Below are 144,179 nucleotides of genomic sequence, written 5' to 3'. Positions count from 1 at the left end.
TTCTTTTTGTTCAGAATTTAGCTCAACATCATAGTCTCACAGTAAACCTTCCAACTAAAGTAACTACAAGTTACAAATCTTCTGATTTCTTCTTTCCATTGCACTTACCACTAACTCGTATTTTGTTGTGTATTGATTTGGTCTCCATGCCCTCTCCAACACCAGAATAATAACTAACATTTTTTGAGCTCTTATTATCTGCCTGACACTGTTCAAAGCATTTACAGGCATTAGTTCTTTAATCTTAATAATAACCTCTAGACAATAATTCTTCATCTCCCTATTTTATAGATAAAGAAACTAAGGGTGAGATTAAGTAATATATCCATGTGGTCACATAGTTAGCAGAGAGTGATTCCATGATTTAGACCCAGCTCATAAGCATTATGTTATTGTGATATTGTGATTTATAAGATATACATATTTGGGGGGCACCTGGGTGGCTCAGTTGGTTAAGTGTCTGACTTTGGCTGAGGTCATGATCTCACAGTTCTTGAGTTTGAGCCCCACATCAGGCTCTGCACTGACAGATCAAGGCTTAGAGCTTGCTTTGGTTTCTGTGTCTTCCTCTCTTTCTCTCTCTCTCTCTCTCTCTCTCCTCTCCTCAAAAATAAGTAAATAATAATAATAAAATAAAAGTGCTATTGCTTTTTCTTTAAAAAAAAAAGTGGTGGGGAGGCACCTGGGATGCTCAGTGGGTCAAGAAACCGACTTGGGCTCAGAACATGATCTCATGGTTTGTGGATTCAAGTCCTGAGTGGGGCTCTGCACTGACAGCTCAGAGCCTGGAGCTTGCTTTGGATCTGTCTCCCTCTGTCTCTCTGCTCTCCCCCTGCTTGTGCGCTCTCTCTCTCTCTCTCTCCCTCTCTTCTCTCTCCTCTCTCTCTCAAATAAATAAATAAACATTTAAAAAAAAGTAATATGAATTGATCTTTGTCCCTGATTTCCTGGCACAAAGTTCATAAAACTCTTGGAATTTCCTAAGTGATGAAAGCAGAAAAATATGTCTTTGTTATGTTAATGAGGTGACTTTTGGACCACACCTAAGGATGAGGACTGCTTGCCAGGAGAAAGAACCACATGATCAGAGGGTTGTAACTTTCAGTTTCTCTTCCCCCACACCCCTGATGTCCAGGGAGGGGAAGGGCTGGAGGTTAAATCAATTGCCAATGGCCAGTGATTTAATGGATCATGGCTATGTAATGAAGCCAAAGGACTGGTTTGGAGAGCTTCCAGGTTGGTGATCACATGTAGATGCTGGGATATTGGGATATGGGAGAGGGCATAGAATTTTCTGCACCCCTTTCCACATACTTTGCCCTAGGCATACGCTTCCATCTAGTCTGTTCCTAAATTAATACCTTTTTATAATAAACTGGTAATCTAGGTAAGTAAAATGTTTCTTCTGAGGTTCTGAGCAAGTTAATTGAACCGAAGAAGAGGGTTATTGGAACCCTCCATCTATAGCTGGTGGATCTGAAGCACATGGGAGAATCTGGCCTTGTGATTGGCATCTGAAATGGGTGGCAGAGGGCAGTCTTGTAGGACTGAGGCCCTTAACCAGTGGACTCTAACACTACATCTAGGTAGATAGTGTCAAATTGGGTGATTATAGGGATACCCAGCTGATGGTGTACAAGAATCTCTTGGTGGTGTGAGGGAAAATATCTTGCCACACGTTGGAATTGGACTCAGAATCATAGCTATAGTGCATCTCAGTTATTAAGCTCCATGAAAGCAGGGATTTTTGTCTGTCTGTTTACTAATGATAAACCTAGAACAAAGTCTAGAATAATGCCTGGTGTACAGTAAGTGCTCGATAAATATTTGCTGAATAAAAGTTCTGGAATTCTCAGATTATTAAAGGGAGGTAGTTTTCACTACAAATAGTCAATTGAACCTGATTTTCTTCTTCGTTGAGGGCTAATCAGTGCAGAGAAAAGGGAATGGGAAGAGAATTTTGAATTTCTTTGGCTTTTAGAAAAGCATTAAACAAGGGTCTTTCCTGGAACCCTATTTTACTAGATCTTCTAGTGTCATTTAACACTGCTACTCTTTTCTTTCTTTTTTGGTTTCCATGACGCCACACTTTCCTAGTTCCCTTCACACCTCTATAACATTCTTTGCTTTGTCCTTTGCATGATCCTCCTCCTCCATCAACATGTAGGTGTTGACCAGTATCTCATCCTCGGTCCTTGGTTCTCCCCACTTTCCAAATTCTCCATGATGGCCCCATCCATTCCCATTGTTTCCATTTTACCTTCATTCTGATAACACCCAAATCTATATTTCCAGGCCAGAACTTTACCCAAAGTCTTGAAAAATTCCACAGGTACCTCAAGTTTGAAATGTTCAAAACCAAACTCAGTATCTCCTCCTCAAACCTATTCAATGTTTTCTTTTCATTTTTTAAAGGATATTTATTTATTTTGAGAGAGAGAGAGAGAACAAGCAGGTGAGGGGCAGAAAGAAGGAGAGATAGAATCCCAAGCAGGCTCCAGGCCATCAATGCAGAGCCCAATGCATGACTCAGACCCACTAACTTGAGTCCATGACCCAAGTCGAAAGTAAGAGTCGAATGTTCAACCGACTAAGCCACCTAGGCACCTCCCTATTCAATGTCTTATATTCCCTGTCTCAAATGATGGCATCACCCCATCACTGCCATAACCAGAAACCTGAAAGTCCATTTCTGTCTCCCTCATTCTCTCTCACTACCCTGAAAGCGAAACCCTGACCCAATCTTGAGAGTTGAATTTCTCAAATATTTCTCAATTCATCACACACCTAGTAAGTAGCTAGTCTCCCTGCCTCAGGTTTTAACTGTATCCAATTATCCACACAGCCACCAGAATTAGCTTCTTAAAATGCAAATATGATCATGTAACATCCCATTGCCTATAAAATAGATTCCAAGCTACCTCAGGACCAGGTGAATCTCCTCGAACCTGCCAGCTCTATCCCCCACCATGTCTCATGCACAGCTAACATTTCAGCAATACCAAACAGCTTGCAGCTTTGAAGTTCCCAAAACAGTGCTCGCTTCGGCAGCACATATACTAAAATTGAAGTTCCCAAAACATTTCTATGTCTTTGCCCACAAGGCAGCCTCTCCTTTGATGCTCATTTCCTCTGTTGCTCACTCTTCCTTTGCCTGGCACACTTCTTGTCATCCTCTCAGACTTGGCCCAGGCATTATGTCCTCAAGGAAGCATTCCCTAACATGCCCTATCCTGGGCTGGATTAGATATCTCTCCTCTATGCTTCCAAAAGCATCCTGAACTTGCCTCTCTCACAAGCACTTATCCTACCATGTCTTCTTGTCCTGTTCATATGCTTGTATCCCTCCTTAGACTGTGAGCTTCCTGAGGGCAAAGATTCTGCTTTATTCAAAATTGTATCCACTGCACCATTACCGTGCCTGGCCCATAGTAAAATTTCAATGAATGTTTGATGAGTCAGCTATTTTATGGCCATAACATGCTGTTAGCTCATTGAGTTGACTTACAACACCCTTAACACTTTCTCACACAAATAATTGTCACATAGTGTGGTAAGTGCAATGGTAGAGGTAAACCAAAAGAACAGAAGGGGAACACATAACATGCTTGAGATGAGGTGGGGAGGGGAGGGGAGGGAATGTACTAATTCAAACCTAGGCTATAGGAATAGAAATCAAGTATGTGGAACCAGGGAGGAAATAGTGTGGGTCTACTCTGCATGGTCAAACTGCTCAAACAACATTTCAATCAGTGAGTCAAATCGGATTATTCAATAAATGCCAGCAGTTTGGAAAGAATAAAGCTGAACCTCAGGAATGACTGAAGGAACAGGGAAGATTTAACCCAGATAAAGGAAGACTATAAGGGATTTGATGGTTTACTTCAAATATTTGAAGTGGTCTGTCATGGGTTGAGTTGTGTCCCCCCCAAAACACATGTTGAAGTCCTACCCCTGGAATGTCAGAATGTGGCCTTAGTTTTTTTTTAATTTTTATTTATTTTTAGAGACAGAGAGCATGAGTAGGGGGAGGTGCAGAGAGAGTGGGGGGGGGGGCGCGGATAGAGGATCCAAAGCAGGCTCCGTGCTGATAGCAGAGAGCCCAACATAGGGCTTGAACCCATGAACTGCAAGATCATGACCTGAGCCGCAGTTGGATGCTCAGCCGACTGAGCCACCCAGGCGCCCATGGCCTTAGTTTTTAATGGAGTCTTTGCAGATGCAACTAGTTCAGATGAGGTCATATTAGCATGAGGGGGCTGCTTAATCCAATATGACCAATGTCCTTACAAGAAGAGGGAAATCTGGCCCCAGACACAGAGGAAAGACAGCCATGTGCAGACAGAGCTCAAGATTGGAGTTGCACTTCCACAAGACAAAGAACAGGAGCCCCCAGAATCTGGAAGAGACAAGGAGGGATTCTACCCTAGAGCCTTCAAAGAAAACAGCCCTGCAAGGACCTTGATTTCAGATGTCTAGTCTCCAGAACTGAGATATAAGTTTCTGTTGTTTAAAGCTACCTGGTTTGTGGTACTTTGTCACAGCAGCCACAGGACACTAATACAGGCTGCCATGGAGCAGAGGGAGTAGATTTGTCCTGTGTAAAGACCCAGTGGAAAGAACAGAGAGACAGAAGTACTTTTTTATGTTGAATGGAAACCTAGTAGTCGTGCTATCCAAAGGTAAAATGAGCTGCTGTGGGAGCTGATAAGCTCCCCATCACTGAAGGTCCAGCCTTGATATTTGTGAGACAGAAATAATAATAGTAATAATACTAATAATACAACTTCCATTCATATCCTGATTTTAACAAGCCAACTTCAAAAAGATGCTTATGTGGGGCACCTGGGTGGCTCAGTTGATTGAGCATCTGACTTCAGCTCAGGTCATGATCTCACAGTTCGTGGGTTCAAGCCCCGCATCAGGCTCTGCGCTGACAGCTGGAGCCTTGAGCCTGCTTCAGATTCCGTCTCCCTCTCTCTCTCTCTCTCTGTCTCTCCACTGCTCACATTATCTTTCTCTCTCAAAAATAAATAAACATTTTAAAAAATTTTAAAAAAACAAAAAGATGCTTATGAGATCACTGGAGATATTTGAATGATGATTGGGCATTTGATTATATTAAGGATTTTGTGTTAAAGTTTTAGGTGAGAATAATGGCATAATGGTCACAATGAGAGAGAGAGGTCTTATCTTTTAGTAATACACACTGAAGTATTTATGGAGGAAATGATATGGGTGTTTAGTATTTCCTTTAAAATAACCCACGGGGTGCCTGAGTGACTCAGTCAGTTAAGCATCTGACTTCAGCTAAGGTAATGATATCATGGTTCGTGAGTTCGAGCCTCGTGTCAGGCTCTGTGCTGATGTCACAGAGCCTGGTGCCTGCTTCGGATTCTGTGTCTCCCTCTCTGTCTGCCTCTCCCTTGCTTTCTCTCTCTCTCTCTCTCTCTCTCTCTCTCTCTCTTTCTCTCTCAAAGATAAATAAACATTAAAAAAAATTTTATATAAAATAAAATAATCCAGAGAAGGGAGAAATGAGTTGGTGTACACATGGAACATGACTGGCCATTTGTTGATAATTGTTGAAACTGGGAGATGGATACATGGAGGTTCACTTATACTATCCTCTCTACTTTGTATGTGTTTGAAATTTTCCATAAGCAAATCTTTTTATGTTTGTTTGTTTGTTTTGAGAAAGAGAGCAAGCAGGGGAGGAGCAGAGAGAGAAAGAGAGAGAATCCCAAGCATACTCCACTCTGTCAGGGCAGATCCTGATGTGGGCCTCGAACTCAAGAACGGTGAGATCATGACCTGAGCCAAAATCAAGAGTCAGATGCTTAACTGATTGAGCCACCCAGGCACCCCTCCATAAGCAAATATTTACAAAAGAGAGAGAGAGAGAGAGAGAGAGAGAGAAGCTACCAGCTACTAAGTACTGAGGACTACAACATCCAGGAACCATGCTAAGTGCTTTTAAAGCATTATCTCATTTAATGTCTCATAACACATAAAAAAAGACAAATAAAAAGTGACATATTCTTGTCTGAGAAGGCACAGTACTGTTAAAAGATGTTCTCTTCGAATTAGTCTTCAAAATCAAGATGAGGAGAAAGTTCAATTTGTTTGGATTGCTCGAATTTTCAAAAGAATCTATCTGTGTCAATTTGTATAACTAAAAAAATCTCCACCACAGCCCAATGAGGTCCTTAACACACTGAGACACCCAGGAGCCCCTCCACTGCTCTGTGCTTTTAAGGCCCTTGATGTTCAAAGTGTGGGCCAAGGACCAGCAGCATAGTATTATAGGAGAGTTTCCTAGAAATGCAGAACTTCAGGACCCCTACCCAGACTGAGTAAAATTCTACATTAAAGTTTAAGAAGAATTGTATATCCTATACTGCTATCCAGGGTATTTAGGCACTGGCAGGATGACTAGACCCCATCAAAGTTTCTAAACTGATCTCCGATTATACTGCATTGTACCTCTAGGATGGACCTGCAAGTCTGTATATGTACAGGCTCCCTTGGATGAGCTACCAGAGATGGGAAGTACTGGAAAATGAAACCTATAAAAATCTTTTCCAACTCTCAGATTCTCTAATTCCTGATAAGTTCACAGGAGAGGATGAAGAACTCAGGTATGTGCATCTGTGGAAAATTACTTGCCTGTTCATTGAAGATAGTCATTTAGAAGGGACTTTAAGGGGTGCCTGGGTGGCTCAGTCAGTTGGGTGTCTGACTCTTGATCTCAGCTCAGGCTGTGATCTCACAGTTTGTGGGTTCAAGCCCCACATCAGGCTCTGCATTGATGGTGTGGAGCCTGCTTCGGATTCTGTCTCTCCTTCTCTCTGCCCCTCACCTGCTTGTTCTCTCTGTCTCTGTCTCTGTCTCTGTCTCTCCAAATAAATAAATAAACTTTAAAAAATAGAAGGGACTGTAAGTTTTCTTCTGAGGAAATATAAGCTTTGAGGAATTAAAATGAAGTCCACATGGACAGAATGAGAGGATTAGCAAATATATAAAAATACATGGATGGTTGATATATAAATCTTACATTTTATTTCAAGGAATTGTCATTGTGTGTATATATAGACACACACAATAAAATAAGATACATACCTGTGACTACAAAGGTCACAAAAGCAATTAAACCAATTTAATTGGTTTTCACTACTGTCATATGTAAATCATATTCATTATACCAGAGTCTATGTTTTTTTTCTTTATTTTTGAAATATTGTTGACATGCAATGTTATGTTACTTTCAAGTGTACAATGTATTAATTACATTGTATTAATTACAATGTATTAATCCTATATATTACTTGGTGGTCACCATGGTAAGTGTAGTCACCACCTGTCTACCATGCAACATTGCTACAATATTATTGACTCTTTCCCTATGCTGTACCTTTAATCTCCATGACTTATTTATTTTATACCTGGAAGGTTTTACTTCTTAATCCCCTTCATCTATTTCCACCATCCCCCTACCTACTTCCCCTCTGGCAACCACCAGTTTGTTCTCTGTATTTCAGGTTCTGTTTGGTTTGTTGGTTTGTTCATTTGTCTTGTTTTTTTAGATTCCATATGTAAGTGAAATCATGTGATACTTGCCTTTTTCTCTCATGTGATATTTGCCTTTTTCTCTCTGATTTACTGCACTTAGCATAATGCCCTCTAGGTCCATCCATGTTGTTCCAAATGGCAGAATTTCATTTCTTTTATGGATGAGAGTTCGTTTTTGTTTTTGTTTTTGTTTTTTGATGTGTATTGAGTCCTTGTCCTCAAAGAGTCCACAGTCTAGTAGGGGAAATACAAGTGAACAGACAATTACAATAACGTGTGACAAAGTACTGAAATATGAGAACTACAAGCTGCTATAAAGCATATAGGATGGGTTCCTAATGGGCAGTGGAAGTGAGAGGAGGGCAGTCAGGGGAAGATGAGTCTTAAAAGCAGTGTAGACATTATTCAGTGGAAAAAGGGCATTTCAGAAAGATGGCAAAGAGAATATGGTAACTGCAATGAATGGATAATATTGTAGGCAGATAGGTTGGGTGTAGAGTAGAATAAAGAGAAGAGGCTGATGAGATAGTCTGAAAGTGGATCACAAAGGACTCTATGCAACATTCCAAGGAATATATGGATATTACCCAGAAGCTGTGGGCAACCTCTGAATGGTTTTTGATAGGGGACCACCACGATGAAATTTGCATTTTAGAAAAGTTACTCAGGTAGCTATGAGAGGGGTGGACCCAAAAGGGTTGAGACTGAAGCAGAACAGCTGTTGGAAACAACTAAAATGTATTAAGAAAAATAAAGAGGAGGGGCGCCTGGGTGGCTCAGTCAGTTGAGCGTCCGCTCTTGATCTCGGCTCAGGTTATGAACTCAGAGTTCATGAATTCGAGCCCCGCATCGGGCTCTGTGCTAATAGTGTGGAGGCTGCTTGGGATTCTCTCTCTCCCTCTCTCTCTCTCTCTCTGGTCTTCCCCTGCTCACTCTCTCTCAAAACAAACAAACAATCAAACTTAAAAAAAAAGAAAGATAAAGAGGATAAAAAGAACACAGATATAAAAGAGATTTAGAACTTTGAGTAGAACTTTGTGACAAAATAAATGAAGAAGAAGGGTGAGTCAGGTCAGTCTGACTGGGTACCTGGGGGATGGTGGTGTCACTATCTGGGGAGGGAATACAGAAAGAGGATCAGACTTTGGGGGAAAATGTAGATGGGGAAATGTTGGGGGAGAATAATAAGATCAGTTTGGGACATGCTGAATTGGAGGAGTCTGTGGAATAACAAGGCAGAATAATTGAGTAGACAAATGGCTGGGCAGATGAGGAGCTCAGATAAGGATTGAAGACATGAGTGTGGAAATCATGAGCATGAATGATGAAATTATGGGAGCAGATAAGTCCACCCAGGAAGAGATGGGCTGGAGACAGAGCCCTGAGGAACATCAACATTTAAGGAATGGCAGAGGAAGAGGTGCCGGGGAAGGAGCCCAGGAAGGAGAGAAGAGGAGCAACCTGAGTGGTAAAAAAAGAAGGATAGTGTAGTGTCATGGAGCTAAGTGTATTCATTTTCTATTGCTATTGTATTGTATAGTAGTCCCCCCAATCTGTGGTTTTGCTTTCTGCTATTTCGACCACAGTCCAGAAGCATATGTTCCCTCTTCTGACATACAGTCAGAAAGAAAGTCAATAGTTGCCTAATGCTATGTCACAAAGCCTACTTCATTCACCTCACTCCATCTCATCACATAAGCATGTTATCATCTCACATCATTACAGGAAGAAGGGTGAGTACAGAACAATAAGATATTTTGAGAGAGACCACATTCACATAACTTTTATTATAGTATGTTGCTGTAATTGTTCTGTTTTCTTAATAGTTACTGTTGTTACTCTCACTGTACTTCATTTATAAATTAAACTTTATCCTAGGTATGTAGGTATAGGCAAAATCAGTAAATGTAAGATTTAGTACTATCTGTGGCTTTAGGCATCCACTGGGGCTCTTTGAATATATCCCTTGCACATAAGGAGGGGATTTCTATTTTTATTCTGTTAGTTATCAAACTGCCACAAACTCAGTGCCTTCAAACAACACATTTATTATCTTATATCCCTGGAGGTCAGAAATCTCAAATCAGTCTTGGGGTGCCTGGGTGGCTCAGTTGGTTAAGCGTCCGACTCTTGATTTTGGCTCAGGTCATGAACTCATAGTTTGTGGGATCAAGTCCCGCATCATAAGGCTTGGTGCTAAGGCCCAGAGCCTACTCAAGATTCTGTGTCTCACTCTCTCTCTCTGCCCCTCCCCCACTCATGCACACTCTCTCTCTCAAAAATAAATCATTTTTAAAAAATTAAAAAAATAAAATCAATTCCACTAGGCTAAAGCTAAGATGTCAACAGGGCCGGTTCTTTCTAGAGGCTCTAGGGAACAATCCATTTGCTTGCCTTTGCCAGCTTTGAGAGACCACCTACATTCCTTGGCTCATGATCACTTCCTCCATCTTCAAAGAGAGCAGCATAGTATTGTCTCCTTCACTATCTCTGCCTCTGTCATCACATCATCTTTTCTAACTGCTCTCCTTCTTTCTTATAAAGAACTTTCTGTTTACATTGGGTCTATCTAAACAATCTAGGATAACCTCCCCATCTCAAGATCCTTAACTCAATCACATCTGCAAAGTCCTTTTTTCCATATTAGGCAATATATTTGTAAGTTCTAGGAATTGGAACTTGAACATCTTTGTGGGGGGCATTATTTTACCTACTGCACTAAGGAAGTGGTGAGTTTCAAGAAGGAGGAGTTTCAGCAGAGTCATACACAGAGGAGAGGTCAAGGAAGATCAGGGCCAGAGTGAAAATACTGAGGAGTCTTGTCAGATATTATGCCCCTGTGGGAAGTACAGTAACTTGAGGGCTTTGGTTTTGGTTTTTTTGTTTGTTTGTTTGTTTGTTTGAGCACAGAGTGTTGTATTAGTTTCAGGTGTACAATATAGTGTTCAACACTTTCATATAACACACTATGTTCATTCCTACAATTGCACTCCTTAATCCCCATCACCTGTTTAACCCATCCTCCCACCCACCTCCCCTTTGGTAACCATCAGTTTGTTCTCTATAGTTAAGAGTCGTTTCTTGGGGCGCCTGGGTGGCTCAGTTGGTTGAGTGTCCGACTCTTGATTTTGGCTCAGGACATGATCTCACAGTTTGTGAGTTTGAGCCCCGCATCAGGCTTTATGCTGACAGCACATAGCCTGCTTGGGATTCTGTCTTTCCCTCTCTCTGCCCCTCCCCTGCTCCCTCTCACTCTCTCTCTATCTCTCTTAAAAATAAATAAATTAAATTTAAAAAATAGTCTTTTTCTTGCTTTGTCTCACTCTTATTTTTTTCCCTTTGCTTGTTTTTTTTATTTCTTAAATTCCACATATGAGTGAAATTATGTGGTATTTGTCTTTCTCTAACTGACTTATCTTGCTTAGCATTCTGTTATAGCTCCATCCATGTCATTGCAAATGGCAAGATTTCATTCCTTTTTATGGCTGGATAATATTCCATGGTGTGATGGTGTGTGTGTGTGTGTGTGTGTGTGTGTGTGTGTGTATATATATATATATGAGAGAGAGAGTAAATAATGTTGCTGTAACATAGGAGTGCATGTATCCCTTTGAATTAGTTTTCTTATATTATTTGGGGAAATATCCAGTAGTGTGATTGCTGGATCATAAGATAGTTCTATTTTTAACTTTTTACTCAACACTCAAAAAACAAATAATCCAATTAAAAATGGGCAGAAGACATGAACAGACATTTCTGCAAAGAAGACAAACAGCCCACAAACACGTGAAAAGATGCTCATCATCACTTATCATTAAGGGCTTTGGTTTTGATGATTCAACACACTCGCCAGCTCAGCAGACACTCGGGCCCACATAGGATGACAACTCTCAAGCAAACAGGCCCCATGCCAACCAGCCTCCTCCAGGAAACTTCTAGCTTAAAACTGAGAGGAGACTCAGCAACACTTCAAACCACAAAAGTCTCCTGAGTTCTGGCCTAGTCCTGACATAACCCTGAAGCCTTGAGACTTGAAAGTAAGGAGATGCCCATGAGCTGAGATTCCCACAACATGGACTATGGGCTCCTGGGGTTCTGGAATCTTTACCCCAATATGTACCTTCTTAAACCAATACTATAAACACAACTACTATCTTGGGGTTTTCCATATTCCCAAAAACTGGAGACTGACTTCATACTCGGGATTATCAGAATTACTAGCAAATTCGAGTGGTTCATAACCTTTCCCCAATTCTGCAGGCTGTCTAATATTTAAGAATATGTACATTGGCTCTATGGAAGAAGGGATAAGAATCTACACTTATATGTTCTAGATATATATTCTATCAAAAAATAGAAGAAATCAAATTGCACAACCCAGAGGAAAAAAAAAAAAAAAAGAAGGAGCAGTTTCAACACAGTCAGACACACAGGAAAGATCAAGGAAGATCAGGACGAGAGTAAGCTTTGGATTTAGCAATTACAAAAATTTGTGTCCTTGGCAAGAATAATTTTGGCAAGTTGGTAGAACCAAAGCCAAAGTATAGTACATAAAGAAGTGATTATGATATATTGTGGATAATGGGAGTCAGATTATCTTACTGTTGGTGAAGAAAATTAAAATATGGAAAAGGAGAAGGACAGAATGAATTCTGTGGTATTGAATTGGAATTGAACCACCAGTGTGCTTTTATGATTTTTAATATAGATAGATACAGAAATAGATCTAGCTGCAATGCAGGTATTCATTTATGCACATTATATGCATATACATATGTGTGTAGGTGTATATACATACATCTATTTCATAGTTCTGTGATGCTCTACAGGCAACGAGCACAATAAACACCCAGATCTTCATTCCTAAATGACATTCTTCACCAAAAGGAACAAGATTCCTTGGAGATATGACTAATTTCAGGACTAGGATAAGGAGTAAGATGAGCTGGGACTATCTTGTTTGTGAAAAAAAGTAACAAACTACTCAAGGAGTGATAGGAGCATGTCAAATTGATACTATAGCCAGCATGAAGAGACTTCTGCTGGCCAAATCTGGAAATTTTGAGCATTAAAATAAAGTATCATAATAAAAGATGATAAGCCTTTGCAAAATATAGGAATCTTTAAGTTCACACAGATAGAAATAAACAAATGGAAGAGAAGAGAAAGGTCATCTTTACAATAATAATAAATGTAGGAGGGGCGCCTGGGTGGCTCAGTCAGTTAAGCATCTGACTTCAGCTCAGGTCATGATCTCACAGTTTGTGGGTTCGAGCCCCGTGCCAGGCTCTGTACTGACAGCTCAGAGCCTGGAGCCTGCTTCAGATTCTGTGTCTCCCTCTCTTTCTGCCCCTCCCCTGCTCATGCTCTGTCTCAAAAATAAATAAAAACATTTTTTAAAAAATGTAGGAGAACTGGTAAAATTAGCAGGGGGGAGAGCATTTGGCCACCACTTGTTTGGAGTCATCAGTGTATTCCAAAACTAGCAGAAGAAAGTTTGAGGAGTAAAGATATTTATATATAGTTTTGAAGTGTCTCCCTACTAGATATCTATTAGTAGAATAGGAAAAAATATAGTAACTTTATAATGGAGAAACCCAGCAAATGGGATCTTAACCAAGTGATCAAAGTTAACGTGACCAGCAACAGGTCAAATCAACATCCTGAGGAGATAGCACTTCTGTGACGTTCCTTCCACAAGTGCATAATCTGAATCTAATCATGAGGAAAATGCAGATACTCTCACATGGAAGGACACTCCATAAAATAGCTGGTGCATACTCTGCAAAATGGACAATGTGAGGAAACACAGGACTGTAGAACTATTTCAGATTAAAAGAGACATGAAAGCTGAGTGCTACTCATGAACCAAAATTTCTTGCTATAGAGGACATCACTGAGTCAACACATTCAGTGAAAACTGATTTAGGAATTAGGTCTGTAGCTTAGTAAATTCCTGATTTTGATCATCATGCCTCAGTTGTGTAAGACAATGTCCTTGTTATTAGAAAATATATTCTGAAGTATCAAAGGTAAATAGCATCATGCCTGCAACTTACTCTCAAGTGGTTCAGAATAAAAGAGTGTGTGTGTGTGTGTGTGTGTGTGTGTGTGTGAAAGAGACAGACAGAGAGAGAAACAGAGGGGGGGAAGGAAGGGGGAATGAAGGAGGAGGAGCTGGGGGTGAGAGAAAAGGATGAAGAAATGTGGTAAGATGTTAACATTTGGGGAATCTGGGTAAAAGGCAAAATGAGTTTTTCTTTAAATATCATTGCAAGTTTTCTGTAAGTTTGAAATTAGATCAAGATGATAAAGAATTAAAAGAGAAATAAAGAAGTGATTCTGAGATGAAGAAGTGGAGACAGCAATGCCTTCTCCACTAGTTTTACTTTACTTTCAATGAGTTTGCCCGTGAGGACAAGCCCAGATGAAGGACAGTGGTGGTAATGGTTGCAGCCACTGCTGTTATACAGATGGGACAGATGTGTGCCAGTTCAGATCCTCAGGGGAAACATTGAGTAGAAATAGGGTAAAGATACAGAAGAGAGGGGATGTTGCTGGCATGGGGCACATTTGTGGAGCTCCACATTGATGGTGCATTAGTCTTAGGAGAACAGATTAGATCCCACTTAAGGAAGAAACGGTGGTATTGTGCATATATAAGTAAGTTTGTATGTAAGGAGCTGGTGTGAGAGATTGCCCTCCTGATAGCCGATGGTCTTTGATGGTAGGAAGCAAAGTCATGCACAAAGCGTGAGGAGAGAGGTACTTACTTCAGAAAGTAGTATATAGCAAAAATAACTGTTCTGAGGAATGAGAGAGGGAGCTAATTAGGGAAATGGTGAATTACCCAGTATTGCAGAGGGTCCAGCTGAGGTTCAGAGTAGTTAGAGTCCAAACACAAAAACCAGCTTCTTTGGAAAAGAGCAAACACACTGATTGACTCACACTCAGTAGATGATGTTGTCCTCCTACTCCACAAAGTTAGTGCTTCAGCATTCACATGGATGAGCCACCAGATTCTCAGTTCCTCGACCTAGCCATCTCCCATGCTTTTTTTTTTCCTTCACTCCAACTCAGCCACCTATTCCTATGGCTACCCCTGGATATTATCATCACCAACATCCTACCACCTCTGCCATTTTTATTTGAAATGTCACACTCCTCTGCCAACCATCCTTACCACCGATACACACACACACACACACACACACACACACACACACACCCTCTCCAAGACCTCCTATCTGTTGGCCATCACTCTTCACAATGTCCATCAGCCTCCATTCTGACTTTATTTCATTCCTTAGCCAGTCCTGAATCCATGTTTCATCCTTGCAAATACAGTCAATTCCCTTGGTCATCTCTCCCTCTGTTGAAACTCTCTTTCTGGCCAAACTCCAATCTCGAATGACCTCTGCCATTTGCCTTCTTGGAGACTTCACCCAAGCAGGCGGCTGAATAGTGCAGGGGGGCATCACATGACTAAGTTGATCAGTTTTGCTTTAAGTTTGCAGACTTAAACTTTGAAAGGGCACTCAAGTCCATCCATTGTGCTCTGAATCCTGTCCCTTTTCTTTACCTCAAGGAATCTTCTTCAGTTATCTCCTTCCTCTTCTGCAACGCCAATTCTTACCTCTCCTTAGGATCATTTCCATCAAAGATCAAGTGTGTTCTAATACTGCTGATCTTAAAAATATACATTTTCCCTTGTCCATATATCCAACTCCCATCCCGTTTATCTATTCCTGTTGATAGCCAGCTTTTCATATATACAGCTCTCTACATATGCTGTCTCCACTTCTTGCCTTCCCATTCAATCCTCAATCCATTGCAATCAGACCTCCACCTCTACCACTCTACCAAAACAGCTCTTGTCACCAATGACCTAGATATTGTCAAATGTAATAGGCACTTACCTGTCCTCATTTTACTCATGCTGTCAGCAACATTTAGCACTGTTGGCCACTCCTTCCACTTGAAATACATTTCTCTCTTGCCTTTCTTGACACCACAGTCTTGTGGTTTTCCTCCTAACTTCTTGGCCACCATTCACTATGTTTTGCTATCTGTTCTTCCTTTAGTTAATTTTTAAATATTGATATTCTTCGGTGATCTGTCTTATACCTTCTTCCCATTTCATGCTATATTCTTTCAATGGGTAATCTCAGCCATTCCCCTAAATCTAAGTGCCCTGTTTCCTGGCAACCCCCAAATAAATCTCCCAGTTAGGAGTTCTCCTATGGGTTCCTGTTGTCCACTTGACGCCTATATACAGATATCATGCAAATATACCACATTTTACATATCCAAAACAGAAGACTGGATTCTCCTAATCATTTCCTTACATTCAGCAGAGAGCACCACCATCACTCCTTTGCCTAAACCAGAAATCTATGTCATCTTTGATTCTTCCTTTTCTCTTATCCTGTGCTTCATGTCTCACTCATCAGCAGGCTGTTTCTTCAAAACGTATCTGAAAGTTAGCCACACTTCTCCATCTTCGTTGTCACCACTATAACCTGGCTACTTTCAAGGCTAGCCTAGATTGCAATATGACCGAATTTCTCCACTTGCATTTCTCCCCCTCTAATCCTTTCTCCCACAACAGCAAAAGTGACCCTTTCAAAATGAAAGATCACATCACATTGTTTTAAAACCTTCGGTGCACCTGGGGAAAAAGAAATAAAAATTCTTGACCACCTGGCTAGACCTTATGCAATCTAGTCTCTGTCTGCCTCTCTGGCCTCATCTTCCTTGTTTTAGCTTCCCTGGTTTTCTTTAAGTGTTTGGAACACACTTAAGTTCCCTCTTTGAGTCAAAGTCTTTGAACTTGATGTTTCTTCTGCCTTGTACACTATTACCACATTCCTTTGTGTCCTTTAAGTGTGAACTCAAATGTCAACCCCTTAGAGATGACATCCCAGGCTAGTGCCTCTAAAGTATGTCCCCTATGTTACTCTTCTTATCCTCTTGTTTGCTTCCTTTGTAGAATCTAACATGATTTATAATTATTCTATAGATTTACTTTTTTTGTCTGTGTCCTTTGGGCAGAATTCAGTAGGGAAGGCTCATCTCTGCTCCACATGGTGTCAGATTGGGCAGCTTGACTGGATCTGGAGTATCCAAGATGGCACCACTCACATGGAGCCTTGGCACTGGCTGCTGACTGGGGCACCTTAATTCTTTTCCTCATGGTCTTTTTTTCCAGCTGGAGAGTTTAGACTTCTCTAAATAGCAACCATGTACTAAGAGGTTAACTGCTAAAACAAAAGCTGTGAGATCTCTTAAGGCCTAGCATTGATGGTTTTACAAATAGTTCTTATCCCATTCTGTTAGTTAAAGCAAATGACAAGACCAGCCCAGATTGGAAAAGAGAGGGGACAACTCTACCTCTTGATCGGAAGAGTAGCAAAGTCACGTTACAAAAAGAACATACTGGATGAGAGGAATTATTACAGTCACAAAATCTATCACACTCAGTATCCAAATGGCTTACTCCTTCACCTCTTAAAGATTTTTGCTCAAGTGAGACCTACTGAGCATTCTATATTCCATTGCAGTCCAACCTTGCGTAGTCCTTATATCTCTTCCTTGATCTATTTGAACACTTCAGAGCTTATCACCATCCAACCTACTTATTTTACTTATTTCTTTTCTGCCCTCTCCTTCGAAAACACAAGTTCCATGAAGGCAGGAATCTTTGTCCATTTTGTTCATTGCTGTATTCTCAAAACCTATAGAGTGGCTGGCACATAGTAGGGACTCAATAATTATTTATTTAATGAATATGAGTTTTAAACCAGTAAAAGTCACGGGGCGCCTGGGTGGCTCAGTCGGTTAAGCGGCCGACTTCGGCTCGGGTCATGATCTCGCGGTCCATGAGTTCGAGCCCCGCGTCGGGCTCTGTGCTGACAGCTCAGAGCCTGGAGCCTGTTTCGGATTCTGTGTCTCCCTCTCTCTCTGACCCTCCCCCGTTCATGCTCTGTCTCTCTCTGTCTCAAAAATAAATAAACGTTAAAAAAAATTAAAAAAAAATAAAATAGTAAAAGTCAGGGGCGACTGAGTGGTTCAGTCCATTGAGTGTCTGACTCTTGATTTACACTCAGGTCATGATCTCGTGGTTTGTGGGTTTAAGCCCTGCATCAAACTCTGTGCTGATAGCATGGAGCCTGCTTGGGATTGTCTCTCTCCCTCTCTCTCTGCCTCTCTGGGGATAGCCAGTTAAAGTTCCAAGGGAACTGGTTTTTTAATCTGGAAAATCGGTAAAGATGAAGATTTCATTGGCCAGATACACAAAGAAATCCAAAAGCATTAAGTGGATAGCAAAACTATCTTTCAGAGAGGAGATGATTTAAATGTCGCATTATATATCCATTCCAGCTATCCCTGGATTTAGATCAGAAATTGTTCCAGTGTCCTATCCTTACCCAGACAAGCAGATAGTTCCTCTAGGACAGAATACAGCAAAGAATCCAAATATTGGACTAAATATACATCCCCTCACCCCACAAAGGAAGGTGTTCGTGGTACTAGCACCATAGAAAAACCCATCAAGGAACACAAATCAAAAGAAAATGGGCTGAAGTTGAAAGGGTTGTAGGGAAGGCAAGTCTTAGGTAAGAAGTGTTTAATCGAGCAAAGCCTTCGATATTACTAGAAGAGACACAGATAAAATAGTCTGCCCCCTTTTCTCTGTCCACCTCCAACAAGCTTTTTATTCAGCATGATCTTTTAATGTTTATTTATTTTGAGAGAGAGGGTATGCATGCAAATGGGAGAGGGGCAGAGAGAGAATCCCAAGCAGATTCTGCTCTGTCAGCACAGAGCCTGACTCACGAACCATGAAATCATGACTTGAGTCAAAATCAAGAGTCAGACACTTAACAGGCTGAGCCACCCAAGCACCCCTATTCAGCATGATTTTTTTTATTTTGTTTTATTTTTTTAATGTTTATTTATTTATTTATGAGAGAGCATGCAAGCAGGGAAGTTGCATTGAGAGGGGGGAGCAGAGGATCCAAAGCAGGCTCCACACTGACAGCAGAGAGCCCGATGTGAGGCTAGAACTGATGAACCATGGGATCATGACTGGAGCTGAAGTCAGACACCTAACTGATTAAGCCACTCAGGCACCCCCAGCATGATTTTGTAACAGCTTTTATTGAGCTATGTCACATACCGTACAATTCATCCATTTAAAGCTTTTGGTATATTCACAGACCTATGCAACCATTACTACAATCAATTTTAAAACATTATCACCACCCCAAAATGCAACTTCATATGCATTAGAAATCACATTTTCCACTTTCCCCCAAATCCTGGCATTCATCTACTTTCTGTCTTTTATGGATTGGCCTACTGTGAACATTCTATATAAGTGAAATCATATAATCTGTGATCCTTTTTGACTGGTTTTCTTTCACTTTAGCATAATGTTTTCAAAGTTCGTTCATACTGAGTCATGTATCAGTTCTTCATTCTTTTTTACAGCCAAATAATATTGCTTCATATGGATATATCACATTTGTTTGTCCATTCATCAGTAGATGGACTATGGGTTGTTTCCACGTTTTGGTTATTATAATTTATGGTACTATGAGCTCTCATGTACAAGTTTTTGTGTGGACATGTTTTCATTTCTTTTAGGTATACACTTAAGAGTAGAATTGCTGGGTCATATGGCAATTTTATGTTAACATTTCAAGGAACTCACAGACTATTTTCAAAGCAGCCACACAACTTTATATTCCTATCAGCAACATACAAAGGTTTCAATTTCTCTACATTCTTACCAACGCTTGTTATTATCGGACTTTTTGGTTATAGCTGTCCTAGTGTTTGCAAGCTAGCATCCCATTGTGGTTTTGAGAGCATTTCCCTGATGGCTACTGATGCTGAGCATCTTTTCATGTGCTTATTGACTATGTGTATTTCTTCTTTGGAGAAATATCTATTTACATCCTTTGTCCATTTGTAAGTTGAGTTATTTGTTTTTTATTGTTAGTTATAAGACTTCTTTATGTATTCTAGATACAAGTCCCTTATTAGATACGTAAGTTGCAAAATCTTTCTCCTATTATTTGGATTGTCTTTCTACTTCCTTGTTGGTGTCCTTTGAAACACAAAAGTCTTTAATTTTGATAATATCCAAATTATCTATTTTCCCTTTGGCTATTTGTGCTTTTGGCATCATATCTAAGAAGCCATTGCCTAACCCAGGGTCTTGAAGATGTATGTCTATGTTTTCTTCTAACATGTTTATAGCTTTAGCTTTTTAAGTCTTTGATCCATTTGGAGTTGATTTTTGTACATGGTGTGTGGTAGGGGTCCAACTTTATTCTTTTGCATATGGATATCCAGTTGTCCCAGCACCATTTGTTTAAAAGGCTATTCTTTGGGTAAATACCTACTGGTGCAAAGACTGGATCGTAGGGTAGTTCTATTTTTAACTTTCTGAGGAAACTCCATACTGTTTTCCACAGTGGCTGCACCAGTTTGCATTCCCACCAACAGTGCAAGAGGGCTCCCCTTGCTCCACATCCTTGCCAGCACCTGTTGTTTCTTGTATTGATTTTAGCCATTCTGACAGGTGTGAATGATATTTTATTGTAGTTTTGACTTGTATTTCTCTGATGGTCAGTGATGTTGAGCATCTTTTCATGTGTCTGCTGGCCATCTGGATGTCTTCTTCCCCCCACCCACCTCCCCCCTGGTAACCAACAGTTTGTTCTGTATAGTTAAGAGTCTGTTTCTTGGTTTGCTTCTCTTTTTTTCCCCTTTGCTCATTTTATTTTGTTTCTTAAATTCCACATATGAGTGAAATCACATGGCATTTGTCTTTCTCTGACTTATTTCACTTAGTGTAATACTCTGTAGCTCCATCCACGTCTTTGCAAATGGCAAGATTTCATTCATTTTTATGGTTGAGTAATATCCCATTGTACATATATACCACAGCTTCTTTATCTATTCATCAGTCGATGGACACTTGGGCTGTTTCCATAATTTGACTATTGTAGATAATGCTGCTATAAACATTGGCATGCATGTATCCCTTTGAATTTTTATTTTTGTATTCTTTGGGTAAATATCTAGTAGTGAAACAAACGGATGGTTACCAGAGGGGACGTGGGTGGGGGATAGGTGAAATAAGTGATAGGGATTAAGGAGGGCACTTGTGATGAGCATAGGGTATTGCATGGAAATGTTGAATCACTATATTGTACACCTGAAACTAATATTACACTGTTATGTTAACTAACTGGAATTTAAATAAAAACTTGTACTTTTTTAAAAAAATTAATGTTTTTCTATTTTTGAGAGAGAGAGACAGAGCATGAGTGGGGGAGGGGCAGAGTGAGAGAGAGACACACACACAGAAACCTAAGCAGGCTCCAGGCTCTGAGCTATCAGCACAGAGCCTGATGAGGGGCTCGAGCTCAAGAACTGCCAGATCATGACCTGAGCTGAAGTTGGACGTTTAACCGACTAAGCCGCCCAGGTGCCCCTAAATAAAAACTTATAAAAAAGAAAAAATAAAATGCTATTCTTTCCCCCATTGAATTGTTGTAGTTCCCTTGTCAAAAAAAAAAATTGACTGTAAATCTACTTCTGTACTCTCAATTCTATTCCATTGATGTATGTCTATCCTTATGCCAGTACAACAGTCTTGTTTACTATATAGCTTTGTAGTAAGTTTTGAAATCATGAAGTGTGAGTTTTCCAACTTCTTCTCTTTATGATTGTTTTGGTCATTCTATTACATTTCCATATGAATTTGGGGGTCAGCTCATTGATTTCTACAAAAATCAGCTGGGATTTTGATAAGAATTGCATTGAATTTATAGATCACTTTGGGAGTTATTGTCTGTTAGCAATAGTAAAAAGTCTTTCAATCCATGAACCACAGGATATTTTTCAATTTATTTCCATTAATTTCAATTATTTATTTAATTTCTTTCAACAATATTTTGTAGTTTTCAGAGTATACATTTAGCACTTTTTTGTTATATTTTTTCCCTAAATATTTTATTATTTTTGATTTTCTTATACATGAAATTGCTTTTTTAATTTCATTTTGGATTTTTTTATTGATAGTTCATAGAAGTGCAATTGATTTTTGTATATTGATTCTGTATCCTGCAACTTTGCTAAACTATTAGCTCTAATAGTTATTTTTTGTGGACTCCTGGGTTTCTTTTCTTTTCTTTTTTTCTTTTTATTTTTTTAAAAAAAAATTTAATGTTTATTTATTTTTGAGAGATAGAGAGAGACAGAGAGAGAGAGTGTGAGCACAGAAGGGGCAAAGAGTGAGGGAGACAGAATCTGAAGCAGGCTCCAGGCTCTGAGCTGTCAGCACAGAGCCCAATGTGGGAGCCCACGAGCTGCGAGATCATGACCTGAGCCGAAGTCACACGCTTAACCGACTAAGCCACTCAGGCGCCCCCTGAGTTTCTTTATATAAGATCATGTCAGGGGTGCCTGGGTGGCGCAGTCGGTTAAGCGTCCGACTTCAGCCAGGTCACGATCTCGCGGTCCGTGAGTTAGAGCCCCGCGTCAGGCTCTGGGCTGATGGCTCAGAGCCTGGAGCCTGTTTCCAATTCTGTGTCTCCCTCTCTCTCTGCCCCTCCCCCGTTCATGCTCTGTCTCTCTCTGTCCCAAAAATAAATAAACGTTAAAAAAATTTTTTTTTAAAAAAAAGATCATGTCACCTGCAAATAAGAATATTTACACATATTCTTCTCCAATGTAGGTGTCCTTGATTTTATTTTCTTGCCTAATTGTCCTAGCTTAAAACCTCTAGTACAATATTGAATAAAAGTGTCTTGTTCCTGATCTTAGGGGTAAAGCTTTCAGTCTTTCAACACTGAGTATGTTAGCTGTGGGGTTTTCATAGGTGCCCTTTTTACATTTTTTTAATGTTTATTTTTGAGAGAGACAGAGAGTGTGAGCGGGGGAGGGGCAGAGAGAGAAGGAGACATAGAATATGAAGCAGACTCCAGGCTCTGAACTGTCAGCACAGAGCCCTATGCAAGGCTCAAACCCACCAACCGTAATACGATCATGACCTGAGCTGAAGTTGGATGCTTAACCGACTGAGCCACCCAGACGCTCCTATAGATGCCCTTGATCAGAGTGAGGAAGCTCTGTTCTATTCCTAGTTTTTGAGCATTTTTATCATGAAAAGGGTATTGAATTTTTTCAAAAGCTTTTTCTGTGCCTATTGAGATGATCATGTGACTTTTATCCTTTATTCTATTGATGTATTCAGCATGATTTTGAAGAACTTGGTGTATTGTAAAAACTACTGGAGGAGTCTTCTAGCCATACAGTATGAACGTTCCTTTACTTAACCAAAAGTATGCTTCACAAGACATTACTAAATGCTTTCCCTGAGCCTAGGAAAAGACATCTTGGGAGCAATACAAATGGGGCCACTAGGAGGAGGGGTTGAGAGATATGCCAAGATATTCCTCCAGAAACAGTATGTAATTAAAAACAAATTCTGGATCCCACGACTTTCAAAATCTCTTTTTCCATTTCAAGGAAGTTGTAAAAGGGAGATCATAAGATGTTGGTAAACTCCATTACTGTATGCAGAGTAAATTATGTTGGCCAGAAATCCATGTCAGATGCTCCTTTTTCTCCCATGAAGTCAAGATAAATATGGCTGGATGGTATTCGTGTTGAGCCTGAGTGATACTGGATATCAAGGCAGAAAGGACAACACATTCAAGAAGCTTGCTTGGGGGAGAGACAGCTCAAATACGATGTAGCCAGTGGGATAATTTCCAGAGAAAAAGGAACGTCAAAGAGAAGTTTGGACCTAATGGCCTGACTGAAGGTAAGCAAGGGCAAGAGACAATGGAGTACCCTGATGAAGGGCACCAGCTTTGACACAGAATCGTTTGCCTTGAACCCCAGCTCTGCCGCCTGCTAGTTGGTGACCTTACTTCTCCAGTCTTCAGTTTCCTCACTTATGTAACAGGCACAGGGTTGTTGTGAATAAATGGGACTGTGTTTTAAAGCCTCACCCAAAGTGCCCAGTGCATAATAGTCATTCTATAAAGAATTGACATTCCTTTTCCTCTCTTATTCAGGCAAGAATTTTGTTGACCAGAGAAGAGTACCTCAGGTCACAGGGTGAAGGAATCAGGAGTAAGAAAATGATTTTTACTAACTTTCCAGATGTAAGGTCATGAACCCCGGAGATAGATGCTTGAGCTCTCAAGGGAGAAACTTAAATCATTTACACAAGAATAGAATCAAGAAAAAGTATTTGGTATCATAGTGCTTTCAGCTGCCTGTTAACAAGCTGGCTTACACAATAAAATAATGTCTTATCTCACACAATAGGACATTGAGACACAGTGCGTGCTGCAAGATTAGTTGATTTCAGAAGCTGAATAATTTCTTGAAGGATGCAGTTTCTTTGGTCCCTCCTTTTACCGTTTAAAGTGTCCAGTTCTTCCTGGGGGTAGTTTCTGTTGTGATTATAAGGCTGCTTGTAGCAATCCTTCTATACATACTTATTCACACCCAGTGGGAATGACAGAGACAATCTCTCCTTCACGCATAAACTAAAAATGCTTCATTTCACTTTTACTGGGGTCCCCATTGATCATCGTCCACCCCTGAATTTATAAATAATGATCATCACAGGGTTTGTCAACCTCTGGTCGGCTTAAGCCGGGATTCCTAAACCAATCACCAGCAAGAGGGAGGGAATTGCGGCAACTAATTCACACTAATAATGGTGTCTAGGCCTTCTGGGCCCCAGAAGGAGGATGATCACTGCAGTGTGGAGCAGAACCCCCAGGCAACTGGCAATGGAAATGTAGTGTGAGGAACAAACTTTAGTGATTTTAAGCCACTAAAGTTTTTTAGATTGTTACTGCAGTATAACCTGACCTATGTCATGTAACAATAGAAAAAGTAAATAAAGTGTTGGGGTGCCTGGGTGGCTCAGTCGGTTAAGCGTCTGACTTCGGCTCAGGTCATAATCTCACGGTTCATGAGTTCAAGCCCCGCATCGGGCTCTGTGCTGACAGCTCAGAGCCTGGAGCCTGCTTCAGATTCTGTGTCTTCCTCTCTCTCTGCCCCTCCCCCGCTCATACTCTGTCTGTCTCTCTCTCATAAATAAACATTTAAAAAATTAAAAAAAATAAAAAGTAAATAAAGTGTAAACTATATTAAGAAGATGGAGAAAAGTTCAAATGTGAGTGTAAGTGAACTAAACACTCATCTATGAAAGCAAGAAGTCAATAGAAGATGTTTAAAATGAAAATAAATAGTATATATAGTCATGGTGTTTTAGAAATATGGAAGAAACTACCAGGAAAGAAATGACAACAACCAAAAAACTTGCTAAAAAAATTAAGGGCTCCTGGCTGGCTCAGTTGGTAGAGCATGCAACTCTTGATCCCATAGTTATGAGTTCGAGCCCCACATTGGGTGCAGAGGTTACTTAAAAACAAAATCTTTAAAAAAAAATTAAAAGTTATTGACCAGGGAATAGGCCTGGGATAGGAATAGGTGGAGAAAGAGGATTTTGTTTCATTATAAACTCTTCCATATTTTTCTTAAAATTTTTTTAACATTTATTTATTCTTGAGAGACAGAGAGATCACTAGCGGGAGAGGGGCAGAGAGAGAAGGAGACACAGAATCCGAAGGAGAGTCTAGGCTCTGAACTGTCAGCGCAGAGTCCGATGCAGGGCTTGAACCCACAAATCATGAGATCATGACCTGAGCTGAAGTCAGACACTCAACCGACTGAGCCATCCAGTCACCCCATTTATTCAACATTTACTGAGTGGCTCTACTGTGCAAAGTGCTGGGTATACAGAAATAAACTAGACACAGTTCTTGCCTTTTTCTTATGTTTTAAAGTAATGTGCTTTTATTCCTTTGATATATATTTGTTAATTTTCCATTTATTTGACTTTATTTGTCAAATATCTTTAAAAAAATCATTTCAGGCCCTGGAAACATGACTATAAAGTCCAACTGAAGTCTTCCTGAAATGGAGGTTTGGTTGACTTGGATCTTACATACCTCATTTATTCCTAAAGAACACTTCACTTTTGACCACCAGATGGACAAATTGGTAATCTGAGAGCCAGCTTCAAAATTAAGACAAGAACAAGAGAATGTTTTGGTTTGTGCCATTTAATAACATTTCAGAGAGAAAAAATACATCAAAAGGGTCTCTGCTCAGCAAGTAATTTAAACTTGTTACAAAATGGGTTATGTGCTGACCTGGTGGTGCTCCTTAATAGACTTTTCTAGGGGCCAGAGCTGCAGGTTTGTCATTAGTGGATTTCTCTCCTGTCATAAGCTTCTCTAAAGCCTCCTCTACCAGCATTAAAATCTTCATGAAACTCATCTCTTACCTGGCCCCCACGTCGGGGATGGCCATACTGTCTGCCCTCTCTAAAGCCTAGATCCCAATCTGTGCGGATAATACGATCATCTAGGCGGGTCCCGTTTAGGCACCACATGGCATTTTCAGCCTCAAATCTGTTATGGTATTCTACAAAACAGAAACCACATGCCATTTTCTTAATTTTATCCAGGCCATAAACATATTCTTGACATCACCACATCTACTAAAGAGCTCATATATTTGCTCTTCCGTAGTATAAAAGGAAAGATCCCCACATAAAGTGTGAAGCTTTCTTTCAGTAATTTCTCCTGCTCATCATTATTGCCACCGAACTGCTGGTCCCGGTACTCGCTCAGCTCCAAGGAGGGATCGCTGCACAGAAGTCTCAGGTTATTGGACATGGTGCCTAATGGGCGCCGTGAGGGCAGTGGCTTGTGGTCCATCTTGGCAGCAGTGACACCGCTAACAAAACCCTAAATTAAATTGTTAAAAAAGTAAAGTTACAAGGAAGGAAGCAGAAACACAAACCTGGTATATTTAAGAGGTTTGTGCCCTGACGCATAGATACCTCAGCTCTTGACTATGAGGATCATGTCAAGGCAAACTTAAAATAGAAAGTTCCAGGCCCCAGGAGCAAGGTCATAAAATGCAACTTTGCAAGTCTTCTTTAAAGGGATGTTATGGTGCCTTTGATTAACTCAGATCTTACATACCTAATCTATTACCAAAGAACAATTTAATAACAATGCTATGGAAAAATATGGCACAAAACGGTAAAACAGACCAAAGTTTCATGGAGAATGAGCACTACTATCATTCGTGATCAAGGACTAGACATCAGGTAAATCATATATATAATCTGGGCCAAAGCACAAATACAATTGTAATATAACCTGTCATAGTTTAAAATAACACATTTATGATTCAAGTCTATAATATGGAAATCAATATATGGTATTGTTAGGTTAGACAAAAGTCTCTCTATCTCTCTCTCTCTCTCTCTCTATCTATATACACTATCAAGTATACATGTAGCTCTATAAAAATGAAAACATTCTGGCATCATAAATTTGACCTAAATTAAGATTAGATTTTATTAGCAATAATTCCACTTTTCATCTTAGACTAGTCCATCTATTTCAAAAACTTCCCCAGAGAATTTTAACTAATGCCCTTTTCCGCCTTTACTAAATTTTCCTACCCCAGTCAGAGGCATTAAGAATGATTCAATCGGTTTTAGCTACACTTTCCAAAAATAGCCATTAGCTCCACACCCCCCCCCATTTTGCAACAGTTCCCAAATTTTAATGCGCAAGAAATACCTGCACTACTAGATGGAAATGTAGATTCTTGCAGCCCAACCTTCAGAGATTCTGACTTGGTAGATCTATTATCAATAATCACGCCTCAGATAAATGTCATTGTCTATGATATTGATACCGCCACAAAGCTCTGAGTAGATCCAGAGCAAGATCCAGGAACTGACATTTAACATCTAAACTGCACCCCTCCAGATGCAAGTAGTGCAAGGACCACACTTGGAGGAACTCTGCTGAGGAAATGCTTTCTCTTAAACACTTAATGAACACTCTTTATTTGCCATGCACTATGCTAGGTACTATGAATACAACAATGAAAAAGACATGGTGAACTTACAATTTTCAGAAATTATTGTACCCCCAGCACTAAGCATGAGCAACGATCTGCACACACAGTAGACATGCAATAAATATCTGTCAAACGAACAAACTTGTAAGTTCAAAATTGAGTGATGAAGCCAGACAAGTAAACAAGAAAATACAATATGGTGTGATCAACACTGTTGTAGAAATATATAAAGGCGAAAGGGAGAAGGGAACTAACATTTCCTGGGGATCTGCTCTGTGATGGTCACCTTGTGCACTTCCTACTACGTCACAGAGGAGAAGCAGTTACCCAGCGTGGGGGCATCAGAGAAGGCTTCCAGAGGGGGGGGAGCTGCATATGCACTGACTCTCAACAGACAAGGAGGGTGAGTGTGTGTGTGTGTGTGTGTGTGTGTGTGTGTGTGTTTGGAAGGAGGATGTAGAAATTTCGGGAATGAACCAGACAGAGAAAACATGTGCAAGGGCAGAACACAGTCAAAGAAAAATAAAATCGAAAACTGAAATAGAAGCCTAAATAAAAACCAGGTGCAAACGACAGTGCTGTACAATTCAAAACAATGAAAATGGCGGGCCCTGCCTATTTAGATGTCATTTGAAGAGCATTGGGAAGCCCACTGCCCAAAAACCATCTTCCTGACAGCCTCTCAATGATGTCTGAAAGTCTGCAGCTAGAAACTCATTACTTTGAGTCATTGACAAATTGCGCTGTTAAAAACAAATATCCCTCCCAGGCTTCATTTTTTTTTTTTAATCTGGTTACTAGATTGGCAGATCAGAGAATGTGATAGCTATAGCGGGTTGCATTTTATCCAGGCATTGGACAAAGTTTCCCATAATTTTCTTGTAGATGAGATGGCAAAATATAGGCTGGGTGCTCCAGGTGTTTGTTGGGATGAGTCTGTAACTAGTTGAGTAAACTAATGGCTTGGTGTCAGACCAAAACGGAAGTTCTAGCAGGGAGCCAAAAGGCTCTATTCTTGGTTATGTCTTGTTCAGCTCATTTATAATTTTCGCTTCCTACAAACAAGAGCTTTTAAAACGGTCAAAACTGCCTGAGATGGAAGGGACTGCCTTGGTGAGCAGTGAGCACTAGGCACCAAGAGCTTCAAGCCAACGTTGAAGAACCCCTTGCAGAATGGTCAGGCAGTGGGGAGGCCCCTTTCTGTCAGTGTAGTGTTATGAATCAATTTTGAAGTCAAATTGATTTTTGAAGTCAAAATTTTGAAGTCAAAAGACCTCAGTTCAAATCCCAGCTTCACCACTTACTAGAAATGTAACCTTGGGCAAAGTGCTTAACCATACTAATGTAAATTTCCACATCTGTAAACTGGGGATCAAAATATCTACCTCTCAGCAAATGCTGTGACAGTGTCAAGTGTAAAAAGCACCTGGCATAATGCTTAACACATTGTAGGTGTTCAATAAACAGCATGTGTTGGACAAAGTATTCCATTCTGTAATTCAGTGACCCAGAATAAGACATATAAATACCAATCAAATCTTCCAATGATTCAAGGTAGGAGGGATTTTGAATGGATCTGGGCAGCCTTGGATGATGCTAAATCCAAACTGACAAGGTGATGGATAATACTTAATATATGTAAATTATTACTTTTAGATTCAACACAAGGCAAAAGAACAAAGTGAGGGAGATTTGGAAAGACACAGGCTTGGGAGCCCTGTTTTACAATTGGGGCATCCCGTATTTCATTTCTTCATTCATTTTTTCTTTGGCTTGATAAACATTTATGGAGCTCCATGCCAGATTCTTGGGAAATAACCACAGACAGCTTCTGCCCTCAAGGAGCTCGCAGTCTGGAGAGACAGATGACGTAAAAGATCAATTACAACAAATGTGATTATTTCACTTACATGAGCATGTACTAGACCCAGAAGTAACACAAAGAAAGGAGGTAAAATCACAGAAGGGAAAGGATGAGAAGGAGACCACTTTCTAGAAGATAGGATCCCTAAGTCTCCTTAAAAAAAGGATCACATTGTATTTATGTTTCAAGTGGCCAATTCACATTTCTGGTGCAAAATAGGAAATGTAGAAAAGAATGAGAAACGGGAGGGAGTCTGAAGTTGGCCTCCTACCCCTTTGCCCCAGCCACCCACTTCTCTGCAGAGGCAAATTACTGTTAGTTTCTTGTGTAACTATCTTGACACACTCCAAGCTCAATTTTGAAACTTGAATAAGTTTGTCTGGAAGACAAGGGGTCATTCTCGGCAGAACCGTATGTACAAAGGCATGAAAGCTTAATGGGGTGTTCAGTTTGGTATTATTTGGGTAGGAGGACAAGGAAAATATTATAGGAGATAAGACTGGAAGGGTAGGCAGGGCCAGGTTATGAAAGGCTTTATAAAGGCATATAAAGCAGCTTGGACACTACCAGTAAATAGTGGGGAGTCATGCTAAGGCCTGAAGCAGAGGAATGATGTGATCTGATTTGCATTACAGAAAACCAATTCTAGCACCAATATGGAGAGCAGATTAGATGGGGAATAGGCCAGGGAGCCTGGGTGGTTCAGTTTGTTAAGCCTCTGACTCTTGATCTCAGCTCAGGTTATGATCTCATGGTTCGTGAGTTCGAGCCCCACATCAGGCTCTGTGCTGATGGTGCAGAGCCGCTTGGGATTCTGTCTCTCCTCTTTGCCCCTCCCCCACTTGTGTTTTCTCTCTTTCTCAAAATAAATAAATAAACATTAAAAATGTTTAAAAAATAAAGGGGAGTAGGTCAAGAGGCAGGAGACCAGTTGAGAAGCTATTTAAATAGCTTAAAGAAAGGTGATGGAGAGTCTGGACTAGTACACTGTAGTAACATAAAGAAAAGACACACCAGATACTTAGAAGATAGACTTTAACAACTCTTGGCAACTGGTTGAATGAAGAGTCTTGGGTGACTCCTAAGTTTCAGGTCGGGACAACTGTGTGGATAAGAGTCTGCATCACCAAAATGGTGGTAGTGGGATGGATGGGGGGGAGGCAGATGTGAGTAAGGAAGATGAATTTGTGACATACTGAGCTTAGTTTTGAGGTACCTGTGGAACATACCATGTCCTATATGTTTAGTCACAATTGAATATTCAGGTTTGGAGCTCAGGAGAGAGATCTGAGGCTATAAATATAGATCAGGGAGTGAACAGCAAAGTAGGTAAAACCATGGGGATGGATAAGATGACCCAAGGAAAGGTATAGAATGAGAAGAATCCTGGGAAAGAGCAGCATTGAAGGGGTGGCAGAGGAAGAGTCCAGAAAGGAAAACAGGAAGGAATAACCAAGAGGAACGAGGAGAGTCAGGAGAGGAACAGCATGACCAGAGCCAAAGTGTAGGCACTTTCAAGAGAGGCATGAGGACGGAAGTGGAGTGAGAGCAATCATTTATGTTAAATGCAGCAGAGAGAGCTCCAGGAAAATAAAGACTTAAAATTGTTTGCTGGGTTTGGCAATCGGGATGTCATTGGTTTCCTCAACAAGAGCAGTAAGAGTGGTGTTCTGGGGTCAGAAAAGCCAGACTGTGGGGGAAAGGGCAGGGCTGAGTTTGGAATGGAAGGTGAGGAAATGGAGACACCAAGTGTAGACTGCTGTGTTTGCAAAGCTTCCGTGATCACGGAAGGAAAGAAATAGGGTGAGCACCAGTTGGGAACAGAGTTGAAGAAGAATTTTGCTTGTTTTTTTTTCCTTTGAATGTGAGAAAGTTAAGCATATCTAAATGCCAATGGGAAGCAGCCAGTAAAAAGAGAAAGAGTGGTTGAGGATACAGATGAGAAAAGGGATAACCAATGGAGAAAAGTCTCCAAGGAGATGGGAGAGAACGGGCTCTGAAGCATAAATACATGGCTTAGCCTTGAACTGGACAAGCTAGGCCTATTCCCGCAAGGCAAAAAAAAAAAAAAGTAGAAAGAAAAGAAAGAAAAAAGAGAAGGAGATTAGGATGTGTAGGGAAGCAACTATATGGCAGGGTGGGGTCAGGGCAGGAAAATAAAAGTGAGCATCTGATGGCTTTGATTTGCATAATGAAATAAGTGGTGAGGTCCTCTGCTGAAAACAAAGTAGATCATGGGAATTGGTTGGTGAAGTGGATTGGAGGTGAAAATGATTGAAAGGATGAAGCTTGGGGGCACCTGGCTGGCTCAGTCCGTAGAGCATGCAGCTCTTGATCTTGGGATTGTGGGTTTGAGCCCCACATTGGGTGTAGAGATTGCTTAAATAAGTAAACTTTAAAAAACAAAAAAGGAAGAAAGGATGAAGCTTTAGATGAGTCATTAAAGTCACTCAGGATGGTAACCAGAGTTGGGGAGACAATAAGTGAGGTGCTGAGGTCGTCAATAAGTGAGAGACCTGGAGGGTGGTAGACAACAGGAAGAAGTATTGGAAGAGGTTAGCTGTATGCCGTCTCCTGGCCCGATGGGGTAAGAGAGAACAGAGACCCTCTACCACTGAACCTTTGGAGAGGTTGCTTAGTAGATGTTAGGTACTGTATCTGACCCAAGGTAGATGCTCAATATATGTGAAGAGATGACTTTTTTTAATGTTTATTTATTTTTGAGAGAGAGAGAGAGAGAGAGAGAGAGGCAGAGTGCGAGTGTGGGAAGTGGCAGAGAGAGAGGAGACACAGAATCTGAAGCAGGCTCCAGGCTCCAAACTGTCAGCACAGGGCCTGATGTGGGGCTCAAACTCATGAACTGCGAGGTCGTGACCTGAGCTGAAGTCAGATGCTTAATGCACTGAGCCACCCAGGTGCCCCAAGATGACTTTTTTTTGAAGCCAACATAATCGTAAAATTGTATTAGAAGGTCACAGGAAGGAACGGTCCAAATGTACTCAGCACCAATGAGTATGGAGCAGTATATCCATTTCTAGGTGCCTTATTTTAAGGTGCATCTAGATAGGGGTCAAGAAACTACTGAGGACTGATTAGGAACTGGGCTAAGAGATGGTTAAAAGAAAATATGACAGCCGTCATGAAACATTTGAAGGATTCTTTCTGCTCCATATGGTAAAAGTAAAATTAATGGATAGAAGTTACAAAGGAAAGATTGCAAGTCCTTTTCAGTACAGCTTTTCATTTATCCAATCATGAAATGTGAACTTATCTAGTGTACTCAAGTGGAGGCTGGACAAACACTACCTAAAAGGGGAATTAGAAAGGACACACAGAGAGAGAAGATGGAAAAGCAATCCAGTCATTGTGCACCACCAATCATCAAGTTGATTTGTAGACACTGTGAAAGACTATTTCCAACTTTAAAAAGGAGAGCTTGGCTAGAACAGAAGGCCCTCCCTGACTTTTGCTATGGGGGAAGAATGAGTCAGAGACTCTAAAAATAGAAGAAAAATTTGAAGAATGGCTCAAAAGGATCATGATCAAAATCCTGGGGGGAGGGAAGAGAGACAGTGGCAAGGTAGGGCAAATAAGCTTCCAGGAAAAAAATTTTACTGGCCTTTTGGAATTGGCAGGAAGACTCTGTGAAGAACCTTTCCAGTGGCTGCCTTAGACTAATGCTTGGTATTATTTCAACTCTGCCAAAGAAATAAGCCAGGTTGTTTCTGGCTGCAAATGAAGGCAGCAGCTCTGAGAAAGGAAATTAGAAAGAACTGGGACAGTAGTATTACACGCTTTACCTTTATAAAGCCTGTTCCTAGTGGTAGAAAGATAGCTGGGAGCAGCTGTTGAGACCTGGAACCCCATGGCCAGAGATCTAGCCGGTGCCAAGAGAAACTAATGCCTGATTAAGGCTGCTTAGAGCTCAGAGTGGCAGAAGATGCTCATATGTCTTTAACACCTGGATTTAAAAGAGCAGGTGGGCATAAGCTGAAACAGACAGGCAGACCCGAAGCAGAGACAGTGGCCTGGAACAGCCTACAGGAGAAAAGAGAATAATAAAGTGACTGTTCAGTGTACAAGCTGATCCTGATTAAATTAAGAACGGGGTAATGGGGCACCTGGCTGGCTTAGTCAGTGAAGTGATGGACTTAGGCTCAGGTCATGCTCTCATGTTTTGTGAGTTCAAGCCCCGCGTCCAGCTCTGTGCTGACAGCTCAGAGCCTGAAGCCTGCTTCAGATTCTCTCTCTCTCTCTCTCTCTCTCTCTCTCTCTCTCCACCCCCCTCAAAAATAAATAAACATTGAAAAAATTTAAGAACGGGATGTTAATGATGTCTGGTTTTTTTTTATCATTTACGCTATACGGCCTTGCTATTCAAAGTGTTGCCCTGGACCAACAGGAGCAGGGGCACCCAGGAGCCTGTTAGGAAAGCAGGAATCTCAGGCCCCTCCCCAGACCTGCTGAAGAATAATCTTCACTGCTGGCATCAGGTGATTTATATGCACAGTACAGTTTGAGAAGCACTTCTGTATCTGGGGTTCTTCATTGAGCTTCTCCCTAGCTAAAACCTTTCCCTTCCTCCATCCTTTCCTCCCTCCCTTCACCTCTCTTGACTTCTTCGTTCTTCGTTTCCTATATGAGCTAACAAACAACTCTAATCATGGCTGATAGCCCTAGGAGTAATGCTCATAACGTACCTCCTGACAAGGGAAAGAAAAGGGTGGCTGGGTACACACCGTAAAAGCATGGGGTTGGGGAATGGGAAACCACTGGCTTTCTTTTCAATTGTACCTAATAACCTTCGTCAAGTTCACTGACCTTTCTGAAACCCAGTCTCCTGGTCTGTAAAATAAAGGTCATTATAGTATTTACTTTAGAGTGCTATTGTGAGGATCAAATTAGGAGCAGGTGTGTGAATTGTCACACAGTAGGAGCCCAGTATATGGTAGTTATGATTACTGAAAGCCATCAGTTTTGTTTTTTTTAATAGGCTCCACCTCCAACATGGGGCTCGAACTCAGGATCTTGAGAACAAGAGTTGAATGCTCCCCCAACTGAGCCAGCCAGCCACACCTGAAAGCCATCAGTTTTTTAAAAATGTTTATTTATTTATTTTGAGAGAGAGAGGGCACACAAGTGAGGGAAGGACAGAGAGAGAGAGAGAGAGAGAGAGAGAATCCCAAGCAGGCTCTGTGCCACCATGTGGGGCTTGAACTCATGAACTGTGAGACCTGAGCCAAAACCAAGACTGACTCATCCAGGCACCCTGAAAGCCATCAGTTTTGAAGTGAAATTAGAAATAATAAAGAACTAGTGTTGTGACCCTCTGCAACCTTGCAAAGTCGTCAAAAGTCCCCTAGAGAGCCTCCATGAAAGCTTCATCTACCTCATCCAATTCAACTTCCTTGACTCCAGCTCCAGCCAGCAATAAGGCTAAAGCATTTCTTATTCCCTTGGATTCTCTTCCTGTTTTAGCTGGATGACCAAGATTTTCTAACTTTTCCTTGAAAATGGCCCACATTTTTTTTTAAATTTTAATGTTTTTTTAATTTACTTTTGAGAGAGAGACAGACAGACAGAGAGACAGAGTGTGAGCAGGGGAGGGGGAAAGAGAGAGGGAGACAGAGGATCTGAAGCAGGCTTCAGGCTCTGTGCTGTCAGAGTGGGCTGGTCTGAAACTGTAAGTAATATTAGTTATAATATAACTAATATATATAATAATAACTAATAATATATATTATATATATTATATATTAATATATTATATAATATTATATATTATATATATTATATTATATAATATACAATATATATATTATACACACTTCTAATATATATAGTGGGATGGCATATATATAAATATATATATATATATAATGGGCTGGTCTGAAACTGTAACTAATATTTATAACTTTTTTTTCTTTTTTCTTCTATAGAAAAATGCATGTCTCCTTCCAAACAACCGACTTCAGAATGAACTTTGAGATCTTAGCCTATGTACGAGTTGGAGGCTGCCTTTATGTCCACATATGGAGTGGTGACAAAGGACTAGATAAACCAGGTCCAGAATTCCAGAGGTGGCTGAAACGTAAATGAAAATGGCCCAAGGAGTGGAAAGTAGGGCTAAGAGATCAATCTGAGTGCACAGTATCAAGATTCAGAAAGCTAATACAGGAAGTGACATACACATTGGGAAGGATATTAAAAACCAGCAGCAACAACAACACAAACCATTTTTCTGCTATATTAGGTCAGGGGTCCCTAATCAGTAGCTTGGGATCTACAAGCAACATGGAAGTCTTACAAGTTATCTCTTCAAGGTAGTCACTGTCCTCCTGCCCTGCTCTCTGTAATGTGCCTGGGTTAGCAGCTCAGAGGGGAAGACAGAAAACAGTGTCCCTGCCCCCCAACCCTCCTCACTCCCACACCCTGATGGGCAGCCCCTAGGTTCATTCAGCTTCCTTCTACCCTTAACCTCCCTCTTGCCAGAGGAGATCAAAGCTTCAGGAAAGTTCAGCACAGTTTTTCCTTACAAAAAGGCAGAGGACTCCTGTATTGGGTGAACGGAGATGACTCCCGAAAACAGGATCATCAGGATGGAGGGGTGGAAAGCTAGTTCACAAAGGACCATGGAAAAAACAAAGGTCTTCTGTGCCTTCTTACTGAAGTCTTTAGTAAGAAGATTGATTATATTCAGGGCACTCTGGGTTAATAGGGTGGCAATCTCTAGCAATCTCTGATACCCACCATTTACAAATGCCCATTAGAGCGGCACCTGTGTGGCTCAGTTGGTTAAGCTGACTCTTGGTTTCAGCTCAGGTCATGATCTCATGGTTTGTGGGTTCAAGCCCCGCATCAGTCTCTGCACTGGTGGAGCAGAGCTTGCTTGGGATTCTCGCTCTCTCCTTCTCTCTCTGCTCCTCCTTCACTTGTTCTCTCTCTCTCTCTCTCTCCCTCTCTCCGTCTCAAAATAAATAAACATTACAAATTCCCATTAGAATACCCGCAAAGCTCTGCAAAAACCCTAAGAGTTGCACTAACTAGGGACCCTGGGAAAAAGTGACCGCCAGCTGCTGGTGAGGAAGGAGTTGCTCTTGGCTTTTGTGGGGAGATGTGGTTGGACTGAGGAGCACACTTGCAGCCTATGTACACTCTACCTTCTGGTCCAGAATAATGAAAGTGCCCCTAAAAGATGGGGAAAGCTTTTGATTCACTTCTACCATCTGTCTTCAGCAATACAGGAGCTGTACTAATCAGAAACCCAGAAACTATCTCTTTAGTATACAAAAAATATTTTCTAAGGCAAACCAGGGGTCTGCTCCACTTCTACCATCAAGCTCCAATAGGTTCTGTATGCTTTTGGAGATTACAACAGGAGCACACCACGTGGCTGGTGATAGTGGCAGTGGTGGTTAGCCAGTGGTTGTTGTGAGGAAAAGAGCTCCGAACATAAGCATACTTGGAGACATCATAGCTTAATGTAACAGAACAGGGGCACCTGGGTGGCTCAGTCGGTTAAGCATCCAACTTCAGCTCAGGTTATGATCTCACAGTGGTTCCTGGGTTCAGGCCCCACATCGGGCTCTGTGCTGACAGCTCAGAGCCTGGAGCCTGCTTCAGATTCTGTCTTGCTCTCCCTCTGCCCCTCCTCCACTCGAGCTCTGTCTGTCCCTCTCTCAAAAACAAAATATTTTTAAATTTTTAAATCAAAAAATAAAGAAAAGGAAATAATGTAACAGGACAAACTCCAGAGTCAAACAACAGAAGATCAGAGACAGAAGATTCCATCTCAATCCAGTAGAATCCCAAAATAATAAAACCACTACCAACAAACAACGCTATAAACTGCCGCCATGTACCGTGTACATATTAGATGCCAGGCACTATCTTTAGTACTTTACATGCATTATCTCAATTACTCCTCATAGCGAACACAAGTTGCCATTCAAATCTGTTTGAAAGGGTCAGGTAATAATAAGGTCTAGCTCTTACTATGTGCTAGCCACTAAGTGTTTTATATCCACCATCGCATTATGCAAATGCTTACTAGGCACTAGAAAATGGGCTCAGCCCTTGCAATGCATCTTTAAGTCTCAATCCAGACATCACCTCTTCTGGGAAGCCACTCTTCCTCTCTCTCTCTCTCTCTCTCTTTCTCTCACGAGACCTTGAGCTCCAGAAGACAATGCGCTGTGGATATTAGGATGTGATAACATATGACCACCATGACACAGTTCTGCAAAGAGGGAGGCTAAGTAAGATAAAAGTTGCTCTTGGCTGGCAGAATTGTGAGTGAATTTGGAGGCTTCTTCACACCATCTCACACCAGCTGTTTTCTAAAATAACCTTGTATTGGGGCACCTGGGTGGCTCAGTTGGTTAAGTGTCTGACTCTTTTTATTTATCTATTTTTGAGAGAGAGAGAGAGAGAGAGAGAGAGAGAGCGAGCACAAGCAGGGGAGGAGCAGAGAGAGAGGGAGACAGAGGATCCAGAAGTGAGCTCTGCGTTCATAGCAGGGAGCCTGATGCAGATTCCAGCTCATGAACCGTGAGATCATGACCTGAGCCAAAGTCAGATGCTTAACCAGACGCTCATGTCAACTCTTGATTTTGGCTCAGGTCATGATCTCATGGTTTGTGAGTTTGAGCCCCGTATCAGGGCTGTGCTGACAGTGGGGAGCCTGCTTGGGATTCTCTCTCTCTCTCTCTCTCTCTCTCTCTCTCTCTCTCTCCCTTTCTCTCTGCCCCTCCCCTGCTTGTGCATGCTTTCTCTCTCTCTCTCTCTCTCAAAATGAATAAACTTTAAAAAAAGATTTTAAATTACAAAAAATAATCTTGTGTTACTTTATAATAAAATTATTTAATTTATATAGTAAAACATACTAATTTTTTGGCACATGATAAAACTAGAAAGTCCCTTGCCTTTACTCCTTTCACCCTCCCTAACCCCACCCCTTCGTTAGAAGTAACCACTGTCAGTACTCCATCTAAAATTCTTCTATAGGGGGGATATATTTTAATTCCACCAAGAGAAATATATGTCAAATCTGAGTAAAGCAAATCCAAGTTGTAATAGAGGGATAGAAAACCAAACTATAGTAAAACCAGTGTTTAAAGAATACCTAAAGGGGTGCCTGGGTGGCGCAGTCGGTTAAGCGTCCGACTTCAGCCAGGTCACGATCTCGCGGTCCGTGAGTTCGAGCCCCGCGTCGGGCTCTGGGCTGATGGCTCAGAGCCTGGAGCCTGTTTCCGATTCTGTGTCTCCCTCTCTCTCTGCCCCTCCCCCGTTCATGCTCTGTCTCTCTCTGTCCCAAAAATAAATAAACGTTGAAAAAAAAAAAAGAACACCTAAAAAAACTACAGATTCTTTGAGTACCACGGCCTTATATTACTACTACTACTACTACTACTACTACTACTATTTTTAAAAAATTATTAAGGGGCACCTGAGTGGTTCAGTTGGTTAAGCATCCGATTTCGGCTCAGGTCATGATCTCGAGGTTTGTGGGTTCAAGCAGGGCTTGAGCCTGCTTCGGATTCTGTGTCTCCCTCTCTCTCTGCCCCTCCCCCACTCACTGTCTGTCTCTCTTTCTCTCAACAATAAATAAAACTGTTAAAATTTTTTAATTATTAAAATGGTAACCATTTCTTGAGCTCTATGTAAAGTGGCCCTCAAATGAGATCAAGACACCTGACACAAGTGCCCATTCACACACCCCTCTATACAAATCCTCCTTGCTCGTATATCTCCATATTCCAACATCGCCCACACACATCCAATATCCACAGGCAAAGCTCCACGTAGAAGTAAATACACAATCACAGACACAAATATCCTACATATATAGGATCTTATTTTTGTTTCCTTATTAATGCTGTCCCTTTCAAATCAGTTCTTAGTTCATGTTCTCTTAACACTTGCTTATAAATTTGCACCTTGTTCTTTTTGTGTATAAAAAAACTAAAAGGAAGAAGGATGGGACATTGAATTCATCGGGTCCAGCTCCCTATCTGCAGAGGTGTCTATTTGAGACCTAACTATTTAACTTTTACCTGATGATCCTTAAGGACTCTTGAAAATGTCCCCCATGGGCTCATCTCCATATTCTATTTCTTCTTGGTCAAACAACAAATATTTATTGAGCACCAACCATGACCAAGCACTGTGCTAAGAAAGTTTGTAGTTGGGAACATAATAGTTCCTCAACCTGCCTGCCTATAAGAATCACCTAGGGACCTATTAAAATGATAAATCTCTGTTCCCTACCACAAACCTACTGAATCTGAATCTTTGTGGCTGGAGTCTGTAATGGGCTATATTGTCCACCCCCCCCATCCAATATGTTGAAATCCTAACCCCCAGTACCTCAGAATGTGACTGTATTTGGAGATGGGGGTCTTTAAAGAGGTAATTAAGTTAAAAGGGTTAATGAGGTCATTAAGGTGAATCCTAATCCAATATGACAGATGTCCTTATAAGACAAGGAAATGTGGACAGACGTATACAGAGGAAAGACCATGCGAAGACACAGGGAGAAGATGGCCATGTAGAAGGCAAGGAGAGAGGCCTCAGTGAAAACCAACCCTTACAACACCTTGATCTCAGACTTCTAGCTTCCAGAACTGTGAGAAAATACATTTGTCATTCTCTTCCACTTGTCAGCTGTGTAACCTTGGAAAATTAATTCCATCTCTTTCAGAGCCATAAAACAAGGCTACCTCATAAGCTTACTATGAGGGATAAATGAAAAGTTGTTGTAAAGATCCAGAACAGTAGCTTGCATGTAGTAAAGGCTCATTCATGTTAACTATTGTTTTAATATTATAAATGGTTGGTCTAGAACAAAGATTCTTAAAAATTCAGAGGATAAATAAATGTCAATGGAAAAATGTCTTTATTTTCCCCAACCTCTAACTGAAATTTAGATTTCCTTTCATTACAAATAGAAAGAACAGATCACAGTAGGATTAGCAGTACCCGTGACTTCATCACTGGTGGAAATCAGTATTTTGTCACATTACTGTTATTACAGGTGTCTTTAAATACTTTTACACTCATCATTACTTTGAAGTTATCATAGCTGCATCTAGATCTTGTTATTTACTACATTAATAACAAGCACTTATATAACTATATCACAACCTTCTATTTTTAATCTTTTGATAACAACATAACAATATAATTGATTTCCTTTGTAATTCTACATATTTCATCTTATGTATCTGAAAACATTGTTCTAAACTTCACTATACTTTCAAAGGGGTCCTTGGCACAAATAAGATCCCCTGATCCAGGTTTTAAATCCTTGCCAGGCTATAATAATCTACAAATCTGTGATGGACAATTGAGAAAAGTTTCTGGAAGGATAATCTACTTTCCCCAGTTAAGAAATGTTAACAAAATTGAATTTCAATGGTAGGGAAAAGGGATTGCCTGAAGATCACTGTTTGTGTGCCTTACCTGAACATAGCTGAAGTGTAAGGGCTTAGAGGGCAGCTACCTATTCTTTTTTTTTTTTTCAACGTTTATTTATTTTTGGGACAGAGAGAGACAGAGCATGAACAGGGGAGGGGCAGAGAGAGAGGGAGACACAGAATCGGAAGCAGGCTCCAGGCTCCGAGCCATCAGCCCAGAGCCTGACGCGGGGCTCGAACTCACGGACCGCGAGATCGTGACCTGGCTGAAGTCGGACGTTTAACCGACTGCGCCACCCAGGCGCCCCCAGCTACCTATTCTTTAGATAGACCAGATAATCTCTCTGTGCCTCAGTTTTCCCATCTCTTAAGTGAGGATGATGGTAGGAGCTAATTCGCAGGATTGTGGTGATAAATTAAACTGGATGGTGCCATGTAAAGCACTTAGAACGGTGCCTGACACATGGTAGGTGATCCAAAACTCAGATATTCTAGTATGAATTATTATACCAGATTTGCCAATTTCCTTACAAATAAAAATCTTTTAATATATTAGTAAATCGTTGATTGCACCTTTTTATTTTGAGTGTGTGATCTTCTTTAAACAGCCGTTATGCTTTATAAATGTTTGATAAACCCATCATTAAAAAGTCACCTAATTGTTGGGGTGCCTGGGTGGCTCAGTCGGTTAAGCGTCCAACTATGGATTTCAGCTCAGCTCAGGTTTGTGAGTTCGAGCCCCGTCCGCCTCAGGCTCTGCGCTGACAGTGCGGAGCCTGCTTGGGATTCTCTCTCTCTCCCTCTCTCTGTCCCTCCCCCACTCTTTCTCTCTCTCCATCAAAATGAATAAACTTTACAAAAAAGTCACCTAATTGTTAAAGGCACAAGCTTCCAGGTCTGAAAGCTCTGGGTTCAAATTCAAATGCCTAACTTACTACTTATGTAACCTGAGAGCTTCTTTAACTTCCCTAAACCCATTTCATCACTGGAACTACAATACCTATTTCACAGGGTTGTTGTGAGGATTATATGCGATAATATATGTAAAGTGCTTGGCACATAGCAGGGACTTAATAAATGGTATCTATCCTTTTTCTTTATTTTATTTTATTTTATTTTATTTTATTTTATTTTATTTTAGAGAGAGAGCATGAGAGGAGTGGGGAGGGGCAGAGGGAGGAAGGGAGAGAGAGAGAGAGAGAATCTGCTCAGCATGGAGCCCAACTTGGGGCTTGACCCCACAACCTCTGGGATCATGACTGGAGCTGAAATTGAGAGCTGGATGCTCAACCGACTGAGTCACGCATGAGCCCCTATCCTTTTTCTTAACAGTTTCCAAATGCACAGCAGACTTGTGTGTCGAGATCCCCTTCATGTTTCACACAAGCCCCTCTAAGACCTGGTCCCTCATCCTTTTCCAGCCTCGACTCACACTATTCCATCTCTCATCTTGTTCTCCCACAACACCGACCTGCTTTGTAATCCCCCCCACCCGGGCCCCAGCATACACTTTGTCCTCACCACCAGGTCTCTGTTCTCTACTCTCTCCACCTAGATTGCCCTTCCTCCTTCCAGAGCTGACATCTTCTCCAAACTCCACAGCACCTGCTCCCACCACACACCAGGCCTCCCTCATCACCGCTCATTTGTACTGCTTTTGTCTCTTGACGTATCTGGTTTGTTGGCTAGACCATACCTTCTTTGAGGGCCTGAGCTGTGTCTCATTTACCTCTGAATCTCCACTAACACCATACTTGGCACAGGGCAAGTGCAGAATAAGTGACTCTTGAATGACCCCATCTGAGAAGGAGATGCCCCTTATACTCGCTTTCTGCTCCACCCAGAGAGCCACCAGCTCTGCCTTGAAGTGGGGCCCCCTTCTGCTCACTGGGCTTATGCAAGAGCATTTTGCTGCTTGTAGCGTCTCCACCCAACACAATATATGTAGGCAAAGCAAGGCTTCACAGAGAGAAGCCAAGGGGGCCCTGCCCAGTCAGCCTTCCCTGTGGAGGTATACTATATATCAATACAAGCTGGACTTATATGCAGACACACAGCAGCTTTCTGAACTCTATCACTGAACTATCTAGATTTTTCTATACCTAGGTTATATTTGCTCCTGATCAGCCTGGATATAGTATGCAAAGCTGCACTGAATTATTAACAACACTGATGAGAGCAAGGAGTACAACAAGGGAAATGTCAAGGGGACAAAATCTTGGGTTTAATGGTGCCAAATGCCAAGAAGGAAATACTTCCACCAGGGCCTTGTCCCAAGGTTATGCACAAAGATAAGAGGACTCAGGCACGTATAGAAGCAAAAGGCCCCAGCAGTTCTCAAAACACAACTTAAGTAAACATTTATGGAGCTAATACAGTTTGTTATAATGTTTACCATAAAATAATTACAAACAAGAGGGAAAATCATAACCACTGTAATTAAAAAACAATTCAGTAGGCTATAAGTCTGCACAACCATATGAAATTTCATATTCTACTACCTCCTCTGGCCTTTACCCAAGAACATTAAAAAAAAAAAAAGACCAGGAAGAAGAAGAAAAAGGGAAACTATTGCATCTAAAGCATTGCCTTTAGAGAGACCAAACTGAATCCTCAGCAGTCTGTGAGAGCATAGGGACCATGCTCTCAGTTCTACAGGTCTGCTCACTGACCTCCAAATGCCTCTTTCATCTCTGATCTTGGGACCTTGTCGGGAGCTATGGATACAGGTCATTTCTGGTTTTCTGGCCCCTACAGCAGAGAGTACTTCCCTCCCTCCATTTCCTAAAGATGTGGGACCCCATATAAGACCTATAGGGCCGGGGCGCCGGGGACGCTCAGTAGGCTGAGTCTCGCACTGTTGGTTTTCGGCCAGGTCAGGATCTCATGATTTCTCACGAGAGTTTGAGTCCTACCTGGGGCTCTGGGCCGACAGACCGGACCCTGCTTGGGATTCTCCCTCTCCCTCCCGCTCTCTCTGCCCCTCCCCCACTCGCGCTGTTTCTCTCTCTCTCAGGATAAACAAACTTTTAAAAAATTAATTAAAAAAAAGACCCAGAGGGCACTGAGAACAGGAGTTATTTGGCCTCCCTTTGCTCCTAATCACAGGGCTGATGTTTGTAGCACCTAGAGAGAATTTCAAGTGTATGGAAGCCCGGTCTACAGGGACTGAGGCAAGCGAAGCTCCACCAGAAACAGGGTGGCTCTGGCCCAGACTGGCGTCCGCGGGTACAGCTTGGTCATGGGGGGCGGGGGGGCGGGGCTTTTAGTGTAAAGGCTCCGCCTAGTTTTCCCTCCTGTTCTCAGAACTAATGCCCTGTGGATTCCACTAGGAGGCACCCCTGCCGGCTCCTAAAGCTTGAACTCTGACCGCGAGGCACCGAATGTTGTTCCACGTCTTAAACACAAGATGGCGGTATATACTGCTCTATGGCCAGGGCCGCGGGCTTGTGAAAAAAAGCGAGCGGAAGGGGGGTGGGAAGTGCTGACTGAAACTGAAATCCATTGGAGTTCTGTGTGAAAACTGATCATGAATATTTTGAATTTTTTTCGGGAGCCAATAATTAGGGAATCCTCCACATTCGACGTATTCCAATTCTCCAATCCTGAGACACCCTGAAAGTCTACCACTTGCCCACCCAGCACATCCCTACATCCCGCAAGCCTGGGGTATGACCCAAGGAACCAGCCTGCCTTGCTCTCCACGGATTTGACCTTTAACCTTTCCGTGGCCCCAGAATCACATTCTCCTCAGAACTGAGAATGCCACAGCCCGCAGTTTCATTCGACATGGCCCCAGTGCCGGTGAGCGTTCCCTCACCGCAGCTCTTGAAAGGGTGAGGGCAGAGACGAACTAAAGTGGCAGGTGGAGATCAAAAAAGGGTGCGGGGAGTAAGCTTGGAAAAGTAGGGGAAGATACTGAAATGAGGAGAAAAGAACAGAACTGAGGAGAAAGAGGGGGTGCCGAGGCGACGGACGCGCGGAGAAAACACAACGGGGGAAATGAAGGGGGAAGAAAAAACGAGGAGAGAAAAAGGAATGGGGGAGAAGAGGGGGGGAATGAGGAAATACAGAAACGGAGAAAAATAAGGAAAGAAAGGGGGCAAGAAAGAGAAGGAAGAGGGGGCGGAAATGGGTAAAGAGAGAAAAACGGAAAAGAAAAAAAATGAGAGAAAGTGAAGAGAGTGGAGAAAAAGCGCTGAGAGACGGAAAGGCAAATTGAGACGCGAGCCCAGAGAGGGTGAGGGGGCAAGGCAGCGGGAAGCCTGCCGGGGAGCCGGGTATTCCCGGAAGCCCGGGCAGAGATCGCCTCAAATGGGGTTCAGGGAAAAGAGGCGAGAGCCAGTGGGGGAAAGAGGGGAAGAGAAGTGAGAAGAAGGGGACAGAAACCGAGGCGAGTTTGAGCGCGCTTCTGTGAGTGTCGTTCAAAGGCTTTCACTGGGCACTTGGTAGAGCGTGCCTGGCACTTCGGACTCTCTGTGGGGGCAATCGCTCTCTTTGCAGCCCCCACCCACCCCCGCCAGAAACAGGCTTGTGGGGGGCGGTGGTTGAAGGCGGCCACGAGGCGGGCTCACGGGGAGCGGCGGCGTCTCTCCTGCAGGGGGACCCGTCCTCGGTGGGACGCGGAACGTCTGCCCTCCCGCGGAGCTCTGAAGACCAGAGATCGCTAGTAGATTTCTTAACGGAGGATGCGCCCTGAGCGGCGAGAGAGCTCGAGCCCAGGCGCCGGGCGCGCGGACGGGGTGGGGAGAGCCGGGCCCGGCTCCCGGCAGCGCGGGCGAGGGTGCGGGCGGCCGTGTGGGTGCGAGGGTGAGAGGGCCCTAGGGTGCGGGGGGGGCGGGGGCAGGGGATTGGGGGCAGAAGCCAGCCGGCCGCGGCGGCCGAGGGTTTTCCGCCGCCCCCCAACCCCCCGCCCCGCGGGGTAATTTACATGCTGTCACAGCCCCGTGCTGACTCCTGGGCGTGAGGCTCGCTCACTCGCTCACCGGCTCACTGGGTCACTCGCTCTCGGCTCCTGCCACCGCTCAGCCGGCACAGCCCAGGGGAGCCCGTGAGCGGGAGAGGCAGCGAGCCGGGGAGGGGGGGAGCGAAGGAGGGAGGGAGGGAGCGAGGGCGCGCCCCGGCTCTCCCTCTGCCCTGCCGCCCGCCCTTCCTGCTGCCACAGGTCCGCCGAGCCCCGCTCACACTTTGGAAACTTGGGACTGTGCTAGGGCCGCGGGTGGCACCTAGGGGGAGGGCAGAGGGGGAGGGGAAGAGGAGGAGGAAGAGGAGGAAGAAGAGGAGGAAGTGAGCCCAAGGATCCGCTCAGAGCTGTTTGTCCAGCTGTTTCTATTCGCACCCGGAGCGGCACAGCCAGGAGGGGGCCGAGCCGAGGGTGGCTGGCTTTAGGTGCTAATTTCCAACTCTTCTCGCAGCTCGTGTTTTCCATACACCCTGGAGTCCCCTCAGGCCAGCCCGGCGGGCGCGCACCTGCCAGCCGACCCTGACCTCGCAGACCAAGCGGCCACCGAGTCTGAGAAGATGGCCCAGTCCAAGACCGACTGCCGCTCACCTGTCGGTCTCGACTGCTGTAACTGCTGCCTGGACCTGGCCCACAGGAGCGGGCTCCAGAGCGACAGCAGCGGAGAGAACAACAACCCGGGCAGCCCTACCGTGAACAACTTTCGGCAGCTGCAGGAGAAGCTGATCTTCGAGAACCTCAACACCGACAAGCTCAACAGCATAATGCGGCAGGATTCGCTAGAGCCCGTGCTGCGGGACCCCTGCTACCTGATCAACGAGGGCATCTGCAACCGGAACATCGACCAGACCATGCTGTCCATCCTGCTCTTCTTCCACAGGTGGGTGACTGGGCATACAGATGGGCACGCGGGCCGGGCCAGCGCCAGCCTCTGCCGGACCCTCACCTCTGACAGAAGGCGCTACCGGGAAGTTCACAAGGGGTGGGGCGATAAGACTTGTCGCTGATGCTACCTGGAGTCCCGTGGGGCTGAGGGGAGGCCCTGCAGGTGGGAGCCCGATCTTGAAAGGTGCCCGCAGGAGACTTTCCCAGGGAAATGCTGCAGTCCAGAAGGTGGACAGAGCCCTAGATAGGTTGGGGGTAACTGGCAGCACCCATCCTCAAATGCATACATTTCCACTGCCACTTTGGAGATTCTGCCGCGGGATGCTCTTGGGATCTGAGTTCTACCCTTCTCAAAATACGCAAACTCAGATTGAAATTGCAAGGGCTTTTAAATTACCAAGTGGCCCTGGCTGACCGCGAGGGTAAGCAAAATGTCAAGACAAATTAAGCCCTCTGCTGGTGTGGGGAGAGGGTGGAGAACAAGAAAAATTAGAGATGTGTGAGAATTTTTTGAGACTCTGGATGGGGGTACCCCCACCTCCTCCATGGATTACAGACTTCAATTTCCAATGATGGGCAAAAGCAGCCCCAGAGAGCATCCTAGGACCGGGGGGTGGATGAACCCATATCTTCCCAGGCCTGTGTAGGGGTGTGGGTCATACTTTCTAGAAATCCTGCTGAAGGGCAAGGAAAGAGGGAGAGGGGAGAAACATAATAGGAAGATATAAGGTGGCTTCTGCCCTCCATCCAGTCTGAGACACTCTGGTAAGAGTCAGTCTTTAGCGGGGAGACAACTGAGGCAATTTTGAGTCAGGGGAAGCAGGAAACCCAGCCTTAGGTCTGGTGTTCTTAGAACCATTGGGATGGGACACTATGTGTGTGTGTGTGTGTGTGTGTGTGTTAGTGCGTGTGTATAGGGGTGGATCTTATTCTCTCAACAACAAAGGTTATATTAAGAGAAAGAGAACCCCGCTGAGATAGACCTGGGTTATGGTACAAATTGTGGCTCTACTTCGGTGTGTGAACCTGGGCAAGTTCCCTGATCACTCTGGCCTCTTAAGGTTCCTTGTAGTTCTGAGATTCCAGGTCATGGGCAGGTGGTGTGTTGAGACAAGGTAATAAGCAATTTTGAGCATCCACAGAATATTTGAATCATTGGGTGGCTTTTCAGTGAAGCACACATAGGAAATTTTATAAGCAATTAAGATTGGTTGGAACTGCCCTCACTTGATGCTAAGGACCAGGTTTGCCTCCTCAGCCCAGAAATCCCAGGAGGGGACAAGCAGGGCTGCTGACTTCGCTAAGCATTATCATAACAAGTTGTATTTCTCAGGCATTTTCCATGCCTTCAATGCACTTTCTCATTTATTGTTTCACATTACGCATCAATTTATCTCCTTGTCTCGAAGAAACCAGGCCACATGTGGAACAGGTTTCGAGGGAATCTTCCATTTCTGGCCAAAGATTACTACAAGTGTATTCACACCACAGACAGACTCTGCATCCCTGCGGAGCTAAAGCCCTCCGCTCTGTAGGAAATTGGTGGTGGGGGAGGGGTGGCAGAAACACCTGGAAAGAGGGCCTATAGCATTTGTACTATTTCAACCGGGAGAGAAACTGCCCCAAAATGGCATTGCTGAAGATAAGAGGGAAAGCTTCCTCAGCTCTGGTTCCTAGGTTCAGGGCCTAAGAGGTCGGACCTATGTGCATGAGGTATGAGGCTGAGAGCCTGAGATCAAAATGTTGGATTGTGCCATACCTTGGGATGCTTTCTGGTTATCTGGGTTTCTTGAATGGAAAAACCTCCTTTGTCACCTACTCCATTGACACCTGTCTGTTGACTCTTGGTTCTTGGCAAAGCCTGGAAATACTATGGGTTGGGGGTATGGGTGGAGGGAGCAGGGCGAATTGTTAAGAAGGTGTACCTGAGTACCCTGCCTCCTGGAATCAGAGCAACTCAGTGTCCCAAACAGCTGAGTAGCAAACCAGCAAGCCCTCTGGCTTCGGTGAGGCTGGGGAGTGACCTGGTCCTGTGGTAATAGCCCTATAGTTCCAGCAGGACAAAGCATTATCTCATTTTCCTTGACCTTTTCTGGGACCTCAGAAATTGGAGATTCTGAGTTTGGTTTAGCTTTTGCCCAGAATGACATGCTCCTTAGCAGAGTAGGAGACCATTATTGTCAGTCATGGGACTTCTCCCGTATCTGAGCTGGCCAGCCTTCTCCAAAGTGAAAATTTTGTCTTTTCTTACTTCATTTATTCCAGGGTTTCTGTCTTCAAAACTCAGCCATACTTTTTACTTCTGTTCCATTTAATGATTTAATGTTTCAAGTGCCATCATTTTTACTTCTATTCCATTTAATGATTTGATATTTCAAATTCCTGCTTGGGTGTCTTTTTTCTTTTAATTTGTCTACTTTCAAGCCTGCCTCTTCTCCTGGGAGAGAGACTCTCCTGCCTCTTCTGCAGCCTACTCTCCTGCTGCAAGGGCCCCTATATTCTAGGGAGGAAGGGCAGGGTACATTCTTCATTTCTATCTGGTTTGTCTGCTTTGATTTGTCCCTGGCTCCTGGGCTTAGCTCTTGGTATCCTTGGAACACAAGGGTGTAAGCAATATGAGGGCAGGGATGCGTTTTACACTCACTTGGTTTTCCCTTGGCTTCCTGTTATACAGCCAGTGCCCATAACCGTTGTGTTGTTATGTTGCTGTTGTTTTTTTGTCAGATGACTGCTTAATTATTGGTGTGGTCTTATGTAAAGATTTTACAATTTTAACCTAGTCTTTGGAAAAATACTTACTAATATTTAAGTGAGATTTCTGTTGTTGTTTGAGCCACATGCATTAACTCTCATAGACTGGTAGTTCCAGTGGACCGTGCTGTGTATATACCTACGAATGAGTGGTAACAGGCATGCAGCTTGTTGGTATGTGAAGTTGCCTCTAAAATATTGGGGGGGGGGGGGGTGCCTGGATGGCTCAGTTGGTTAAGTATCTGACTGAATTTCAGCTCAGGTCATGATCTCATGGTTCGTGAGTTTGAGCGCCGGGGCAGGCTCTGTGCTGGCAGAGCAGAGCCTGCTTGGGATTCTCTGTCTCCCTCTCTCTCTGCCCCTCCCTGACTCGTGCTGTCTCTGTCTCTCTCAAGATAAATAAATAAACTTGAAAAAAATATTGAGTGAGGGAAGATGTGTTTTAAATACCATCCCTTCAATCTTGTGTTAGGTACCTAACAATTATAATAGATTAATAGCTAACATTGATGGAGCGTTTACAACAATATATACTAATCTCATTTGATACTTACACCAACCCAATGAAATGGGTACTGTTATCACCCTTCTTGATTTTTAATAAAGGAAATTGAGGCTTGGGAAAATTAAGTAACTTGCCTGATGCCTCACAACAAAGAGCAAAGCCAAAACTCCACCTAAGATCAATCAGACACTAAAGAATTGTCTGCAAAGAAAGAATTGTTAAGCAGAGGTAAATATTAGCCCAGAAACTAATCAAGTGGTTAAAATGTCCTTACTAGGTAGGGTGACAAACCCTCCAATGTGAGGAAACAAGACTTTCAACGCTCAAACTGGGATAGTCCCAGGGAAACTGGGATGGTCGGTCACCCTTTTATTAAGGGACTCTGCCTTACCATTTGAATATGCTTCTAAGACTGGAGAACTAAGGAGGCAGATAGAACATACTGGATAAGCAGCTAAAATTTCCAATTTAAATATAGCCTATGAGGGACGCCTGGCTGGCTCAATCCATAGAGGTGACTCTTGATCTCAGGGTTATGCATTCAAGCCTTACGTTGTTGGGTGTGGAGCCTACTTTAAAAAAATGTAAGTAAAAAAAAATGTAAATAGGGGCGCCTGGGTGGCTCAGTAAGTTGAGCATCTGACTTCGGCTCAGGTCATGATCTCACAGTTCATGAGTTCAAGTCCCGAGTTGGGCTCTGTGCTGACAGTTTGGAGCCTGAACCAGCTTAGGATTCTGTGTCTCCCTCTCTCTTTGCCCCTCCCTGCTCATACTCTGTGTGTGTGTGTCTCTCTCTCTCAAAAATAAATAAACATTAAAAAAACTGTAAATAAAACAAAATAAAATAAATGTAGCCTATGAAAAAAACCTTGCAAAGTTGAAATTCAAGGGGCCTTAACTGATTGGTAAGGTGTGGCAAGCTGGTGTGAGAGCTTTTGCCATAGTCTGTTATTGCTGTTGTTATAACCTCAAATTTTATTTCTAAGAATTTATTCAAAACTTTTTAATCGGCTGTTCTGCCTTTGGTCCCCAAGCACACTTGCCCAGTGTGGTCTGAGACACTCTGAATCTGAGTTTGCTTCCAGCTCTAAAAGTCCTAGGAGTCTACCTTTAAGCTTCTACCTGGCAACAACTAGTTCCCACACTCAGATGCTTAGAAAGTAATAAAGAGCAAAAATGTTGAATGGCTTTGTGTGTGCTAATTCATTTCACTTTCCCTATTGAGTTGATATATAGCAGTAAGGGGAAAGATGGAGATTCAGAGAGCAGGTTTTCAAGAAAATTTGCATAAAAATTATTTGTGCTTCTCTAAGTAGGTCTTAGAACTAATGATTTCATAAGTGTATATTCCTGGATTTGACTTCTGAGGGCGTAGCCACTGACATGGTGTGATTTGAGAGGCAAAATGACTCCCCTGCCTGTCTGCTGTCATGTCCAAATTCATACTCTAAAATTCAGTTCTATGACTGTGTACCATCTAAAACCGAACCCCTCTCCCGTGGCACCAGTGGTATGCAGAACCACACCGTGAGAAACCCTGAATTAGAGATTGCAACCCTTTGTCAACTAATTTGCCATTTGATTTCGAGGATGGAGGTTTTTTGTTTTTGGTGGGTTTTTTGTTTTGTTTTGTGTTTTTTTGCTATGGAGAGGTTTTGGGTTTCCCTGTGGTTAAGGCTGTCATTCTTTGCCTTTTGTGATTTTTTGCCTTTGGTATCAAGCTTCGAAAGTCCTTCCCTAGCCCAAGGTTATTTAAAATAACTATTTCCTGAGTGCCTAGTGGTCTGACAAAGAATAGGCACTATTGGATTAAGGCACATTCCCTGTTAAAAATGCAAATGCATTTGCAAACTTAACATTTATAGTTTGGATGCCTCATGAGAATCTCAACATGTAAGTAATTGTCTTTTTCTTGAGGCACAGATGTGAATTCCATGTGCTAAGAGGCTTTCGCCGGTGTATGTATATGACATGCATATGTCATATGTATATATGATGTGTGTGCATTTTATGTATGTATATAAAGTATATAAGTAGTATATACATATATTACAGTAAGATGTATGTGACATAACATTTGCCATTTTAAGCATTTTTAAGTATACAATTCAGTGACATTAGAACCATTTTTAAGTATACAATTCAGTGTCATTAAAGGCATTCACAATGTTGTGCAACCATCACTGCTATCCATTTCCTGAATTTTGTGATCATCCCAAACAGAAACTCCATACCTATTAAACAATAACTCCCCATTCTCTCCTCCCCTCAGCCCCTGGTCACTTCTATTCTACTTTCTGTCTCTATGAATTTGCCTGCTCTAGATATTTTACATAAGTAGACTCATACAACATGTGGCTTTTTGTGTCCAGCTTCTTTCACTTAGCATGATGTTTTCAAGGTTCACCCATGTGGTGGCATGTAACAGTACTTCATTCCTTCTTAATGACTGAATAATATTCCATTGTGTGGGTAAACTACATTTCGTTTAACCATTCATCTGTCCACAGACATTTGGATTGCCTCCACCTGTTGGCTATGGTGAAATATGCTGCTAGTAACATGGGTAGGCAGGTATCTTTTTTTTTTTTTTTTAGAGAGAGAGTACACACACACAGGGGAGGGGCAGAGAGAGACAGGGAGAGAGAGAATCTTAAGCAAGTTCCACGCCCAGCACAGAGCCTGACACAGGACTTGATCTCATGACAGTGAGATCATGACCTGAGCCGAAATGAAGAGTCAGAAGCTTAACCGACTGACCCATCCAGGTGCCCCTATGGGTATCTTTTTGAGTCCCTTTTTTTCAATTCTTTGGGGTCTAGACATATAGAAGTGGGATTGCCCAGGTCCTCTCCTCAGAGTCCAGACAAATGTAGTGATTCTATGAAATGAGGAAACATCTGTTTCTTTGGGGACAACACCCCCTTCCTGAGTCAGCTGCTAGTGAACACCATGAAAAGAAAGCTAAAAAGTTTAATGAAGTTGGGAATGCAAGCTGGTGCAGCCACTCTGGAAAACAGTATGGAAGTTTCTCAAAAAACTAAAAACAGAACTACCCTGTGACCCAGCAATTGCACTACTAGGCATTTATCCAAGGGATACAGGTGTGCTGTTTCAAAGGGACACATGCACCCCCATGTTTATAGCACACTATCAACAATAGCCAAAGTATGGAAAGAGCCCAAATGTCCATCGATGGATGAATGGATAAAGAAGATGTGGATATATCTTCTTTTTATATATATATATATATATATATATATATATATATATAAAGAATATATATATAAAAGAATATATATAAAATATATATAAAAAGAAGATATATATATCTTATATATATATTATATATATACACATATCTTATATATATATTATATATATACACATATCTTATATATATATTATATATATACACATATATATTGTATATTGTATATATTGTATATTGTGTGTGTGTGTGTGTATATATATATATATATACACACAATGGAGTATTACTCGGCAATCAGAAAGAATGAAATCTTGCCATTTGCAACTATGTGGATGGAACTGGAGGGTATTATGCTAAGTGAAATTAGTCAGAGAAAGACAAAAATCATATGACTTCACTCATATGAGGACTTTAAGAGACAAAACAGATGAACATAAAGGAAGGGAAACAAAAATAATATAAAAACAGGGAGGGGGACAAAACAGAAGAGACTCATAAATATGGAGAACAGACTGAGGGTTATGGGAGGGGTTGTGGGAGGGGGTATGGGATAAATGGGTAAGGGGCACTAAGGAATCTACTCCTGAAATCATTGTTGCACTATATGCTAACTAATTTGGATGTAAATTTTAAAAAAATAAAAAATGAAATTAAAGAAATAAAAAAAGAAAAGTAAAAAAAAAAGAAAAAGAAAAACACAGCCATTTCCCACCTTGATGGGTCCTCTGGCCGATACGTACTCATGTCCAAATCCTGTCACCAAATGGACATCCAGAAAAAAAAAAAAGAAAAAAAGGAAAGAGAAAAGTGGGCAAGGCTTCAGCAGCTTCTTATCCTTTCTAAAGAAAGGAGTATGGAAAAGTTCAAGTTTTTTCTTTTTTCTGTATTCTAGCCTATAAGCACAAAATGAATTACGGAAGACTAATGATTTGAGACCTGACTGCTATGGCCTGTATTGTGTCCTCCCTAATTTAACTCCCAATGTGACAGTGGTTGGAGTTGTGGCCTCTGTGAGATAGGTTTAGCTAAAAGTGGCTTCATGAGAGTGGGGCTCTCCCAATGGCATCAAGGTCCTTCTAAGGAAAGGAAGAGACTCCACAGTTCTCTCTTGACTAGATGAAGACACAGTGAAAAAGTGGCTATCAGCAGAAGAGAGCTCTCATTAGGATCCAGCTGGCTAGTATCTGAAATTTGGACCTCCAACTTTTAACTATGAGAAATCACTGCCTATGGTTGAGGCCACCCAGTCTATAGTATTTTATTATAGCACCAGGGCCGACTAAACTACTTCCACATACATTAGCAAACAAAATGGGTTAGAGCATCACTTCAAAGTAACCCTTGTACTTTATTATCCCTCAGTAAAGCTTAATTTCAGTGTATTTAGCAAGAAAATAAAATGAAAAAAGCCTCCAGTAATTCAGTACATGTACCCTAGGTTCACCAGTTTTACTGTTAACATTTCTTCCATATTAACAAAAATAAAAAAAATTCTTTAAAAAAAGTTTAATGAAGTGATGGACATAGAAGCTTTATAGGGAAAATGATATGGTCTCAGCATGCTCATGAATTAGTGTGTCCCTTTCATAAATGGCCAGGGTCTACCATACCTTTTAAAAGAGTCACATGTGACATCATTAATTATCATTGACTTCTTTGTGTGGATTTATTTACCAGACCTTCTTTGAGGGAGGCAACTGACTGGAAGGAAGGCTCTATGGGAATGAAGCATGGGAAAGCCAAGTTTGGAGAAGAGAGGTAGGGAGACAAGGCTGGAGTACACAGAAGGTTTGCTGCAGCCCAGGGCTCTGGGTAGCATGAGAGCTGAAGAGGTGAAGGTGGAAGGTTTGTGCTCATAAAGACAAATGGTAAGAACAGAGCACGAATTTCACCTATGCCTCCAGTTTGCCAGGAATGGACCCATGTGAGTGAGCCCACCCCTCAGAAAATAACTCTTCCAGGGTGACCTTATTTTTCCTCCCTGCCTGAAGAGAAGAGGAAGAGGAAGCAAGGTTAATACTCCTGCTTATATTTGCACATCCAGATAAACTAACAAGCTCTCGATTCCAGGTAGAGTGTTGGTTCCTTTCCAGAACAGGTCCTGAAGGCCAGGGAGTCTGGATAAATGGAGATGGATGTGTCTGGCCGGTACTTGCCCCCGACCTTGTGGGGCCAGGTGAGAGGAGTGAGGCCAGCCTTGTCTGCACCTGGCGGTGGCCGTTGAACTGTGTTTGCTCATCGCGATGCTGCTCCTACCTGAACTTTCTCCTCTTATTTAAGGCATCTCTCAAGATAACTACAAAGCCATAATTTGCCATGGGTGGCTGAGTTTACATAATAAATTGGTCGGTATCGTGCAAAATAGACTCTTGAGCTCCAGAGAAGCCAACGTGCCAAATGGGACTAAAGCTTGGGCACATTTGGTGGGGCACTCTGTGTGCTCAGTGCGCTCAAGGGAAGGCATTCCAGGACCACAGGGGTCAAAAAGACAAAATTTCCCTTTTAGATGAAGCCACAGTAATGGCCCAGGACATGCTGTGCCATCCCAGTGCCTGCAATAATGGGACAAGGATTAGGGCTTTGCTGTAAGACCACAGCTTTTGGCAGAGCAGGCCCTCCATAGAACCCTGTGGGCTAATGGAAGCCCCATGAAGTCCAGAAGGCTAGATCTTAGCCTCAAAAAAAGGTTTGATGAGGAGTCTTGGCAGGGGCTTATGGAGGCCCCTATCGACCGTGCCGAAATTCATCTGGGCTAAGGAGTCAGAGTGGGCATAAGACAGGGGTCTGTGAGAGTAGAAAGCAGACTTTTCCAAATGCTAATCCAGGCAGCAGGGAATCTTATCAGTGGGCAAGTCGAATTCACTTGTACCTTCTAGCTGGAGATCCCTGCCTTAAAGTAACTATTGCCCTTTTGGGAACAGGTGTGAGATCCTAGCCATCCAGTACAGGAGACCGAATGGGAAGCTTCCCATGGTGCAGACACTAGCCCAAGGAGAAACAAGAGCTGGAAGCAGGCTTGGTCAGTGATGCCCCAGGCTACGCTATCAGCCTTCCTCTCCTGGGAGCTGCTTTCCTCAAATAGGCCCAGCTTAAAATCAGGGCCCTGCCTGTGGACAAAGCCCCACAGGGACCTTCCTCATCCTTCCTCGAAGGAAGAATTTACTCACAAAATAGGCTTGGGTATTCAACCCACTCCCTCTTGTCTTCAGGGGAGATGTAGAGCAGCTGCTCACAGCTTAGGGGTCTGGCCAGGATTTCTGTCAGAGCTGTCTAGGCCATTGATTGGCCACGCCTGCTATCCCTGAGGAAGAAGGGGGTGAGAAGTGATAAGAAGAGAAGTGGTTCCAGTGGCTCCTTGCTGGCTTCCTCCACATATACACACCACCCCTCGACCGCCCTCCCTCACCTTGCGTAGCCTCACTCCCAGACTAGGTTGGGCCTAGGCCAGCCTGAGGGTCCTGACTCATATCTCCCATAGTGCCTTATGTAACAGAACCAGGTTACTGAGGCATCAAACTTCTGCTTGCTCAGTGGCAGGCTTCCCTGAGGCCAGGCATTCAGAAGCCTGCTGGAGGTCTACAGAGCTCAATCATATTTCCAGGGGAAAAGCCTACTCTCCCTGTAGTGTCAGGCAAGCAGTCTTCTCAGAGGCAGTCAGGTTGCAAAGGTGATCCAGCCTGAGTCCCCACACTCAGCAGCAAATGTAAGCAGGCAGGTGAGCTGCTGTGGGCTTAGTGTGGTTTGGGGCATTCAGCGGCGGGGGCAGGAGGGGGGCAGGGAGGGCGACTTCTTCTATTACCTGATCCTATGCTGCTTAAGAGACAGCCTGGTGCATCTGGAGGGGCCCCAGAACAGGTCTTAGAAGTCCCTCTTCCTTTTGTATCTGCTTGTTGGTTCAGGGACTGCTCTGGGACCCCATGCAGAAAAGGGTTTACTACAAGCTGGAGGAGCTGTTTAAAAGAAGGCCAATTCCCAGTATATTCTTCGTGAAGCCTTAGAGTCCCCAGGCTGGCCTGAATTCACAATGATTCTTAGCTTTCTTCCTGGTCTATTCAGAAAATTACATTACCAGCTTGCTGCAACTGAGCCCCCAGCAAAATCAGGCTTACCAGATTCACTGACATATTTCTTTAATAAGCTCATTTGACTATCTACAACACAGAATAGCCCAATCAATCTAATATTCCATTGGCTCAAAGTTTGTGACTAAACCAATAGTTCCTCTTCTGCTCTTCCCCAGTCTTTGCCTGAGCCCGCCCCACTGTGCTGCCAGCCGGTAAGTGGCTCACAGGCTGAGAGTAGTTGGGGACACTGCTCTCTGGTTAGAGAAAAAGAGGAAGAAATGGGGAAACAATGTAAAAAGAAAAGTGGTGTGGGAATTACCAGTAGACATGTTGTATCCAAAGCTCAGATTCATGAATCCTCAGACAAACTCAAGACCATCATCTCAGGGCTCAGGAGAGCTCCCTGAAGTTTCCCAGATCACAGCCAGAATCTAGTCAATGTTGGGGAGTGTGAGGTTGAGGTGCAGAATTTCCTTTTCTTGAGAGCCCTCCCAGGCTTTGAGCCCTTTGCTTGTCCCTATCACCCTGCCCTTCCAGTTTAGAGTCCATTGCAGTAAAAGCAAAGCCAAACAAAACAAAACATAACAAACACAAAAACAACAACAAGGAAAGAATAAGAAAAGCCCCGCTCTGTTTTAAGGCAACATACTTGGCCGGCCCAGGTACACAGAGAAGTGAATGATGGCAGCACCTCATTTGGCCTTGGACTGAGTGACCAAGCATCTCAGTCAATCAGTTCATCATTTACTGACCAAGGGCCCACTTTTACCGAGCACCCACTGTGGATTTATTGAGTGCTTACCCTGCCTAGCACTGAAGAAGAGCTGGAAGGAGGAAAAGGCTAGGATGGAGCCTGGGGAGCTAAGAGTAGAGGAGTAGAGTAGCTGTCCCGAAGGCCTTCAGGGGAACAAAGCAGTTCCACTAGAGCAACTCAGGCCCAGCAGGGACTCCTGCTCCTTGACGGAAAGGCCTTAAACTTGCTGCGCCCTGGTTCTGCAGGTCTGGAACTTGGGTGGTGCCAAAGCAAACTAGGAAGGGAGAGTCTCTTTATGGCGGTGGCTTCCAGCAGGGCCTTAAGAATGGTTTGGCTTTGGCATGATGGGAAGCAGCTACAGTGCTCCCTGGTTGGGACGGGGAGGGGAGCCTTGCCAGTCCAGTGGGGATCGTGGGTAGGAAGGGGCTGGCCTGGAGTGGGGACAGCAGCCAAGAACACTTTCCATTCTTCCTAGACTGAAACCCAGAGTCTCCAAGATTCAGGAACTAGAGGAAGGCCAACTCTGGCCCTCCTCTCCTTGCTCCCCTTGACTCTAGGTGAGCTGGTCCCTAGCACCCTCTCCTCAGGGACCTGGGCTAGCCCTGGTAGGTTAGGGCCTCTAGGGCCTGAAGAAAGCTCACTGGGACCAGGTGGGTTGAGCTTGGGAGTACAGTCGAAGGTGAGCACCAGAGGACCCAGGGGGGTGTGTGGCTTCATATCTCAGCACCCCTGGCCTTGATCTCCACCAAGCCCCTTCTGAGGTGGGTAACAGAACCAGGGACATGTCAAGGTGCTGCCATGAGAATATATACACAGTTTTCCCAAGTGTCTTTGGAAAAAAGTTGCTAGCCTTAAAAAGTTGCTAGTTTTAGCCTTATATGCACCTTGGTCAAATCCTTCTTTCCCGGATGCCCTACCAAAGAAGGCCCTGGGGTAAAGCTGAGGAAGGAGGGAAGCCTCAAGCTGATAGGAAAGGGATAGCAAAGGGAACCAGCTTCAAGTCACCTGGGGAAGGAGAGTGCTACCTATGGTCAGCACTCTGCCCTTGCTTTCTGGGACCCTCTCCCCCAACTAGTATGCTGGGCACTCATGCTCACACCCTTTCCCACCAGTGCCCTGGAGAACTCACATTTAAATTTATGAGCATGTTTGGTCAGCAACAAGTATTTTCTGCACACCTTCCATGTGCCAGGCTCACTGTTAGGCGCTGGGAATAGAATGGGAAACTCACAACAAGAGACATGGTCACAGCCATCATAGAATAATCAGCAGAGTAGGAGAGCTAGACAACAACCAAACACATTAATGGATGTGTATTTACAAACTAAGTAAGTGCCAAGAGGGAAAAGGAACGAGCTTTTGACAGAGAATATAACAAGGGAGAGACAAGGCTTCCTGAGGAAGTGATATTGAGTTAAAGAAATGAATCTCTAATACTGAAATCATCAGACCCAGTCTAATTCTAATGAGCAGACCCGGGCCAAATGAGACATTTTTCTTTTTTTTTAATTTAAAATTTGTTTTAATGTTTATTTATTTTTGAGACAGAGAGAGACGGATCATGAACAGGGGAGGGGCAGAAAGAGAGGGAGACACAGAATCTGAAGCAGGCTCCAGGCTCCGAGCTGTCAGCACAGAGCCCGACACGGGGCTCAAACTCACAGACTGTGATCGTTACCTGAGCCGAAGTCGGATGCTTAACTGACTGAGCCACCCAGGTGCCCCCAAATGAGACATTTTAAAACAGAGGACTTAGTAAAGACCCACTGAAGTCATACCACTAGGTACCTGCTCACACCCTTGGAAATATCTCTAGGCCATGAGTAGCTGGCAGGTCCAAAAGAGCAGGACTAATATTCTGACAAGAGGAAGAGATGAGTTTGAAGCACACAGGGCAACTAGTACTTAATGTCATCCTTTGCTAAAAATAGTCCATGACAGTATGGAAATGTGTAAAGGCTGGCCCTGGGGACCGGTGATAAAGTGAGTATAGCCTGTGGGGAGGAAAATTTGGTTTTGTAAATTATTTACTATAAAGAAAAGAGAAAGGGGAGGGTCATCTGGGTTTTCTTTTCTCTTTGTGGGCTTCCTTCTGAGTTATGAATGCTCCTCATTGTACAGAGGCAGTGGGGCACAGAGCTTCAGGCTGTACTCCTTTCTGGAGTCTGAGGTGTAAATTTTCTGGGCTGCAAATGTCAGATATTTGTCCAGGCTGAAAAACAACTTGAAAACAGAGGGGAAGGGGTGCTACACCTTGGAGAGGGGCAAAGACATTGATCAAGGGGCTCCAAGGAGCTTTCACTGGAGAGAGGTGGTCCCACCATAATGGCAAGGCAGGTAACAGTCAAGAGCTTGGCACGATCCAAGGGAATCTAATTTTGAAGGGTCCAGATAAGGCCAATGAGACTTATTTAGCCAATGGGAGGTAAACTTGGGACTTCAAGGAGCAGTGGGGTGGAGCTATAGGAACTAAGATGATTGATCTAAGAGGAGTTTGAGGGTGGAGGGGAGGGTGGTGAAGAGAGAGAAGAGTGGTTGATCTTCAAATATAAGAAAAGTGGCAACTCAGAGATGGTGACTAGCTGCTTCCAAGCTACACTAGGAACAGAACAAGAGGAAACAGGCCTCTACTGTAGCATGAAGAATTGAGATTAGATAATAGGAAGAACTTCCTGACTACAAGCATTCAGAGAAGCTAAATGAAAGTACCATGGGATGTTATAATACTTTGTAAATGTGGGGAAGGTGGTGACGGTAGAAATAAAGAACTGGGTAAAGGTGTAAGAGGAGCTGGTTTATAAGGACCATGGACAGAAGGGGACAGACAGGCAAAGGAGTCAGAAGCAGGTACTCATAAGGAAAAGCAAAGTGCATGTGTGGCATATGAAAGAAAGTGTTTGCATGAAAATACTTTCATAATAAAAATGTCTATGAAATTTCCATTGGAGGCCAGTCATTAAACCTAGCACATACCTCCCGGGCCTGGAATGGTGTGGGGGTATGGACTCAAGAGCGGTTAGGGCACCTTTCCCCATGCCTCCTTCTCATCTCTTAGCCAAATTAGCTTCTGTGGGAGGGGCACCCATTTTCCACCATCTTACAGTTTTGGGGAGCACCCCTGTGCTAGGAGCATTGGTATAAGACTGCCCACCCCAGGTGGAAGAAGAGGATTTCTTCTTCCTCACACACAAAGATTAGACACAAGGGACACAGTGGCAGCCAACAAACCAGGCAGAATCCTTGTGGCAGGAAACTTACAATCTAGTGGTAGAGACAGACATTAAATAATAATTACACAAATAAATGTATCATACAATTGATCATAATGGAGGAAAGGTGCAGGAAGCCACGAGAACACAAGCTAAGGGGGCTTCCTCTAGGATTAGAAAGTCTGCAAAAAGAAGTCACCTTGTTAAAACTTTGAGCACTGCATGTACCTCTCTATGAGCAATTCTTGCCCCAAATCATTAGCGAGGAAAGGCAAAATGAACCCAGTCACTACGATGCCCTAAGACGTGGATTTTGAAGTTCCTCTTGCTCACTGAAGCCTTCATATAGAAGCAAACCCCAAGGACATTTTCTCATTGCCAAGATCAAGCAGTCTTGATTTAGGCAGAGTGATTCTCTAAAGGCTGTAATAGTCTATCAGCCGAAAATCAGGATCAGGAAGACTTTGAAGAGCTCACTTGCCAGATGAACAGGATGAAGGTCAGTGAAGCAAATAAAGAATTAACACACTGAAAATTATACTTGAAATTGGCCCCCAGAAATGGCCATGTCTCCAAAATGCTGTGTTTTTACTGTCCTATTCAAACGTAGGAGACATATTATATCCTATTCTAGTAGTAGCTGCAAGGCATACCCAGGGCTGTTGAGTCCTGGGGAGTCAGGATCCTAGAGAATCAGGATCCTACTCTGCTTTTCCCTGTCCCTCTACCAGAAGAATGGGAGGTGCTGGCCATTGTAGGGGAGCTGGGATGGGCTTCTCCACCCTCGAAAGACCCTGAAGGGGCCACCAAGAAGCAGAGAACGACATTAGCCACCGCGTGCTCATGAAGCACAGGGGCTTCACATCTGATAAACTACCATTGACAGATTCTGCAACTTTGGCAAGTGACTTCCCTGGACCTCAGTTTCCTCATCTAAAGAATGGGGGAGTGTGGTTGGAAAGGTTAAGTGAGAGGGTGCTCCTAGGAAGCATTCAGTTCATTACATTAGGCAAATCTTCTGTGGAACCAGAACAAAACCTTCTCTGATTTGCCTTCCTCTCTCACCAGTCCACTCACTGACCCCTCCCCTCACTCCATCAATCACACACCCTCTCCTGCCCAGAGCCAGGTAACACCTGCAACCCAGTCTGGCAAGCTTTCTCCCTGTCAAGGCTTGCTCTCCGAACCTTCTTCATTCACACTCAGGTATAAATGACTGAGAAGGCTTTTGGCTTTCTTCCTTCCTGGGAGGGTGGCGGTATGCAGGGCAAGCTTTTGAGATTTTTACCAGAGATCAAAACCCACAGAAGCATGAGAGCACTCTACTGGCATTGATAACAAATGAAAAAGGGTTTCAGAGGGCAGTGAAGATGGGGATGGACTACCTCTTCAAGACCTTGAGCCTCCCCCTTCCCAGAGTTGGGGGCCAGCACCTTCTGCCTCCACATACATCTTAGACACAGACTCAGAGGCTCAAAACTAGTAGGGCTTTCGCAGCCATTTGGTCTGATCCCCTCCCATTACAGATGAGGAAACTGAGGCCCACAATAGGCTGCGTACCTGCCCCAAAACAAACAGCCAATTAGTGACCAGCTGAAAAGAGAAACCATGTCTCCTGATTCTCTGACCCAATGGTCTTCCGACTTCTCGTCTCTAGACGGCTGTGCACATCCCATCCCAGTAGGTACACAACATCTCCATGCCAGGAGACCAGATTTGGGTCCACCTGATGCCAAAAACGGTGTTTTTTTATTTGATTTTATTTAATAGAATTGACCAGTGGTTTGGGTGTTATGGAGCCCCAGCCCTGGAATCCTGCTTCTGCTCAGGTTGGGGCTGCTTGCCACAGCCACAGTCATGCGAGGGGGACAGAAAGGCCTGCTGTTCATGTTGAAAAAGAAATCAGTTGCTGAAACATTGGTCTTTTTCAAAGTTCCACCACAGGGGCTGGCTGGCAGAGCTGCTGGCTGGCAGAGCCGCCGTCTGGGCTCCCCCCGGAGGATCCGGCCCTCCCCTTCAGTCTGGGAGTTAGTTTAGGAAGCTGGCCCAGCCTTCGGCAGAAGATCCAGAGGGCAGGGCTCACCCCAGGAGCTCCAGCCGTCCCTCAGAGCCTAGGAGCCCCCAAGGCACTCAGGGCCAGGAACTTCCTCCTGCCTCCACAGCCCAGCCAGCTCAGGCTGGCCCTGAGGCTCCCAGAGCACTTTTCTTTTGAGCTGGAAAAGAGCTTCCAGTTGCTCCCACCCTAGCCCAGCAGTGACAGAGGGAGCTAGAGAAGGAGAGAGCAATTGAGAGAGACACGGAAGGAGAAAGGGAGAGAAGGAGGAAGGAAGGGAGGGGAGAGAGACAGAGACAGAGAAAGGGAACCAACCCCTGCCAGGCAATCGAGGCTTTCCTGGGCAGCAGTGAGATGAAAGGGGAAAGGCTAGAGGAGCCCCAGCTCGTGGAGGAGCCCCAGCTTGGGGAGGACCCTGAACTCGTGGAGGAGGCACAGTTCCTGGAGGAGCTACAGCTCGAGGTGGTGGAAAGTGGGTCAGATTTAGATCCAGAAGATCTGGGTTCCAGTCCCGACTTTGCCACCAATCTGATGCTTGAGCTCGAGTAAGTAACTCCCTGCCCTCCTGTGGGCTGCTGCTTTCCCTACTGACAAAATGGGGGAGGGGAGAGCTTCTTCCACTCAGATATTCAGGAAAACGCCTCTAAACTCCTGATGTACGTGGATGGGATGTACAGGCACTTGACCAAGTCATTGGATGCCTGAATGTTAGAATGGTGTGGTTGGGGAGAAGGAGTTCACAGAAACAAGAAGAGGGAAGGAGAATGTGGTAAATGTGTAAAGAGTCATGACCTTAAGAGGGAGTCCAGATTAGTAGAACATTAGGGTTGATTTTCAAAACTCAAAGGATAATGGGCTTGGAATGAGTTAGTAAGGAGAACTAGGATGTTAGGGGGTGTGGTCAATGTACGGTTGCTAACAAGCCTCTCTGCTAAATGTCTCCCAGTGGCCCCTTAAGCCCCAAAACTCAGGTACTCAATCCAGAATGCATTTTTCTAGTTCTTTGTGTGTGTCTTTGTGAAGATTCTCAATTGAATCAGGGGTATTTTCAGGTCTTGGATGTTCACATCTAGATCTAAAAAAAAGCTAAGAAGAGAGACTAGAATGACCCCTTGTCTTAGAAACCTGCTTTCTTGGTAAATCCCCCAATTTCACCAGACCTACAGCTGCATGACTCAGGCAGGGCCCTTTGAGAATTTGACAAACATTATATATAGCTACTCTCCCCCCACTAATGCACAGATGAGCTACCATAAAACCAATCTGCTTGGTGAGTGTTAGTGTTTGGTACATTGCACTGCATTCAGAGTCTTTCAAAGTTGGTCATCCCTCCCCGAGTTGTGTGGTGAGAGTCTATAAGTCATAGTAGGTGACATCTCACTAACCAGAGAGCTCCTAGCAAGGCCAGACATGAGAGCACAGGGCTCCCTATGTGGCAGGTCATCTCTGATGTCCTCTGCCAACCATGTCCCCACCAGCATCTCCACTGCTGGGAAGCTGCAATAGGGAGATTGAGTAGAAGAGAAACACCCCCCCACACACACACCTGTCCAGACACCTGCTCACTGCCCTAGTGCCCTCATCCTCACCACCACACGCCCTGCTCCCTTGCTATTAGCCCTCATTCTTCTTGGCTCAGTACCTTCAACAATCATTTCTTGCCACTCAATCAGTCATAGATCCCTGAGATCGGAAGGGATATTGGAATTCCTACAAGAAACAGTGCTGCACTATAGGCTCTATGGTCTTCCTTGGTACCTTAGGGGCTGCTGGAAGGAGAGGAAGAAAGGGAGGAGAGGTCTGAGGAGAAAGGAGGAGAGGCCAGGTAGAGGGTAGAAGGTGAATTTGAGGGAGGGAAGGGGAGGAAGAGAGAGTTTAGAGGACAGAAAGAAAGAGGGGAGGTAGATTGTGCCACGCCCAGACCAAGTAGAGGTTAATTAACACCTCCAAAGAAACGAGGTCACAAATAAGAATCTACTGGTATCCTTTCAAGTTGTAGGGTTTGGGTCCTCACCTGGCTTGCTTTTCCTCACCACAGGGTTTTCAAACTCAGCTCCCCTGAACTGGAAGGCGTCTCCCCTTGGGTGGTGGAAGTTAAGAGGCTCTGGGCGCCCCCGGGAGCCGCCAGGAGCCAGGAGCCGAGTGGGCGGGGCTTCCAGCCTAGGAGCAGTTTTGCTGCCCTAAGGGCTTTGTATCCAGAGACCCTGAGAGTGCCCAGGTTAGATTGGGTGTAGGGGTGGTGAGGGATGGGGCCGGGGGGGGGGGGGTGGGGGGGGGGGGGGGGGGTGAATTATTATCTGTTTAATAACAACAACAAAAGTTGTAACACTCCAGCGGAAACAGGAATCTCTAGTAAAGCATCCCCAAGGGGTCGACACCCTGCCTGGGCTTGAAGGAATCTCAGCCCTGATTGTTAGAAAGTCCTGGGGTTTAGCCAATATGGGCGCACATCTTTCTGGCCCGCAGCAGGCTTTGGCCCCTCCTTTCGTGTCCCTGCTCCGGGCCTCCTTCTATCTCCCAACGACCACCCGAGGAGCAGAGGGCCAGTGGCTGGCTTCTGAGCTAGGGGCACCACGTGTCCCCAGCTCCCAGCCAGAGGTTGCTGGGGCGTGTGTGACCACCAGGCCGCACTGGCAGGCTACTGATGTGGGCTTGGGGCACTCCGCCGATGCAGCCCCTGGGGCCAAGGCTGAAGAAGTCCACTCCAGGGAGGGCACTGTCCGAGGTAAGTGAGGTCTAGTGTGGAATTCTCAGCAGGGGAAATAGCTCGAGGGAAGGAGCACTTGATTGAGAATAAGGGCCTTGTGTTCCTTCACAAACTCTCAAACTGGAACCTTGGCTGGGGCTGGCCCCTGAAAGGGGAAAACTAATAAGGACCTGGGCCCTAGCCCTAAGAGGAAGGCACGAGGGAGGCAGGCTCAGGAAAGGTATTCCGGGCCAGGCAGGCATTCTAAAGCCCTGCCTGCTTTACATTGGAGAAGGATAAAGCCTTGCCTGTTGGCGGTGGGGACCATCTGCGGGCACTATACAGAGAGTACTGTTTCCCCAAGCGTGGTAAATGTATGCTGGTGGTAAGCAAAATGATTTTAGGTGTTACATGGACTAACTTTGTTTTTCTATTTGTATAGCTATTTATTTATTTGACATGTCATGGGGGAGGGGATGTGTCTAACACATACACTGTTTGATCTCAAAAATGTTCCTGAGGTGAAAGCATTTTTCACAGGTGAATCTGCTTATTTTAGAGAAAATATTAAATAAATGACTATACTAGCAGTACTCAGATGTGGCTAATATTTTTTTGATGTTTATTTGTTTATGAAATAGGGAGAAAACAAGCTAGGGAGGGGCAGAGAGAGAGGGAGACAGAGGATCTGAAGTGGGCTCCACGCTGTCGGCACGGAGCCCAATAACGGGGCTCGAACTCATGACCGTGAGATTGTGACCTGAGCCAAAGTCAGACACTTAACCGACTGAGCCACCCAGGTGCCCCGCATGTGGCTAATATCTTGACGGTGGTAAGCAAATCACTGCATTTGGGGCCCTACTACCACACTGTGTTAGCAGAGGCGGGAAAGAGGAGGCGGAGGATAATGAGAGCCATACTGTATGGTTTGAGATCATCTCGTCCATGTACACCTAGCTTGAAGGCCTCCTGTGACAGCCCTATTCCAAGTGTAAGAACACCCTGCTATTTTTATACCCCCAGTGTCCTGCGCTGCCCCATGACACACTCAACACTCCAGATTACCAGCAGGCCTTCGCCTTGCTCCAGGGCACTGTCTCTACCACACCCCCCCACACAGGGTGGGGAGAATGCCGCTGGAAAGTTGGTGGGGCTGTCCTCACCACCTTCCAGCGATTTCTTCTCAGCATTGTTCACAGGCAAATTCAACTCAAATGTAAGGAGGTATTTCCAGGAAGCAAGTCAAGGAGGTTACAGTCTTTCTCTGAATGCACAAAGCCACAGCAGGACGGGAAATAAGTCACTGTGGCAAGCGACATGGACTTGTGCTGATTTCTGGACAGATTCGGACAATATTTGGTGGGAAATTTGTATAAAATCAAACTGTAGAAGAGGATTCCTGTTTCTGCTGGGAGTTTGTGATGGGCTCTGGGTAAATAAGTTTGGTCCACTTCCTCCTTCCCTTGCCCTGAGACAGGAAACATGCCCTGTTTCCTCCCAGAGCTCACCTTGCAGATAATGGGGATGAGCCCTGGAAGGGAAGCAGAAAAGTGGTCTCCTGCCGTCAAACTGGGATGCACCTCAGGAGCCTTACATCTCTTTCCTGTGTTGTTTGGTCCCTGGAACTGTCTTTAGCAAAAGGGCCAAGTAGAGACAGCTGAGCAGCTAACACCTCCAAGAGAGGAAATACCATCAATATCCTTTGGTGGTAAATCTGCTGTTAAACAACCTTTGTTTTCTGAGACTGTTCCTCCTAAATTCTGACCTCCATCTTTCTTTTCTTTTTTTTTTTAAGTTTATTTATTTATTTTTAGAGAGACAGAGAGAGCAAGAGCAGGGAGGGACAGAGAAAGAGGGAGAATCTCAAGCAGCTTCCCTGTGCTGTCAAGCGCAGAGCCTGATGCGGGACCCATCTCAGGAACCTTGAGATCATGACCTGAGCCTAAATCAAGAGTCGGACGCTTAACCAACTGAGCCACCCAGGCACCCCCGACCTCCAGCTTTTTTATACAACACTTAATATGCTTTAATGGTAGTTATTCTGCCTCTTGTCAGCCCTCTTTTCCAAGTTAGCGATATCTATTTTTTTTAAAGACTTTGAACCACCTTGTATTTCTCTATCCTTTAGACCATCTCCAAATTCTCCACTTAGATTTCATTCTGTCCTCTGTAACAGTTGAGAATGTAACAGGCACACCTTTGCCTTTAGCCAACCCCCCCCCCCATCTCTCCTCCGACCAGTGACACACATTTGGAAGATGGCAAGATAGGAAAGGAGCAGAATTAACTGGACTACAGAGTACCCAACTGCCTGCCCTAACCCCTTGAGCTAGCTGTCCAACAGGAGACTGGAGCAGTGTAGGGTTTCATTAGTGCCTGATGGCCATAGAGTAGAGAAGGGAGATGACCTCATAGTTCCTACCTGTTTCTTTCCTATTTAGAGCATCCAGGATGCTTGTTTCTTAATGATACTAAATTGTGTGCTAACGATTCATTGCCACCTCTGTCTTTAGCTGCCATACCCACGTAGCCACATTCTTTGATCTGGGTAGAGTCACATTTTGATTTACTCCATATTCATTATGCATTTTGTGGAATATCCGCAGCAGTCACTGAATCCCACGTTGCCCGCCCTCCACCCTTCTAGCTAGTCTCTGGGAACTCAGGCATGCAGGGTCTCTTTGACACCAGTCTGAGTTGAGCATAAACAAGGAAGATTCTTGCAAAAATAAATTATCCGCTTGTAAATGGATTCCAAATACAATCATGGTTGAATTTCACATGGCCGGGGTAGCCTCGGACATGGCAGTGGATAATCCAAAAAAAAGGGTAATCTTTTTTTTTTTTAAATCATGTATAGCCAGCTTTGAAATTGTGCTATGGGTCTAATTTTTCCCCCAATAGTTCTTCCTTCCTCATTATTTGGGTTGAAATAAAAGTGAGCTTGTATCCCTGGAGGTATATAGGAACTAGAAGGAAAATGTGAGTGTAAGGAGAAGGTGAGCTGAGACCAAGCACTGCCGTGGACATTTCACAAAGTGGAAAAAGACACCCAGAAATGCTTGGGAGTTGGCTTTCAGTCACACAGATGTCATTTCTGGGTGTCTTTGGAACCTGTCATATGGTTGTTTATGCCATGGACTCGTCCAGGAAGTTCTAAGGGGCCTGTCCACTGGTACCTGGTTTGACTCGGGGAGAGACAGGGCCAGGTTGCTGATAGGAAATCATAGTTCCCTTCTCCCTCTTCATCGCAGCCTGATGGCTATGTCACTGTGCCTGGTCGGGTCATCTGACCCATGCAAGTCTGAGGGAGGTGGTGCAATTCATCTGAGGAAATCGTGTCTGAGACAGGAAGGGGCACGGCAACCTCTTCAGCCAAGGATTTATGTATCTGTCACAGGAGGGAAGTGTGAGCTGAAAAATGACTCCCAGACGTGCTAGAATTGGAAGAGGCTATGCTGCTACCTTTCACCATCAGTAGTGTATTCATTCGGAATCTACCTCAGGAGGCTGGCATCCTGGACCTTCCTCCCTTCCTCGAGTCCATCCTCCTCCCTCCCTTGCTCCTCCCTGGCTCAGCACACACTTAATAAAATAGCAGAGCTGGCCAGGTGTACCCTGCCAGGGGCCAAGCTGTAGGTGAAGGGCAGAGAGGCTCACGCTGCTTTTTGCAAGGCAGTTAGGCCGAGACCCTGGAACCAGCCGCAACGGCCATGTCACCATGGCTGGCCCTGTGGCAATCTGGGTGAATGTGGCTCCCCCAGTCTCTACCGCCCACAAGAGGCAGGGGGTGCACAGTGGCTCACTCTGTCGGGCTATAGCTGGACTTAATACTTGCTGTCTTTGTGAATGATCTTTGCATTTTTGCCTGCCGTGCCTATCTTGGCTATGGGCCCTCTGTTGGAGCCTGGTTCTGTGTCTTTGCTCCATATCCCTTCCCCTGATGTGAGGCTGCCAGACGGCTCCCTTGGCAACCTCATTAGGCTCCCGTGTGTCTCTGGAGAATCTCAGCTGGGCGGCAGCACTCCATCTTTAGAGCTCTAGTTGTCCAGATGGCTTCTAACCTCTCCAGTGCAACGGGACCACAGCAAATTCCAACCCAGCTGTCTTTCAGAGCACCCATTCCACTCAGGTCTGTGCCTGGCACTAGTGGAGACAGACTCCTGGCCTCCAGGTGCAGTGCTTTGTGCATTCCTTCCTTATTCTTTGTCTCCAGGGCTGGGGCTTGGCCAAGGGAGCACATATCCCCTCCCACCCCCACCCCACCACAGACAAAGAACTAATGACTATTTTCATGCTCCCCAGGAAGCAAGGGGTGGGTCCTGCCAGGCCTTGAAGCCCAGTAGGGAAGGTGAATGGCATCTTGGCTCCAGACCTCACCAGCACATTGTCCCTGCATTAAGTGGGCAGAGATGGGTATGAATTCTGGGGAAGGGCCTCAGTCTGGAGAGGAGATTGTGTCTCCCTTGTTGTAAACCTACTTGTCAAATCAGAAACATTTTCGGCTGGGACAGAGGAAGCAGGCACATCTTTCAGAAGACAGCAAACTGGGTAGGATTGGTCTTTGACACTGTTTTGTCTTCCCCAATCCCCCTTCTAGCACAGGCTCCCTCAAACTACCCTCAGCTGCTGAGGGCTGTCAACTATATATTCAGAACTTTCCAACCTCCTGACCTCTGAGCCATCTATCCCCCTAGGGGAGACCTGCTTTCTGCTACTGCTAATGTGATGAAATGAATCCTGCTAAGGTATAAACAGTTGGTAGTAGCTGAATGTGCTTTCCCTTCCCAAGTCACGATTCTGTTTAAACCTGGATCTTCCACAGAGCGCCTAGGTGGCTCAGTTGGTTGAGCGTCCAAATCTTGCTCAGGTCATGATCCCAGGGTCGTGGGATTGAGCCCCGTGTCAGGCACCACACTGAGCGTGGAGCCTGCTTAGGATCCTCTCTCTCTCTCTCTCTCTCTCTCTCTCCCCCTCCCTCTCCCTCCCTCCCTCCCTCCCTCCACCCCTCTCCCTTGTTTGTTTTCTCTCTCTCTCTCTCTCTCTCTCTCTCTCTCTCTCTCTCTCTCAAATAGAAAAAAAAAACCTGGACCTTCCAATGGAGTAAGCAAAGTGAGAACTGCAGGCTTAGCTGTGGGCTGATGGAACTGACCTTTTTGGGAAAATTTGTTCTGACCTCTAGCCCCTGAAATCGTACAAAGCAGGCAGCCACCTTCTCCACCTATGTATAAGGCTGTCCCTTGGGGATGTGGTTACCTTTCACAGAGGTAACTGGAAGACTCCTGGCTATGCCCCAACTCCACCCACACTGAAGCCCAGACACAAGGCACTGGGTATCAGGATGAAGGCTCTGGCTTACCCTGAGGATCAGGGAGCTGAATTGGGCCTGAGCCTCTGTGCCTTCCCCCAACCCAGCCAGGCCCACACTTTTGGAAGATGCAGGGAATAATCTGGAAAACCCCCTCATGTGTACCTGAATCAGTTGACTCTTTAAATATCTCAGAAAGCAGGCGTGAGGCAATTGCTTGTAATAGCAAAACCATTCTTGCTTGAAGGGAGGAGCGCTAACCACTTATGGAGCAAGGGTTACAGTCCTTCAGGAGGGGTCTGTTGCAAAGCTATTTTTGGCTCATTTGCTCTTCTTTCCTCCTTGAGTTCTGTTCCTCTCCAGGCCCCTCAGGAGCCCCCCTCTCCACCTCCTTCCCCGTGTCTGCACTCACACAGGCTTATGCAGGGGAAGTAACCCCTAGCCAAGTGATTCTCTCATCCAACACATTTCCCGAGATGGTCCCACTGCTCCCTTCCAGAAGAGCAGGGACAAAGACCGTCTGGACTGATGTAATGACCTCTTCCCCTCCGCCCAAGCACACCGGAATTCCAAATGTTCGCGTTTCCTTCAAGCACAAATGGCTTTTGCTGCTGATCCTCTGCTCTGGGTTACCCATTTCCTGCCCAGCCCTGGCACAGCAAACGTGTCTCTGTAGCAGCTACCTCAGGGTAATTTGAGAAGGAGCTCTAGGCCACCACATGTGGAAAAGGAATCAGGGGAAGACACATGTGGAATAAGAATCTCCTAGAGAAAGATGCTGGGCTTTTCGCAAAGGGCCTGCATAATATAGAAATACCAGCACCGGATATTTCTAGGATGCCAGCATCATTTACTCTAAGGTGATTTTTTTATTATTATGATATCCTCCCCATTGCAGCAACTTTCATGAAATCCCTGACACTGTCCCATCAGCCTCGGAGTCAGCAACTACCCATGGCCTGCCTGTGTGAAAGTCCTGGGCACACATAACCCCTATCTGGGCCTGGATCCTTCATCTGGTACCTGCAGTATCTGATTGGTTTCTGCCTAGTCGGTCAGCTGTGCGTTGTTGCTGAGCCTGTTTGGGTGGGTAGAGTGGGAAAAATGGAGCAAGGGCTCCAGGAGGGAACTGTTCTCAGTTTTCCCAGACCCCCTGGCTCCCCAGCTCTCTCTCCTTGTTCTTTGACTCCGCTTCTGGGCTCCAATCTTGACCAGGCCCAATATGCCTTGCCTGGATTGCTGGGTCCTCAGTTGTACCCACCAGCACTTTCAAAGCTCCTCTTCTGCTCAGCTCCTGGGCTGGTGGCAGGTATCTGTCTGCCTAGCCACTGACCCCACCTGAAGATGTCCAGCCAGTTCCTTCTGGCCTTTTCCTCCTCACCATGCCAGGGATGCTCATTCATGGTGGGGCCACACGTTAGAAGGAGGTACTTCAGTGGATTCACCCTGGGGAGCAACTCCTTCTCCCTTAAGCTAAATGAGAAAGCAAGAGTACTGTTCACATTCATCTAGCCTGGGCCTTGGTTTCACCCATTTCTGGACCCACGTTTTGCATGGGCCTTCCAGCACTGATTGCCAGTGCTGCAACCCCATTCTGGCGTTATCCAAGAATGCAGGCCTGGGGCCCTAGTCAAGGCTGCTGAGTAGGCAAAAAGTGTTGCACCCAACTCTGTCTGCCTTTCTATAGCATTTTCTCACCCCTGTTCTCTGTGCCCCATACCCTTGTCCCTCCAGTGCCCAAGCTGTGGCTGGCTGTCCTCTGGATGCTTAGAGCACTAGGTGCCAGGCATGAGCTCCTGCTCTACACTGCCAGTTTTCCAGTGTGTTCCTTTGGAGCCCTACAGACCCATCAGAGTGATCTTAAGGGCAAGCAGAGGGCCCATCCACTGGGGCCCCATGCCCTTCACCCCAGCCTCAACTACTCAACTATTATGGTAGCTCTGCTTGTTTTGTTTTGTTTTGTTTTGTTTATAAATTGGGTTTTCCCTTGAGACTCTGTTTGATAAAAATTTTAAGTCACTACTCTAGACATTTCTCTCACCATGCCCAAATTGACCTACTCCTTCCTTGACCTCTTTCCTCTGGTCCTACACTCTGCTAAGGGAAAATGGAGTGCTAATCAAAAAACCATCCCTCCTGATGTGTTAGCTGGCCACAGGCTGGCTGGCAATGCCAGTGCCTTCACCCAGGGGAGATGGTAAGGAGAGCAGGCAAGTTGGCACTCAGCTTCTGGCATCACGTGACTGCCTCCCCACCCATCATTAATAATAATCTCTCAAATTTGCATAACACTTGACAATTTCTAAAGCACTTTCACAGGCTTTATCTTATTTGATCCTTTGGAAAGCCTGTGAAGGCTGCCAGGGCAGGGGCTGTTATTTACATTTTACAGACTTGGGAGACTCTCGAGACCATTTAATCATTGCTAAAGGGAACTAGTCGGTCTGAGCTAAAGGGCTGGTTCAAATGAACAAGTGTTGGAACAGTGGTTTATACAAGGAATGACGGGAGAGGCAGATGAGGCAAAAGGGAACAGTAGAGCCTGCGCTGCCTTCAACCCACCAGCCCAGTTTGTGAACAGTTTGGGAAGTAGTATGGAACTTTGGGAAGGGCTGACCCCAGGAGGCAGAGATATTTCCCCTTCTCCGTCATGGTGACTGTTCGGGCTCCTGAGCCAGCCATTGTCCTAGTCTCATTCCCATTTTACAAACCTGACCTGATCACCCAGATCCTTTGGGGCTCAGGAAGCAGAATGTCATGTCCCAGAACCAGAAAGGCCATAGAGAACTAGTCCCACCCTCATTTTATAAGCATGGAGGCAGAAGCCAGAGACAGAAAAAGTGTTGCCCAAGGTCACACAAAAAAGCAGAGGCAGAATTGGTTGACACCAAGATCTCCTGACTTGTGGTCTAGAGTGCTTTCTATCACCCATGGCTGCCTCTGCATGTGTGAGTGTGTGTGTGCACGTGCGTGTGGTGTGAAGGAAGGCTGTGTGCAGTGCCTGAATGCCTGTCTGGTGAACTTCTGTGGCCTGGACTGTGTACCCATGTACAGTGGCTGGGGGTTAAAGCCATTTATGGGACCTGGGGTATGATAGGGTGTGAGAAACACAGGGTTTAGGGTTTCTCTCCCAAGGGGATTCACGCATATAAACTGCTCCAGGTAATTAAGATCCCAAAAGAATTGGCAGCTGCTTGCTGAACAAATTAGACTCTGCCTTTATGGGCATGTTCTGTGCTGGAGATCAGAGGGCCCTCCCTGATGTTTGGTTCATTAGTCATTGTTCCCTGTCAGAGCAAGCACTCAGAAAATTGGATGTCTGGCAACAGCCTGTATTCAGAAATTCAATAGCAGGAGCAGAGACAGCAAGAGCTGAGTGTCTGGGACAGTGCTACATGCACAGTAGGTGTTTGGAAAATGCTTGTTAGCTAACTAATGAACTAAGTAAAGAAAGCCTTTAGTCCTCCGTGCTATTCAGAATGAAACAGTGTCAATAACAGATCTGATTGCTTTTCAGCCGAGCCACATTTGAACTTTTTAATGCACAGACTGGCAGGACTTGGATCAAAACTCACTGGACCCTAGATTTCCTATGCAGATGGCACTGCTTAGATCACAGTGCCCACCACTTGGATCTCAGACCTAATAGACTCCCTCTAAGTTTACCCATGACCTCCTTCTAGTCAAATCCAAAAGCCTTTTCCAAGTTCTAGTCTTCGTTGGCCAGAACAGAGTAAGCCTGGCAGAGGACAAGATGAGGACCCAGGGCAGGTGGGCTTTAAAATGAACTTTTCCTTCTTTACCATCTTGCCACAGGCCAGGCCTGCCAGGTGAATTGGACAGATGCTTTAGTATTGTTCTTAAATGTCAGGGAAAGATTTTGTTTTTGTTTTGTTTTGTTTTATATCTTATACTAAATGTCCCTAGTTCAAAATACCCAGGATTCCTTGCAAAGGTCAGCTAGCATAGCAGGACTAAGAGAGTCTTAGAAGCTTTTGGCAGTCGCTAAAGGTTACCGCTGGTGTCTTGTCTATAGGCCAAGGGAGTGAACTCTGTGAGGGATTTCAAATGTCCTTGATGGACTTTTCCACCATACTAAGAGCCATTAGAAAAAGTACTTTGCAAGTTCCCCTAACTATCCAGTCACTCCTTCAGATCCCCTCCACCAAGGAACAGAGCACTAGGTTTTACTGAGCGTGGACTCCTTTTGCCTTTGTTGGGAAGGAGAATGTATGTGAGTGTGTGTCTATGTGTCACTGTGTACCTGTGTCGGGACTTGAGTGTGTGGAGGGGATTGAGGTAGTAATGTGCATATACATTTAAAAAAACAGGTTTAAATATGCAAAAAATGTATGAAAAAAATGTATGGTGACTACACTTATGTGGGTTGGGAGATACCTGTGTTTGTGAAGGGACAGCTGGAAAGATAGCATCTTGGAGGGATGGTGTTCTCGTGTGTATGACATATGTGTGTAAATCCATCTGAGTCTATTCCTGTATATGGAACTTGAGAGTCATGGCAAGGAAGTGTATGTAAAAGAGGTCTGTGTGCTTGTGTGTGTGTGTGTGTGAGTGTGTGTGTGTGTGTGTGTGTGTGTGTGTGTGTGTGGTGTGAGGGTTTGTGAGGGTGTATATGTCTGGACTATCCTCAAGACTTAGGCTTGCCTGGGAGAACCATCTTGGCCTCTATTCCCCATTCTCTACCCCAGACCTCCTGGAATTCTCTGCCTCTGCTTCTTCCTCCTTAGGAAGGTATTTTCTACCATGAATCCCCCCACCTCTCTGCTTCATGATCTCTACCACTGCCCCCCTTTGCTGTCCCCTCTCCCTGGCCACCTGCAGTTTCTACCAACAAAGTGGGGGTGACTCCACAGTTGAGAAGGGCAGCATTTAATGATGGGGAAACAATCTCTGAGCCAATGAAATGTCTGCCTAAAGGTTGTTCTTGGATCAATGGGAATCCTGTGGGTCACCCTTGGACAGATTAACATCATTAAGAAATGTAATATAGATATTCAATCCTAGAATTGGGTGAATTAATTAAAGCCTTGTTTTTAGTTCTGTTGAGAAGGAAAATCATTTATTATCTTTAGTCTGACCCTGTGCCTTCAAGAGGACTCTTATTCTGTGAAAATAGGGCTGAGGTAGGCAATTCACACATACTTGTGAAATCTAAGCAGATTATCTCACCAGTGGCTATAACTGTAATAAACTAAAGTGACATGGTTTAAATAAACAGATGTTTGGGGCTGACAATTGAAGTGCAAACATGACCCTAATTAACAACTTGGTTAACAGTAAGTAGTTCACTCTTTAGGGATATTAGCTAAATTCTCAGTCTTAGCTATAACATAGGTCACTAGACAACCTTTGTATTCTTCCTATTAGCAATGAGAGATTTCTAGCTCCTCAGTCTGTGAGGCCACTTGTGTAATAAGAGAGAAGGAAAACCCAGAGACAGTTCTGATTGGAAAGAGCATTTTAAGAAAAGTGTTCCTAAATACCCAGGGTTCCTATCTATAAAAGTGTTCCCACCATTAAAACCAGTCCCCTCATATCTTCTCCTAGGCAAACCCATAGCAAGGTGTATGTTAATATCCACAAATGAGCAAACATGTTCTCTAATTTCACCAGTTTCCTATCAATAACTCACTCTGGATCCGATGTAGTCATGCAACTAGATTCAGGAAGACCACCACTTCTGAAAATGAACCTAGAAAGCAGCCTGACACCCTTGTTGCCAAAGAGATGGATGAAACAGAGTAGAGGATGCTGGGAAAGAATGTCCAGCTTCTGGGCTTAATGACTGCTTGGTGTGAGGCACCCCACCCTTCTCCCAACTGCTTATTTGTTATTTCATGAAGATGGGATGGGGAGGGGTGGTTAAGTCAACTGACATGTTGGCTTTGGGTGGCCCTCCCTTCAAGAATAGCTCTTTCTTTGCCACAACAGATACATCCAGCTGCAGATTCCCATCATCACTGAATACACTTGCAGATGAATTCAGAAATTATACTGGCCTCCTCAATTGTTGCTACTGAGTTGAACAAGCACTATTGAGACTGTCCTCTTGGCCATATCACTGTCTGAATGCCACAGGAAGAGGGAGGAAGGGAGAAAAAAAACACCAAAAGCGTGATTCTCACCCTTCAGGAGCTCTGGGTCAAGTTCGGGGGTGGAACACATGCAGAGAAATCACTCAAGAACAATTATAAAAATATATCTCCACATATGCAGAAGAGCACATGCCAAAATGTCTTATAAAATGGTGGGCTCCATAAAAACATGGGTGGAATTAAGTAAATGCCAGTTGCAACTGTCTGGAATCTTGGTGCAGAACTCCTTGAGTGGAAAGTCAAGAAGGACCTTGTTCTAACTGATGCTTGTATACCACAGGCCTGAGCAAGAACAAAATGAACTGATTTAGTGGGCATGATCATCTTCCATGCTGAGCTCTTTATTTTAATGGAGCTTCTCCCAGATATCCAGGTCACCCTGTCTCAGAAAACAGCATGTGCTGTTTCCACACCAGCCATAGTAAAGGGTTGGCAGCTTCTAGTATTGCAGGGCTGGCCATGTCAGAGAGGGAAGGGCCAACTCAGCTTCAGCCCCAGACCATGACTTGAGCACAGACTCAATCAATTTAATTTTGGCCTAAGTATGCCACAGTCAGCCTGGTGGACTTTGACATCTGCCTACAATCTGGCCCCAGAGTTTGCTCCCAGTTGGGAAAGCTGTCCATGGCTTATCACCTTCTCAGAGCTGGTAGGCACTCCCACCCACCCACATCCTCTGTGTTCACAACTGGGGTATTAGGTCTGAGTTGGTAAGAAGCAGGTGGGCTTTGAATCCCAAAGGAGTGGTAAAGGCCATATACCTGGGTTTGTCCCCCATCCACCCCACCAGGGGGAAAATTAGGGCTGGGCTTCCTCCCCATTACAGACCTTGAAACCTCAGTATAAAGAATATTCTAGAAAGGGTGAAGGTGGGGAAGAGCAGGGGTTCTGAACCCAATTCAGGCTTGACATTGAGCCCCAGGTATGATGCCCAACAGCCCAGCAGTGTCAGCAGACATAACTATTGGCAGGCAAAAGGGGTCTAGAGTGCTCACAGCCCCACACCACCTTCATGGCCTCAGCTCATCAGGCTACACTGCCCACTTAGAGCTGAGTCTATAGCTTCTGAGTCCCAAAGCACCTTCTTGGGCTTCAGGTTGGTGTATCTTCTTTCAACCATGGCCAGGACCCAGAAGTCTTTGGGACAGTGCCCTGACTTCTGATGCCAGTTGTTCTGCTAACCAGCAGAAGTCTCTGCCTCACTCTGGACCTCAGTTTCCCCGTATGTAAGATGAAATGGTTTGACTAGATGATTCCTAAAGTGACGACTAGCTCTGATGTCCTGAGAGTCTACATGTCTTCCCTTTTTTCATGAGGCAAATGCTTTTTGTGGGGGATGAGGGGACAAGGGACACTTGAGGACCTTCAGTTTGGAAGCTGGTCCAAAGTTCCCAAGCTGTGTTTGTTTTCATTTCTCCCATTGCAAAGGGCCAAGGGCCACTCTGGTTTGGGCCATGGGCACAGTGGGGCAGCGGTCAGTGGTTTATGGTCACCCTGAGCTGCTTCAGGTGGAGTGGCCACCTCCCCCTTGGGCTGGGGAGGAAGTTCTGTCACTCCTGCTGGCCTCGGCAGGGCCCCCCTCACCTGTGTGGCACCCTTGCAACTGACCCTGAGAGGTTCCCTCAGAGACCCGGCCTCCTGTGCCTCCGTGGGGCTGGCTGGGTATGGGAGTGAGCTCTGTGCTGGGGGCTCCCAAGGAGCAGGAACTTCTAGGGACGATGTGAAGAGCCGGTACAGGCCCCTGGGCCAGATCAAGTTCCCCTCAGGAATCTGGGAAGCTGGGGACTGGTAGAGGCCCTCTGGGAGCTGGTCAGAGTGGGGGCATTTTGTCATTAGGCCATAAATGAGCCTGGAGGATGGGAGGGGGCAGGGGGATCTGTGACACTCCACACTCCGGTTCCTCCAGGGAGCCCCAGAGGCCTTCAAGCCCGGTTCCTCACTTCACAAGGGAGAAAGGAGACAGGCTTCCATGGAGCCACAGGGCCAAGGAGGGAGGGCTTGCTGGTCTGTATGATCACATGACCCTGGGACTTCCCCTATTTCCCAGTCCTTTCCAGGGAAACATTAGTGAGCTGGAAGGAGCCTAGGCGGGGAGAATAGTGATGATGTGCCACACAAAAGGCAGCGTCAGCCACAACAAACAAGCACAGCCTCTCAGACAAACACAAACACACACAGTCTCCACCCCCATCTACACACACACACACACACACACACACACGCACACATACGCACACATGCCTAGGCCTCACTGCACACCCGTCTCAGGCCCTCTGCCACTCTTTCTGTGAAGACACACTGGTGGCCCAGCCCACATCACCTGTTGGTACAACTTCAATTTGCCAGGGTGCAGGGAGGAGTGAGGTTCCTTGGAAGGGGAGGGGCATTTTCCAGAGCTTAAAAAAAAGAAAGAAAGAAAACAAAGCAAGGCTGAAGTCCTCCCACAGGCAGGCTCGTGCTCCGGGTGTGCTTTCGCAGGCCAGAAACTACAGAACTGGGAGTACTGCCAAGTGCTTTATCAAAGGAAACAGCCCGCCCAACAGCTGGAGATGGGCTCCTGCCAGCTGTGTGTGGCTCTCCGTCTCTCTTTCTCCTTTTCTCTCCCCTTCTCCTATCTCCATCCATCCATCTCCCGCAGCCTTGCACTTTGCATTGGGAGAGCCTACAGACGGACTTCCTTGGACCACAGGGTACCCTTGATGTTGAGTAACCAAACAGAATGCAGCCCCACCTGGAGGGGCCATCTTTGTAGTAGGGCTGTGCTGCCCAGAAGTAGGTCTCCTGGCATTGGTGGCGGGCATTTCTGCTGCAGCTGGAGCCTTGGGGAGACACAGTCAAGTAGTCCCTCTGTAGCCTCCTCTTCGCCTACGGAGGGAGGCGGGTGCCTGGCTGGGCTGTGTGTGTTGGCAGCAACAGGGTGTTTTCCAGCAACCTCAGCAACTTTGCCATCCATATTCATTAATTAGTTAATTACTTGGATTCATTTCTCTAAGCCTTGGGCTTCCTGGGGAGGGAGGAGACAATGTGCCAGTGGGGGAAAGCTCTGAAGAAGGGTGTTCTCCCCTTCCTGGTGGTGGAGGGTCCACTGGCAGACGTTAAGGAGAGAGAAGGCAAGGGTAAGCTCCTGTGGTCTCACCCCTTCTCCTAGCCCTGACCCATTTCAGGCTCTAGCTTTGCCAGTTAAAGCGGCCAGCACTATCCTAAGAGACTGCTCTGAGCTGCGTTTGTAGAAGCAACTGAATGAAGAATGGTTCCAGTGGGGCTGCCCAACTCCAAGAGTGGAGCTGAAAGGCAACAGCCCCATCCCTGGGGAGGCCCAGGGGCTTAGTTCTGTTCCCTGACTGAGCACAGCCTGCACCCCTTGCCTCAGTTGACCACTTGGGGTGGCTCAAGGCAAATCTAACATCTCCCCTGCCAATCTGGCCACGTCTCAAGGCTAGGGACCCTATTGGGTTTGTCTCTTTATTCACAATGCCTGCCACGTGCCAGGGGTGGGGGATTAAGTAATGTCTGGTGACCCAGTCTCTGGGAAAGCCACTTTAAAGCTTGGGTCTTAACAAGTGGGAGGCAACACCTTGGTCTGTGTGTATTCCCCAAGGTCACTATGTTGGGCTTATTTGTTCTTTAGCGGTTTTACTGAGTGAGTGCCAGTGTGATGACAGGCACCATGCTGGGGGTAAGGGGGGTTACCAAGAGACAAGCTGCAGACATAGATAATCTTAGTTCGGGTGTCTGGTAGGCATTCCACTGCCCATCCTCCCTCTCTCATACCCTCATCTGCCATCCCTCCCATCATTGTGGTTCTTTTCCAAGGCCAAGCTCTTGGATCTTCCCTCTTACCCTTCCCTTCTTTCCTTCCCCAAGGTTTTTTTTTTGTACAAGGGAACAAATAGGCTTAGTCATAAGGTCCCTGTAGTGTAATGAGCACAGGCTTTGGAGCCAGAGAGACCTTGCATTGAATCTTCTGCAGCCACTCACTCTACCTGGTGGGACTTTGAGTAAGTTGTTTCACCTACCAGAGCCTCAGATTCCCCCTCTGTAAATTGAGAATGATTCAAATGATATCGACCCTCTAGGGATTGGAGAGGGTTAATTGAGATAACATGTATACTTGTATACTGTATATGAAGTGATTTGAACTATGGTGCAAAGTAGGCACTCAGTGAATGTTAACTGATGCAGTGTGTGTGTGTGTGTGTGTGTGTGTGTGTGTGTGTAGCTTGCAGACTTGGCATACCAGTTCCTCTGCACATTTAGACCTTGTGGTATCAAGATTTTTCATTCCTAGTCCAAATACTGACTGCCTGACCTTCCTTCGGCAGCAGTCTCTGGGAGCCGGGCAGGCAGAAGGATACTGATGTGGGCATGTATATGATTTTGGGATCTAGGTCTTCACGAATAGAGGCTTGTGGGGCTTGCCCCCTCCAGTTCCCTCATAGGGGCACTTCCGATGGTTGGCAGCAGCAGCACGTCAGCTGCAGGGAGCAAATGGTGTGAGGGAAGAGATTCCAGGTCTTCTTTGGCTAAGGCTGATTCCTTATTTCCTCTCCTTTCCCAGTTTGGGAGCATTTGTTGCTGTCTGAAGGGCCGGGCAGTGCCAAGACCACAATAAACAGCTTGTCCAGTACACACAAGCTCTTTGGACCCTGAAATGTCAGCTGGCCAACTGGCTCACAGCTAGACACCACTGCGTGCCGTTTGCATCCGGCCCCTACAATGCCACTCAACACTTGTAGAACCATGTGTCATAGCAACAAGCCTGGGAGTGGGGGGCCCCATGGGACCCAGTCCTGGCTCTAGGGTTGCCAAGTTTAGGGGCTGCACTTAGGGTCCCCCATGAAAACAAAATGACAGGCTTAGGGACCCAACTCTGCAGATCTCAGACCAGCAGAGTGGCCTGCCCTCCCCTCCCCACCAGGCCTGGCCCCATGGGAAGCAGACCGCCAGATTCCCTATGCCCCATATGGCTGAACCACTGAGTGGTGTTGGGCAGAGACATCTCACCCAGTGAATGTTAGTCGTGTGTGGAGCACATGCCTCCAGAGGGTACAGACAAGAGCAGCACAAAGGGCAAGAGATGAGAGGGAGAGGTAGCAGGGTCTGGTGGCAAAAGTGCCAGGCCAGAATCCAGGAAACCTGGGCTCTGCTCCCAGCCCCTGCCACCAACTCCTTTGGCATCCTTGAGCAAGATCGCCCAGAAGGCAGGGTTGGGGGAACAGGCCCAGGGCCAAGGCCTTGCCTAGGAGAAGATGATCTGTGAAATCCAGTTCATGCATTTGGGCATTGGGGGTGGGCTGTTTAACCAGGAAAACTTTCCACTGAAGAGCTACCTAGTTGCCTTTCAGTGCCTTGGATATATCCTGACCAGCAAAAGAACCAAACTTAGTGCCCAGAGGACATATCAGAAAAGAGGGAACCACTTCTTCCCAAATGTCTTGCCCTTTGCCTTGCCAATGGGCAAGGAACCCTGCCATGGAGAGAGAGGGCAGAGGGCACAGTTGTGCCTTAGCCATGGAAGGCCTTGTGATTGTCTTTATGTCTGCCTCTTGCAGTCACCCAGGACAACTCCTCTGGGGTGTGATGTTTGTCCCTGGTCCTATGAGTGTGTATGGAAAAGGTGTCTCCTGCTTCATGCCCCATGCCTCGATGCCCCCAGTGTCCAGAGACCCACACCCTGGCACACACTTACTCTTGGAAAATAGCATAAAACACAGTTGATAGAAGCTACCAGTGTCTGGCACAGAGTAGGTGGTCAATGAATATTTGTTGAATGAAACAAGGCTAGAATAAATTGACAACACTTTCATATGAAGAACTGCATTTAATAGTAGAAATTTCAGGCTCTGTGGTATGACCAGTTTAGGGACAGGAGGAAGAAGCCTGTTTGTGACCATGCAAATAACAGCACGGGGGCAGCCACCCTCTGTGTGCATGGAGAGAAGGTAGGACACACCCACTGGAGGTGGGGGAAGGATGTCTGGGAAAAGGGCCAACATCCACTCCAGTCTGAGGGCCTCAGACACTTCCCAGTGCAGGAAGGCCCCATGGTGTTGTCTAATTGGCTTTCTAGTTGTTCTCTTCCTTAGCTAAGGCCCAGTGAGGTAAAGCTAGGGTAGGGCTCAGCTTCCAGAATCTCTACTAGAGCTCTGAGCAGCTTCTGGTTATTTGCAACCAGGAGCCAGTTGCCAGGGAGGGATTTGATTAGCATTTGCCTGAGAGATCCAGGAGGGCCATGGCAGGGGTCTTCATGAGCCATTCATACCTCAACCTGCCCCCTCTCTGCCTTAGATTCAGGAGCTCTGGGACCTGGGGGCTGGTCTTTGCAGATTCCTGGCTTCACTTGCCAGATTACTGTGTTGTCTATGCCTTCACAGTAGGGTGGGTGAGAAAGAGCAGCTCAGGAGGAAAAAACAAACAGAGAAAAGGTCTCCGGGTCTGTTGACATTATAAGTGCTATTGATTTTACAAGATTTTTCCATTGGAAGGACAGTGAACTGACCTCGTTTTGCAGCCAGCTCGGGCTTTGACGCCACTGTCTAGGCCATGAACTGAGAATACGAGAGGCTATGGCTTTATCTCAACACATACTTGATAGTCACCACTCTCTACAAGGCCAGGCTGGGGCCTCCTGGGGTGGGATGTGGGAGGATGTGAGTGGTTACCGGCCTCTCTATTCCTTCTACCTTTCCCCAGGGGCGTTTATGATCCTGGGCGCAAGCACTCTCAGATCTTGCTGGACCTGGATGGCAGGTTAAGGGGGGATTTTCAAGTAAGAAGGACTCTATACATAAAGCTCAGATGGGAAGAGGGTGGTTGAAAGAGCACTGAACTTGGAGTTGGGGACCCGGCGTTGAGTCCCAGCTGGGCCACTAATTAGCTGCCCGATTTTAAACCAATGACTTCCCATCTCCTGGTCTCAGTTTTCTCTTCTGTTAAGTGATAGGTAGAATCAAATGATCCCTGAGGTCCCTTCTGGCTCTGAAATCCAGGAGGTTTGTGAAAAAGGCAGAAGTTAGGAAGGAGGAGAAGATAAAAAAGGGAGGAAGGGGCAAGAAGGAAACATTTCAGTAGAGTACAGAAGGGGGGGAATGGGAGAGCAACAGAGGTGCTTTGCATCGCAATGTAGTAGAAGTGGCCCCAAATGGAGACTAGGAGGCCCATATCCTGTTCCCAGTTCTTTCACTAATGAGCTGTATGACCCTAGGCAGGTCATTTCCCCTGCTTTTTACCTCCTTCAGGTAGGAGGAATTAGTTGGCTCCCTGCCCCCGGGGACTACTTTTTTGTTGGGAAACCTAGGTATATACACATGGAAAGCAATCAAGGAATAGAATCCGTGCCAAGTGGGGTGACATGGACAAGAGGTGCATTTGGAGAAGGGGAGGGAAATGGTGGCTGATGGGCTAAGGCCTTGCTGCCTTGCAGCAGCCCCCAAATCAGACAGACCTGGATGCAGCCCCTGCCTAGCAGTATCACCCTGGGCAAGTCATTTACTCTATCCAAATTTCTCTTTCCTCGCTCATAAAAGGAGGGAATTGAACTAATTGATCCTCAAGGCTCCTTCCATGTCTCTGAATATGTGGGAAAACAAAACAAAACCCAAAGAGGCCAGAAGATGCCAAGTAGGCCAAAGGGGAGAATTGCGCGTTCAAGGAGGAAGCCAGCTGGTGTGCGTCAGACATGTTTGCCAGAAGAAAAGAAGAATGGTGTTCCCAGAGCAATAGTGGACAGGGGAAAAGGAGAGGAAGAAGGGGAGGAAAGGGCAAATCAAGGTCATCTCAAAGTAGTGACTGGAAGGCATATTGATGCATGTTCAAGGAGAGAAGGCTTGGTTGATAAGGAGCTACCTCCTGGCACAGAGGTCTTGAGTGGATCCCAGACTAGATGTTGAGGGTGGTGGTGAGTGTTACAGCAGACTAACCAAAGGGTAAGCCCGGAGTGGGGAGTGGGAGCACTTTCAAATTGGCAGGCCTTCTTCCATGGAGGAGAGGGTGGTCAGTGGCCCATCACTAAGAATTTGATACTCTTAGATTTTATACATTACTGATCCCTGCCTGGGACCAGAGAGAATGTCTGGGAAGATGTGGAAACTGAGGTCCTAAAAGAGGATTCAACCTGCCTGGGGTCACGTGATAATTTCATGGCAGAGCCAAGAACAAAAGTTGGTCTCTTTCCTGATTCATGTGTCTCTTGTGTGACCCCTTTTCCATCCACTGGATGCTCTTAAACGAATCCTTGATTGCAATTGTTGGCTTCTTAGGGGAAAAAAGCGGGGTGAAGAAAAGTCAATTCCAGGTAACTGAGGCTCTCAGGGAATTGGGAGCCCAAACCATGCTGGAGGGTACCTGGTGGGCCCTTTGACCACGGGGCCCATGCTTGGGACAGGAGCAGTGAGGGCTGGGTTAGGGGTGAAGAATATGGGTTCCAGAGTCAACAAGGTCCTCAAATCTCAGCTCTAGGCTTGTGACATTGGGATGGTCACAACCTCCCTGAGCTTCTATTTCCTCATGTGTCATGTGTAAAAAAAAATTACATAGGGTTGTTGTGAGGAATAAATGAAATAATGCATGAAAAGCGCTGGACACAATGTCTGGTACGTAATAAACTCTCAATAAGTAGTAGCTATTATTATTATCATTACTCTTTCCATTACTGGTTTAACAAATGTGAGAGTTTGTGATCTTTCTTACCAATGTCCAACCTCCATCGAAGACCTAGACTCTGTCCTATTGATTTCCTTCTTCCCTCACTTACCTCAGAGTCCTACCACTGCTCCCTCCGACTGCTTAAACTTTGGGCCCCTGAGACTGCCTTCACCATCTCTGTTATGGGACCAGCTTTCTCAGTGGCCTCCAGAGTCTCACCTCCCCCAGACCTGCCTGCCAACATGGGGGCCCAGCAGCAGGCAGAGGGAGGGAGGCAGGTGGGCGGGGGCCAACAAAATGAGGCCATGCATTGCTGCCCCGTCACGGGTCCCTGGCAAGGCCTGCCAAGGTCACCTTTTGCTTCTAATTTCCTCCTTTGGGGAGGAGAGGGTTGAAATGAAGCCCTGAGGGAGCATTCAGAGGCAAGCAATGGCTTTGCCCCCCCCCCTCCCGCAATCTGGGAGAAACTTTCTCTCCAGTATTTGCCAGGCCAAGGGACTGCCATGGCCCCTAATGTAGGAGCACAGCTACAATATCTGTGTGGAACTGTGGTAGGCATCACTCTCCAGCCTCTGGGAAAAAGCTCAGGGGCCTCTGATTCTGGGGAGGAAACCCAAGTTTCCTCAGGTAAAAAGACTCTTGGGTGCGGTCCTTCAGAGGGAGCTGATTGCTTATGCTGGGAAATTCAGAGGGTGCCCCAAACTGCTCCCAGCCTTTTGTCCCTGGGGCAAAGGTGGGGTCACCAGAGAAACTGTGGCACTAGGCCAGGGAGGCCCGAGATCACATTATAGCATTCAGGTCCTGCAGATGAAAGAGCCCAGCCCATTCTGAGGGTTGAGAGGTGAAGGGGAAGATGGGTGGGAAGAGCAGGCTGGTACAGGGCCTGGTGAATCTAGAGGTGGAGCAGGCAATTACCTATCTGGCAGGATTTCAGGGGCCCCAAAGCAGACTCCACTCCCAAATCTACCCCCCCCACACACACACACATCTGTAACCAACCAATGGTATGTTTCTTGAGCACATGCTGGGTGTTCTGCACTGTGTTCAGCCTCGATAGCAAATTGTCAGGTTCGATCATTACCACCCCCCGACCCCCCCGCCGACCAAATCCTTCCTCTTAAAAGATTTGGTGGGGGTGGGCTGAGTTCAGGGCTGAAAGAGCATTGGGCACACCCATGGCCATGGTCATGGCCAGAGAGGGAGAGAGAATGGCTGGAGGCCCTTGGATGGTAAAGGAAAGCTTGTGGGTGACATGATGGGTGGTGAAGGGGACAGGGGCAGAGCAAGAGATGTTCTTAAAGCAAAGCAGAGGTGTGTAGGAGACCAAATCTGGGTAAGGGCCAAACCCTGGAGGAGAGACAGAATGAGAAAGAGGAAAGGTTCTGGGGCACGCTGACATTTTTCATAAAAGGAGGGCACTGCCATGCAACCTGAATAGGTCCTTCAAGCACAGCAGAAGGGAGACATAATAATTCCTGGTATTTGTCCAGGACCTTGCCATTTAGAAAGCTCTCTCTCTTTCTCTGGCTCTTGCTTTCGCACTCTCTCAGAGACACACACACACACACACACACACACACACTCACAAATTCACACACACACTCCTTTACTTTTAACAGCTCCATCAGGGTGGGTGGGGCATGGGGTAATTACTCCCATTTGACAGATGAAGAAACTGAGACTCAGAGGGATTAACTGATTTGCTCAAAGTCACACAGACAAGTTTAATGGTAGTGCAGGAACCAGAACTTTGGTCTCCCAACTCCCGGGGCAACAAAGGCCAGAATTGGCCTAATGAACACTCAGAGCAGAGTATGGAGGTAACCACCTCCCAAACATTATCTCAAGAATTCTGGGAAGGGCCCCTGCCCCATAAATAATCTCTCACTCCACTCACTAATTCCTGAAATTTCACTCTTAAAAGGTTCATCATTTTGGACTGAAACTGTGGCCCGTGTTAAAATGGGAAGGGTGCTGGAGAAAAGAGTGGGGCCATGGGAGAAAATCTCAGTGCCTCAGAATAATGCCTGAGAACGTTTCTAGGAGAGGGCCCTAGCCATGGAGTGGAGGAGGGGAAGCAGGGGGTGTGTTAGGAGGGGGAGGGGAGGCCGTGCTGGCCAACCTCCCCTCTTTTGCGTAAGAAGGGGAGGAGTTGCGTCAGAGCGTGAATATGGGCAGGGCAGACACTGAGAAGGGGGGCAGGCCTGCCCAGAGGTGGGCCTCTGAGAGCTCTGATGGGTGACTGCACTGGAGTCCTTGAAGGGAGGCGGGTGGGGGGTGGGGTAGGATTCCATGTGGCCTTGGGGGAGGGCAGCAGGCTGGAGGCTGGAATTGTGGAGGGGATGGGGGTGGGGGAGCTATTCAGGGAGCTGGCCTGGAGCCAGGGGCAGCCCCAAGGGGGTGAGTGGAGGCTTGAGAGCTCCGGGCCCCATTCCAGCTCCTGACCTTGAGTCACCATGCAACTCGGCACTTTTCCTACCTCAGCCCAGACACCCATCAGTTTCTCTGTTATCTCGGCTTCCCGGTTTACAGAAAACTGTGTAAAAGTTACTCTCCTGACTCCTCCTGACCGACCCTGCCCTTCCTACAACCCTTAACTGCCCTCCCATCCAGCATCCTGCAGGCATCCTGGGCCTCACAGAAGCTCTTGCCTGCTACCTAAGGTCCTAGAGGCTGCCCCTGCACCTGATGATCCTGAGCACAAAGGCCTGAGGGCTTCACCCAGCCCTTGGCCTGGGTCCCTCCACTCTAGGCACAGCTGCATCTGACGAGGTCGAGGCTGAGACTATTAGAACGGGCAGCACAGTCAGAAGTTGCCTTGCCATTCATTCATTCAGGTCATTCACTCATTCATTCTAGTATTCCATTTGTTGAGTGCTGCTATGTGCCAGACACTGTTCTAGACCCTTGGCATATGGCTTCATGGAGCTCCCCATCTAAATAGGGGAATCATTCATCAAATAAGCACCCAAGTAAATATAAATTTGCAGCCCTGATTCTCTCGTTTTATGTTTAGGGAAAAGTGGGGTCCAGAATGGTTACAGGACTTTTCCAAGGTTGTTCTGGTAGCCAGGGGCAAAACCAGGCCAGAACCCAGGTCTCCTGATTACTATTCCAGTGCTCTTTCCGCCATGTTCTGGAAAGAATACAGCACAAGTATAAGGACACAGTATTTATCCCTCTCTGTCTATCCAGACTTACCTATAGTCAGAGTAGCATGTGGCCTACTTGGCCAGTTTTGAAGATCACTGAAAAACAACCTACCCACTCCCATTATCGTTCTCCCCCCCAACCTTGTTTCCTCCCCAACCCCATGCCCCACCCATGCCTGAAATAACCACTGACCAAAATCTGTGGGTTAAAGCCCCTGTGATCTGGCAGAGCAAAACAAGTTAAATCATTACCTGCCATTGGCACAAATACATTTCTCTAATTTGTCCTTTAGGATTGGCCCTCAAACCAGGTACGTTTGATTTGGGGGAGGGAGACAGAGTCTCCCCTGAAGTGGGCACTGCTAGGGAGGGCAGGGCACCCGACATAGTAGTAAGGGGCCCCATGGAACTCCCAGCAGCAGGAGGGCACAGGTCGCCTGAGGGAACAGGCAGGAGGAAGGTACCAGTAAAGGAAGCAGGAAGGTTCTGAAGACAGACTCCTACTTCACAGTTTAGCCCTGGGGGCCAGCCATGCACCAACAGCATGATTGGTGACATTTTGTTTCAAAATACATGTTTACATTTGGTCTTTCCTTATACTAGATTATTATACTGAGTCTTTTGTCCCTTCCCTGGCCTGGTGTGTGAGTAGTTTGGACTTATTTGCAGTTACTGGAGGGGCCTTCCCAGAGTCTGGTCAAGCAGTTGCCCTTAAACAGTCAGCCCTTAAACAGTCAGCCAGTCCCTGAGTTGAAACACAGATCCATTCCATTCTGACATGCTAAGGGCCGCCCCCCCCCCCTCCAGGGGACTGAGATGGGAATCCTTTAATCAATGGAAAGAACCAGCCCCGACCCCAAGGGCTTCCCCACCCTGACCCTGAGAAGGTTTCCAGTTCCCCTGCAGCTGTGATGCAGAGGGTTCAGTGGGAAGGGACATTCGTGCCACGGATGCCTGGAAATCGCCTTAAAACAAAGCAAAACGCCTAGCCAGAGACAGCCTGGAACTTTAGAATCACACACCAGGGTATCATATTTGGCCTCTGCCACTTACTAGCCTGGGGACCCTAGGCAAGTCACTTAACCCTTCTGAGCCTCTGTTTCCCCATCCACCAATTGGGCCTAATGATAATATGATACCCATCCCCCTACTGTCGATCCTCCAACTGCTGATAAGGTTCAAAAGGCTAATGTATATAATTACTCTAGCACAGTGCCTGCTAAGCTAGCAGTACACGGGAGCCACTGATGTTATTATTTGGACCAGATGTGGCTTTGAGAGCTCCCAGTGATAGGTCAAGACCTAACAGCTGTCCATACCCACCCGCTTATTGAATCAAGGTTTTCATATGTCAGGTTTGCTTAAAGCAAGGCCCACCTACAGGCCATTCCCCGTGCTGGTGATTCATGGGTGGGATGTATTCCACCCACCTATTTTAAGCTGTTCTACATTTTCTTCCCCCTGTCATGGACATGTTTACACAGGGGAGGACAGTCCCAGTCAAAACAAGATGAAAATACACTGCTGGCTGGGAGCCCCAGGCTAACTGGTTTCAGGTCCTCTCCCAGCTGCCAACGCCTCACAACAGGGCCACAGGGAGGAGTGGGGGGCTGTCCCCCCACCCTGCCCCCCCTCCATTGACCCGGCTCTGCCTGGTGTTAGGCGGTTGGCCATCACCTGGTCAGACCAGAATGGGTTTCAGGGAGGAGGTTCTGCCAGGCTTTTACAAGAGTATGAAGGAGGGGTGCGGAGGGGCAAGGGCTGGCCTGGCTAGCTCTGGTGTGAGTGTTGCGTCTGCTGCCAGGGCCGCCTGGTGCACAGGCAGAGAAGGCAACTGCCAACAGAGAGTGGCAGAAAATGGCCAAAGACAGCTCCCCCAGCAACCTGCCTTTCTGCCTGGCATTTCCCCCACTAGATTTCGTTCCTTTGGGTTAATAGGAGGCTCTTGGGAAAAAGAAATTACCCTATGGGAGGGAGAACCCATCAACCCCTTATCAGCCAATGGAGCCTTCCTGGGGGTCAGTTTGTCACCCGTGCCAGCTTATTAATGAGTAAGTCGAACTTGAGGAAGGTGTGTCCAGGGAGGATGCCTTGACAAGCAAGCAAACAAAATCCCCTGGACAGGGAACATGGAAGTTAAATGTCCCCAGTAAGGCTCAGGCATATCCCTGCTCCTCACAGATTCTTCAGAACCGTTTTCCCAAGGAGGGCAGGAGAAAACCATCTCCTTTGTCATAAACTCCACTGCTCTTAGAGTTTGCCCACTCAGGCAGTTTGGTTTCTTGACAGTGAGTCCAGGAATATGGGGGTACATCTGCCTGGCCCCTGAAAGCCCAAGGCCACCGGTCAGCCAGGACCCATTGTGAGGCCCCTTCCCAGGCAGCACCCCACCTGTCTATACTTAGCCAGCCTGCGTCAGTTCTCCCAGAAGCCCCCCACTATTCAGAACCACACCAGGCAGGCCGTCGTGTTCCTTCCCTGAAAAAAACTGAACATTTGCCCTTCTGAGAAAGACTTTTCATTTTAACAGGGATCCTCAGACTTCAAACCCAATGGTGACAATGGTGACATTAACAGTGAGAATTTCCTTTATCTTGGTGGGTATCAGGGTATTTTTGATCAGGACAGGTTTGTGTGTGTGTGTGTGTGTGTGTGTGTGTGTGTGTGTGTGTGTCTGCCCCCATTTGCCCCCCCACCGCACCCACATCTTTCCAGTTAAATGGCTGTCACTGGCTCAGAATGAGGCCTGCTTGCCCCAAATCCCTCTTTGATGTTACTGCCAGCTGAGACTTGGCTGCCCTGCTCTTGGGCTTCATCACCCTCCACTGCTCCCTGTGGGTGCCCTGTTCCCAACTGACCCAACCCCTCCAGCTAAAGATGGAAACTGACCAAAGTCCTAGCGTTAGTGGAGAATCAGGAGCACACACGCGGGTGAATTATCCCTTTTTACTGAAAAGGTCTGGCCTCGGTTCCAGGTCATTAGTGGCCACTTACTCAATTAAATTGTGTTTGGGTTGGGTTTCCCAAGTATGTTTGATTTTCACTAGTCTTTCATGTTTTTAACTGCAGAATCGCTCTCAGACAGTGATTGTCCCCAAATTAAAGCATTAACAGAAGGCAAATTCATGAATTGGCCTATAGTTCCTCCCTGCGGGAGCCATTAGCAAAGTTCTAACACTTATTCAAACCTTTTAGTTAGTTATAAAGTACATATTTACCATATTGAGACTGTGTGCCAGGTACTGTCCAGACTCTGAGGGTACAGTGCCCACTTCCGGTCATGGTCTTATCTGGCTGTGCCTTCAGTCCTGCTTGAAAGACAAGAGGTCCTGCCGACTACTGACTGCTTGTGCCATCGAAGAGACTCTCGAGGCCAAAATGTTATGCAAGTGACAAGTCCTGTGTACAGGGACAGATTGCCAAAGACCTCCAAGCAAATGAGTTAGCCTCTTGTCCCTCATGCTACCCCCTCCCCATAAGCAGTACCAATAATTTGTGAAACCTTGGAAACAAAAATTGAAACTGGGCACAAAGTTAGCAATGCCAGGCTTTGAAATCGCATTGATAGGGCTGCTTACCCAGTGAGCCATTTTGCCAGCAGTGTTTGGGGACCGGGACCCTTACTTATGGAGTGATCACGTGGCCCTTCTGACTTTCCGAAGAACACAGCTGTGTCACTGACAGGATAGCCACCAAGTCAGGAAACCTGGGCAAATATGTATATATGTTACTGTCAAGACATTGTCAGTCTGCAAAAATAATACAATGATGTTATCTGTTTCCAGACTTTGAGGTGTCTATAAACCTATCCACCTTGTATGATGTATATGTTGGGGAGGGAAGCATCGTTCCCATTTCATAAATGAGGAGCTGGCAGCACAGGGGGTTTAGAACCTTCCAAACAGTCCCCCAGCTGGCTAGTGGCCAAAGTGGAAAAAGAACTCTGGCCTCTTGACATAGTCTCTTCCTACTTGACCAAGTTCATGTAGAAAGCTGTGTTTCTGAGGGAGCACCTCCCTTGGCATGTGTATTAGGGCAGTCCCTCTCGATTCTTCTAAGGGCCATTATTCTCTAAGGGCTCAGGACCCAGCTCTGTGGGCCAAGTCCATTATTGCAGCAGCCTATTGTTGGAGAGAAATCATCCAGTGATGTGACAGATGCCTCCGGATTACCTCCCCACTGTGCCCAGACCCCAGTGCCCCAAGATGCCCAAGGAATAACTGTGAAACTCCTTTCTTCTCCTCTGCTGAGCTAGTAACTGTCTATACTTGGCCATTCCTCAGTTTCCATATTTACTTTAGCTCTCCTGAAAGTCTGTCAACAAACTCCACGGTATTATTAGTTTTAGCAAATAACAGGATGTCAGACCAGGATTCATTACTTTGCTGTTAGAGTTCTATCCTAGGACATAGGAGCCAGTGTTCATCTTATTTTTTAAGGTGTATGAGCTTTGGCAGGGAGCCTTCTTCAGGTAGGCAGGCTCACCGTACTCTACTCAGTCTATAGGCCTTTAAGTCTGCTCTGCCCACAAAGACCTGGGGCCCTTCTGTCTTTGCTTGGTGGTACAAAGTTGTCTGGAGGTAGACTTTTTAAAAAATCAATAAATACTTTGAATTTCCCATTTTTGTGCTTTCCCCTTACAGTTCTGCTGTGGCCTTTAAAACAAGTCTGTGCTTGGTAAGGTGGCTTTGGAACTTAACATACATGTCGAGAAGGGCGGGGGCGAGGATGGTATTTTAAGCTGGCACCAAGAATTTCCAGGCTTTGGATCCAAAATATCTTTCTCTTCCAACCCCACCCTCTGCACTGCCTGTCTCAAGGAGCAAGAGAAGAGGTTAAAAGGGTCACTCTGTTGCTGACAGGCAACCAGGAAGTTCAAGCCTTGGGGGAAGCATAGTTTTTGTTTATTTAAGCCCTAAACCTAGCAGGCAGTATAAATTAAACATAAAAATAAAATAAAATACCAAAACACAGGCCGGGTGCGTACCACAGAGAGAGAGCATCTAATTCCCCTTCTGCCCTCCCTTGGAGATGAGCATGGTTGCGGAGATCCTAGTAACTCTTTATAGTCAGCCCCAGCAGGCTCCTGAGGAGGGAATGAGTCACACCCCTCTAGCCTACCTCTGAACAGACCCACATTTGACCAGGTGGTGACAGGCACAGGGCTGGCGAAGAGCTGGCTTTTGTAGAAGGGAGGCAGGGCTGGTTAATTGACCAAACTGTGCTGTTGGAGAAAACTCAGCCCTTCCCTGTTCTCTCCCTTTCCCCGGGTTCTTCTCCCTTCCCACCCTGTGATGCCCACCCTCTGCGTCCCCAGCCTCTCAGGCAGAGTTCCCGCTGACAGCTGTGAAGTGTCTTAGAAGCAATCTGTTCCTCATAACAGACAGGTGAAATTTGTCAGAGACTGGTTTATAAATTAGAGCAGGTTTGGGTTATCCTTCTTTTAGCAGTGCTCATTCATGTTCTGATCAAATTTTCAGGAGTTGACAAGGCAAGGGAAAGCAAGTGAAGGGCAAACAGACCTTAGGCCCAGAATATTCTGAACCCCATCATGGTGTATCACACAAAGTAACTCTTGGTGACCCTGACCCTCTGGGGACTCTTTGAGTAGACCCTGTCTTGGCTGTCACCTTTAGGCCAGTGGTTCCCAAAGGCAGTTCCATGGACTGGGACCAGAAAAGCTGCATCCAAACCATCTGAAAATACCCTTCCCAAGCCACACACTATTCCACTGGATTTTCTAGGGCTGGATGGAGCCCAGGACATCCATATTCTTCACAAGCTCCCCCCAGGGTGATCCTGATATTAAGAACCTCATAAATGGGGGTGCCTGGGTGGCTCAGTCAGTTGAGCATCCAACTTCGGCTCAAGTCATGATCTCATGGTTTAATCTCATGATCTCATGAGTTTGAGCCCCACATCCGGCTTACTGCTGTCAGTGCAGAGCCCACTTCGGATCCTCTGTCTCCCTCTATCAAAAATAAATAAACATAAAAAAATAAGAACCTTGGGGCTCCTGGGTGGCTCAGTCAGTTGAGTGTCCGACTTCAGCTCAGGTCATGATCTCACGGCTTGTGAGTTTGAGCCCAGCGTCGGGCTTGCTGCTGTCAGCTAGGAGCCTGGAACCTGCTTCAGATTCTATGTCTCTCTCTTTCTCTGCCCCTCCCCTGCTCGTGCTCTGTCTCTCTGTCTCTCTCTCTCTTAAAAATAATCATTAAAAAATAAAAAAAAAACCTAATAAGGATCCATTTCTTTCCCTCTGCAGCCCACCAAGCAAGGTTTACCTGCTGTGTGTCCAGTTGTCTTCCAGTGCTGATCAGCCCCTGACCACTCTGTTGAAAGTAATATGAAAATTGAGTTCATACTTAAGTATGCATAACCGATCGTGGCAGAATGTGGCACTTTCCCAGGGCTTTTTCATGGAGAAAAAAAAACCCTTTCTTAATTCCTCAAATTATAAAGAAGTCCAGGAATGATCATTAGAACCCAAGAGTATGACTCAGATGGTGATGTCGTTAGGCAGTACAGCAGCTAGGTCAGGCAGACATCTTGTACTGAGAGGATTTTTTCTCAGTGCCCTTTAAATCACATTTCTCAGGTAACCAGTCACATAGCATCTGTGCCACGACTGGCTGTAGTTAGAACGGTCTTCTTCTAGGAGCCTGTGAGGATCGTTTCTTTGGCATTCATATGATTGCGTACAAGCAGTGCTTGCTTTTATTTTTCTTTTAATTTAATGTGTGATCGACATCTTTGAAACCTGTGCACCTGGCAGCACGAGGGCTTCCTGTTCCTGGCGTACAGTGGGAGGCTTCAACTGGTTCCCCCTGTACCCATCTGACTGCCTCTCCACGCTTCTCCCAAGAACCCTATCACCTATGACTCTGCACAGCATGCAGCCGGCCCTGGATGTCAGGGAGAGCCAATGCTGCGTCTTTTTTTTAATGTTTATTTATTTATTTTTGAGAGAGAGAGAGAGTGCAGGGGAGGGCCAGAGAGAGAGTGAGTGAGAGAGAGAGAATCCAAAGCAGGCTCTGCACTGTCAGTGAAGAGCCCGATGCGGGGATTGAACTCAGAAACCATGAAATCATGACCTGAGCCAGAATCAAGAGTCAGACACAACTGACTGAGCCACCCAGGAGCCCCCAAGGCTGTGTCTTTTGATACGCTGGCTTGGTCTAGAGTGTCCTGCCTTGCCATCTTGCCATGTCCTGTTGTCTTACTACTTATTTGGGGTCAGGAGGAAGCTGGCAATAGCCAAGAGAGAGACAGAGACAGAGACAGAAGATATGCATAATGTCCTTCTCCTACCTATCTCTGTGAATTAGACTTGGTGAAAGGCTGAGAGAAATGTTTGCATGGATGTGTGTGCCTCTGTGCTTCTCTTTCTTCCTGATAAGGTATGTATATTCCTTGTCAGCAATTCTCAAACCGAGCCGGGAGGCCTTCCTTAACCCTCCCAACAAACACTCTTTTGAGCTCCCGGGCACTGTTCCCATGGCCAGGGTGGGGGCTGCCAGGGAGGAGCTTTGCCTTGTATCTCCTTCCTTTCTCTGGTGCGAGTAGCATGTCCCCTGCCCCCTCCTGCCACTGGCCTCACCGAAGCTAGGCTGCCTCCTTTCCATCCAGGAACCTCCGAGGCTTCTGGGGGTAGCTGGAGAGTGGGGAGGCCCTTTGCAGTCTGCAGAGCCCCTCTTCACAAGTCAGAGAATCCCACCACAGAGGATCAAGGAGCTACCTCAAGTGAGCCCTTGGTGAATAGCTCTGCTATGAGGTAAGCACGGGCCTGGGGCATACAACGCAAGAGCCTTGGGAGGCTCATAATGCTTGCCCATCGTGGCCCAGGAGCCCAAGCACCTAAAGAGGCTGGCATTATTACTGGCGTTTTGTTCCCCAGGAAACCTGTACCACTTCAAAGGTCACCCATTCTATAGCAGGGCCCACAATGGAGCCAGGTGCTCCACCTTGGAGGCCCTGGCCTCTTCATTGGCTTCTTGTCAGCCGGCTCCACATCCCCAGCGAGATCCTCCTGGTTCTTGTCTTCCACGCATTACCAGTAGCCCTGAGTCCTTCATACACCACTCAAAGTAACCCTGGCAACCCATTCCAAGAAAAAATGGCTTGGAATTTTAGCTCTTGGGGCTGCTCCACAGAGCAGAAGGGACAGGGAGAGGCCCTGCCAGGGTCTCCCTGGCTCGGGTCGGCTGGTGGAGGGCTGGTGCAAACGTGAAGGGCGGCCATGTTCTTGCCGCTTTCTCTCCCAGCTCCTGAGCAGGTTGCAGTGGGCTAGGACTTCCAGAGGGTGGGCTGTGACTGGGGGAGGGGAGGCCTTCCGCCTGCCTGAAGATGGTGCAGGCTTGGGAGGGTGAGCCTCCCAAGGTTAACCTTAACCAAGGTTAAGACCAAGAGGAGCTGGCCAAAGAAGGAAGACCGAGAAGTGGGCAGGTAGAGGTGATCCCCACACTAAACATGGACACCCTTCTCGGAAGGAAGGCAGTGGTAACTCAGAGAGCAAATATCTATGCTTTGTTTACAAACAAGGTTTACAAACCCCTTAGTTTACAAATGTTGAGGGTTAAGGAAGAGAATCTGAGTTAGAGGCACTGGCACTTAGGCTACAAGGTCAGAGCAGCTACGTAGGTCTGAAAGTCCAAGCTCTGCGGCAGCTGTGTTATCCCCATCTAGATGGGCATGGCCCAATGGTCAGGGTGAGGAGAAAAAAAAAGCACAGTCAATTCTGAGGAATGAAGTGATGCCTGGGGATGGCAGTGGTTGTGGCCCTCCTGAACCCCAAGCTACCCTTCCAGACACCCTCAAGTCCTGGGCTTTTTCCTGAAGCAGACATTTCACTAAGATATAACCAAGTAGGGAGACTCCCGAATTTGCTGCAGGCCCAGGATATTCTGGAAGGAAGCACAATTTTTTTTTTTTTTTTTTTTTTTTTTTTTTTTTTATATGAAGTTTATTGACAAATTGGTTTCCATACAACACCCAGTGCTCATCCCAAAAGGTGCCCTCCTCAATACCCATCACCCACCCGCCCCTCCCTCCCACCCCCCATCAACCCTCAGTTTGTTCTCAGTTTTTAACAGTCTCTTATGCTTTAGGAAGCACAATTTTTGACTGGTCAAAAATTTGTTTGTTTGGTTGTTTAAATCCGCCCCCCCCCAAAAGGGCCTTAGGCTTTAAATAGGCATTCAGTCAATTTTGAATTGAATTGAGTTGAACTGACTTGAATTGAATGATAATGGCAACACGGAGGGGGAAAAGGAGGAGGAGGAGGAGATTCTATTGACTAAGGTTAATTTTGCAGTCTCTTTTTCAGGAACATCTATTTCATGCTAGGAGATGGGTAATGGGGAGGGTGGAAAATGAGAAGAGGGCTCAGAAAAATGATGGAGGTCAATTTTCCCAGCTGCGAGGCATAAGGGGAAAGGAGACAGGCATAAATATTGACACAAGGTTCATAAGATTTAAGATCCACTGAGCTAAACAGTGTTCCTGGCTAACGTTGGTCAATACTTCCAGTCTTTCCAAAACACCGGGAGGAACTGCCTCCCCTCAGAGTTAGCCGCCAAAGTTGGGGTGACCAAGATGATTCGACAAGAGCGCTTTTTGAACTCCTCTGAATGAGGGTGAGCAGGGAGGCCCGCCCTGTCAGAATGGGGTTTGGTTCTGCCTCTCATCCCTAGTGTCACTCAGAGATTGTTTGTGAAGCTCACATGGGACCCTGTCCCGGAGGGAGCTGAAAGGCACGATTCATTTGCTCCTGTTGTCATTTGGTGTCAGGGCTTGGCCCAAATCAGTGGTTAGAACTGCTTCTCCAAGAGAGTATCCATCTCCACCAGGACTCTCCTTGGGGTCCCTCCTACCATCATCGCCTTCTGCATCTGTGTTCGCATCCTCCCCCACCATTTTCCTGCTCCTCCCCCCCCCCCCCCCCAGAGTCAGGGTTCTGGGCCTTGGCCATGCAGGGCAGTTCACATGACCCACAGAGGACAAGGCGCTCTCTCTGTCCCCGTCTTTCCTTCTTGCTTCCCTCCTTCTGGACTTTGGGGATTTTCCATGAAGCCAAAGTAATGATGTAAGTTGCAGTGGCCTTCCTGTCTATGGTCTTCCACACTGGAGGGGGAAGCAGAGGGGAAGAGAGAAGATAAGACAGAAGCAAGGACAAATTAAACGATGGCATTTCAGCCTCCTTATTCCCCCAGCCTCTTCAGAAAAAGGGACAAGTAAGTAATTAGTAGTAGCCAGAGCTTCAGCCGGAAGGGGGCCGGGGTGGAGGAATAAGAGGGGAGGGCTGTTTTGCAGCCGCCCCATTAACTGTGCTAATGCTCCAGTGCTCAATATCCTTTTTGATTTCCTTTTCCAGCTCCTAACCCTGTGTTTGCTTTGTGGCTTGTCCTGCACCTCTCACGTCGTGTCTTTTTCCACTTCTCCTGACACAGGACCCTGTGTTTTGCTGGCACCATTGCCGAATCTTTGGGTGGAACATTCCCTGTAGAAAATAAGGAAGACTTGCCTATAAATAGTTTCCTTTGGGCTACATGGTACACAATGCTTCAAGTGTGACAAAAAGGGAAGTGAGATGTTCCCCCTCATCGCCACCCCCAACCCTACCACACCCACCCCAAGTCAGCTCCCCACCCCTCACCAGCGTGCTGAAATCTGGCCCAGGCCTTCTGTGGCCCAGACTACCCAGTCTCTGTCCCACTGTCCCGTGGGAACCCCAAGTAGGAAGCGCTCTTGTCCTAGAGAGTCTGGCTTTTGAAGTGGAACATATCGGTGGGAATGCTGAGACACTTCTTCCAGCTCAACAAGTCAGCTTCCAGGCCCTCCTAAAATGGAGGGAGTTGGCTCTGTCCTCCTGTATGCCACCCTGCATCTACAAGTCACCCCTGAGAGAGGGAGGGGGCAGCTGTGTGTGTTTAATTGCCGAATCCCGTGGCCACTGGGGCTAGACCTGTGAGTCAGCAAAGGACCTGGCTCATCAGCCAGCCGCTGTTGCTGTGCTGGCTCTGAGTCCAGCCCAGCCTGTCGAGTGTAGGACAGAAGAAAGGGAATTTGGATATATGCACAGGTCGCTGGGCTGGTGAATCCCTAGCCCACGGTTTCCTACCTGGGGCCCACCTCCGTAGGACATAGGGACGCAGAGAGCCTCTCGGATCAGCACTTTCTCAGAAAAGTTAGATCAGATCATAGATACTTCATACAGCACAAGCCTCCACTCACTGTGAAGTTTCGTGCAGATATTCTGGGCAGAGGAATTTTCTAGTGTGCCAGGGGTTAAGCAGAAAACCTTCTGGAGTCCTCCCGCTTCTTCTCTTCTCCCCCTCTTACCTGCCCTTGTTTGAAAAAATCTCTCTACAGGGACCTTTATGTCCATTGTCTTGCCTTAGCGAACTCTGGGATCCTGGGATCCAGCTATTGTTTCATTGTTTGCTAATGGTGGATCCTAAGGCCTCAAGGTGATCACTTCTCACTTGCCTGGCAGCAGGCAAAACTAGAGGTATAGAGGGGATGAGAGATTGGCTGAGCGTGGGCTGAGTGGGCTGAACGTGGGACATCCTTTCGAAGTTGTTTTGTAAAACTAAATCCCTGGTAGGAGCTTGTTTTCTTGTGCCTGGCTTCATTCTCCTAAAAGCTGAGCATAGCAGGAATATGAAACAACAACAACAAAAAGTTAATTAAGGATGCTAGTTAGTGGGGCCCTAGGAAGTGGAGGTTTGCCTGTACTGTGATTATTCTCAGACTACTTACTTTTTTGGGGTATCGTATACCCCGACTACATATTTGTCATTGCAGGAGCCACCGGGCTGGATTAATATTTCCTATTTCCTTAGACAGAGTGAGCTTTCTTTGAGGACTGTGTGGCTGCCTTTTGAAATGATGTGGGTGAGCCCAGCCCACTATAAATTTCACACGGACACTTTGGATATTCTTCTGGTCCCCGATGCTGCTGTCCCCTGCCATGAGCGTCAGAAAAGCCAGCTGTGCTGACGGAGCTCAAAGTCGGCCTCTGGACCATTCTCTAACAGTACTGCTGCTGGCATCCTAGAGGCACATGTCCTGCCCCTCATCCTTTCTTCTTCCTTACTGCTTTTTGGGCACCTCCAACCCAGCCCCCCAACTGCATTGATTCACTTATTCAACACACCTACCCCCTACCCCACTCCTAAATGCAGTAGGAACGAACTTGGTCTCTGGGTCAGGAAGACCTGGATTGGAGTCCCAGCTCTGTAATTTACTAGCTGTGCTACCTTGGGCAAGGTAGCCTCTTAGACCGTTGGTTTCTTCATCTGTGAAATGATGGTGACAGTGCCTACACCACAGGTTTTGTGGAGCAGCTGGCACAAATGTCTGGCCCATAGCTGGTGCTCACTTAATGGTAGACATTATGGTTGGTAGGTCTCAAACTCAGTTGTTTTTTTTTTTTTAAGACAGTCTTCTTTTCTTTTGAATGTTTATTCTTTTTTAGAGACAGAGGGCATGAGCGGGGGAGGGGCAGTGAGAGGGGAGACAGAGTATCAGAAGCCTGCTCCTCGCTGACAGCAGTGAGCCTGATGTGGGGCCCCGAACTCACGAACCACGAGATCATGACCTGAGCCGAAGTCAGACATTCAACAGACTGAGCCACCCAGGCGCCCCAAACTCAGCTTATTTTTAATCAAAGCATAATTAACGTACAATTCAAACGCAACTTTGCTAGCAAACTTCTCTTCCTTTCCCTTCCCAAACCACCTTGGTTTCTTTGCCTCTGACTCCATATAAGGGAGTCCCCATGGAAGGAGCTATTTTTTCTTCTGTCCTATGCCTTGTCTCCCTGGTGGTGTTTTTTCTCTGCCAACCCAGCTTATTTATCTCTCCCTCTTTCTTTTCATCATTTCACTTGGAATTTTGGGGGTGGGTAGCAATAGTTAGTTTAGGAAAGATTTACAAGCCAATGAAACCTCCTCGACTCTTTCCTGGGGCCAAGAAAGCTCCCTGTGGCACAGAGGGCAGATTACTCTATCAGGGAATTCCAGTATCAATTAAGCTTCTGATTTAAGAAAAGTATTTATTTTTCCTCAGCTAGTGTTCTCGATGACCTACAAATATAGTCTGTGCTTTGTTCTGCCAACTACACACAGTTGAGTGCAAAATTGGGAGAATTTATGACCTAAAGGTAACATAATATCCAGAGACTGGGATTATCTCCCACCTAAACTAGGGTGAAGACATACACTATCCTGGGCCTGCGCACAGTAGGTTCTCTCAGATAGTTCTATTGTCAGCCCTTTGCAAGTAGAACGGCCCCTTGTGCATGTGTTACCACCTGTGGGATCCAGTGGGAGCCCCATTTCATAGTGGCAAAAATGTTGGCTGTTCAGTGGCACAATGGCACTGGCAGCCTGGAGAAAATCAAGGCCTTAAGACTGGGCTTAACTGGGGCCTTGGCCAGGGTGTCGGTGCCAGGCACCTGGTTAGGAGAAATAGCCTCAGGCAAATAGTAATTACCTTCTTCGCTGATAAGAGGCCCCAGTACTTTTCCAGGAGCATGATTGCATTAGGGTATTTCTTTGGACCACTGCCTGAATCACAAACTGATTCATGGGTACTGGCCCCAACTTCATCCAAACTATTGTGTATGTGGTGGAACCCGATGTTCTCCTCACGGCCCTGAGTCCATGTCAATAATCCTTGCCGTTGGGTCATCACCTGTCCCTTGTTCTGTCTAGATTGCTCCTTCTGGTTGCAATTCCGCCTCTGTCCACCAGGTGGCCTCGCTTAGGAAACATCAGGAGAAAAGGACCTCTAGCCGCTGCAGACTTTTATTTGGTTTAAGCTTGAGACTGAAAAGAATGAAAACAAATTTTCATGGATACATATGTAACTCTTGGTAGGCAACAACCACCTCATTTTCCTTGTAACTTGGAATCTGTTCCTGAAGTGAAGTAGCCTTTCTTACCTGTGGCTGGGCGAATCACAGGGCAGGTGTTTTCCTGGGATAATTTATATGTAGCCTTGGTTTGTAGTTTGCTGTTTATAGGAAAGTAAGGAAATATTGTTTTTAAAAATAGGGACATGAAATCCTGGATAATGTGGAAGGTATTTTCTCTGCAGAGTAGGGTATGGAGATCAAAGGAAAAGGGCCCTGTCTTGTGGTCACTCCAGCACTCATTCCCCTACCATCTCCTCCCCCACCTCCTCTGTCACCCACATGGCCCCAGCCTCCCCATGGTACATGTTCCCCCGGCTCACTGGAGTTCTTGGACACTGTCCTCTCCTTACATGCACACTGAGGTGCAGATTAGTTCAGCTGCATCCTGAGCATGTCACAGATCTGTGCATGTGTCAGTACACAGAAGGCTACATCCAAAGGAGGAGGAGGTGAGTGTATAGGGGCTGGGACTGGGTGCAGGCCAGCGGGCTGGGTGAGGGGACATGCAGATGACAAAGTGTGTGCGCAGAAGAGCGGCTGAGAAGGCAGGCGGCAGGAAGAAGGTGAGGCTCCTGATGGTGAGGGTGGGTACCCAGGGAGCATGGTGTGTGATGGCATTGCAAAGCCATGGGGGTGTGCCGGCTGACACCTGAAGAAGAGCTTTGAAAACCAGCGCCACCCTTTACTGAATGCTTTCTGCTCTTGTTAGGGCATTTGGACTTCTTTCTTCAAGAATCAGCTCCAGTTTGATTTTTACCAATCTCCAGAGCCCTCTCTGCAGATGCCAGTTGGCACAAGAAAGTGCTGAACTGTTTACAGTCCTAGCTTAAGGTTCAGGGAGGGGATGTGGTTTAACTGGACCACAAAGCCCGGTACAGGACTCATTTGCATGGCCCCTGACGCCATGTGACGCAGCCAGCTCCTCCTATATAAAGAAGCAGGAGCCGAAATATCTCCGAGTCTGGGTTGGACTGGCGGCTGTGGAGTTTGTGACACACTAGGTGACACCCCTCGAGTCACTTCCCTTCAACTCTGAAGCGCCTGCCTGGTTTGCGTCCCATCGGCAGCCTTCGCCCCCCTCCTAGCTAGCCCCTGGGCCCGACTCGCAGAGCCCAGCCCTGTGCAGCGCTCCAGCAGCCGCCAGCCGCCCAGCCCGCCCAAGCAGCCCGAGCTATGAACGCCGAAATGTATCAGACCCCCATGGAGGTGGCGGTCTATCAGCTGCACAATTTCAACATCTCCTTCTTCTCTTCCTTGCTTGGAGGGGATGTGGTTTCCGTTAAGCTGGATAACAGGTAACCACTGGCCGCAGCTCCCGAGCCGAGGCGCCGGCGGGGGCTGGGCTGCGAGCGGGATCACCGAGCTAGCTGTGCGCCGCCGGTCCCCGTTCCCCGCGGTGCAGCATCCTGGGAAGGGGCGGGGGTAGGGGACGCAGGGAGGGGGGTCACCGCCGCGCTGGGATCCGCCGTCGGAGCGTCCCTGCGGCCGATGCGCCGTGAGAACGAACTGCTGCAGCCCGAGGCGGAGGCAGCCGGAGGCAGAGGGGCGGCGGGGCCGGGCAGGGCAGGGCAGGCCACGCGCCGTGCGTCGCTGGGGTGCAGGCCGGAAGCTTCCGAGCCGAGAAGGAATTCCTAGCTAGCTTCGGAGCGCGGTAGGTTCACCCGGGACCTTCTGGGCCGGCGCCGGAATGGGCTGGCGGCGGGGGTACTCCCCAGGCCGCGCGCCCCCATTGTTTGCCTGTCGCCCGGGCCGGCCGAGCAGACCACGCTCGCCGGTGCGCCTCGGGACCCGCGCGCTGCTCCACGCGGCGGGGAGCCGGCCCGGGTGGGGAGGTGCAGCTTCCTGCAGGGCCTGGGAACAAAGTGCCCGGGACTCCGGGCCAGGGAGGTGGGAGAGAGGAAGAGCTGGGGCAGATGGAGGACTTTGGCTGCAGCTGCCAGGTACTCAGAGTGGAACCAAGTGGGTAACGCGGTCGCTTTGCTTTTTGTTTTGGCAGTGCCTCTGGAGCCAGCGTGGTGGCCATAGACAACAAGATTGAGCAGGCCATGGTGAGTGGCATCACTGCGTCATTCCTGTTCCCAGACCTAGCTGCCGCTTATGTAACTCTGGCAGGACTGAGGGGGGTGGGTGCAAAAGCCATTAGGCAAGAGCCTGAGGAAGCCAACGGCCTGCTTCCTATGCCCTTGGAGCCCCTAAGTAGCATCCCAACATAGCGGCACCTTTTAGGGCATTTGCAGTCGCCTTTGCTGGACCCCCTCCTTTTCTCCTCCCGCTCTTTGCAGCAGCCTGTAGCTCCCTCCTGGGGAGGTTGCAGGGCAGGGAGCTCAGACTCTTGAATTTGTCTGCATCCCCGCATTTGGCAGGGGCGGGAGCTCATTGGATGCAACTGCACTGCAGTGCCTCCGCAGAGCCTGGGCTAGGGTCAGGAGTTGGGAGGAACCAAGAAGCAGAGCACCCCTCCCCATCTCCCTCTCCTTACTAGGTAGAGGTCATACTCCAGGTAGCAGTCAAAATGACTGCAGGGGGTTGGGGCCTCCAGCAGTCAGCAACCACTTCACTGTGCCCCCAGTGCCCAGTGACACAGTTCCCTACCCCCAGTGCAATCATCAGGTTTAGAGAGGATGCAGCAATCCTGGCACCTTCCCCCAGGGCCACCAGTGTCCTGTCTGGTTGCACCACAGATGCAACTGGTGTGCTGGGTCATTTGAAGAGGAGGAGTCTCCAAAAGAGCCAATCTTGTTCTGGGGAAGATGTGTACAGCAGACAAACTTTATGGGGTGCCTAGCAGGTCCTCCCTGAGAGGTGGTCAGCCAGCAACAGGACCTTAATGTAGAAACGGGTATAGAGCCGACCACCAGCAACCAACAGAAGTGGCTCCTAAGTGGCCAGCTCTGAAAGTCAGTAGAAACTTGCAGAAGGCATCCTGTGTAGTTCAAAGCTGGGCTCCCAGCTCAGGCATTGTCCAGTCGGGCAGCTCTCTTGAGTGGGTCTAAGTGCTTTGGAGAAAGGGAGGAATAGGGCTGCAAGGCCAGGATGCTGATAGGGGAGGTTGGGGGGAGGGCCAGTGGCACGAGGGACAGCACGGGTGCCCAGACAGCAGGGTGAAGGTGCTGCAGAGGGGCCGTGATGGCTCCTGGATGGCTTTGTTGTGATTCCCCTCTCTGGCAGGATCTGGTGAAGAATCATCTGATGTATGCAGTCAGAGAAGAGGTGGAGATCCTGAAGGAGCAGATCCGGGAGCTGGTGGAGAAGAACTCCCAGCTGGAGCGTGAGAACACCCTCCTGAAGACCCTCGCAAGCCCAGAGCAGCTGGAGAAGTTCCAGTCCCGCCTGAGCCCTGAAGAGCCAGTTCCAGAAACCCCACACGCACCTGAGGCCCCCGGTGGTTCTGCGGTGTAAGTGGCTCTGTCCTCAGGGTGGGCAGAGCCACTAAACTTGTTCTACCTAGTTCTTTCCAGTTTGTTTTTGGTTCCCCAAGCGTCATCTCACGTGGAGAACTTTACACCTAGCATAGCTGGTGCCAAGAGATGTCCTAAGGACATGGCCACTTGGGTCCACTCCAGTGACAGACCCCTGACAAAGAGCAGGTCTCTGGAGGCTGAGTTGCGTGGGGCCACATCACCCCCAGCCAGTGAGCCTCTAATACCACCGTGTCCTGGGGGCTCCCAGGGTCTGGGCAACTTGGCCGCAACTGGCAAAGGAGAAAGGTAGTGTGAGATGTGATGCCAGTTTACTCCAGAAAGCATAAGGGGTCTGTTTTTCATTTCCATGGCCATCTTCAGCAGCTTCACCTGACAACGACTGTTCCTATGAAGAAGCCACTCGTGTTTTGAGCAGAGGCAACCTCTCTCTTCTCCCCTGTCTCACCAAGGCAGGGCCACAGATAGGAGAGATTGAGCCAAGTCAGTCTTCTGTTGGTTCATATGGTCTAATGCATGGCTTTGCGCACAGCCCAGTGTGGGATTACAGCTTTGGGATGACTGCTTACAAAGTTCTGTTTGGTTAGTATTGGCATAGTTTTTCTATATAGCCATACATGCGTATATATACCCATAGGGCTAGATCTATATCTTAGTGTAGCAATGTATACACACACACACGCACACACACACACACACACACACACACACCTATGTGTTGAAGGGCCTAACCGGCTTTGGGAGTATCAACTGGTCTCTTATCTCTTAAGGCTAATTCTTTGACTGTGTTCATTTACCAAGTTGATCCAGTGTGTCCTTTAGGTTAAGTAAGACTAAAGAGAAAAGGCAGGGAGTAGGGCCAAGCCTCTGAATGTGGCCACAGATGCCTTGTTGCTGCAGCCCTTGCCCCATGTGTGCCCCGGCCCGAAGATGTGTGAGGTCCTCATTCAGATGCCAAACCCACCATTCACTGGTGCTGACTACATAGAATGGGGTTCAGAGAAGAGCAGCTGTGACTTCACATTGTCATTGAGAAACTTTTGTTTTGGTGTTTGTGGAAAACTTGCAAGTGAACTGCATGATTGGCTTGCTGGTGTCCCCTTGTGGACAAGGGATGGACGAGGGGATGGCTTTGACCCGACGGTGCCTGGGTGATGTACTCAGGGAGCTTGTGTCTAGGGGGTTCTGTGGCAGTGAACATTTTCCATTTTCTGATGTATGTCTCCAGGATTTGGATTTTGATTTTTCAAATGTAGCTTGAAATTTCAATAAACTTTGCTCTTCTTTTTTTCTAAAAATAAACCTGGCGTCTGAGTGTAAACAGAGTGGGTATTGGGGGGGGCCCTGGCGTGGTTGGGGGCCCTGTTTCTCTGATGCACTGAACATTCATGAGCACCCTCTAAGTGGCAGGCCAGTGCCACATCCGTGATCTTGCAGAACTCTCAAAACACCCGCATTGTACGGGTGAGGAGGCTGAGGCTCAGCCATTGCAAGTGACTTGCCGAAAGTCACACAGCTATTATGGCAAATTGGGGGACTCAACCCCACATCTACCCCGTTGGCCTCCTCCCTGCTTTCATAAGACCGCTCCAGAGCAAGTGGCTAAGTGACCGCTAACACACAACCTCAACTTAAGGGGCTGATTTGGGAGGAAGGATACCCCAAGAAGGCCCAAAAGAAAAGGGCCCAAAAGAAAAGGGAGGGAACCAAATAAACGCGAGTGGGCCTCTTCCCTCTTCTGAAAACATCTTTGGGATCACTTCGTGCATCCTCCTTAATACCAATCCACGTGAGACCCTTGACCTTGGCAAAGGAGTTAAGAGGACCCTCGTGAGAAAAGGGCACAGAATGTATACGGTGCCCAACAGGATCCCCCTCCCCCAAGGAAAGATGCTCAGGATCCCTGCCCTTGCACTTGTCACCGCTGAAAGTTGGCTCAAAACCCACCAGCTGTGCACGCATGGGCAGGTCGAAGGATCATGACTCTGCTTCCTTCCTCTGGCTCTCTGTGGGGTCCATTCTCATCCATCACTCTTTCCCTGACCCCAGGTCTCTGGCATCCAGAGTCCTGCCATTTCTCTGATTCTGTCCACGAGTTATTCCATGTCTCTTTAGCCACACCCAACCCTGGAGCCACCATAGATCCTGAGCTGTGTACTAAGCCCCACCTTATTCCCAGGGAAGTGATTCCATTCACTCTCAACTTCCTCTAACATCTATGCCTATCCCTTTGCCAGTTGAAATTTAACAGAACCCCCTGATTTTCCTGAACCACAAACCTCAAGGACCAAGAGGTCTTGGCCCCCATCCCTTGTGCCAATCACCGTCCAAATATATTCAAAATGCCATGCTTCTTTCACTGTAGCAGTCATACGTGCTGGCCTCTTCTTTTCCAATTGCCAAAACTCTTCTTCAGAACTTAACCTCTGCCTGGCTGGCCTCTCAAATCCCAATTTCCCCACCTGCTCCTAACCTCTCTGCTCCTGATGCCAAGTTAGTTGTGTACACCGGCCGATTTGCACGGCGCACACACTTCACACAGCTGCAGGAACAAACTTTGGACCAGGCATCCACCCTGACCCAAATACGGCTCTTCCCAGCTCCCACTAGGTCCCAAGCCCCTCCCCCTTTCAAGAGGCCCTCAGGGACTTTTTGACTCTTCGGTTCATCTGTAGGCTTCCCACACCCACTCTCCAGCCAAACAAGAACCCACAGATGCAAAAGAGAAACCCAGAAGATGGCTCAGCAAACACATGGCCCTCCCCAGTCATCCAGCCTTTCCCTACAAGAAAAGGAAAAAAACTGGCCCATGGTCACAGAGTGGGAAAGAGAGAACAACTTTGTTTCCTAGGCAACCCCAACTAAACAGAGACAAACACTACAACTTCTGAGGCCACACCGGTTGCTAGACTAGATAAGAGGAACTTTGCGGCTGTTAGTTACATACAGTTCTTTGTTGTTGCTCCACAGAAAACCAAGTAGGGGTGTGGAGGGACAAAAGAACACACTAGTCCCGGAAAGACCTTCACGGGCTTTGGGGTTCTGGGCTCAGCTGGTCCAGCTGGACCCAGAACAAGGAAAAGAACAAGAGGAACAGCAGCATTAATGCTCCCCTGCCTGAACATGCCTCCTCTCCCAGAACCCTCTTATCTCTTATCTCATCTGATCCTCCCCATACGTTGATGAGAATCACGAGTACACCGCTCTGTGCCCCTCCTCATGAATGCAGAACATTCTGTTTCTTGATCTTAGAAAAAGGGGTAGTTATGAGTTACCTCCATTTGACAGGAAAACTGACAGCCAGAGGGCTTGGTGCTACTCCCCACGGCTCCCGCATACCCCATGGGGCAGTGGTTCCCAGCCTTTGTGAGAACAAGGGGCTCTTTTAAAATGTCAGGGGCGCCTGGGTGGCTCAGTCAGTTGAGCGACCAACTCTTGATTTTGGCTCAGGTCATGATCTCATGGTTCATGGGTTTGGGCCCTGCTCAGGCTCTACACAGATGGTGTGGAGCCTGCTTGGGATTCTCAACTCTCTCCCTCTCTCTCTGACCTTCCCCCAGTTGTGCGCTCTCTTTCGCTCTCTCTCTCTTGCGTGCGTGCACGCTCATGCTAAAAATAAATAAACTGAAAACCAATTAAAACTAAATAAATAAAATGTCAGAATTATTCTCAGACTCCCCTCAACCCAATAGTAGTTGAACTTTTAGTATTCATTGAGAGAGAGAGAGAGAACACTTAATGACAGTGACTGTGGATTCAGTAGTGCTTTTAAAGGAATTCATTGTATTTATCACAAAAACACTGAGGGGGATTTGAAAAGTAGAACTGAAATGTGGGCAGTAGATTATTTACAGACAAGGACTACTGGGGTACAAGGTGCAAAGCTCTCAGGCTGGGAACTACTACTGAGACAGGCTTTCCCAGTTGGGCTCCCAGAAGGAACCCAGGGAGCAAGCAGATCAGGAAGGACCTGAAGTATAGGCAGAAGGATTCTAGAAAGATCATCGGAAAGAAGGCACCCAACCCACCGTCCTTTTAGGGTATTTTGAAGTTGTCCTAACATCATCGTACATATTCTGGAACACTCTTGCTTTCAAATCTCACTCCCTCTCCTCCTAGTTGGTTAGAAATTAATGAACATAATTAGAGTTTGGTAGACAGCCCAGTTCCTCAGGTTGTCTCAGGCAGAGAAGCTCTGCAGATCACCTCTGCTAGATTGGGCAGGGTTTGACAGAGAACTCCCTCAGCTCTTCCAAGCAAAAGTGGTTTCCAGGGAGAAGCTGGCTGGAAGGGTCATCATAAAAATAATTAGTAATAATAGCTAGCACTTACATGGCATTTACTTTGTGCCAGACACTGCTGTAAACCCTTTTACATCCATGACCTCTTTTAATCCTTTCCACAAACCTATGAGAATGGGCTAAGATCCCCATTCTGCAGATGAGAAAATGAAGTTAAGGCACGGAAAGGTGAAACGGCTTGCCACGTGTCACGTAGCTAGTGAATGGCAGGGCCAGCACTGGTGGGGAGGGGAGACAGACACAATGAGAAACGGGAAAGAGGATCGAGACAGGTTTAAGGTTTTTTTAAAATATAATTTATTATCAAATTGGTTTCCATACAACAGCCAGTGCTCATCCCAACAAGTGCCCTCCTCAATGCCCATCACCCACTTTCCCCCCTCTCCCACCCCCCATAAGCCCTCAGTTTGTTCTCAGTATTTAAGAGTTTGTTATGGTTTGCCTTCCTCCCTCTCTGTAACTATTTTTTCCCCTTCCCTTCCCCCATGGTCTTCTGTTAAGTTTCTCAAGATCCACATATGAGTGAAAACATATGGTATCTGTCTTTCTCTGACTTATTTCACTTAGCATAATACCCTCCAGTTCCATCCACGTTGCTGCAAATGGCATGATTTCATTCTTTCTCATTGCCAAGTAGTATTCCATTGTGTATATAAATCACATCTTCTTTATCCATTTGTCAGTAGATGGACATTTGGGCTCTTTCCATAATTTGGCTATTGTTGAAAGTGCTGCTGTAAACATCGGGGTACAAGTGCCCCTATGCATCAGCACTCCTGTATCCCTTGGGTAAATTCCTAACAGTGCTATTTCTGGGTCATAGGTAGATCTATTTTTAATTTTTTGAGGAACCTCCACACTGTTTTCCAGAGCAGCTGCACCAGTTTGCATTTAAGTTTTTTTTTTATGTTTATTTATTTTTGAGAGACAGAGAGAGCACAAGTGGGAGAAGGGCAGAGAGAGAGGGAGACACAGAATCTGAAGCAGGCTCCAGGCTCCAACCTATCAACACAGAGCCCGAACTTATGTGGGGCTCGAACCTATGAACCATGAGATTATGACCTGAGCCCAAGTCAGACCCTTAACCGACTGAGCCACCCAGGCGCCCTTTTTTAAGTTTTTTAAAATTTATTTTGAGAGACAGAATGAGCACAAGCAGGGGAGGGGCAGAAAGAGAGAAAGAGAGAGAATCCCAAGTAGGCTCCGCACTGTCAGCCCAGAGCCCGATCCGGGGCTCAAACTCACGAACTCTCAGATCATGACCTGAGCTGAAACTAAGAGCCAGACACTTAATGGACTGAGTCACCCAGGCGCCCCGAATTTCAACAGCTTTTCTAATTCCTCTTGTGTAAGCAGAAGTGTTTCACAGGTGGGTAGAAAGGAGACCACCCCAAACTAGCAGAAGAGGCTCACATTAGATTAAAAATGATCAAGGAGCTTGCAGGGATGGGAGTGAACAGGGAAGGAGGAAAGAGGGGGGATGGGAGGGCAACTTGGCTGGCTCCCAGTCAGATGAATTGAGATAGGATCTAATCAGGCTGAGGGAGCCATGGTAGGCTTCTAAGTAGGGAAGTGATGTGATGCCAAAGATATTTGCAGAAGATGGGTGCTGGCAGCTGGGGAGGCTGAAGCAGAGAAAGGCTAGCCAAAGGCAGGCCAGCTGTTGCTGTAATCCAGGTGTGAGGTGATGAGGGCCAGCCGGGGCAGGGACAGGGGTCATGGAAAGGAGACAAAAGGACAAAACCAAAAGACACTGCAAGGGAGTGTTTGTCCAAATGCAGTCTGCAGCCCATCCCCATGAGCTGTGTGGGGAAGTTTGTTTAAAGGCAGATTCCAGACCCCACTACCAGACTAAAGAAGGGAGTGAGGTTCGGGAATTGGTCACTCCTGTTGATGCTGGAGGATATGAAAGTTTGCAGAACCTCTGCGGAGTGAAAAATTAGCATGACCTTTATTTAACAGAGTGAGCTGGGGAGGAGAGAGTGAAATAGCCATGAGTCAAGAAGGGCTTAAAAGATTTTTGTTTTGGGGCGCCTGGGTGGCTCAGTCGGTTGAGTGTCCGACTCTTGATTTCAGCTCAGGTCACAATCTCACAGTTCGTGGGTTTGAGCCCCACATCAGGCTCTCTGCTGGGCGTGGAGCCTGCTTGGGATTTTCTCTCTCCCTCTCTCTCTCTCTGCCCCTCCCCTCCTCACTTTCTCTGTCTCTCCCAAAATAAACAAATAAAATTGAAAAAATTTTTTTAGAAGAAAGATTTTTGTTTTTTTCTGTTGTTTTTAATTGTGGTGAAATACATATAACATAAAATTTACCATTGCAACCATTTTTACATGCACAGCGCAGCAGCATTAAGTACGTTCATATTGTTGTGCAACCATCACTGCTGTCCATCTCCAGAACTTTCTCATCATGCCGGACTGAAACTCTGGACCCATTGAACAACGAGTCTCCCATTTCTGCCTCCCCCCCCCCACCAGCCTCTGGTGACAGGATAGCTTTGAGTCCGGAGGAATGGGAGACTATGGACGCGCCCAAGGAAACGGGTGTAGGAACAGGCCGCAGATTTTCAGAGGGAAGATGAATTCCAAATTTGCTTTCCAGCTGAGCTCAACATATTTACATGTGGAAATATCCCAAAACCAGCTGTGGAAAGCAGTGTGAAGTCCAAGGCTAGAGCACCAGATGCGGGTGTTATCTGCGTCGCGGGAGCTGAAGCGATGTGAGCAAACATGTGCCCCAGGGGGCAGGAGGATGGGGGCAGAGGAGGCCAACCAGAGGCCCAGAGCCACACTCTGGAGGCTGCCCACAGAAAGGCCATGTGAGGGAGGAGGAATGGCCAGCTGGGGAGGTGTGACAGAAAGGAAAATCCCCAAGGAACACTGAGGTTTGTGATCTCTCTGCTTTTATCTTTTAGTCTATTCTTTTTGACATTTCCTCTTCAGAGTCCTCACCACAGCCCCGCCATCTATAAAAATAAACTAGGGGCACCTGGGTGGTTCAGTCGGTTGAGCCTCCAGCTCTTGCTTTCAGCTCAGGTCATGATCTCATGGTTCGTGGGTTCGAGCCCCACGTCTGGCTCTGTGCTGATGGTACAGAGCCTGCTTGGAATTCTCTCTCTCTCTCTCTCTCTCTCTCTCTCTGCCCCTCATTGTGTGTGCTCTCTCTCTCTCAAAAATAAATAAACTTAAAAAAGTTTATTTATTTTTGAGAGAGAGAGAGACAGAGCGTGAGCAGAGAGAGACAGAGAGAGAGGGAGACACAGAATTCGAAGCAGGCTCCAGGCTCTGAGCTGTCAGCATAGAGCCCAACATGAGGCCTGAACTCATGAATGGCAAGACCATGACCTAAACTGAAGTTGGATGCTTAACCACCTGAGCCACCCAGGCACCCCATTAAACTTTTAAACACACACACACACACACACACACACACACACACACACACGTATATATGTGTGTATAACTAGTCCCTAAAGGTCTCTTTGGGGAAGACCAAGGTGGCTGAGGTGTTCCAAGGAGAGGAGTCAGGAGTCCTAGGGCATAATCCTAGTCTTTGTTTAACAAACTGTGTGACATTGGGCAAGTTATTGGCATTGTCAGACCTGTTTTCCCACTTGCAAAACAAAATGATTACCCAGGATCATTTCTAAGCCCAGGGCTTAGTAAGTACCCAGACCAAGAAGGGCCCTCTAGCCATGAGATTTTCACATATTGCCTCGTTGCACTAGGCCTCAGTTTCTCTTCCAGCCCCCAGATTCTATTCATACTCATATTGAGTCCTTATCAAGTTGCTGAAGAAATATCCACCTTTATTTTTTTTAATTATTTATTTATTTTGAGATGGAGGGGTGGAGGGAAATAGACAAAGAGAGAGGAAGAGAGAGAATCCCAAGAAGATTCTGCACTGTCAGCACAGAGCCCATCTCAGAGTTCAATCTCACGAACCACGAGATCATGACATGAGCTGAAATCAAGTCAGATACTTAACCAACTGAGCCACCCAGGCACCCCAAGAAATATCCACCTTTAAAAAGCATGGCATGGCACCGGGCTGCCTCAGTTGGTAAAGCATGTAACTCTTAATCTCAGGGCTGTGAGTTCAAGCCCCACGTTGAGCATAGAGCCTACTTTTAAAAAATTATAAACGTCAACCCATGGTTCAGCACCACAACACCCCCATGTAATTTTGTGAAGCCAGGAATCACCTACAGCCTTATTTCCTAGTCTTTCTTGTTTCATGAACAACACACTTACAAACTCTGAGTCATCAAACTGAACTGGGAGAGAGGTGGGTGGGTTGCATGGAGGACATCTTGGATAGGCAGAGAGAATAGGTTCACCTTGGAAAGATTTGTGTCTGATGCAGATAACTGTAGAGAGCAGGAAGGGAATGAAAAAGAGATAAGTCAGAGGGGGTTGGGCAAAGGAAGACAAGAACTGGAAGAGGAGGAATGTGAAAAAAAAGGGTGGCCCCCACCCATTGGATGGACCTTCCTCAGCTGGGTTCCTCTGCTATTTTGCTCTTGGTCCACTGGTGAGCTTCCTGCTGCCACCACCTAAGAGGAAACAGAACAAATTCTCTACCAAAGACTGACTCTGTGGCTCGTGAACTGTCCCCAACATCTCTTCTTTGCTGTATATCCCAATCCAGAAACCAGTCTTTTCAAGCACGAAACTAAATCATCATGTCAAAGCATCTCAAGGCACAAGCCATGTCCCAGTGAATTCTGTCACACGTAGGATAAGAGAATAGATTAATATACCATTAGGGCTGGATGGGGCTGTCCTAACCTCCTCACTCCCAAAGGAGGGCCCACAAGCCCATAGAGAGAAACTGGCTTGTCCCAGCTACTCACAAGGTCAGCACCAGGGCCAGAATGAGTCCCCTAATGTTACAGATGACCCTTTTGCACCAAGTCTCAGTGTCCCCATATGTAAAATGAGGAATTGGACCAGAGCAACAGTTCTTACTCTTGGCTGCACACGGAGTCAACTGGCAAGTTTCATGAGACCTGATGCCTCAACCGCATCCCCAGAAATGTTGATAAAATTGATCTGGGATTAAAACGTGTGCATGGGCAGTTTAAAGCTCCCCAGGTGATGCTCGGATGGCCTGTGAAGGTTGTTTCAATCTTGCCATATGGAATCCTTTATTCGACAAACATTGGTACCTACTGTGTGCCAGGTGCTCTGCTAGGCACAGACCAGGTCAGACATTGACTCTGTGCCCACTAGAGATCATTTCATGTTTCCGTATGGAGGCGGCTACTTTATGCTTAGTAAAGGCGATATTCTTCTCTCCTGACTTCCGTGTGTGTCTCTCTCGATTGATTCTGACTTCAGGCAGAAGGGAAGAGGTGCTATCTACCAGCCTTCTCAAACTCTAAAACATTCTGTTGGGGATGACAGGCAGCCTACAAATAATCCTCTCACCCCTTCTCAACCACCTCTGCCTGCTTCTGTTCCTCTATCTGTTGGAGTGCCTCTGGGCTCAGCTCTGCCCCCTCAGGACTCTCTCTCTGGTGGGTCCCATCCATTCCCAAGGTCTTAAGAAACATTGCCATGCTAATGACTCCCAAATTTACACCTCCAGTCCTAAGCATTCCCCTGGGCTCCAGCCTCAAAAATCCAACTGCCCCTCACCACACCCCCCACAGCTCCATCTGTATGTTTCTCCAGCTCCACTTGTATGTTTCACAAGTCTATCAATATCTACCTGATCAAAACCATCTAACTCCCACCATCTACACAACTGTTCAAAGCAGAACCCTTGATCCCTCAACTCCCACATCCAGTTCATTGCCCATTTGGTCCACTCGACCTTCAACATGCACCCCGAATCCCTCTACTTCTCTCTAGCCCCGTTGCCACTACCTGGTCCAAACCACCTTCTTCTCTCACAGGGAGGCAAAAGTCTTACACTGGTCTCCCTGCTTGCCCACTGGACCTTGTCCAATTCCACATAGCAGCCAGAGTGGCTTTCTTAATGCAAAATCAGATCTTGGTGTTCTCTTGCTTGAAGCTTATCAAAGGCTTATCATTGCACTTAGGATAAAGTCCAAACTCCCTCCCATGGCCAGGATGATCTGGCCTCTGCTGACCTCTCCAGCCTTTTCGAGTGTCACTCCCCTGCTCTTGCCAAGCCCCGAACCCACTGAGCTCCATTCATTCTTTAAACACACCTCAGAGCCTTTGTGCATGGAGTTCCTGCAGTCCAGAATGCTCCTGCCAGCATGGCCAGCCACCCCGCTCTTTGCATGACTGTTTGTTCCTATCCTTCGGACGTCCCCCTTCCTCTGAGAGGCTTTTGCCCATAAGCCTGTCTAAAGAAGTTTCTCTCTGTACTGTTCCTTTCATTGCATTTATCCCAGATTGGTTTTGTTAAATTTATTTATTTTGAGATAGATAGCAAGAGCAGGGGAAGAGCAGAGAGAGAGGGGTAGAGAGAAAATCCCAAGTAGGCTCTGCACTGTCAGCAGAGAACCTGATGTGGGGCTCGAACCTGTGAACCATGAGATCATAACCTGAGCCAAAATCAAGAGTTGGCGGCTTAACCAACTGAGCCACCCAGGTGCCCTGCATTTATCCCAGATTGTAATGACTAGTTCACATATTTTTATTTATTGCTTCTACCCCACTGCACTGGAAGCTCCCCAAGGGCAGGACCTATACCTGTTTGGCTCACTGCTACAACCTTGGAGTCAAACACAGTACCGGACACAAACTGATTAATAAATAAATATATATGAGTTTCAGATATTGTGGCGGGGGATGGTGAGTTGGGGAAGAAATTTTTGGAGGGGGACGAGTGGGGGGAGCACTCCCAATGTCTTTGAAATCATACAAGAAAATGCCCTGTTGAGTATATCAATTGTGAAAGCAATGAATTGGTTATTCTTGTAATAATGTTTTAATTGAATCTGTCCTATGTGTCAGGCACTGAGCTAAGCACTGTGGCAAATCTGAGAGATGTGATGTGGCTTCTCACAGGGCTCATTGTGAAGGGAAACTGCATTCAGCCCAGTGGCATTTCTCTGCCTCTGGACTAGGGAAAGTCCCACAGTCATGCTCACTTTTCTCCATGTCCATATTTTAACCCCCAAACTCCATCCCATTATCTGGAGCTACTTATCAAGCTACAGTCTCATTTTATGGAGTGGGTATGGTGTTAGGTAGGATTAACTCTAGTTGCAATAACAGAAAAAATAATAACATTTGCTTTAAAAAGATAGAAGTCTGTGTCCCCCATAAAAGAAGCCTGGAGGCAGGCAGTCCAGGATTGACAGTGACTTGATAAAGTCACCAGAGACCTAAACTTCTTCCAAGCTCCTGTTCCACCATATTCAGCATGTTGCCTCATTGCCCATAATGGCTGCTCAAGCTCCAGGCATTGTACCCACAGTCCACACAACAGAAACGAGGAAGAAAAAAATCACACCTTCCTTTTGAGGAAGCTTCTGAGAAATACTACACAGCACTTCTGCTTACATCTCTTTGGCCAAAATTTGGCCTGGTCACTCCTCCTAAGGGAGGCTTTCTTTACCTAGGTTCACTGCCATCCCCAAACAAACCCAAGTTTCTGTTTTTAAGGAAGAGAAGAATGCATGTCCAGCAGTCTCTTCTCTAAGAGTTTGGATGTATTGAGAGATTGAGAAGGAGGGAGAAGAAAAGGGGAAGAGAGCATCAAAAAATGCATCAGAAAATAAAGGGTCTGTGACAACTGACTTCCACATAGGGGAATGTGCTTACTGCAGGGGCCAGAGCTGGCTGGTAGGTGTGGCCATATGCCTTGGGAACAAAGCAAGCAGAATAGACCCCTGATTGGGGTGGGGTGGGGTCTCTGCTGCTGAGCTGTTTTCCCAGAATTGCTCATCCAAGAAGGCCTCAGGAGATGACCCAAAAGGCCTCTCACCGGACAGATTCCAGAAACTGGGAGGCCGGCCTATCCTCTTAAATGTCTTTATGGAGGTAAAAAGGAGAGTAATCCCTAAAATAAGCAGCCTCAGGTCAAAATCTGGGTCTCTGATACCCAAAGGCAAAATTTCAGAGAAGACCCTGTTAGATTTTGGTGACGGTAAAAGTAACATCAGCACAGAATTGTCGAATCTTGGGGCTACAAGAGGTTTTACAAGCCATCCAGTCCAGCCTCATCCCACCAGTCCCCACTGTCTTCCACCCTTCCATCTCACACAAGACAGGCTGCGTTGAGATGTTAACTCGAGGGGATTATTTTCTATGGGAATAGAGTTTTTCGCAGAGCTGAAAGACCTTTGTGTGTAAAAATTACCCAATAACGCCCAGTTCCCCAAACTTAGGAATACAGGATCTGTTTCAACAGCCTGATTCAAACTTGCTGAAGAGCAGTTGCTCACCTTAGGAAGAAAGACATAGACGTCGAGTGTCCCCGAAAGATAGATTGCTCCCTGTGAGTCCCCTGTTCTCACTCCAAAGGCATCCATAACATCTCAGCAACTTCGGCCTTGCAAAGGGTCAAGGAATGGGTTTCTCTTGGCAAAAGGCAAGGGGCCCTTTAGAACTTTGGTCAGAGGGGCTCCCAACTGAATTCTTCAACAAGAGTTTCCTTTGAAGATCCTTCAATCTGCCCCACCACGTCTGTGAAATGGGACAGCAGGGCCCTGCTGCAAGCTGCTGGGGAAGCTAAGACTTAAAACATTTTTTTTCTGACCCTGGGCAGGGCCCATTCTGGTGCCAGGCCTAGCTATGGAACTGTGTCACCTGACCCTGCCCATCCAGTGAGCAAGAATTCCTCAGGCGGAACACAACTCCTGCCCCTCCCACAAATGCTGAACATTCTGTTTTTTGCCCTTAGGAAGAAACTGGTACATAACTGCATTCTCTTCTTCCAGTTGCACGCCCCCTTCTTTGCAAAACCAAAGAACTGGGTCACATTACTTAAGTCTATGTGGCTTTGAAGGGCTCAACCTCAAGCTTCAAACTGCAGTCAGACACACATGTTGGAGCACAACCTGGGTTCTCCTGGGTGACACGAAGGGAAGCCACTGTGTCCCAACTTTGGCTACTTGTTTTTCCATATACTCCGGACCATCTTAACCCATGTGACCTATTTGCATTTCTTTCCTAGAGAGGAATCAAGCTCTCTTAGGAGCACATAAAACTAGCTCAGACAGGCACCCCATTAGGGTATGGGAAGGGGAAAGTTCCCAGAAATCCTTGCCATCAAAGTACCAAGGCAAACCCCTTTTTTTGTAGATTCAGTCATTCAGTCATCCATCTGTTCATTCAACAAATATTTATTTTATTTATTTTTTTATTTTTGAGAGAGAGAGAGAGAGAGAGTGGGGAAGGGGCAGAGAGAGAGAGGGAGACACAGATTCTGAAGCAGGCTCCAGGCTCTGAGCTGTCAGCACAAAGCCCGATGCAGGGCTTGAACCCACGAACTGTGAGATCATGGCCTGAGCCGAAACCAAGAGTCGGTCGTTTAACCAACTGAGCCACCCAGGCGCCCTCATTCAACAAATATTAATAAAGAACCTGTTGCAGGGCTCCTGGGTAGCTCAGTCAGTTAAGTGACTGACTCTTGGTTTCAGCTCAGGTCGTGATCTCATAGTTGGTGAGTTCGAGTTCCACATCAGGTTCTGAGCTGACAGTGTGGAGCTTGCTTGGGATTCTCTCTCTCTTTCCCTCTCTCTGCCCCTCCCCTGCTCGTGTTCTTTCTCTCTCTCAAAATAAATAAATAAACTTAAAAAAAAAAAAGACCACATTGTGTGCTGGGCTCTCTGACAAACAAAGTTCCTGATCTCATGGAGTCTACATTCTGGAGGAGGGAGGGAGGGAGGCAGTAAAGGAACAAACAACATCAGAGAGGAAGCTGAGACTGGGAGAGAGGAAGGAACTTGCCCAAGATCACACAGCCCAGGTCTTCTGACTCCTTGTCCCTCGTTTTTTTCATCATACATTCAGTACTGAGCACCTACCATGTGCCAGGCACAGTGCTAGGCGTTGAAGATATAAGATGAATAAGACAGACAAGGTTCCTGTCCAGAGGGAGAAAAAACATAAACCCACAGAGAAAGACCATAGACATTTCTGGTTTCCATTACAGCATGTAAAAAGCTTAGAAGTCACTGCTCCATCAAATTACAAGTAAAAAACTTAGATCCATAAGAGAAGTGAGGTCAGGGGCATCTGGGTGGCTTAGTCGGTTGAGCGTTTGACTTCGGCTTAGGTCATGATCTCGCAGTTCATGAGTTCAGGCCCCACATCAGGCTCACTACTGTCAGCCTGTCAGTGCAGGCTCTTTCTGCCCCCTCTTTCTGCCCCTCCCCCACTTGCACTCTCCCCAAAATAAATACTAAAAAAGAGAGAGAAGTGAGGTCATAGGGCAAACTTCTCACTCCAAAATTGGAGAGACTGACAAGAAGATAGCAATATTTGCAAATCAATCAACGTGATACACCACATTAATATAAGAAAGGATAAGAACCATGTGCTCCTATCAATAGATGCAGAAAAAGCATTTGACAAAATACAGCATCCATTCTTGATAATAACCCTCAACAAGGTGGGGATAGATGGAACATACCTCAATATCATAAAGGCCAAATATGATAGACCTACAGCTAACATCATCCTCAATGAGGAAAAACCAAGAGCCTTTCCCTATGGTCATGAACAAGACAAGGATGTCCACTCTCACCAATACTATTTAAGATAGTACTGAAAATCTTAGCCTCAGCAGTCAGACAACAAAAAGAAATGAAAGGCATACAAATTGGCAAGGAAGAAGCCAAGCTTTCACTATTTACAGACAACATGATACTCTATGTAGACAACCCGAAAGACTCCACCAAAAAAGTGCTAGAACTAATACACAAATTCAGCAAAGTCACAAGATACAAAAGCAATGTGCAGAAATCTGTTGCATTTCTATACAGCAATAACAAAACAGCAGAAAAAGAAATCAAGGAATTGATTCCATTTGCAACTGCACCAAAAACAATAAGATACCTAGAAGTAAACCTAACTAAAGAGGTAAAAGTTCTATACTCTGAAAACTATAGAACACTCATGAAAGAAAATGAAGAGGACACGAAGAAATGGAAAAGTATTCCATGCTCATGGATTGGAAGACCAAACATTGTTAAAATGACTATATTTCCCAAAGCAATTTACACACTTAATGCAATCCCTATCAAAATACCACCCGCATTTTTCACAGAGCAAGAACAAACACTCCTAAAATTTGTACAGAACCACAAAAGACCCCAATTAGCCAAAGCAATCCTGAAAAAGATAAACAAAACTAGAGGCATCACGATTCCAGATTTCAAGCTATATTACAAAGCTGTAGTCATGAAGACAGTGTGGTACTGGCACAAAAACAGACACACAGATCAATGAAACAGAACAGAACAAACCCAGAAATTGACCCAGAGCTATATGGCCAACTAATCTTTGACAAAGCAGCAAAGAATATCCAATGGAAAAAAAGACAGTCTCTTAATAAATGGTGCTGGGAAAACTGGATGAAGACATGCAGAAAAATGAAACTGGACCACTTTCTTACACCATACACAAAAACAAATTTAAAATAAAGACCTAAATATGAGACAGGAAACCATCAAAATCTGACAGGAGAAAACAGGCAGCAACCCCTCTGACCTCGGCTGGAGCAACTTCTTACTAGACACATCACTGAGGACAAAGGAAATAAAAGCAAACATGAACTATTGGGACTTCATCAAGATAAAAAGCTTTTGCACAGCAAAGGAAACAATCAACAAAATTAAAAGGCAGCCTACAGAATGGGAGAAGATATTTGCAAATGACATATCTGATAAAGGGTTAGTATCCAAAATCTATATAGAACTTATTGAACTCAACACCCAAAAAGCAAATAACCCAGTTAAGAAATGGGCAGAAGACATGAATAGACACTTTTCCCAAAAAGACATCCAGGTGACTAACAGGCATGTGAAAAGATGCTCAATATCTTCTTCAGTCATCATCAGGGAAATACAAATCAAAACCATGATAAGAGACCACATCATACCTGTCAGAATGGCTAAAATTAACAAAAAACAGGTGTTGGTGAGGATGTGAAGAAAAGGGAACCCTCTTTCACTTGGTGGGAATATAAACTGGTGTAGCCACTCTGGAGAACAGTATGGAGAACAGTACGGAGGTACCTCAAAAAACTAAAAACAGAACTACCTTAACATCCAGCAATTGTGCTATTAGATATTTACCCAAAGGATATAAGAATACAGATTTGAAGGGTTACATGCACCCCAGTGTTTATAGCAACATTATTAGTAATAACCAAACTATGGAGAGAGCCCAAATGTCCATTAACTGATGAATGGATAAAGAAGATGTGGTCTATATATACAATGGAGTATTATTCAGCCATCAAAAAGAATGAAATCTTGCCATTTGCAACAACATGGATGGAGCTAGAATGTATTATGCTAAGTGAAATAAGTCAACACCATATGATTTCACTCATGTGAAATTTAAAAAACAAAATAGATGAACATATGAGAAGGGGGGGAAGAGAAGAGAGGGAAACAAACCACAAGAGACTCTTTAGAAAGAGAGCAGGGGCACCTGGGTGGCTCAGTCAGTTGAGCGTCTGACTTTTTCAACTCAGGTCATGATCTCAAAATTCATGGGTTCGAGCTCCGCATCGGGCTCACTGCTAGCAGCACAGAGCCCACTTTGGATCTTCTGTTCCCCTCTCTCTCTGCCCCTTCTTCCCTTGTGTTCTCTCTCTCTCTCAAAACTAAATAAATCTTTTAAGAAAAAAAAAAAAAGAAAGAGAACAAACTGAGACCTGATGGAGGAAATTGGTTTGAGAGCTACATGGATGATGGGTATTAAGGAGGGCACTTGTGATGAGCACTGGGTGTTGTATGTAAGTGATGAATCACTGAATTCTATTCATGAAACCAATATTGCACTGTATGTTAACTAAAATTTAAATTAAAAAAAATAAAAAATAGAGGGGAAATTAAGGACATTGAAAACAGGACATTAACAGAGATAATCAACAAAACCAAAAGCTGGTTTCTTGGAAAGATCATTAAAATTTCTAAGTCTCTAACCAGGCTAAGAAAAAAAGAAGACATAAATTACTAATATCAAAAATGAAAGAGGGACCACAAGTACAGATCCCATGGACATTACAAGGATAATATAGGGATGTTATTAACAATTTTGTGCCCCAAATTTGATGAACTAGAAATGGACCAATTCCTTAAAAGACAATCTTCCAAAATTCACACAAAATGAAATAGACAATCTGAATAAGTATATATCTATTAAAGAAATTGAATCAATAATTAATAACCTTCCAAATCAGAAAGCACCAGGCCCAAATGTGCTCACTGGTGAATTCTATAGGACATTTAAGAACTTATAACAATATTCTACAATCTTTTCCAGAAGATAGAAGTAAAGGAAATGCTTCTAACTCATTCTTTGAGGCCAGTAGTATCATACCAAAACCAGACAAAGGCTTTAATGAGAAAACTTCAGACCAATATTTCTCATGAACACAGATGCAAAAATCCTCTATTAGCAAATTAAATCCAACATGTATAAAAAGAATTATACACCATAACCAAAGTGGAATTTGTCCTATGTATGCAGGGCTGGTTCGACATTCAAAAAAATCAATTAATGGGGGCACCTGGGTGGCTCAGTTGGTTGAGTGTCTGACTTCGGCTCAGGTTAGGATCTCACAGTTTGTGGGTTTGAGCCCCACATCGGCCTCTGTGCTGACAGTTGGCTCTGCGCCTGGAGCCTACTTCGGATTCTGTGTCTCCTTCTCTCTCTGTCCCTCCCCCATCTCACTCTGTCTCTGTCTTTCAAAAATAAAAATGTAAAAACATTGTTTAATCAATTAACATAAGCCATCACATCAATAAGCTGAAGAAGAAAATCACATGATTATATTAATGGATATAGACAAAGTATTTGGCAAATCCAACATCCATTTATGATAAAAACTCCCAGAAAACTGGGAATAAAGGGAGACTTCCCCAACTTGATAAAGAACATCTACCAAAAAAAAAACAAAAACAAAAACAAAAACAAAAAACCTACAGCTAAGGGCATACTTAATGCTGAAAAAATAGAAGCTTTCATACAAAGATCAAGAACAAGGTATAGATGTCCCCTCTTACCACTCCCTTTCAACATCATACTGGAGTTCCTAGCGAATGCAATAAGACAATAAAAGAAAAGACACACAGATTGGGAAGGAAGAAACAATACAATCTTTGTTCATAGAGGACATGATTGTCTATGTAGAAAATCTGAATGAATTGACAAAAAAAAAAAAACCACCCTGAAACTATTGATTATAGCAAGGTTGTAGGATACACAATTAATATACAAAAGTCCATAACTTTTCAATATATCAGCGACGAACAAGTGGTATTTGAAATTAAAAACATATTATCATTTACATTAGCACCCCGCAAAATGATATGTGTAAGTATAAATCTAACAATATATGTAGAAGATCTATATAAGGAAAACTATATAACTCTGATGAAAGATATCAAAAAAGGACTAAATAAATAAGGAGATAGTACATGGATATGAAGACTCAATATTGTCAAGATGTCAGTTCCTTCTAACTAGGTATATAGATGCAACATATTCACAAACAAAATGCCAGCAAACTATCTTGTGGATATCGGCAAACTGATTCTAAAGTTTATATGGAGAGGCAAATGACTCTGAATTGCTAACTCAATATTGAAGGGGAAGAATAAAGTCGGAGGACTCACACTACCTGACTATAGGACTTACTATAAAGCTATAGTAATGAAGACAGTATGGTATTGGTGAAAGAATGCACAAAGAGATCAATGGAACATAACAGACAGCCCATAAACTGACACAAATAAATATATTCAACTGATATCTGACAAAGAAGGAAAGGCAATACAATAGAGCAAACGTAGCCTTTTCAACAAATGGTCCTGGGACAACTAGACACTCATGTACAAAAGATAATGAATCTAAGCATAGACCATACACTCTACACAAAAATTAATTCAAAATACAGGGCGCCTGGATGGCTTAGTCAGTTAAGCATCTGACTTCGGCTCAGGTCATGATTCACGGTTCGTGAGGTTGAGCCCTGCATCAGGCTCTGTGCTAAAAGCTTGGAGCCTGGAGCCTGCTTTGGATTCTGTGTCTCCCTCTCTCTGCCCCTTCTCCATTCATGCTCTGTCTCTCTTAAAAAATTAATGAACATAAAACAATTTTAAAAAAATAATCCAAAACAGATCATTTACCTAAATGTAAAACCTAAAAGCAACAATATTGAGTTCTAAAAGATAACATAGGAGAAAATGTAGATGACCTCAGGCAATTACTTTTTTAGATACCACACCAAAGGCACAGTTCATGAAAGAAATAATTGATAAACTGAACTTCATTAAAGTTTAAAATTTCTGAAAAAAGTTTCTATGAAAGACACTGTCAAGATAATAAGCAGATAAGCCACAAATTGAGAGAAGATAATTACAAAAGACACATCTGATAAAGGATAGTTATCCCAAATCTGCAAATCCCTCTTAAAACTCAACAGTAAGAAAATGAACAACCCGATTTGAAAATGGGCAAAGGAGGGTTGTCCGGGTGGCTCAGTTAGTTGAGCAACCAGCTTCAGCCCAGGTCATGACCTCAGGGTTCGTGGGTTCAAGCCACAGGTTGAGCTTTGCACTGACAGTGCAGAGCCTGCTTCGGATTCTGTCTCCCCTCTTTGGCCTCTCTCTCTCTCTCTCTCTCTCAAAAATAAACATGAAACAAAATTTTAAATGGGCAAAAGACCTGAACAGACAACATACAGTTGGTATGTGAGCATATGAAAAAAACGTTCAACATCAGGTATGTCATCAGGGAAATGCAAATTAAAACAACAGTGAGATACCGCTACTTATCTATTAGAATGGCCAACGTTGAGGGCCGCCTGGGTGGCTCAGTTGGTTAAGTGTCTAACTTCAGCTCAGGTCATGATCTCGCGGTCCGTGAGTTCCAGCCCCGCATCGGGCTCTGTGCTGACAGCTCAGAGCCTGGAGCCTGCTTCTGATTCTGTGTCTCCCTCTCTCTCTGCCACCCCCCACTCTCTGCCACCCCCCACTCATGCCCTGTCTCTTTCTTCTCAAAAATAAATAAACATTAAAAAATTTAAAAAAAAATAATGGCCAACATTGAAAACACTGATAACACCAAATGCTGGTGATGATGTGGAGCAAGAGGAACTCCCATTCATTGCTGGTGGGAATGCAAGATGGTACAGCCACTTCAGAAAATAGTTTGGCAGTTTCGTACAAAACAAAACATATACTTACCATACAATCCAGCAATCACGCTTCATGGTATTGCCCCAAATGAGATGAATACTTATGTCCACATAAAAATTTGCACCCAGATGTTTACAGCAGCTTTATTCATAACCGCCAAAACTTGGAAGCAGCCAAGATGTCCTTCACCAGATGAGTGGAGAAATAAACTATGGTAGATCCAGGCAATGGGATATTTATTATTCAGCACTAAAAAGAAAGGTGCTGTCGAGCCACACAAAGACATAGAGGAATCTTAAATGCATATTAGTAAGTGAAAGAAGCCAATGTGAAGAGGTTACATACTGTATGATTCCAATTATACAATATTCTGGAAAAGGCAAAACTATGGAGACAGTAAAACGATCAGTGGTTGCTAGGAACTGAGGGGAGGGAGGGATGAATCAGGGGAGCAAAGAGGATTTTTAGGCTAGTGAAACTATTCTGTATCATACTGTGATGGTGGACACACATAATTATATACTTGCCAAAACCCATAAAATGTACCACCCAATGGACTTTGGGTGATTATGACGTGTCAGTGCAGTTTCATCAATCGTAACAAATGTCCCACTGGTGAAGGATGTCCATAGGAGAGGGGGTTGTGCATGTGGAGGGAAAGGGGAATATGGGAACACTCTGTACTTTCTGCTCAATTTTGCCACGAGCCTAAAACTGCTCTAAAAAAGAAAGTCTATTAATTAAAAAAAGATAGAATGTTGGGGTGGCAGTTGCCTTCAAGATCATCTGTTCACTCCACTTATTTGGCAGATGGAACAGCTGAAGCCCTGAGAGTGGAAGGTACTTGCCTAAAGTCACGCAGCAAGCTTGCAGCCAGAGCCTGGGCCAAAACCAAATATTTTGTTTGTCCAATATATATCACGCAAGGGTCAGCACATTGTTTTTTCAGTTAGACAATGACTTGCATGAGCTCTTCGGAAGCAGCTTACAGGCTCTATTGTCTGCAAAGGGACAGAATGTCTTAGCCCTGAGTCCTTTGCCCTTGGCACAAACTATGACCAATGAGCCTCTGCTTCGTAAAAGATCAGCACTGCTGCCAAACCCAGGTCTCGCTTCTGCCCCAAGTTCTGCTGAGCCTTCAGGGCCAGGGGCGACCTCAGAGCTGAGAACCAGGAAAGGAGCCTGGGGCCCTTTTCCCTGTCCTGTTCTCAGCCCTCCAGCTTTTGGCAGAAGTCCAGGGCAGGAAAGAACAATCAGCAAACCTATTAATTAGGTCCTATGCATTCATTGTAAAGTCTCATAATTTGTTATAAGGGAGATTTTTACCTCGATGATTTATCATGGCTCCCATGCGTACATGAAACTGTGTCTGAGTCTGTACAAACACATCCCAAGTGTGTACTGTCTGTAGTTCACAGCGCACAACCAGTGCCCCTGTCTGCACCCTCCTCTCCAGATGCCTGTGACCAAACCCAGGGCCCTATCTGAACCAACATAGGATTATGCCCACACTCTGCAAGTCTGCAAAGAGCCCGAATTCATGCATGGATAATTTGATCTTTGCTGCTTCCTTTGTATTAAAAATGATTTCATGAGAAGTCACCCTTCAGACGGAGAGGTCTCCCTTCTCCTAATAAACCCTAACCCCTCTCCTGGGGCTCTCCGGGCCATCTAGGCCCCCACCCGACCCTCCCACCCTACCTGACTCCACTGGTTAATACCTTTCTTTTCTGGGTTTTCAGCCTGTGTGTCCAGTAACTCTTTCTCTGTAGCTCAGATGGTCTCACTTGCCTGTTCTCCTCCAACACTTCATCAGCTGCCAACCCATCTTACTCTTTCCCTCCACAGTCAAAGGTCTTGAAGAAGAGTCCTCCTCCCTGACTGCACTTCCTCACTTCCCCCACACTCCCTAGTCCCTGAGGTTTGGCTCCTCCACCCCCAACTATCAGGCTCAAAGATCAGAAGTGAATGCCCCAATGGCCACTTTGCAGTCATTGATTGCATTCCTCTTGCAAATGTCTTCCCCTGGGTCTCTGTGGCCCTCTGCTCTCTGAATTGTTCTCCTATTTCTATTAACATTCATTTTAAAAGTTTCCCTCTACTGGGTCTTCATCTTATGCCACTATTTCATGTTAGTGTTCCCTGGGACTCGGTCCTTGAACTTCTTCTCTTCTCACTATAGTACATACACTCTCCCGCTTTGGCCTCATCCTTTCAATCTCCGTGTATATGGTCCCGCACCTATGGTCCAGGCCAGGACCTTTCCCTTGAGCCCCACACCCATACATCCAACTTCTAGGTGTCCCACCGACACCCCACACTTGATACATCCAAGAAAACTTACCACCTTTTCCCACAAGTTTTGCTCCTTCTCCTGCATTTCTCATCTTGCTAAACGGCTCCATCAGACACCCCATCACTCAAGCCAGAAATCTGGGAATTATCCCAGACTCCTCTTTTTCCTTCATCCTCCCCCACTCCCAATCTACCAATTTGTCCCACCCGCTGTACCTTCAAAATGTCTCCAGAGCAGGACCAGTCCTTTCCATAAGTATTACTACTGGCCTCCCTGCTTCCACTCTCTCCCCATCAGCCCACCCCCTACACTGTAGCCAGAGAGACTGCTGCAGCATCAACTGGCTCATATCATTTCCTCTGCTCAAAATATTCCAACAGCTTCTTGTCACTTGGAATAAAATTCCAACTCCTTACCATTGTATAAAAGGAAGTCCATGTTCTGGTTCCTGACTGCCTTTTCCAGCCTTCTCTCCCGGTTGTCACCCTCTTCCTCAATGTCCCAACCACTTTATATACTGGGCTGTCTCCCCTTTCTGGATCTTTGCACCTTTGCTCATAACCGTTCCCTCTCTCTGGGACAATTGCCCAGCCAATCTCAGCAGCCAACCTGGTGACCACGTACTAATCTTTCAAGACAGCAACAGAAACCTTTCTTGGTACTCCAGATTGACTCTACCATTGCTTCCACTGTGTCCTTCATGACACCTGTAAGTCATTGTCAGAAAATGCCTATGAAGCTCCTATTATATGCTGTTCCCACCCACTCCCATAGGTAACAAATTCTATTAGCTTCTGATTTATTCTTCTTGTGTTTCTTTCTGTATGTGTGAACAGATGTATCTGCATTTTCTTACTTCCCCCTTTTCTTATTCAGAAGGAAGCATACTACAGATACATTTTTTTCATTTTGCTTTTTTCCACCTCCATCAACATATCCTAGAAATCACTCCATATCAGTTCATAGAGAGTATCCTCATTTTAAAAAATTTTATTTATTTATTTTTGATGGAGAGGGAGAGAGCATGGAAGGGGCAGAGAGAGAGAGAGGGAGAGAGAGAATCTCAAGCAGGCTCCACACCATCATCTGGGAGCCCAATGTGGGGCTGGAACTCATGAATCATGAGATCATGACCTGAGCCAAAGTCAAACACTTAATCGATTGAGCCACCCAGGTGCCTCTGTGGCTGTACCAAAAAGCCTACTCAACCACTCTCTTAGTTATGGACACTTAGGTAAGTTTCAAATATTTTGCAATTAAAAACAACGCTGTAATGAATAACCTCATGCATATGCATTTCCATATTGTTAGAGGCATATCCTTGGGATAAATTCCCAAAAGGGCAATTGGTGAGTCAAAAGGTAAAGACATATAATTTTGTGAGATATTATCAAATTCCCTTCTAAAGGGCTTTACCAATTTTCTTTTCCACCATTAATGTGAGAGTCACTGCAGGCATTTTTGGAAGAGAGTTTTCTCAGGACATGAGCTCCATTTCTCAGCTGACCTGTCTTTGTGACTGATCCATTCCAATGTGCATGAAGGTACCTCAGCTACTCAGCACACAAGAGAATTCCTTGTGTTCCTGAGACACCCCCCCTCCTTTCTTAGGTGAAGCAATGGACAAACCCAAGGCCCCGCATTGCTGGAAATGCTCCTTCTTCATCTTCTGCCTTTCACAGTTTTGTTGAGGAGAAACAATACACATATTACACTGGTTCCAAGTGCACAAAGCAACAGGCCTATCAGAAGGTTCTTAATCAAGTATTAATCAGCTTGAGGAACACAAGAGGTAGTACTTTCCCAGGCTCAACAAGTACCAGTTGGGTTGGTCCAAAGGCACTTAATGAGGACAGGCATCTATCTTGCAAAAAAATAAGACATCCTATTGAGAAAAATAATAATAAAAGCATTTTACTGTGCTTTAAGGATCAGAAAGTGCTTTCACACACAGGTGCATGCGTGCGCACACACTCACACACACACACACACACACACATGTTATCTCATTTGATCCTTACAATAGAAACATCCATGCTGGAACAATCGTTTCCTTGGCCAATCTTTGATGTACATTAAGTGGTTTGTGGACTTTAACTGTCATTTATCCACCCAGACTTCAAAGGGTTAATGAAAGCTGAACTCTGAACAACCTGAACTTATTAAAGGCATAGGGTTGGAGGAAGTCTGGGAGTAGGAAGTGGTCAGGAAGCCTAGTCAGCCCCGGGCTCGAATTTCCCTGACTGAGAGCCTCAGATGAATTATGGTGGAAAACCCCCAACTGCACTGTATCCTCTCCCTTTAATTTAGGCATTTAATAAACAGATCTCATCGTTCTCCAGAAATGAGGAAGGTTAATAATTTCCTTGGACAGAGAGCTCCGAGCAGCCCTTGCGGCCTTGTGTAGACCTTCAAAGGAACTTCTGCAGACAGAGTCTGTGAAACTTTTTATACTTGTCTATTAAATTTTCACTAGGCTCCCCTGCCCTCATTAATATCATTAGAGTATAGACCTGCAAACCTGTCCAGTATTTGTCAGACATCCCAGAACCCAAGGGAGGGATCCGATTCTATAAAGCAGGTGATGCCCTCATGAGGCATTTCTCCTGCCAACTTTCCCAGCTGGCAGTGCCCTCCTGTTTCTCCCTGAGTGCCCAGGACCCCCCACCATGGCACCGCTGCCAGGAAAAAATTGAAAGAGCCTTTATCTCTCTTTTTTTTAATGTTTATTTATTTTTGAGAGAGAGAGAGAGAGAGAGAGAAACAGAGAGAGAGAGAGAGAGAGAGAGAGAGAGAGAGAGAGAGAGAAACAGAGTGCGAGTGGGGAGGAGCAGAGAGAGAGGGAGACACAGAATCTGAAGCAGGCTCCAGGCTCTGTGCTGACAGCAGCCAGCCCGATGTGGGGCTCAAACTCACAAACCGTGGGATCATGACCTGAGCCAAAGTCGGTCACTTAACCAACTGAGCTACCCAGGCACCCCAAAAGAGACCTTCTCTTGATTCCTCAGCTCCCAGCAGCAAAGTGTCCACCTGTTTCTACAGACATGTCAGTTTGGAATTCAAAATGTAAAATGAGGAGGCAAAGTCATTTTCTCTCCTAGACGTTCCTAGCTTGTCAGGACTTCAAGGACAATTTGGACAGTGTAGAGCCAGCAAACTTGCTGTTTAAGGAAGCAGGAGTGTAGTGGCTCTGCCCTTTGCTAGCTGTGTGTCCTTGGGTAAGTCACTTAACATCTCCAAGCCTCCTTTTCCTTACCTGTCAAGTGTGGAAGGGACACATGACAGTATCTACCTCACAAGAGTTGTGCGGATTAAAAGAGATGAAGAAAGTAAAACGCTTAGCCTGGTGCATAACATACTAACATAACGCTTAGTATCTGGTGCATAACATACTAACATAACGCTTAGTATCTGGTGCATAACAACTCTTAGACTCCCAACATGTCACATCTAAAAGTGCTCTTAAGGAGCATTTACTCAGACTCCTTATTTTCTAGGTGAAGGAACAGACCTAGAGGGAGGTTATCCAATTCATTAATGAAAGAACCAAGATTAGAAAAGTTTCCCTGAGCTTTTTCAATTCACCTGGTGCCTCTCTTGCCCTAAGAATGGCACTCCCAAAGCACATGGGTAGGTTGGGGGGAGACCTGGTGTAAGAGATGGCAAATGCCACTTGGGGCGGTGCCACGGAAGTGGACATGGATGCCGGCTAGCAAGGGAGGACTTGTGAGATTTTTTTCCAGCCTAGGATTATTTTCATGATTATCTACACCCAAGGCCATTTCAACAAAGCCTTGGTTGACCATCCCTTTGGGGTCATTTCTCCCTAATTGGTCTTCAACAATACTCTCTCCAAAAAGCAAACGTTTCTCTTTGGCAAGCAGCCCATTCATCTTACTTGGACACTGAGCCAGGCGCCTCTCCCCAGGGCCTTTTGGGCCGGGTGTGGGACAGGGGAGGGAAAGAACTTCTCTCCCCCAGCTCACTTTGCGGCGGGAAGTGCTGTGGCTTTCACAAGGACAAGTGCAGAGGGTGGAGCGGGGTAAGAGCAAGGGTGCTGTGGCTCTTGTGATTGGCTTTCAGCGGAAGTGGTGTGTCCAAGAGCAGCCAATTCCATGCGAGTTCAGGCGTGCTGGCCCGCCCCCCCCCCCCCCCCCCCCCCCCGCAGCGCCGACCTCACGTGGCCCCGCATGAGGTTGCTACTTGCCTGCTCTGAGAGGCGCGCACTGGGAGTTCTGCCCAGCTCAGCACTTCGTTATACTGTGGAAGCAGGAAGGAACTGGCCAGTAAGTACTTAGCTCCTGGCTGAGCCACGGCCAGACTAAACAGAGCTGGGATATGCAACTGAAGGCTGATGCTGACTTTGCTACACCCCCAGGCAGTGGAACTACAGAGTGCTGCCTTAATGGGTACCAGGGTCCCTCCATTTCCATCCCACTCTGAGCATCTGCATGGGCTTCCAGAACCCCAGATGTGCCATGAGGCATCAGTGAATTTAGCCAGCCAAGATCCACTTAGCCTTCCCTGCTTGGTTTTCAATTAACCTACCTTTTGTGGGAAAACAGGACCAGGAAGCCAAGTGACCTTGGGAAAGTCTTTCCCCTTCCCTGGGCCTCAGTTTCCTAATCTGTAAAATGTGTGGGCTGAACGAACTCATCCGCTGCAGTCTCCACAGCTGCCACCCTAGACCAGCTCACCACAACTCCCTGATGTGTCCCTCTGTTTCCACTCCTGTCCTCCTTCAATCCATTACCAACACAGCAACCAGGGGACTCTAAAACACAAATCAGATCTTGCACCACTCCTTGGCCTGAAACCCTCCCATCCCACTCGAAATAAAAATCAAAGGGCACCTGGGTGGCTCAGTCAGTTAAACATCTGACTTGTGATTTCAGCTCAGGTCATGATCTCACAGTCATGAGATCAAGCCCAGTGTCCCCCTCTGCACCAAGAAGCCTGCTTAAGATTCTCTCTCTCCCTCTGCCCCTCCCCCGCTTGCATGCACATGCACACTCTTCTCTAAAAAAAATAAAATAAGCAAGTAAATAAATAAATAAATAAATGAAATCCAAGCCTCTTATTGTGATTCAAAAGGCCCCTATCTGCTGCCTAGTCTCAGCTCCTGCCTCCCCACCCCTCACTCCCTCTCCTGCCACACCAGCTTTCTTGCATATTCCACAAACATGCCAAGCTTGTGACTGCCTCAGGTCCCCACACAGCAGTACCTCCTGCCTGAGATGCTTTCCCTCAGTTTTTTGCCTGTTTAACTCCTGGTCATGCTTGTGGTCTTGGCTCAAGGTCACTTCCTTGGGTATAAACTGTCCTTGAACAGCATCTCCCACCCATTCCTGCCCTGCTAATTCAAGTTCTGCTGTTATATACGCTTTCACTGGACACTGTTCTTCCATAGCACTTCTCACAACTATAATTATCTAATGTCTGTCTTCCCCCACTAAACTGTAAGCTCTGTGAGGGCAGAAGCCTTGTTTGTCCTGTTCACCGTTTTATTTTTGATACCTTGTGCAGTGCCTGGCACATGGGGAGAGCTCATGAAAAACTGGTTGGTGGAGGGGTGCCTGGGTGGCTCAGTCAGTCAAGCATCCGGCTCCTGATCTCACCTCCCGTCTTGGTCTTGGGGTGATGAGTTTGGGCCCAAGCTGGGTGTCGAGGCTACTTTAAAAAAATTGGTTGGTTGGGGCGCCTGGGTGGCGCAGTCGGTTAAGCGTCCGACCTCAGCCAGGTCACGATCTCGCGGTCCGGGAGTTCGAGCCCCGCGTCAGGCTCTGGGCTGATGGCTCAGAGCCTGGAGCCTGTTTCCGATTCTGTGTCTCCCTCTCTCTCTGCCCCTCCCCCGTTCATGCTCTGTCTCGCTCTGTCCCAAAAATAAATAAAAAACGTTGAAAAAAAAAATTAAAAAAATTGGTTGGTTGAAGAATGAATGAATGAATGAATGAATAAAGGTCCCTGCCAGCCTTGCAGCTCTTTAGCCTGGTCACTGTGTTCCCACCCTCTCCAGGGTTCTAACACAGTGGTGTTGACCTATTGACCTCACTGTTAGGCAAGCCAGGAGGGCAAGTCTGTCTCTGGTACACTTGGAATGTGGTCACTCTGTATAGCCAGATGCACGACTTTCATTTATGTTATTCATGCCTCTTGCTCCTTTCATTAGTGACTCAGTACCCTCAAGTATCTACTGGGCACCTACTGTATGCCTGGCTCTGTCCTAGACGTTGTTACTCCAAAGGCATTCGTCTTCCCAAACTTGGTCTGGGCTCTTCAAGAGCTCTCATGTAAACAACCAATTCTCATGTGTGTCAGCCTGTCCTCAGTGCTTGGGAGGACAGAGGAAAGAGCAATTGAGCACTGATTGTCCTGTGGAAATTTAGTGGGGGAGAGAGGAGGGGGAGAAGATTGTGCAAGAGGGTAATCCGATTAGCGGTTGTGCTAGAGTGCCTTTCCTGATGGAGGGATGAATGTCAGGGAAGGCCGCCCATGTTGTGGGGAGCTTTTTGGGGAGGGCTCTCTGTCCATCAAGTGGCCACCGGGGGCTGCATGCCGGTGTGGCAGGCTTACAAGCACTCCTTTTTAAAAAAATTTTGTAAATATTTATTTTTGAGAGAGAGAGACAGAGCACAAGTGGGGGAGGGGCTGAGAGAGAGAGGAAGACACAGAATCCAAAGCAGGCTCTAGGCTCTGAGCTGTCAGCACAGAGCCCGACATGGGGTTTGAACCCACTAACTGCAAGATCATGACCTGAGCCAAAGACAGACACTTAACGGACTGAGCCATCCAGGTGCCCTGGCTTACAAGCACTCCTAATCCATGTTCATGCTTTCCCCTACAGTGGCTCTCACATTCTTGCGCCTCCCAGCCACTGGGGGGAAACTTCTGAAACAGGGCAGAACTTCCTTCCTCCTACACAGCCCTGTAGATTCTGATTGAGTGGGTCAGGTGCTGGGCTGGCCATTTGCGTCTTACTAAACACCCCCCACGTCATTCTGAGGCAGGCGTTCCAAAGAGAACACTCAGATGGACGCTGGTCCATGGACTGACAGGTGACTGATGCAAGTGGGAACTTAAGTGAAAGCCTAGGACGGCAGGGCATCCTGAGGACTCGGGATGCAGCAGTGATTGATGGGGAGGGGGTTGTAGGTGAGTGGCAGAGTCCAGGTAAGGGTGGGGGTTAACCGCATGAGAGAGGAGTCCTGAGGCCATGACAAGAGTCCTCAGGGCTTTGGTGGCCATCCATTCCCAACTGCTCCCCTCCTCACCCCAGACCAGAGGTCTCTTGTGTGCCCTGACGGTTTCTGGGTCAGAGGGAAGAAACCAGATGAGTGTTTCTTAGCAGGTGAATCCAGGAACAGCAGAATCCCTGGGCAGCTCCATGCCTCCGAGTGGGCAGTGCTGGAAATAAGCACACTGGGGGCCAGAGGACTAGCCTATGGGTGAGAGGGAGCAACAGAAGGAGAGGAGATGACATGAAGGCACTTCATTCATTCAATCATTTATGCATTCCACCAACATGTGCTAAGGGTCAGGCCCTGTACTAAGCGCTGTGAGGTTTGCTGGTGCCATCTGCCCACCTGTCAAAGCCAGAAACCAGAGTATCATCCTAGACTCTTCCATCTGTCTTACTTATCCCCTCCAGGCAATCTGTTTACTGAACCTCATTGATTGGACCTCCTAAATGTCTGTTGACTCCAACCCTCCCCCCAGGCCTCTCTGCCATTGTCTTAGCGCCAGGGTTCACTAATTCTTGCCCAGACCTTTGCAGAAGTTTCTTCACTGCTCTGGCCACACCTAGGCTTGCCTCACTCCAATCCATTTCCCACAGTGTGGCCAAACTGATGGTCTCTTATTTTTAAACTGCTTCATCATGGTATAGTTTACGTAACATAAAATTCACCTGTTTTCAGTGTGCAACTCCATGATTTTTGAATATTCACCGAGTTGTGTAACCATTACCACAATCCAATTTTAGAACCTTTCTATCACCCTGAAAAGGTCCCTCGTGCCCATTAGCAGTCACTTCCTGTTCCCACCCCCACAGCCTCAGACAACCACTAATCTACTTTCGGTCTCTATGGATTTGCCTTTTCTGGGCATTTCATATAAATGGAATAATGCAATGTGTGGTCTTTTGTGTTGGGCTTTGATCGCCTCTCTCAATACAGAAGTCTGCTCAGTTAAAGCACTTAAATGAAATGGTAACTAGACAATGGATGTGTTAAATAACCTTACTATTGTCATCATTTCACAGTATATATGTATATCAAATCACCATGTTGTACACCTTGAATGTACACAATGTTATATGTCAAGGTTATACTTCAACCCTTTAAAAATGTTTTTAATGTTTATTTATTTTATTTTTTTTAATTTTTTTTAACATTTATTTATTTTTGAGACAGAGAGAGAGCATGAGCAGGGGAGGGGCAGAGAGAGGGAGACACAGAACCTGAAGCAGGCTCCACACTCTGATCTCTCAGCACAGAGCCCAACATGGGGCTTGAACCCACGAGATCATGACCTGAACCAAAGTTGGTCGCTTAACTGACTGAGCCACCCAGGCACCCCTATTCTTCAACCCTTTTGAACAGTTCCCCATCATCCACCATCCAAACATCTCATGTTACTGTTCAAGGTCCTTCATGCCTGACCCTGCTTTTGAACTTCCTATGGTTCCTGAACACACACCATGGGCTTTCCTGCCTCCATGCATGCGTGCCTGTGGTTCCCCTGCCAGGAATGCCCTTACCCTCCCCTAAGGAGATATAACCTCTGCTATAATTTATCCAACATCCCATTTCCCAAATTCTGTTCATCCCTTCCACCTCTGTAAGTACCTTGCACCCTGTATGTGCTTTGTTCATTGCACAACTCACGTTCCTGTGTAAGTACCCGTACACACTGGAACTCCCTGGCTAGACTGTGAGTTCCGTGAGGGCGGAAGCATAATGCTATTCATCTCTAGATCCTCACATTGGAAACAGAGCCTGGCTCAGCATGGGTGCCAACCAAACAGAACTATGTGACGTTTGGTCCAGAAACTACCCTTTAGGAGCTCACAGTCTTGTGAGGGAGTAAATCAACCATTGATCAGTCAACCTACATTTACCGAGGCCCCACTACCCAGTGATGGGAGGAAGGAGGGAATGAAAAGGACGAGGCCTTGTGGGGCCAGTCAAGAAACGCTCTCCACAGATCAGCAGGTCGCAATGCAAAACATGACACAGCCAAATGTTAGGTGGGACAGTGGGATGCAACAAGACCCCAGAAGAGAGGGATTAGAACAGGGGTGAGAAATGTAAATAGCATTATTGGATGGCAATGAGAGAATGACCTAGGCAACATCTTGGGTCAGGGGGTGGATGTTCTAGAAGAGGGAGGGCCCAGGGGCAAAGGAATCAGTTTGGATGCTGGTGACTCCTTCCAGGAGATGAGAAGGACCTCATGTACAGCTATTATCAGGAATGATGGATACACCACTGGAGTAGGGTTTTCCTGAGTTTGCAAATAAAAATATAGGACCCAGTGCAAGAGACATACTTAAACTAAAATATTATTTGCTGGATATCTGAAATTCACATTTACCTGGGCCTCTCCACATTTTCTCCGGTATCCCTACACTGGTAGAGAGCATGTTTGAGCCAAACCACTAAGGCCTTGAATGTCATGCCAAAAGGTTTACCCTCTCTGCCCTGAGAGTAATGAGGAGCCACTGAAGGGTTTTAACTTGAGGACTGACATAATCAGATATGTCTTTTGGAAAGATGGCTCAGGTTGTGGCAAGGAGAGAGGATGGGGGGAGGGAGATGGGGCAGCTAGAGGCTGTGACAGCAATTCAGGGGACAGAGGACCAAGGAAGGCCTGAGTCACGGCAGAGGCGGTGAGCATAGAAGAGGAAAGTGTGGCGCACACTGGTGAAACTTAGCTGGAAGAACTTGACCAGATGCCATAGAAGAAACCTCTCCCAGTCTCTCCCTTGGCTGGTCAGTTTTGCACACTTCCCTTTCCCCTTGGGCTCCAGCACCGGTCCAGAGCACACAGTGTTCTCCCAAACAGATGCATGGATTCTGGTCTGGGTGATTCACTGTCCCTGGCTAGAAGGGCCTGCCTGCTGGGGCAAGGATCAGGCAACCCCTAAGAACATTTCAAAGGGCCCCCTGTGCAAACCCTTACCGAAAGGTTCCCACTGGGGAAAACAACAGGTATCTAAACAGTTCTGCCTTTTCTGGGGGTGATTTTTAGCACAGCTGATGAAAGAGATGGCCTCGTCTTAGCCCTACTGGCTGGGAGGGACATCTAGAACACTTTCCTAGCTGAAGTCTAGCACTCCTTGTGGATGCAAGAGCCAAGAAGGCAGAGCCTGCTTCTCTGCGTGCTGATTTGTTCCACTCTGACCCAGACACTTGTGCCAACATCAAGTCCCACCCCTATCCCCTGAGCCTTGTGGCTGCACAGGGAGCCACACATGGCTCAGGCAGGGACCAGAGGCTGACAGAAGAGAAGGGCTCTTCTCCACATGCTGCAAAGTTGGGCACAGAGGATGGGGTGAGAATTTCCCTATGATCCCTGCTGTCTTTCTCAGGATCTATAGGATGCAGTTGTCCCTCAGGGCCTGGGGTGGAGTGGCCAGAACCCTCCTTGGTAACCTCTGAGGCCTTTATGCTATCAGTGGGGAGGCTGTCTAGTTAAGGGTGGCAGCTCTAAACTCAAATGGAACTGAGTTCTCAGCATCACTCTCCCCTTAACAGCTGTGGACCTTGGACAAGTTACTCAACATTCTCTATGCCTAGATTTCCACCACCAAGGTGCAAAATGGTGGTAATTAGGGCGCTTCAGAGGACTAAATGAGATTATCCATGTGAAGCACTTAGCCTTGTGTCTGACACTTAGAAACCATTTAATACATGTTAGCTAGTAGAATTGTGCTCCTTTAATCTTATGCCCTCTCTGTTCTCCCTCACCCCTCATCAGATTCTCTTCCCCAAGGTCACATCTTGGGACCATCCCTTCAGGCCACCATTGCCTGGTGACAGAACTCCCCCCCACCCAAAGATCCTTCTCTGAGGAACTCAGTCCTTGCTCCACAGATGGTGGTTCTCTGGGGGCCTCTCATCCTAATTCAGAGCCACTTGCCCTGTATACCTCAGCCTTTAGTCTTTTATCTCTTGTGTCATTGTTGGAGAAGGAGTCAGGTACAGAGGGCAAAGGGCAGGGGTGGAGAGCAGGCTGGTTAGGCCTGGTGGGGCAGAGGAGATGCTGAGAATTTGTGTTGTCAGTGCTTTTTCAGTGTGGGGAGGCAGCCCACAACAAGGGACTGAGTTTTCTGAGAATGCCCAACCCTGCTCCAGTCCAAAGCCGGCCTGCCCTGGGGCCACAGCCCCCTCTCTACCAGTTTCTCTGATCTCTTGGGTGGAAGGAAGGAGCTGAGAAGCTCAAAGAGCTCAAAAGCTCACCTCCTCCTGGGCCCTTCCTGGGGGGGGGGGCAAAGGGGGGCCTGCTATCATCTTCCATTGCTGTCTTTCAGGCACCCCTGTGCCCCCCGATTCATACCACACACCAAAAACCCAAGGGGACAAAGCTAGTCTGCAAAGAGAAGGGGACCTGGAGAGCCAAGCAGCAACCACCACAAGAGGCCTGTGTTTGTTCTCCAAATTACAACAGGCCCCCAGAGACGCTTCTGTGACCCTGTGGCCTCCTAGGAATTATAAAAAGCAAGAGTGAAAATGTCCCCAGTGTTGAATCAATTAGGATAGCCTCAGCAATCAAGCCCTTAATACCAGCTTTTCCCCAGCTTTTTCTGCACCTTCTAGGTAGAATCTCATTAAATCATTTCCAATCTCTAGGAAAAAAAAAGGCAAGCAAGCCCTTGAGAAAAAGAGGACACAAATAGCTACATTCAAGCCAACTGCACGGAGAAAATAAGTAGTCAGAGGGCGGGGTCGGGGGAGGGGGCGGATAGAGATGTTCTGCTTCAAACATCTGGGAAGTGGTATCAGTCCCCTAACTACGAGGCTGGCTGGGGGGCCTTTCCATTGGCCTTGCCCAGCTGTCTTCCTCCCACTCAGAACGAAATGTTCTTTTCGTGGTTATAACCTCTTTTCACTTGGAATGACTTGCCCATGTCTGGACCTTGCTCGGGGCCTCGCCTCTGAGAGAGGCTTGCACGCAATAATGAATTACCCAGTGAGCCCCGTGGGCAGGTCTCCGCCCCGCACCCGCCCACTGTCTTCCCCTCCCCCTGGCCTCGGCCCACTGAGTCGCCGCGGTTGGCTCGCGGGCGGCTTCCAAGCCCGGGCAGATCAGCGGCACTCGCCTCGCCTCACCCTCCCCTGTGAGCACATGTCTTCCCACGCGCCGCCGCCCCGGGAAGCGGGGAAGCGGCGGGCGTGTGGGCTGCCATGCGGCTGCCAGACAAGGGCGTGGCGGGGAGGGTGGCCGGGGCGGCGGCGGCGGGGCTACCCTGCCTGGGCTCCCGGGGAGTCCCGGCCTTACTTACCGGAGGCACCCGGGGAGGATCGGACTTTCCCAAAGCCTCTGACAAATGCTCTGGCCCAAACTCGCCCAAGGAAACAGAACAGTATCCACCAGCAAGGGACTTGGGCACAGGTGGGGGAGGCAATGTTTGGCTTCAGAAACTTCACAACTAGGGTGGGATTAAGGCGGTGGGCAGGGCCAGGCGGGCTTGGCAGAGGCCCGGAAGCTGAGCTTCCGGGGTTTGGAGCCCAGCCTGGAGTCCAATGCCGGGGGCACACCAGGGCAGGTGACAGGGAAAGGGGACCGTGGCCAGGATGTGAGACAGTGGTTCTCCAGTTTGGCTGCAAAGTAGAATCACGGTGGGGGGCTTCCAAAAATCCGGATGCCCAGGGCCTCATCCCAAATTAATGTGCTCATCCCAGATTAATGTTATCAGAATCCCTGGGGGGTGGGATCCAGGCCTCAGTAGTTTTAAAAACTCCCCAGGTGGTACCAGTGTGCAGCAGCTAAAAACCAGCGGTTACAAGAGTTGCACAGAGCTGGTCCCAAGGACCTGCAGTCTGGAGCATGCCAGGGAGCTCCTTAGAAAGGCAGAGTCTCCACCCCCACCTCAGTCCTACTGAATCAGCATCTGCCTTGTTTTGTTAATGTTTATTTCCTTATTTTTGAGCGAGAGACCGAGCACAAGAGAGGGAGGGGCAGAGAGAGAGGGAGACACAGAATTCAAAGCAGGCTCCAGGCTGTCAGCACAGAGTCCCACCAACCGCCCTCACCAACCTTGAGATCATGACCTAAGGCTTAGTCTGATGCTTAACCCAGTGAGCCACCCAGGCGCCCCTAGAATCTGCATTTTTAAAGTAACAGCTTTACTAAGATATGATTCACATGCCACAAAATACTCTCTTTTAAGGTGCACGATTCAGTGGTTTTTACCATTTTGTGGAACTACCACCTCTCTACCTGGTTTCATTTCCATCACCCCCAGAAGAAACCCCATACCTGTTAGCAATATGAGTTTGCACCTCCTCCTCCCTGCAGCCATGGGCAATCACTACGTTCTGTCCTCATGGATTTGCCTGTTCAGGATATTAGCATCTGCATTTAACAGAATGTCTCTGCCTGTCACAGTCGGAGGAGCACCAGTGAGACCTTCTAAAAGAAGCAGCCCTCGCTCCCCTCCCACACTTGTCATGCAGACATGTGGGTCCAGAGTTGCTAGATTTTCTGCTTTTTCAAGAAAATCCAGAACTCTGGACTTTTATATGAAATCGTCCACTTTTAAAAAGATTGGCGATTGGGGCGCCTGGGTGGCGCAGTCGGTTAAGCGTCCGACTTCAGCCAGGTCACGATCTCGCGGTCCGTGAGTTCGAGCCCCGCGTCGGGCTCTGGGCTGATAGCTCAGAGCCTGGAGCCTGTTTCCGATTCTGTGTCTCCCTCTCTCTCTGCCCCTCCCCCGTTCATGCTCTGTCTCTCTCTGTCCCAAAAATAAATAAACGTTGAAAAAAAAATTAAAAAAAAAAAAAAGATTGGCGATTAACTCAAAACTTTGGAAAACACTGTTGGGGCCAAACCAAACACGCCTGAGGGCTGGATTCAGCCTGTCAGCTGCCACTTTGCGACTTCTAATGGTCACCAGGTTCTTACCCACTCCCACCCATAGTCCTGCTCTGGCCATAGTCCCTTTCTCCTTGTTACAGTTTCCATGGATGTGAGGGAACATCTACTTAGTACCCTCCTCATAAAATCTTCTCACATGTTTTCCTTCCCTTTTCCAAACCCATAGCTATGCATTTATCAAGGACCTACTATGCATTTGGTGCTTTGCATTTTTTTTTTATCACTTAAATCTTTACAACAGCCTTTATGGCAGATATTATGATCCCAGTTTTAAAGACCAGGAGACTGGAGCTCAGAGAGGTTAAGTAACTTTCCTGAAGTTGCACAGGCCCCAAGGGTCCAGCTGCTGGACATTTGTACCTGAGTCCTGTCCACCTCCTCAAACGGCTTCTACTTTATGAATATTTGCCACATTTTTCATATCTTTTGTTCTCTTCTGAACCTTCTCCGTTTCCCCCAGATTCTGGACACAGCCCTCTGATGACAGACTAGATTGTCAGAGGCATGGTCTCAGTGAGCCTACCACCTAGGCTTGTTGGGGAGAGCCTCAGTTCCAAACACTCAGGCTTGTTTCCCTGTAAGTACACTCATTCTTGTCAAATATGCGCCCTGATCTTTGGTTTGGAAAATGTGGCCAATGTTAAGTGAGCCATGCTCTATTTTGAGGCTGATTCATATTCAA

The 144,179-nt window shown here is 46.2% G+C and overlaps 2 protein-coding genes across 8 annotated transcripts; one reads left to right on the top strand and one right to left on the bottom strand.

Moving 5' to 3' along the window:
* Nucleotides 1-25,732: 25,732 nt before the first annotated feature.
* NCBP2L (nuclear cap binding protein subunit 2 like) lies at nt 25,733-27,586 on the bottom strand. The gene is given in 3 exon segments (XM_030306358.1): nt 25,733-26,160; nt 26,163-26,243; nt 26,246-27,586. Coding segments are annotated over 3 exon segments (513 nt in total). The 5' UTR covers nt 26,409-27,586; the 3' UTR covers nt 25,733-25,891.
* Nucleotides 27,587-45,442: 17,856 nt separating this feature from the next.
* On the top strand, nt 45,443-107,661 carry TSC22D3 (TSC22 domain family member 3). Of its 7 annotated transcripts, none has more exons than XM_030306357.1 (4): nt 45,533-45,596; nt 46,269-46,694; nt 105,072-105,123; nt 106,244-107,661. In XM_030306357.1, exons 2-4 carry the CDS (start codon nt 46,375-46,377, stop codon nt 106,472-106,474), a joined length of 603 nt encoding a protein of 200 aa, XP_030162217.1. In that variant the 5' UTR covers nt 45,533-45,596; nt 46,269-46,374; the 3' UTR covers nt 106,475-107,661. The 7 variants fall into 7 exon arrangements, with proteins under 7 accessions (XP_030162211.1, XP_030162213.1, XP_030162217.1 ...); XM_030306350.2 differs by lacking the exon at nt 45,533-45,596 and adding an exon at nt 45,619-45,637; XM_030306356.1 differs by lacking the exon at nt 45,533-45,596 and adding an exon at nt 45,936-46,018.
* Nucleotides 107,662-144,179: the final 36,518 nt, after the last annotated feature.

The sequence above is a fragment of the Lynx canadensis genome, chromosome X, assembly GCF_007474595.2.
Source record: "Lynx canadensis isolate LIC74 chromosome X, mLynCan4.pri.v2, whole genome shotgun sequence".
Taxonomy (NCBI): Eukaryota; Metazoa; Chordata; class Mammalia; order Carnivora; family Felidae; genus Lynx; species Lynx canadensis.
The sequence above is the reverse complement of the archived record's forward strand: the minus strand, read 5'-3'. Positions and strand labels throughout refer to the sequence as shown.

Bases quoted from the DNA above. Each gene is read 5' to 3' on its own strand.
- TSC22D3 (XM_030306351.1), top strand. From the start codon at position 45,543: ATGCGCCCTGAGCGGCGAGAGAGCTCGAGCCCAGGCGCCGGGCGCGCG. The intron at 45,638-46,268 runs GTGCGGGCGGCC...CTCTTCTCGCAG, and splicing joins TCCCGGCAGCGCGGGCGAGG to CTCGTGTTTTCCATACACCC. The intron at 46,695-91,684 runs GTGGGTGACTGG...TCATTTTAACAG, and splicing joins ATCCTGCTCTTCTTCCACAG to GGATCCTCAGACTTCAAACC.